The sequence below is a fragment of the Peromyscus maniculatus genome, chromosome 14 (genome assembly GCF_049852395.1).
Source record: "Peromyscus maniculatus bairdii isolate BWxNUB_F1_BW_parent chromosome 14, HU_Pman_BW_mat_3.1, whole genome shotgun sequence".
NCBI lineage: Eukaryota > Metazoa > Chordata > Mammalia > Rodentia > Cricetidae > Peromyscus > Peromyscus maniculatus.
The window spans coordinates 73,275,043-73,419,221 of record NC_134865.1 but is presented as its reverse complement, the minus strand read 5'-3'; the positions used below and the strand labels follow the sequence as shown (position 1 = coordinate 73,419,221).

At 40.4% G+C, this 144,179-nt stretch overlaps 4 protein-coding genes and 1 non-coding gene across 25 annotated transcripts in view; 3 read left to right on the top strand and 2 right to left on the bottom strand.

Moving 5' to 3' along the window:
- Cpsf2 (cleavage and polyadenylation specific factor 2) overlaps positions 1-9,998 on the bottom strand; it is a 33,870-nt gene extending 23,872 nt beyond the window's left edge. For 2 of the 5 annotated variants that reach the window (XM_006990885.4, XM_006990886.4), the window contains exon 1: positions 6,197-6,361. The gene's annotated coding sequence lies outside the window, so the exon portion shown is untranslated. Of the gene's footprint in view, positions 1-6,196; positions 6,362-6,437; positions 6,574-6,913; positions 7,054-9,756 lie in introns of those variants that run through there. The other 3 variants (XM_076551282.1, XM_042261071.2, XM_076551283.1) reach the window with 3 other exon arrangements.
- On the top strand, positions 6,507-14,105 carry Ndufb1 (NADH:ubiquinone oxidoreductase subunit B1; the record flags this gene model as incomplete). The annotated part of the gene is made up of 3 exons (XM_006990882.4): positions 6,507-6,672; positions 12,256-12,394; positions 13,998-14,105. Coding segments are annotated over 3 exons (342 nt in total), but the record flags the coding sequence as incomplete, so codon positions are not given.
- A 4,306-nt stretch (positions 14,106-18,411) lies between these two features.
- Atxn3 (ataxin 3) lies at positions 18,412-54,958 on the top strand. 11 transcript variants are annotated; one of them, XR_006063577.2, is made up of 12 exons: positions 18,412-18,522; positions 27,784-27,948; positions 28,175-28,219; positions 30,471-30,556; positions 30,930-30,996; positions 34,019-34,106; positions 37,896-38,028; positions 40,969-41,135; positions 42,327-42,423; positions 43,543-43,596; positions 48,856-48,953; positions 54,849-54,958. XR_006063577.2 is itself a non-coding variant. In XM_016009158.3 (11 exons), the coding sequence occupies exons 1-11, from the start codon at positions 18,499-18,501 to the stop codon at positions 54,941-54,943; spliced, it is 1,065 nt and encodes a 354-aa protein (XP_015864644.1). In that variant the 5' UTR covers positions 18,412-18,498; the 3' UTR covers positions 54,944-54,958. The 11 variants fall into 11 exon arrangements, 6 of the variants coding, with proteins under 6 accessions (XP_015864644.1, XP_006990946.1, XP_006990945.1 ...); XR_443087.4 differs by having other exon boundaries at positions 54,846-54,958; XR_013044467.1 differs by lacking the exon at positions 43,543-43,596 and having other exon boundaries at positions 42,327-42,435.
- Positions 54,959-61,443: 6,485 nt separating this feature from the next.
- LOC121822564 (U6 spliceosomal RNA) lies at positions 61,444-61,545 on the bottom strand. The gene has a single exon (XR_006063750.1). It is a non-coding gene; the product is annotated as a U6 spliceosomal RNA (small nuclear RNA).
- Positions 61,546-63,568: 2,023 nt separating this feature from the next.
- Positions 63,569-143,240, top strand: Trip11 (thyroid hormone receptor interactor 11). Of its 7 annotated transcripts, none has more exons than XM_016009148.3 (21): positions 63,569-64,047; positions 70,702-70,763; positions 76,030-76,140; positions 77,294-77,572; positions 81,462-81,521; positions 83,370-83,535; positions 84,197-84,559; positions 87,368-87,408; positions 88,091-88,177; positions 90,952-91,164; positions 92,245-95,274; positions 99,984-100,073; positions 101,129-101,322; positions 105,408-105,571; positions 107,684-107,787; positions 119,308-119,407; positions 132,364-132,445; positions 133,385-133,499; positions 134,078-134,194; positions 134,308-134,452; positions 139,536-143,240. In XM_016009148.3, exons 1-21 carry the CDS (start codon positions 63,909-63,911, stop codon positions 139,754-139,756), a joined length of 5,883 nt encoding a protein of 1,960 aa, XP_015864634.1. In that variant the 5' UTR covers positions 63,569-63,908; the 3' UTR covers positions 139,757-143,240. The 7 variants fall into 7 exon arrangements, with proteins under 7 accessions (XP_015864634.1, XP_006990943.1, XP_015864635.1 ...); XM_006990881.4 differs by having other exon boundaries at positions 99,933-100,073; XM_016009149.3 differs by having other exon boundaries at positions 63,575-64,047; positions 84,197-84,421; positions 99,933-100,073.
- The last annotated feature ends 939 nt before the right edge of the window (positions 143,241-144,179 follow it).

Below are 144,179 nucleotides of genomic sequence, written 5' to 3'. Positions count from 1 at the left end.
AGAGTCTGATTAAAATCTAACATGTTAAATCCATTCCATCCCAGGCACATATAAAAGTATAACCTTGTTTACAGGGTCCTTCAGAGGCTCCCCAGGGCGTGCCTGTGAATAGGCACTTTGGAACTTTGGAATCACTGATCCAGATTTCAAATCAACTCCTACATGATTCAGGGCAAGTTAATTACCTTTCCTTACCTAGGGACTCCAGTCCATAAAACATTAATATTAATATACAAATACAAAGGGTGGAGGATTCCAAATATTTTCCTCTATATAAGAGGTCTTAAATATAGGGACTCTCTTGAGAATCTGATTAAAAACCATGGCTCCTCTGTAGCAGGAATCTTAAAAGGTCTTATTAATAAAAACAAACCCGGAGCCAGGTATTGGGGTGAATGCTGAAAGATCAGAGAGACAGAACAGGCCACAGCTAACCTTACCTCGACAACTTCTCAGCTGATCCTGTTTCCTCAAACTAGAAGCCTCTGAGTCCTCATCCAGAATGAATCTCAACTGAACTGCTGCTAAAAGCCTAAAAGCTTAACCAGCTCTAGTTCCTGGTCCTCAGGCCTTATATACCTTTCTGCTTCCTGCCATCACTCCTTGGGATTAAAGGCATGAGTCACCATACCTGGCTGTTTCCAGTGTGGCTTTGAACTCAGAGATCCAGACGGATCTCTGCCTCTGGAATGCTAGGATTAAAGGTGTGTGTGCCATCATTTTCTGGCCTCTATGTCTATCTAGTGGCTGTTCTGTCCTCTGACCCCAGATAAGTTTATTAGGATGCACAATATATTGGGGGACACAATATTGCCACACTCCTTTCTCCCACAATCCTCAACACACCCACACGGGAAATGTATATACTCATAGAAACTCACATACTTTTCAGGAAGCTTAATGTTAACAACACTTGTGCTACATTGTAAGCAACAGAAAAACATCTTAATGTTTGTAATTAATTCTAACAGTATCATAATGTTCCCAATTCCCAAAACAAAACCTGACACAAAGTAGGCACTCAACATAAATCCAATGCAATGGATATGGGGATATCTACTACACATTTTCCAAAAAGATTAATATGAATACTCTTTTGTAGTAAATTTGTAGGACAAAGTTTTTGGTAAAAGTCAGTGAGATGGCTCAGCAGGTAATGTAGGAGTCTACATTTAAACCGTTCCAATTCCCTTTTGCTTATTTATTTAATTTTTTTATTTTATTTTGGTTTTTCAAGACAGGGTTTCTCTGTGTAGCTTTGTGTCTTTCCTGGAACTCATTCTGTAGCCCACACTGGCCTGGAACTCCCAGAGATCAGCCTGCCTCTGCTTCTTGAGTGCTGGGACTAAAAGTGTGTGCCACTACCGCCTGGCCTCCCTTTTATTTATTTTCTTTTTGAGACAAGATCTCATGTAATGTAGATGGCCTCTCTATGCAGCAAAAGATGACTTTAAACTCCTTATCCTCCTGCCTCCCCTTCCTAAATACTGGGATCATAGGCCTGGGTAATCACACCTTACTAGACTTGAGCCATTTGATAACATTAATTGGCAGAAGCACATAGTAGCTGTTCTAGTAAGTTAAAATCTGAAATACACTGATTTACTGTATTCCTATTTGAGGTATGAGAAATAAACACATGCATTTTCTATTATTTTTGTTTGTCTGTTTTTAAGATATGGTATTATGTAGCCCTGGCTGTCCTGGAACTCACAATGTAGACCAGGCTGGCCTTGAACTCACAGAGCTCTACCTCTCTCTGCCTCCAGATTAAAGGATTATTAAACACTATGCCCGGCTTAATTTTCTACTCTATAAAAATGTTTATCCCAGCACTCGGGAGGCAGAGCCAGGTGGATCTCTGTGAGTTCGAGGCCAGCCTGGGCTACCAAGCGAGTTCTAGGAAAGGCGCAAAGCTACACAGAGAAACCCTGTCTCGAAAAAAAACCAAAACACCAAAAAAAAAAAAAAAAAATGTTTATAAATACAATTTTGAAGAGAATCCTGGCAATATTTCCTCCAAAACTTCTATTTGGGGGGAGGGCAGTGCTTGAACTCAAACTTGGGGTCCCATGCATGTTAAGCAAGTGCTCTATCTAGCATTGAGCTGAATACCCAACTCTTTAAATCTACTTCAGCTCTCAGTGTTACTTAATTATGAACTCAAAATACAAAGTGCTTGCAGGTATAACTGAATGAATTCCCATTAAAACTTTTACAGAAAGACCCATACTCAACAGATGGAAAATATCATGTAGGTCCTTATGGTAAATATGTATTCTTATCAGACATTCATTACTTACTGATAACTCAGCCGAAGATATGATAAAATACACATTCAGAAGAGTTCTTCATAAATCTTAAAAAAAAAAGTCTTGTGGATGTAATGTAATTTGCTTCTGTTTATAATTATGGTGTTTTAATTTCTACATCTTTCCCTAAGATCATGAGCAGAAGTAGCACATGCTTTTGTTTGTCTGGTTTTGTTGTTTCGAGACAGGTTTCTCTGTGTAGTTTTGGTGCCTTTCCTGGATCTCCCTCTGTAGACCATACTGGCCTTGAACTCACAGAGATGTGCCTGGCTCTGCCTCCCAAGTGCTGTGACTAAAGGCGTGCGCCACAGCCCTCAGGCCCAACCATTTTCAAGATAGCTGGCCAAACTGTTTGTCTGTTTTTTAAGACAAGTTCTTCCTATGAAGCCAGGTTGGTCTGGAACTGAAAAGCCCAAATGGCTTTGGTTCTTTCTCCCCTGACCTCAGCCTTTAAAATGCTAGGATTCTAGGAATGTACAATCATGCCTCGCCCTATATATTCTATTTTAAAAAAGAAAAATTGGGGCTGGAGAAACGACTCGGCAGTTAAAGGCACTTGCTGTTCTTATAGAGGACCTGGGTTCTGTTTCTAGTACCCACACAGTGATTCATAATGATCCATAACTCCAGTTCTAGGGGACCCAAAGCCCTAAACTCAACAAGGCATCAGACATATATATATGTTGCACATACATTCATACATACATATATACAGGCAAAACACTCATACACATAAAATAAAATATCTAAAAAAGAAACAATTGTAAGATGTTAATTTACTAAAGGGATAAAACAATCATGAGCCAAACTGGTTATAACCTGCTTACATATACAGTTTAGAAAATGAATTTTAAAAATTCTCAATTGCTTCTGTTATTAAAAGAACTAAGATTACTTATTAAAGATTTATTAGGTCAGGGCAGAAAGAGAAAAGACGTTCAAAAGATTGGAATAACATCAGTTAAGACACAAAACACAAAGCTAGAGGATCAGTGAAGAACTCAGCCTGCCATGCTGACACAGAAAGACAGACAGACTGACCTAATGCGCAGGAAAGGCCCAGCTGAAGGGGCCTGGATACCCTGGATCTAGTTCTACAGGCAATAAAGAAGCATTTAAAATTTCATTAACAAGCCGGGTGGTGGTGGTGGCGCATGCCTTGAATCCCAGCACTCGGGAGGCAGAGCCAGTCGGATCTCTGTGAGTTCAGGGCCAGCCGGGACAACTACACAGAGAAACCCTGTCTCGAACCCCCACTCCCCCAAAAAGAAACTTCATTAACAGGAAGACGGCATGATACAGGCAACTCTGTACTGAAGGAAAGCAGGTGATGTGCATGACTGAACACTAACAGAACAGACACACAAAAGATGTTTAATTAGACTCCAAATACTTCTCTCCACTTCACTGAGTTTAGTCTTTTCGTCCTGACTGTATTTTATAATTCTTTGTCAGTTCATTGGTTTTTAGCTAAGTAGCCAAGGCTGAAGGTCTTCCCTTTATTTCTCTGGGAAATATCAATTTGTACCCTATCAATTTTGGGTTGTTTCTCCCTCAGAACACCTTGACACACACCATCCCTCTTCTGTTCTACTGTCAACACCTGAACGTCTGGCCTCATTACCTTACCTTCCGGTTTCTCCATTTCTTCCCCTGCGGCTCTCCCTCCCTTCATCTCAATGGAAACACCACTGCCAGGTTAATCTAAAACATCCCTACACACATTACCCTTTGCTCAAAAGCCTTTGAAGGCAGGGCTGGCAAGACAGCTCAGGGGTTAACTTGAACCTGCGTTCAATCCCTCGTATCCACATGGCGGAAGCAGAGTAACTACTCCAACAAGCTGCCTCTGACCTTCATCTGTGCACTGTGGTACATGCATGCACCACACATAAAGTTTAAAATTAACAAACAAACAAAAACCAAAACCCTTAAAAATGTCTGATTGCCTGAGGGGAAAAAATAAAAAAAAATAACTTAAGAGTGTTATTACTTGCAGGTGGGGTGAGGAGTCACAGGAAGCTGCCTGGACATCAGTTTACTCTTCTCTCGGGGTCTGGATCAAATTTTGCCCCCTTAGTCTTCTCTCGTCATTAGTCTAGACTAACAGAACTCATAGCCACAGATGTAATCTAAGATTGTTCACAGCCACATTTAAAAGTAAAAGGAGGTAAAGCCTGATGTTTTATATTTAACAGTCACCATTTCAACACGTGATCATTTAACGAGTCTGTTTACATTGTTTTTGTACTGTCTTCAAATTCCAGTACATCTTTGACCCACCTCATCTCAAGTGCTCAATATTGCATGTGGCTAGTGGCGACTGTAATAGCAGAGGTCTAGACTCCCAAATCAATGCTTTAGGCTGCGAAACATTGTGGTTTTGCCACTGCTAAAGAGCAGAGCTGGCACCATCCTGTCTTTATGTATCTGTCTCAGACTGGATTGCAATGGTGTCACCCATTACGAGGCCTCCAGACTAAAAGCGAGCCACCCCTTACCAGCAAATTAATACTCACTAGTTGAATGCATTTACTTCATTCTCTTGGTCTTTCTTCTCCTGCCTTGATGGAGGTACTTATTGCCTTACCCAAATGACTGCAATTTCATCTAGTTTTCTTGCCTCAAGTTGGTCTTCCATACCCTTACCACGCCCACTCCCTACAAGAATGCACTGGCTTCCTGCTAACTATTGAATACCATCCAAACTGGAAATCAAGACCACTCCCAAGCTCTTCACAAGCCCCAATTTGCACCTTCAGTCTTTTGTTTTTGTTTTCAAATCTCCCTTAACAATGCCCAACCTTCTCAAGTTTTTAATCCCTGTTCTGCATGCAGGAGTGACCTTGTTTTCCCAGGTCTAGCAAATTCCTTCTGATCCAGCTCAGGTGCAGCCTTTTCATTGTCCCCAGGTAACGTTGGTTGCTTGATTACTTAGCACAAAGGAGGCACAAAGAATATTTGCTGAACAGATACGGAGTGTCTAAAAGTGATCGTCTTTACATCACCCAAACCAAGCATAGGGCTCACAGCAAAATAAATGCAGGCTGAAAGCAGTGAAATTCCTTCAGGGTAGTGATTGTGACTGTCTCTGCTTCATCCCGAATATATACTTGCTTTCTCAAGAATGATCGTGCATGGTTGAGGACAACCAATGAGAAGTATGCAAAAGTCTAAGAATAAAGATGGGTCTGGACTAGTCCTGGGGCTTAGAGAGTGGGAGAAGCCTCCCCTCAGTCGTTCAGGTAAAGAAGGGCTTTGAAACAGGCAAGGGAGTTGGAACGTTTAAAGGTCAGAGGGCAGGCAGATAGTGGCTTAAGTTCTCCCGGTCACAGAGGGTCAGACCACTGGGGTTAGAGGTGGCTTGACCTCTGGTTTCCTGAAAAGTATGTAAACAAGGAAAGTAAGAATGAGGTCTCGGGAACCGCAATGACTGTGGAAGCACTGAGAGCGACAATTCTAACAAGGCGGGGCATAAACATCTCCAGGGTCTTTGAAGTTAAGGAGCCAAGAGGGCACCTGGCCTCGTGGTCTCTGAACCCAAGATGGGCAGGGAAGGCTTGGGGGTACCGCGGCACCACGGAAAGGGGTCCAGGCTGGACTCGGATTAACTCTTAGCTCCAACAGGTTGAAAGGTCAAAGGAAATATACAGGAGGGAGGGAAGGAGCAAAGGAGAACCGTAGGAGCGCCACAAACACCCGGAGGTTTCGACCCGTGGAGAAGTCACTTCCCTTTCCCCTTGCGGAACGCTTATTCCAGGAACCACGGAGACGGTCGCAAGCGAAACCGCGGGAGCGCGTCAGGGCGACACCGGGGCCGAGGAGGGAACCCCGGGAGGGCCTCCTCCCAGACCCGAAGGCTGCTTTCTTTTTCCCGTCCTCACCTGCCTGGTCAGGCTCCCCCAGCACCGTCCACGGCCCTTCCCAACCCCCAGTAAAACCCAGGTTCGAGAGCGAGCGGGGCAGGCGCGCGCTCAGCGGCGGAGAGCGGCCGGCAGGAGCTCCGGTGTGGCGGCCGCCATCTTGGGCCTGAGGCGAGCCGCTGAGGCGGGGACGACCCGGGCGACACCATCTGTGGGGGTGGCGGGGGACCGGGTTGGGGAAGACGACAGCGCAGAAGCTCACCGATCTTGTTAAGCTTGGATCCAGGTTTTATGCAGAACCTCTCCTGACTATGGGAAGCTTAAAAATTAAAGGAGTCAACGAGAGATTACCAAGAGAGCGAGGCGTTGCTTTGACGTCGCCACCCCTCTCCTCAGGGTGGCGCGGAGAGTGGCAGCTCCTGAGGTCACAGCTTCCGCCAGTGGCCTAGCTCCCTACCGCTGCCCTTGGTCGTGCTGTGCTTGTCACCGGGCTGCAGGTGGGTTTGGGGACCCGGGCGCCCCCCGTCGAGATGGTGCAGGCGGGAGGGTGCTGGGGAAGGCAGGGTCGCCCTCGGGGACCATTCCGGGCTGCCCGCTCCACACCTTTTACCAAGGGTGCTCTGATGCTGGCTTAACCAGAGCGTGGCTCCGATCCAGAAGCCCCCGCACATTCGCCCAGACCCAGACATCTGCCTCCTCGCCCAACTTCACTCTCCTAAATAGGAAGCATGCACTTACCCATTGGCCTTTTAAAAACATGACTTTATGCCTGGTTTCCAGCTTGTGCATGTCACGATCTCAAGGGTCCCATTGCCCTACGCATTCAGTTCTGTTTTCCATGGCTTAGGCGACACTTTGTGAGTGGTACTTATAAAGTCCTGTGGGATCCAGTTAGATACAAGGTTTATCTCTTTAAATGTCTACATGTTTCTAAAGTGAATCCAGAGCGGACTCACTAAAATAACACGCCAGTTTGTTTTCTTCTTGGAAGGGGAAAGAAAATTGTGTTAGAGAAAAATATTAGAAAAAAATTGTGAGTTTTGTTGTTGTTTTTAAAAAACAAAAAACAAAAGTTGGTTATGGTAGTGCATGCCTTTAATCCCAGTGCCCGGAGGCAGAGGCAGGTGTATCCCTGTGAGTTTGAGACTAGATTGGTGTACAGAGTTCTGGGTTACACAGTGAGACTCTGCAAAGAAAAAAAAAAGTTATTTAAGTGTTTACCTCTGTACATAACGTGGAGACAGTAGAACACAAGAGCTTAAGCCATGCCACGATAAAGATTGCCTGGGTATTATGCTAATCCCGATTCTTCACTCTATAACTTAAAGCAAGTTACTTTACCATGACTGAACTTGGATTTCTTCATCTAGAAAAAAAAAATGCTCACTGCATTGAGACATGGTTACTTAACAAACCTACAGTGCTAGAGAGGACTGTATGACTTAGTGATTATGCTGAGGCACCTCTTAAAAGTGGCCCACATCTGTAATTCCAGCTACTTATGAGGATGAGGCAGGGGGATAGCAAGTTTGAAGCCAGCCTAGCAACACAATAATTGTTTAAAAAAAAAAAAAAAGATTCAGCTCCTTAGAAGCTTGACAAAAAAATTGGATCACTTTCATTTTTCAGAGCTGAGGACTGAACCCAGGGCCTTGTGCTTGCTAGGCAAGCGCTCTACCACTGAGCTAAATCCCCAACCCCTGGATCACTTTCATATTAAGAGATACATGACCAAGGCAGTGTGTGCAGCTCTGTATTAGAGCATGTGCTTTACAGAGCCAATGCAACTCTTAGCATCCTCCCTTCCTCCCCCGTCCCTCCATGTGAGTCCTTACTGCTCTAAATGAAACCCAGTCCTTTTTTCCTTTAAGAAACACTATGGTTCCCACACCATAATCCCAGAACTCAGGAGGCAGAGGCAGGTGGATCTCTGTGAGTTCAAGGCTAGCCTGGTCTACAGTGTGAGTTCTAGGACAGCTAGAGCTACAAAGTGAAACCCTGTCTAAAAAAACAAAACAATCCAAAAAAAAAAAAAAAAAAAACATCAACAACAAAAGAGAAATGCTATAGTTGCTCCAAATTCTGAAATAACAAAATTATTTTATGGGCCCTCATACAAAGAGACACCCCTGGGGCTAGAGAGATGGCTCAGTGCTTGCTGCTTTCCCAGAGGGCCTGAGTTTGGTTCCTTAGAACCCGTGTTGGGTGGCTCACAACTCCAGCTCCAAAGGGCTCTGATGCCTCTTGCCTTCTCAGGCACCTGTACTCATGTGCACAGGCACACACACACACATACATACACACACACACACTTAAAAAATAAATCTGAAGAGGTAAAAGGAGACTATTAATATGTATAGTGCCTCATATGCACCAGCCAGGAATATATTCTTTAAAGCAGTTCATTGGCCCTGCCTCTTGCTAACATTCTTAGCTCATCCAAAACCTAGACTTACCTCAGTGAAGCTTGTCCAGTCCTCACCACCTTTGCCTATACTAGATGGAGCTCTGTGGATTTGGGCCCGTGGCCGAGATCCTCACTCTATGTCTCCTCTTACCCATTTTATGGAAAATCGTTCTGACTAACAGATGTCCGTCTCTGCCCTCCCTGTTCATCTACTTGCAGGAAAATATCCATGGTGCAGATGTTCACTGCACTGCTCCCAAGCCCATTGAATATATAGTGTGCCACTGTAATATGAGACACCTTTCTAGGACTGAGGCTTGTCGTTATCTCCTATGGATATTCCTTCATGATGACTGAATCCTACCATGGAATCTATAAAGAATCCTTTTCTTAGTACCATTGTCATTATGTCTGGAGTCTATAAGAACCCATATGTGGCAAAAGCCCCATGGGCCTACTTCATCTCTTCTAAATAGAGCCAGACTAAACCTATTTCTTAGAATGCCAGTAGTAATGGCTTGTAGCCTACAGGTAGCTGAGCTTAGTTTAAACTGTTCTGAGCTGGAAATCAGCAAGTACTCGTTAATACCAAATGATATCTAACAGCTGTGGAAATGATGAGGCTAATGCCTCTTTTTTTTTTTTAACATTTATTTGTGTGTGCGCATGCAGGTGTGTGTGTGTGTGTGTGTGTGTGTGTGTGTGTGTGTGTATACCTTCATGCCACAGCATACATGTTGGTGCAGAGGTTAGAGGACAACTTTCAATTGATGGTTCTCTCCTATCATGTGGGTCCCAGGAATCAAATTTAGGTCCTTAGACCTGAGGGCCAGTGCCTTTACCTGCTGAGCATGTTTCTGGCCCTTCAGTTTGCAATAAGAACAGGAAGTGTAGGTGACCACTGAGTTTGTGGAACTTGAACAGAGGCTCATGAACACAGACATTGTCTAGTATTTTGTAGTTGAGTGCTTTGAAAGTAAGTTCATATTATTATCAAGGGTCTTTATCATCTCCAGTCTTGACTCGCTCAAGTTTACAAAAGCAGGTAAACAGTTCACTTGGTGAGCCCTTGGTTAGCATTTCAAGAGCTACTTTAAATAAAAGTGATACTACTTAACAAAGGCTAAGAGAACCACTGTCTTCTAGGAAATAAAGTAAGATTGGCTTTACTTACATTTGTATCTTCAAGAAGCATTTGTATCCAGATCAGTGGGTGAGTTGTTCATAGTCTGTAAGAGCCCATTTGTGGCAGGAGCCCCATAGTCCTAACTCATCTCTTTTCTTGTCAATGGAGCCAGGCCAGTAGTAATGGCTCTATTCTAGTCTCATCCTGGAGATGAGGCCAAAGATTCCCTAGTTTAAAAAAGACTCCCCAGGTGGTTCTGATGTGTGGTTAAGGTTGAGAATTCCAGCTGTAGCTAGGCAACTACAACATAAACTAACAAATGGACAAGTTGTAGGTAAACTGGAATTTGCTATAAGGAACATGGCATATTCTGAACTATATAGTAACTGCAACTTTTAACTTCAATCTGACGTAGAATTGTGTTCGCATACAGACTCATAGAGGAGGTGAAGCAGGAATGGACTCTACATAAGCCGAGCACAGGCTGTGCTAAGCACTTCTGGCCGTAACGCATTCCTTCTCCCAGGGTTGGCACGTCCTCTCGGCCACTCACGTGCAGTATCATTCGCATGTGGGTGTGTTATTGTCTCAGCTGTGTACAAATCTTAACATAAAATTGGCAATTCAGTGGCGTTTTTATTGAATTCAGCACACATTTGCTATTTTTTTACTTGATTCCCAGTTCTGTTTTTCTTTATCTGCCCTTTGGAAAATGTTAAAAGCTAAAAAGCACTTAGATAACTAGGCATATCAACTCAGGGAGAGAAAATGGGCTATGACACAGGAGGCATTGTTTGGAGCGGACCTGAATTTGAACAGCAGCTTGCAATCATTAGCTACTTGAGTTAAGCTGTTGGGTTTTTAGTGTATTTTACTTTTTGCGTGTTTTGTCTGCATGTACGTGTGTACAACATGTTTGAGCCTTGTGTCCATGGAAGTGAGAAGAGGTCACCGGATTCCCTGGAACTGGAGTTATGGATGGTTGTGAGCTTGAACTTGTGTACTGGGAACAGAATCTTCATCCTCTGCAAGAACAAGTCCCTTAATCACTGAGCCATCTCTCCAACCCTGAGTTAAGCTGTTTTCATACCATATAAAATGAGGATAAGAGTTACTCCACATTCTACACAGACATATGATAGCCTAGGCTCTAGTATCATTTAATAGGCACCATTCTATAAAATTCTTTATCTTTTATAGTCATTTAATTTTCTGATACTGTGACATTATGTTCTTTGCAATTTTTTTTTATCCTTCAAAAAATAGTTTTCAATAAATTTATCTTTACTCAAAAATTCTAGCCGGGTGGTAGTGGCAAACACCTTTAATTCTAGCACTTGGAGGCAGAGGCAGGTGAATCTCTGTGAGTTGTAGGCCAGCCTGGGCTACAGAGAGTTCCAAGACAGCCAGTGTTACACAGAGAAACCCTGTCTTGAAAAACCACACACACACACACACACACACACACACACACACACACACACACACACGTCAACCCAGTAAAATAATATTGAGTTTGCATCTGTGTCGTGAGAGCACCCACCAATATTTTACGTGTGTGGAAGTTGAGAAGCAACACAGAGAGTGCAAATATTCACTTTGCAGGTAAAATTTTCTAAGTTCTCCACTTCTTTGCTCTACAGCATATCAAATCACCGATGAAATGAAAAATAAGATTTCATAAATAGTGTGATACAGTATAATTTTTTAAAAAGCTTTGTTTTATTATGTAGTGTTCTGCCTGTATGTATGCCTGCACGCCAGAAGAGGGTGCCAGATCTTATTACAGATGGTTGTGAGCCACCATTCTAGATGGTTGCTGGGAATTGAACTCAGGACCTCTGGAAGAGCAGCCAGTTCTTTTAACTGCTGAGCCATCTCTCCAGCCCCACAGTATAATTTTTATTACATTTATTTGTGTGTGTGTGCATGCATGCATACATGGAGGTCAGAGTATAACCTGTGGAATGGTTCTCTCCCTCAACCATGTATGTGGGTTCGGGGATCAGTAAGTGCCCTCACCCGGTGAACCATTACACTGACCCAAATACAGTGAATCTTATATCAACCATTGCTGTCTAGTTTAGGTTTTAATTGCATTCTGATGCCAAGAAAACCTAAAGAGGCTTATTATGCTTTAATCTGTCATGTCCACAGCTATCTTCTCATTTCAGATAAAGATTTAGAAGATAATTTGTTTTAAGCCAGGTGTGGTAGCTTATACTTGTAGTCACAGCACTAGGAAGGCAGAGTCAGGAACATCTGTGGCAGGCTCAAGGTCAGTCTAGTCTACACAGTGGGCTCCAGAACATAAATGTAGCAAGGTTGAGCCTGTCTCAAGAAAATCTCCAAAGCACAGGGTACTTCTTAAAACACTAGTTGTGCATATTAATGGAATTCCCATTCATACAGCATGCATTGATTATATCCATCCTTCCACCCTCATCCCCTTCCTACAGTGTATTGTTCCCAGCCCCTAGTAACCCCTTTCCTCCAACATTTCAAAGGCAGATGTATTTTAATTTTATTTTCCCCCCTCTGTTTTAGCAATCACGATGCTTCAGCTTATACGTGACTACTGGGTCCATATATTGGTTCCCATGGGATTTGTCTTTGGATGCTATCTAGACAAGAGGAATGATGAAAAGCTAACTGCCTTCCGGAATAAGAGTATGCTATTTCAAAGGTTAGTTCACGCAGCTCTGGTGCATTTGGGCTCTTTTCCAAAGATAAAGATGTGGTTTCTTTTCTACTCTGATGATTAACAGACAAATGATGGATAGATACTTCAGGCTTGTTATTTAATCATTGGATGAAATTGTATGATTATCTCTGGAATGTAAATCTTTAGTTCATGATCTAGCCCTTTCAGATCTTTGAAATTTCCTGTTTTTCTTGTATTAATTTTTTTCATAGTGACTTTTTAAAAAATTATTTTTATTTATGTGTCACATTTTGTGTGTGGGTACTCTTTGAGGCCAGAGGAGGGCATCAGGTTCCCTGGAGCTGGAGCCTCCCAGTGTGGAGATCCTATGTGAGAACAATAAGCACTCAGAACCACTGAGCCATTTTCCAGTGCCCTCATTATGCAGCTATTTGTGCTTTTCGTCCCCTTCACTGGTTCCCTTCCTCTCCCAAATGGACTCCCTTCTATTTTCATGCCACATCTATTTAAATCTAGATTTTGCATGATGGGAGAAATGCAGTATTTTGTCTTTTCTAATTTTCATGACCTTTTATTGTTGCCCTTTCCCTTGAGGCCTCCCCTCATAGTTCCCCCTTCTGCAAAGTTAGAATTTTTAAAAGTGTATTTGAGGTGGCGCACGCCTTTAATCCCAGCACTCGGGAGGCAGAGCCAGGTGGATCTCTGTGAGTTCGAGGCCAGCCTGGGCTACCAAGTGAGTTCCAGGAAAGGCGCAAAGCTACGCAGAGAAACCCTGTCTCGAAAAACCAAAAAAAAAAAAAAAAAAAAAAAAAAAAAGTGTATTTGAGTGTAGAAACAAAAGTGAAGCCAGCTGCCCCAAACCTATCATATATGCTTTCATATGTGTTACTGTATATGTCTTAAGCCATGATATAGCTGAAATAAATGGTAATGCTGTGGCATCACTGCTTGAGAGCTTAACATACGGTGACTGAGTGGTGACACCCAGCAGTTGCCAGGGTCTGTGGCACACCTAACAAGACCAGATAGTGTAGCTATCTGCCAGTGGCTATCGCGTTCTGGATTGGAAGCTCAAGGGATAAAGAGACTAGTAGCATCCCGTGCAGGTGTGGTTCACAAGTCTGGTATTTCAAGAAAGACAAAATGAGCTGCAAAGAATCTAGAAGCCATTAAGTGCACTCAAAGGAACAGAGCTGTCATGTAAATAAAGAGATTACTGTTCTTTGAGCTGGGAAAGAGACAGTAAAAGTTTATGAGAGAATTGAAGGAATGTTTAGATTAATCTAATGTAAAACTTCAATAAGTCAGTTTGATAGAATGTAAACAAATATAAACTTCTGGCCCTCTCAAAAAAAATTTACATGGGGGCTGGAGATATGGCTCAGTGGTTAAAAGCATTTGCTGCTCTTAAAGAGGACCCAGGTTTGGTTCCTGGCACCCACATGGTGGCTCACAACTGCCTAATTCCAGTTCCAGGGGACCCACGGCCTTCTCCTGGCATGCTAGGACACCTGTGCACACATGGTCATGTATATACTCTAAGGCACACACATACACATAAAATTTTAATATTTTTCTGTAAGTTGATTTACTGTTTTTCCTTTCCTTATTTCTATTCACACAGGGAACTGAGGCCCAATGAAGAAGTTACTTGGAAGTAAAGCCTGTGGCTAAATCACAGAATGTTCACATTTTAAAAGTTATTGGAGAAATAAAAACATTTATTAATTAATTGGAAGGATTTAAAATGTGATTCTTTCTTTACTTTTTATTGAGGTAATCAACTATGTCCTTTGTATTTTATTGAAGTATCTATGGTGATATTTTATTTGTACTGAAATGTGATTTTATTCGTATATTAATAAATAAAGTTGACTGGGGGTCAGAGTTAATAGCAAGCCATAGCAGAAGTCTGGCAGTGGTAGCACACACCCTTAATCCTGATCACATGACAGGCAGATCTTTGTATGTTCAAGGATACAGCCAGCATGGAGACACATGCCTTTAATCTTAATACCAACCATAGAAGACCTGGTGGTCTGTATAGATGGGCAGTGACGAGGAGGTCATGTAGTTGGGTTTACAACCAATGAGAAGGCAGAACAAAAAGTCAATAAAAAGGACAAACACACAGGAAGTAGCTCTTGCGGAGAGGTAGGACAGCAGCGGCAGTGAAGGGTAAGGTTTTTAGTCTCAGCTCTTAGCCATTCCTCTGACCTCTTGGCTTTTAACTCTGTATTTGGCTCCATGTTTCTTATTTAACAAGATGGTTACATCTACAAATATCTTTCAAGTATCAGGCACAGATAACTTAAAAAATGACTGTTGAGGCCAGGTGGGGTAGTGAAGTCTGTAATCTTAACACTGAGGAGGCAGAAGCAGAAAGATTGCTGTAAATGCCACATCAGCTTGATTTACATAGTAGACTCTAGATCAGCCAAGGAGATATCTATCTATCTCTCTCTCTCTCTCTCTCAAGACCATGTCTCAAAAACAACTACAATTGACACGCTGTTGTATACATAGGTATCTCATTTATTAGCATTTCATTTTTATTTCTCTCTTTGGATTACAGGTCTAAGTCATAACTACCATTTTTTCCCCTCATATTTTTCAAATGTATGCTATGGTTTCAGAGTGTCCCCCAGGAGTTGGTATGTTCAAGTTTAATCTCCACTGTGAAGTATTAAAAGAATAGAAACGTCTTCGAATCCTGTGTATAGAAGTAGGATTCTGAGAAGTGATTGGACTAGACTGTGCATCAGGATATTGCAGCTATAATTGAATGTCTGGTGGCTTTGTAAGAGCTGTATCACTTGCCATGTGATACCTTATACCAACTCAGGACTGGCAACAAGAAGGCCAACATTGGATATGGCCCTTGACCTTGTAATTTCAGAATCCTGAGCAAAAACCAACCTCTTTATTAAAGTTGTCTGGCCTCGAACACCTTGTTACAGAAAATGCTTCCAAAGATCTCTAAAGGATGATGCTAGGGTTTTTTGTTTTTTTTTTTTTAAATTACACTCATGAGATTAATCACATTTGTGGTATTCATAGATTATATTCGCAGTATTCATTCAATTATATATATATATATATAGATGTATAAAGTATATCTACATATATATAATTATTTTTTTTTAAATTTAAATGTCGAATGTCATTTCTTGAAGGGGGTAGGAGGTCTTAAATACAGGCTTACAGCACAATGGGAGGACCCTGGAGGGCAGAAGTTCGATACTGATTTTTTACAGTCTTGCATCTAAGCTGTTAACACCCATTATTTAGGATACACAGACAAGGAACTTCCCTTAAGCATTCAGGAGGGTGGAACCTGGCAGGGAATTAGCGTTGGGAGGATATCAAGGTCAAGGTCCACAAGCATGGTAACAGTTACCCAAAACAGGGGCCAGGGCATTGCAGGTCCCCCTTTTATTAAAAAATGAGCTTCTGACTTGGGTTGCGTGGGACGTCAGCAGGTCACCTTATCCATCATGGAGACGCCTGCCCAGGCCACACAGGTGCTCTGTCTTAGGTTGGTGAGTGCCCCCCAGGCATTACCCATCTCTGAATACTCATTATCATACTGGCTCAATCGTGTGTGAGCTGCAGTTAATTGCTGCCAAAGATCTCAAAGTGGCACTGGGCAATCTGTGTGTTCGATACAGAAAAGACCAACAGAGGTCCTATGTCACCCATAGTCAGTAGGCTAAAGGCAACTGAGCCATTCCCTTCCTTAACAAGCCATACTGTACATTGGAGTCCTTGTAAGATAGTATCCCCAAAGCAACTGGAACTTGAGTTTATAATGCCCCTCTGTAAGATGGAATGTGTTCCCTGTCCTTGGAATATTCTCTTTCTTCACTAGCTTCCTTGCAAGATGGAATATTTCTCCCCCCTTAGAATATAGTATCCTGCACCGTAAAGAGCTTCCCTCCAATATGGACAGCTTTATCTGTTTTATCTCAAGAGGAAATTGCACACAGAATGTTCAACAAGTAATATGGCACTTCCCTTGAGCTGGTCTTCACTGGTAGTCTCCATTTCCTCACCTCTCACTTCCCTGCTTTTCTTGAACTTGTACTTACAAAGATGATCTTAACAGAAACAAAACTAAGCAGTCTCGTGTAAATATTCACGCCCCTGAACTTCTTGGCAGCATCTAACACTGACTGCTCCTTGAAGCATTCTCTCCTGGACCTTCCATTTCATTATTTGTACTCTTCTTGCCTCCTGTTCTCTACCTTCAGGACTTAGCTCTAGATCCTTTTTTCAATCTCTTCCTTTGCTCTACGATGAGACAGGGCTTCTTTGTGTAGCCTGGCTGTTCTGGAACTTGCTTTGTAGACCAGGCTGGCTTCAAGCTCAATGTAGATCCACCTGCCTCTGCCTCCTGAGTGCTGGGACTAAAGGCATGAGCCACCATGCCCCACTAGTTACCAGTGTTTTAAATTTTTTTCTTACATACTTATACTTTATGTGTATGCATGTTTGCCTGCATGTGTGTATATGCCACACAGTGCATCCCTGGTGCCTAAAAAGCAATGGATCCCTTGGATCTGAAGTTACCAACTGTTGTGAGCCTCCAGGTGCATGCTGAGAATCAAACCCAGGTGCTCTACAAGAGAAACAAGTGCCCTTAACCATGGAGCCACCTCTCCAGCCCTTTTAAATAGAACCAACCCCACCCCACAGCTCAAACCAGCTTCTGTAAACTCCAGGCCTGATGACTACTACTCAAGAAAAGCACCTGTATGCTGCGCAGACACTTAAATTCATTATTCCCCAAATTAAACCTTTGTCCTTTCTTCCCAAGACCTTGCTCGTTCTGCATAGTGTTTCTGATAGGAGTATTACTCCTACTGTAGGCGGTACCTACAGTGGAAATCCAGAAGTCTTAACAACACCTCCCTTCCCCACTAGATTCTTCTGAGTCTATTTCCTAAAGGTTCTAAATGGTCTCTCTCCATCCCTCAAATTACTACCAGAGTCATGACCACCATCATCTCTTCATTTCTCCCCAAATGCCTTCAAGTATCCTGTTCCCCAGTGGTCCTTTAAAGTGCTAATTTGACCCTATATCTCTAGTTTTAAAAATCTTTAACTGCTTGTCGCCTCTTTTTTTTGGAGGGGGGGGGCAGGGTCACCCTATGTAACCTGGGCTATAGGCTGGCATATCCCAGCTATCCTCCAACTCAGTATACTCTTTCCTTTACCTTCAGGTGCAAGGATGCTAAGAATGAACCTTCATACTGAGTTTCCTTGCTGACTTTAAGGAACCTAAAATGGTTTCACAGTGCAAGATCTGCGCCCATCCTACGCTTAATCTTCATCAGCATCCTCCCCCCCCCCCCGCGCTGTCCCCGACGCCGTTGCCAGCGCGCGCGTGCCTCCAAACATTTTGTTGGACTTTTCACTTCCCCACCGAAGCTTCCTCCTTCAGAGCTAGATAGAGCACTTACCCCGTGACCTGACTGATTCATTCCAACAGGCAGAACTACCCTGGTCACTGTACTGTCCCTAATTTCTTCGTGCCTCCATTTCCTCATTTGTATAATATTACAACAGACACACACATCAGAAGATGCCGTACTAAACTGCACTTAGAAATGGGCTCTAAGTCAGCCCTAACTAAATATTAGCTATAGTCTTTTTCACACAAGTACTAGGTGTGTGAAGAGAATACCTTTTCTTGAAAGAGGTTTTCAGTGGGAGAGGAGGTATTAGTTACATGCAGTTAAGAAGAAAGTACCAAAGAAGATGGAAAAGAAAAAAAAAAAAAAAGACAGAAAACCTGGCCGCGAGGATCCTCGTCTAGAACCCTAGAATCACAAGATTGTCTAGCAAAGCGCGGAGGGAGGAGAAGCTCCTCCGCACGGCAGGTGGCGCCGCAGTACCGCGCACGCCGGGGGAGAACAGGCGCCCGGAGGACCCACCGCCCAGGTCACGTGCCCCGCGCTCCCTGGCGCCGCGCGCCGCGTGACGTGCGCCCGCCGTAGTGATTGGTTGGCGGGAGGCACGTGGGCAGAGCGGGGCGGGCCGGGGTGGAGGGGTGGGGCCGGGGGCGGAGCTGCTGGAGGGGGCTGCTCCGCGCCGGGGCCGTTGGCTCCAGACAAATAAACATGGAGTCCATCTTCCACGAGAAAGTGAGTGTGGGCGTTCGGTGGGGAGCCGACCGGGGCTCGTCGGCGGGCGTGGGGGAGCAGAGGCGTCGCCTCAGGGACTCAGGGCGGGGCCCGATCTCCCCCATCCCGACCTGGCTGGGTGAGGGGCGCTTCCTGCCTCCTCCCGGTGTCTCGGCTCAGGGAGCCTCCTTCATGCGCTCCCGGCGTCCTCGCCAAAAAGGACCGGGCGGATAACCAGGGCTCATCGGGCACTTCGGGGGCTTCACCTGGGGCGTTAGCGCGGGCGTTCGTTTTCACTTGCCACGCCTTTTTCGGGTTTCTTCTGTCTCCTCTCCTAGGGTCTAGTCTAGCGAGTCGCCCTCTCCACACCTGGTGGACCCTTGCCAACTCCACCCATGCCCTCTGACCTATCCTCTGGCAGAATCAACTTTCTCTTCAACTCAGTTCTATCATGGAATGGCCCATGCATTTAGATCTTGATGATCTGTCCCACGTCCTTCTGCAGATGTTACCGTGGCTCTCCCATTGAAGGGCCTGGCACTTAGGAAGTAAAGTAGGAAACCCCGGAGTCCCTAAGGGAAGTCGTCATAAGAGTTTTTATTACGGGATGTTTGGGTTTGGTTTGCTAGCCGGTCTTTCCGCACTAGGAGACCAGCTTTGTTTTTAGGTATTATGGAATAGATTAGAATCTTTCTGCTGTGTGATCCAGCTAGTCTCTTCCTCACCCTAAATCCTAAATGACTACGCTTAAAAATATTGTTGTGACATCTTGAGAAACTGGTCTTTGCTCGCATATAATTATTAAGTCATTTGGGTGTTCCTCAGACAACTTTGGCATACGATACGATGTTTCATAATCGTTTTAGGTTTGGAGAGGATTGCTAGTTGGGGCTATTGTTTAGTAGGAGCAAAGGGTCTTTGTTTTGTTCAGTACTTGTAAATGAGCATTTATTCAAGGCATTTAAAGTTCATGCACCACAGAGGAAAAACAAAAGTGATGTAAATCCAAGAAATTGTTAAATGAAGTGCTCTTGAGAAGACATTTCTGAGTCTTGGAACTGGAACGAGTTAGTCTGTGACAAGATCTCTTGTAGCCCAAGCTTGCTGCTGACTCCCCATCCTCCCCATCCTCTTGTCTGCCTCCTGAGAGGTGGGATTACAGCCATGTGCCATGACTCCTAACACCCCCCCCCATACATTTGTAGTTAATTTTCCAAAGGCTTTGACATAGAACCCATTTGAAATGTGGTAGACTTTAAACACTATATACACCGCTTCATGAGACTCCTACCATGCAGTCTTTTAAAAAACATTTTATTACTGTCGTGTGTATGATGCATGTGTGTGCCTGTGTGGAGGTCAGGACAACTAACTTTACAAAGTCGATTCTCTCCTTCCAACTTTGTGTGAGTTCCAGGGGTCTAACTCGGGCTTATGGCAAACCCCTTTACACACTGAGTCATTTCTAGGGCACTTAATACATTAAAAAAATTTTTTTATGTGGGTGTTTTGCCTTTGTGTGTTTCTATGCACTGTGTGTTCTTGGTACCCACTGAAGGCAGACGATCCCCCGGACCTGGAGTTACAGAGGGTTGTGAGCAGCCACGTGGGTTTTAGGAATTGTACCTGGGTCCTCTGGAAGATCAGCCAGTGCTCGTAACTGTTGAGCCATTTCTCCAGCCCCCACAATCTTTACAATATTGATTGATCCTCATTTGAGCAGATTTCAGTGAAGGTAACTACTGAACCATTATATCCAAAGTGCTAGCCTAACACAAACTTACTCAGGCTGGGGAGATGCCTCAGCTGGTAAAGCGCTTGCTGTGTAAGCATGAAAACCTGAGTTCAGATCCCAGCACCATGTAAAGCCAGACAGGGCAGTGTGTGTCTGTATCCTCAGTACCTGAGGATCTTCGTGCATACATGTACACAGGAACACATACACAAACATGCACATGTACACACACGTATACACACATAAACCTTGCTTATCAAGACGTCACTCAGTTATCAGCATGTTTATACAGTTAACAAATAGTTGAGTAGTACATTTACTCTGTGTGTGTGTGTTTGTGTGTACATTCGAACAAATGGGTGGGGGTGCACATGTGTGTGTATGCATATAGAGTCAGGAGGACCACCTTGATGGTGTTCCTCACTGGGTTGGAACTTGCCAAAGTGGCTAGCCCCAGGTATCTGCCCATTTCCACTTCCCCAGCACTGCAGTTACAAATGGGTACCACCATGCTTGGCTTTTTAAATGAGGGTTCTGGGCCTTGTAACACATGAGGCATCTCACCTGTCCTGAAGAGTACTTTGCTTTTATCATCAACTTAAATATCATAGCAAATGAACATTTATTAAAGTCATAGTATATTCCAATACACCTGTAACTATAGGTTATTAATCATATAAGAGGCCATTTGGGGAATATTTGAGCATAAATGCTATTTTCCAGATAATTCTTTTCCCTTCCATACTTGACTTTAATCAGAGAATGATCTAGAGAAGACTTCAACTACTTCTCTAGGAATTAATTTTACACTTGCCCCTTTGAGTATTTATTATTAAGTTGGAATATAAAAACAGTTGTCAGCCAGGCATGGTCATGGTACAGGCCTTTAATCCTAGCACTTGGGAGATAGAAGCAGGCAGATCTCTGTGAGTTCAAGGCTAGCCAGTTTACATAGTGAGTTCCAGGACAGTCAGGGCTAGCTAGCTAGGTAAAGAGATCCTGTCTCAAAAACAAAAAATAAATAAATAAAAGCCGTTGTCCATTGGTAGATCTCCAGTTGGAGATACTGTGTGAATGAATGGAGTTAAGCACATGGTATGTGCCTCTATCTCAGCTGTTTATTATGCTGAGACTAGAATTACCAGAAATCCGGGCATATATGGGTGGGAGTGAGAGTTCCTTGAATATCTAAAACGGTGATTCCCAACCTGTGGATTGCAACCCTTTGGGGGTCCAATGATGCTTTCATAGGGGTCACCTAAGACCATCTGTATATCAGATATTAACATTATGATTCATAACAGTAGCAAATTACAATTATGAAGTAGTGAGATTGTGTGGTTGGGGGAGGAAATGTATTAAGGGCGTGCACCATTAGGAAGGTTGATAACCACTGCTTTAAAAATATGTGGTTCTATTTATTTAAAGGATACAACTCTTCTGTGATTTTTTTTTTTTTTTTTTTTTTTTTTTTAAAGACAGGGTTCCACTGTTGTAGCCCTGGCTGGCCTGGAACTTGCTTTGTAGACCAGGCTGGCCTTGAACTCACAAAGACCTGGCTGCCTCTCCCTCTCAAGTATTGGGATTCAAGTCACACACCACTATGCCTAGCCTCTACATATTTTAAGCCTTTTCAGGCCATATATCTGTCACAAAGTCTCATTTATGTTCCTCATATATTCCTCAGACTCTCTGAATTTTTTTGTGTGTAAAATATAGTTTTTAGCTATCGAGGAAGATTGAACTTGGGCCCATGAGCTATAGAGTTTACCATCTCCTAACTTTAATAGTAAATTGCCAATACCAGCTGCTTTCTTGGATGTGATGTTTTGTTGTTGCTCTTATTCTGGTGCCTCTGTCACTGGCTACGTTTGGTGCGGTCTGTACCTGCACTTCCAGTGTAATGTGAACTGGGAGTGCAAAGCACAAAAAGATGGAACAGAGGCTGAGCATTGACCTTGTCACATCCACCATGCCCTTTTGTGATTGCCGGCTCTTAGTGACATTCAGGATATGTGGGGTTTAGGGAAAGCCTAATTCCAAATATTCGATTTGAGGAGATGGTAACAGCACAGAGCCTCTGCCTAGGTGTGAACTCCAGCTCTGCCGCTTGCTGCTTGTAGGATTTCTGGAGTTATTACCTCTGTGGTTTTCTTTTTTTTTTTTTGCCTCTGTAGTTAATGACAAATTAGCTGCCTCAAAGTCATGCATGCTAAGAAGCTGTCCAGAAGTCAGTGTTGCAGAAACTGCTGCAGTACTAAGGTCTTGTGTTTGATGAACCCCATACTAAATAAGGGGCAGAAGAGATCTGGGGGTGTAGTTCAGTGGTGGAGTACTTACTTAATATGGACAAGGGACCAATCTCCAGCATAAAAGAAAAAAGAAGGACGAGGAAAACACTAAGCAGTAAAGAGGTGGTGACAGTAGGCATTGTGGCTGTGATTTGAGCTCTAAGTCACACAGTCCTTACCTACCCAGGGAGACCAGTCCACTATTGGTCCATTTTTGAGCGCACCATTAGGGTTGTATCTCTTTTCTACTATAGTTAATATTGTCACTGGGGTTTTACCTAGTTTCAGGTTGGACCCCAAAACCCAGGGTGTGTGTGTGTGTGTGTGTGTGTGTGTGTGTGTGTGTGAGAGAGAGAGAGAGAGAGAGAGAGAGACTTGGTTGCAGTTCCCTTTTTTGATTTTATATACTATCTTGGTAGAAGTGGAAGTGTAGTGTGTTTATCTTCTGGGTCCAACACACTAAAATATGGACTCCAAATCTTAGAATTTTAGTAGCAAAGTGAGTTTCTCTTCTACTTGGGTGAAATACTTAAAGGTATTTTATTACATTGTATGTATTGTGGTGCTCCATGCATGCCACTCTACATGTGGAGGTCAGAAGGCAATTTGGTGGGAGTTGATCCTCTCCTCCCACTGTGTGGGTCTTCATGATAACAGCAAGCAAACATTACCTCTTGAGCCATCTTGCCAGCTCCCCACCTGAGTAAAACTCCGATTAGAAAGAGGAAACAGGCTAACTTGGGCAATGGCAATAAGACAGAAAAATGCATGATCAGAGATAGATAAATAACTTTTTTGGTTCATGTAGAATTTGATCAGTGTGTGTCAATGAGATTTTTAAATTGAGTTGAACAATTTGTTTTTTTTTCCTTCCATTAATTATATTAGAACTATAGAGCATATTTCTAGTAGCAGTACCATTTTACTTGTCAAGGTTTGATTTTAAGTGCTTATTTTTTTCATAATAAAAAGCTAGTTTTTTAGGGACTGGGAATGTAGCTCAGGCCTGAGTTTAATCTATCCCCATTACCACATAAACTGGGCATAATGAGACACAAACTTTTGTTTTTTAAGAATTCATTATTTTTATTTTGTGTGTATGAGTGCCTACATGGATCAAAGTGTACCATGTGCAGACAGTGACTGAGGAGACCAGAGGGCATCAGATTCCTTAGGACTGGAATTACAGCTGGCTGTGAGTTCCCCTGTAGATTCTAGGAACCAAACCCAAATCCATTTCTCCAGCCTCCAAAACCCCAATCTTTAATAGCAAGAATTTTTTTTTATCAAAATTTCGGGTGTCACTATTTCTATATATTAAATATGGTGACCAGGGGCTAGATAACTCAGTGATTACGAGCACAGGCTGCTTCAGATGACCTAGGCTTCCCAGCACCCATATGATGATGACTTAGCCCTCTGCAACTCTGGTCTCAGAAGATCCAACCCCTTTTTCTGGCCTCTCTGAATACCAGGCATGTACATGGTGCAGACATACATGGCAGACAAAACACCTATACACATAAAAATAAAAATATCTTTAAAAAATATGGTGACCGTAGTTTAAGAACCCCACACTGAAGCATATTGCCTAGCAATAGGACTGAAAATTGCATCACAGCTGCTTTCCCAAATGGAGTGTCTGGTTGCCATGTTAGATATTTCTTGATTTCTTTTCTTTCCTTTTTGAGATGAGGTCTCACTATGTAGGTGACAGGCCAGGAACTCAGAGAGATATGCCTATCTCTGCCTCCTGAGTGCTGGGATTAAAGTTGTGCACCACCACCGCCTGGCCTTGTCTGAATGTTTTAAATTAAGTATGCCATACATAACACATAAGTCAAGGAAGCACATGTGGAAGCTGCCCTTAGATGAAGTCACAGACTATTTCCCTACACCCACTAAGTCCCCTCAATCCTCTCCTCCAGGAACTAGCCCTTCCAGTACTTACTTCTGCCAGGAAATGCTACCATCATAGATGAAGAGATTAAGAGATTAATTCTGCCTATTTGTAAGCTCTTTCAATTTTTTAATTTATTATCATGTGTTTCTGCATGGTATGTTGTATGAATAGACACACATACCTCTGTGTAGAGAGATCAGTGGAATGTTCTCTTCCACTTTTAAGTCTGTTCTATGGTTGGAACTCAGGACATTAGGCTCCTCTCACTTGCCCCACCCTGTACTTTTGCTGTCTTTCTCTGTTTGGTGGTGGTATTGGGGAATTAACTCAGGGCCTTACACATACTAGCTACACCCTTAGCTCTGATGTCTACTCTTTTGAGTGTTGTGTGCTTTTTATTTTTTAAAAGTATTTGAGAGATTCATCCATATTGTTGCAGTTAACTTGAATTTAATTTACTTTTACTCTTATACACTGTTCTTTTGTAAATACAGTTCTGTGGTCTAAACTGTCTTTGAATGCTTTCCAGTTTGGAGGCCTACAAGCAGTGCTTTGGTGACACATTTGCAGTGTGTGTGTGTGTAACCACAGAGCACACAGAGCACACAGTTCTGTGGTAGAGGTGAAGGTTGTTGCACAGTGGTTTCACTAAGCTATACTTGCTCCTGTAACGACTGTTGTCTGCCATTCTAAACCTCTCTGTTGTAATAGCTGTCCTGGAGACTGGATAGTAGTAACACATTGTGAATTTTTCTTTTATAAAAATAATTTTTTTTTTAGCTAGGTAGTGGTGGTGCACTGTAACCAGAGGAGTTCCTCTGTCTTGCCCCATCCTGCAGCCGTTTCCAAATAAACTCTCAGAGGCTTATATTAATTATAAATGTTTGGCCAATGGTTCAGGCTTATTACTAGTTAGCTCTTACATTTAAACTAACCCATATTTCTTATCTATGCTTTGCCACATAGTTTGTGGCTTGTTACCTCATTTTCTATAGTCTTGCTTCCTCAGCAACTGGCTGGCATCTGCTGACTCCGCCTTTCCTCTTCCCAGAATTCTGGCTCTCATGCTCAATCTCTTCCTCCCCAGCCCTCAGCCAATTAGCTTTATTATAACAATGAGCATAATCCACATCAGTGCACATCTTTGATCTTAGCACTTGGAGTCAGAGGCAAACATTTCTTCTTCTTCTTCTTCTTCTTCTTCTTCTTCTTCTTCTTCTTCTTCTTCTTCTTCTCCTCCTCCTCCTCCTCCTCCTCCTCCTCCTCCTCCTCCTCCTCCTCCTCCTCCTCCTCCTTCTCCTCCTCCTTCTTCTTTTTTTTCTCAAGACAGGGTTTCTCCATGTAGTTTTGGTACCTGTCCTGGATCTTGCTCTGTAGACAAGGCTGGCCTCAAACTCATAGAGATCCGCCTGGCTCTACCTCCCGAGTGCTGGGGTTAAAGGTGTGTGCCACCACTGCCTAGCTGCAAACAGATTTCTATGAGTTTGAGGCCAACCTGGTTTATATAGTGAGTTCCAGGCCAGCCAAGGCTAGATCACAAAGTGAGATCTTGTCTCAGAAACAACAAAAACATCTTTAGAGCCTGAAAAGATAGATTAGCAAGTAAAGGCACTTAACTGCCAAGCCTTATAGCCTGAGTTTGATCCTTGGGACCCACATTGTGAAAGGAGACATTTGAATCCTGCAAGTTGTCTTCTGCATCTCCTCCAGCCAATCAGTCAATCAATAAGTAAAATAATTTAAAAATAATTTTTTATTATTTGTGTGTATGTGGCATGCATGTGAGTGCTGGCGTGCACATGGCCATGTGTGTAGGTGGAGGTCAAGAGGGCGAGTACTTGGGAGTCATTCTCTCCTTCTACAGTAGTATCTGGGGATTGACAGCAGGCACCTTTACCTGCTGAGCCACCTCCTGCCCTGTGTTGTGGTTTTGATATACATTTCCCTGGTGATTGATGAAGTTGAGATCTTTTTGTATGTTTTTAGCCCCTTGACTATCTTGTGAAATGCTTGCATTTCCACTAGGATATAGGGTGAACATCTGTACGGCTCTGCTTCATAGTAGGCAGTATTCAGTGGAAGTTGCTCCTAGCAGTAGATGAGCAGTAGAAGGAAAATGAGGCAGAGACAAAGAATTCTGTTACCATGTGACGGAATACTTAACTCTACCTCCAGGTCAGCTTGGACAACTTTTCTTAGCAGACTATGAACATCAGCTTGCTCTAGCTCTGTGTCAGACTCAAGCTGTCTGAACTCTGCTTTCTTATTCCATAGCAGACATGTATACTGTATCTACTTCAACAATTACATTTTGTTTCTATAACATTGATTCATCAGGGGGAAATGCATCTTGGAAGGTGCTCTTTGGAGTCATCATCTGCCATGTAACATAGCTCAGACCAGGAGCCATGATGCCTGGCAGGTTGAGTTCAGCAGGCCTTATTGGCCCCTTAGTGAGTCAGAGTTAACAGAGGAAGTTTTCTCCCATCTGCCCTTGCCCCCAAGAAAGGCAGATTTTGGGTCTGTGTCCACCGGACTCATCCACTCCCAAGTGCCCCTTCTTTACCTATAGCTTAGGGAAGCAGCACTCTTAGGACCAGGAGAGTGACAAGAAGACCGGTAGGTGCCGGGCAGGCTGGATTTGGAGTTCAGGTTGGGTGCCAGCTGTATAGGAAAGCCAGCTAACCAGGCTCGTGGGATGTTGTACCCACCTCCACGAGAGGATGCTAAGGACCCCTTGGGGAGCTGTGCTTGACTGCAGTGCCTCTTGCTAACTTGTCCACTCACGGATGTGGACTGCGGTCAGCTTGGGACAGTTCTCCTTTCTACATACCACATGGAATGAGTCTGCAAAGTTGGCCGATGGAAGCCTCAGCTCTAGAGCTGGGTCTTATTTAGCCTGAGACAGAATTGTTCTCACTTACACCAGGTCTGGAGTTTGAAAGGACAGGCTTTTAATGTTAAATACTGACTAACTTGTTAGAAGAATGAATGTTCTAGGGGATAACATTCCCTTTTTGCAGTAGTAATTTGCCATGAAATCTCCAAAGATGAATTCTTGTAGGTACTGAAAAATTCACAAGGCTAACTTTTTATAGGGTGATTTTTAGGCTTCTGTGAGATTGGTAGTTGAAGTTGTACTGTAAATCATTCTTTATTGTTGTTCCTATGGTGAAACAGCTGTAAAATAAATGTGGACAAATGAAAATGCATATGCCTGTAAAATCAGGTTTGCCTAAGGGTTATACATTTGTTTTGAATGTGTTAAAAAGTTAGTAATTACATTTTTTAGAAGATACTGTACAGATCCACTTAGTAAATCACATTTAAATTTATTCTTTTGGAAACACTAGCAAGAAGGCTCACTTTGTGCTCAGCATTGCCTGAATAATCTATTGCAAGGGGAGTATTTTAGCCCTGTGGAGTTATCCTCGATTGCACACCAGCTGGATGAAGAAGAAAGGATGAGGATGGCAGAAGGAGGCGTTACCAGTGAGGACTATCGCACATTTTTACAGGTACTGACTTCAGTCTAGCAAAGCCCGGGCTATTTTTAAAGTGCGGGTGCTCTTTAAAGGAGGATGAGCCATTCTCCCCATAGGAGCCTGACTTGTTAATTATAGCTCTGTTCTTCACTTGGTAAATGGGACTGTGCCGCGGGTTCTTGTCAATGTGCACACTAATGACAGTCTTAATCCTTTTCCCATCTCTCTCTGCCCACAACTGCCCATGAAAATTGAACAGCAGCCTTCTGGAAATATGGACGACAGCGGCTTTTTCTCCATTCAAGTAAGTAGTCTGGAGTGTGTGCGAAGTGCTGCCTCATTTTAGTGCTGTGGTGCTTATTCTAAGTTTGTGGTTGATGTGGCACAGCATGGCACAGCCTGGCACAGCTTTTTATGTAACGATGGAGCCTTCAGTAGTTCCCTCAGTGAACTATGTCTACAGAAGACTGCGCTCCAGAGTGCTACACATAAGAGAGATGAACTTTAGGACTGTAAACTTTAGAACAGGGCTTTGGTCGCTCGCTTGCTTGGGACAGGCAGGGTCTCCCTATATAGTCCTGGCTGGTCTGGACTTATGTACATCTTCCCATCTGTGTCTCCAGACTGGAATTATAGGTGTGTGCTACCATGCTTAGTTTAGAACAGGGCCTTTAAAAATTACTTTCTGAAAGAGATTGCTTCATTTGCATGTAGATGCTAATAGCTTTAATTCTAATAAATTACAGTGCTTCAAATTTATTGTCTCTGGTACATCTGAGAATTGCAATGGCTTGCAGCCTTCAATTTGAGTCATCCTACAGGATTGGGTTCCTGTGGTACTTCTCTGGCTTCTGATCTGTGTGGTAATTGTAGCCCTTTTGGAGGGTGGGATTGGGATTGGCTCCAAGGCCTCACGGATGCTCAGACTCTACCACGGAGTCAAGTCCCATTAGGCTCCATTTTAATTCTGTGGTGGTTTATTCTTTATGGTGCTGGGGGTGATATTTAAGGTCTTGTCTCGTAGTGAACAAATATTCTGCCCTAGAGAAAACCTCCAGCCCTGTGGTTATTTTTGTGTGTTTGTTTATGTTGCTTCTATAGACAGGTTGTTGCTTTGTAGCCTAGCCTGGTCTTGAACTTCCCAAAGTCCTGCTTTGGCCTCCCAGGTGCTGGGACTACAATTGGGGGCCACCATGCCTAACTTAATTCATGTATTTGTGGGGTTCTTTTCTCTGTGGACACATTCTAACAATGTGAGAGTTGTCCAAGTTCTTTCAGAATCTCTTGAGAGATCTCTTTCTGCAGGTGTTTTTCTTTATAAATTCCTTCTGCTCCAGCCTCGAGTCCCCCTTTTCTAGCACTTCCCCCCAGTGCTTCACTGTGACATTATGAGGACCACTGGCCCTGAGCTGGGAGCCGAGGTCAGAGGTGGCACAGCCCCGCCCTCTCCTGTGTGTGGGCACTTGTGTTTGCTCTGTTACTATGCAGTGTGCTTGTTTCTTTGTTGTCCACCTGGGAGGACAGGTAGAATGTTTTCTCAGTTTGCAATAATCAGGTTTGACTTTTTGTTCATGACTGCAGAAGTCTAAAGTATATCAAACCTTTTTACAGATATACTTTTATTTTAAAAATTATTTGTATATGTCTATATCTGTGTGTGGGTATGTGCACATGAGTGCTTCTGTCTGCAGAGGCCAGAAGAGGGCATTGGAGTCCTGGAGCTGAAATTACAGGTGCCTGTGAGCCCTCTGACATGGGTGCTGGGAACTGAACTTTGGTCCTATAAGAGGAGTATGCACCATTGACCACTTAGTCATCTCTCCAGCCCCCAAACCTTGCTTTCAATCCCTAGGGAGAACTTACTTTATATTGTATGCCTTTGGTTGCTACCATTGCAAGTGAGTATATGTAGTAGACTAGTTTTACAGTCAGTGTGTGTAGTGGATTGGTTTTACAGTGAGTGCGTTTAGTTTTACAGTGAGTGGTGACTAGTTTTACGGTGAGTGTATGTAGTGGACTAGTTTTACAAACAGTACACACAGATGGAATGTGCTTCTGGATTCTTGAGACAGTTTTATCTATGAATTGTGTGATTTTCTGACATTTCTCCGAAACCTAGTATGGAAAGCACTCTTTTAAAATGGATTTGTGGGGGCTGTAGAGATGGCTTCACATTTAAGAATGCTTAATGGTATTTCAGAGGACCAGTTCAGTTCCCAGCACCCACATTAGGCTGCTTACAACTACCTGTAACTCCAGTATACAGGGACCTGATACTGTCCTCTGGCCTCCACAGGCACTTGTACTATGGTCTCTACTCAATCAGACACACTAATACACTTAAATAAAAGTAGTAAAAAATAAATCTTTAAAAAATAATAATGAAATTAAATTCACATGTATATATTATTTATGGATTTAGTGGGGTATCATGGGGATATACTTTTTAAAAACAATATCCTCAAAGTTTATATATGGAGTACAGTTGCTTACACAATGTAGCTGTGCTACTTGAAGGTTTAGCTCATGAAAAGTTGCTGTTTTTCTTTTGACAGGTTATAAGCAATGCCTTGAAAGTTTGGGGTTTAGAACTAATCCTATTCAACAGTCCAGAGTACCAGAGGCTCAGAATTGATCCTATGTAAGATTTTTTTCCTACATTTCTTTATTTAAACTTGATTTTTAAAGCTGTAGTTTCTGAATGAGGATAAATTCATCATGAATGTTTTTGCATTGATACTGCATTTGATGCCCTTGGACTTCACTATGTCACTGTGTCACATTTTTGGTACCCCCGAGTTCAGTGGCGGCACTGACCTGAGGCGTGGAGGCTGTGGGGCACAACATTACTAAGCTCCTATGGAAAATGCATAGAGTTACGCAATTTTCATTTTTTAAAATCAGTAACACTTAAGTGTAACTATATCGTAACTGATAGAAATTTTATAGTACTTGCTAGTATATATCATAATATCCCACTTAACAGTATTAACAGTATGTTTTATCTTTTCTAGAAATGAAAGATCCTTTATATGCAATTATAAAGAACATTGGTTTACAGTTAGAAAATTAGGAAAACAGGTAATATTTCTTCTCCTTTCTTGTCCTTTTATCACACTATATACTCCATTTAAAAATAAAATGCAAACAACTGGTGTCTTTAGAATGAAGCCCAGGATCCCATGCACTCTACCTGAGCCTGGACTCAATTCAGCAGATAAAAATTGGCTATCTTAAGAGAAGATAATCAGTTTCTTTTCAGATTTTTAAAATAAAAACCATACAAGTTATATCATAATAAAATTTCTATATTTAAAACAATGCATATGTGGTTACTATTAAGTATGTTTTTGTGTGACGATTTGTGTTTAGTACAATACTGTAACAAAGTCTGGAATGTCAGGAATAAGCAAAACATTTAGCAGTTGGCATTGGTCAGACAGGGTTATTCAGGCAATTCCATTGTTCTGTAGTACATACATCTGCATAAAATCACCATTGCCCATGCTTTTGAAAGAAGCAGTTTTGTAAAGGTCTTCTTATTAGAATGTTAAACTTGGATAAGGTTATTAAAAACAAGCTCAGACAGTCAAAGGGAATAAACTGTTAATACACAAGCAGCGTGGATGAATCTCAGCAAAGAGTAGGAGGCACAGTGACAGAAAGTAGGCTGACCAGTGCTAGGTCAGTGGGAAGAAGAGAGGGAACACGAGAGAAAGGCCAGAGGGGACAAGAGATTGGACTCTGAATGTGTTCAGTGTCCTGGTCATGTTGATAGTTTAATAAATATTTTTTAAATGACTAATTGTAAAAAAAAAAAAAAAAAAAAAAAAAAAAAAAAAAAAAAAAAGACAGGTTCTAATAGATGTATGTGCAGTTTATCCAAGTAGAGTGATCCATACCTGTGACTCAACACTTAGGAGACTGACCTAGGAAGACCTTGAGGCCAGCCTGGACGACATAAATCCTCAAAAGAGACAGGAGAGGGACAGCAGTTTATTTCATGTTAGTTATGCCTCAATAAAGCTGTTTTTTTGTTTTTAAATAAAAGGCAAAAATGCTAAGTGTGAGCCGGGCGTTGGTGGTGCACGCCTTTAATCCCAGCACTCGGGAGGCAGAGCCAGGCGGATCTCTGAGTTCGAGGCCAGCCTGGGCTACCAAGTGAGCTCCAGGAAAGGTGCAAAGCTACACAGAGAAACCCTGTCTCAAAAACCAAAAAAAAAAAAAAAAAAAATGCTAAGTGTGGTGGTGCACACCTTTACTCCCAGCAGAGACAAGGAGATCTCTGAGTTTTAGGCCAGCCAAAGCTACATAGTGAGACCCTGTCTTAAATCCAAGAATAAAGGGCTGGAGAGATGGTTCAGCAGAGCACTGACTCCTCTTCCAAGGACCTGGGTTCAATTCCCAGCACCCACATGGCAGTTCACAACTGTCTGTAACTCCAAGATCTGACACCCTCACACAGACAAATGCAGGCAAAACACCAGTGCACATAAAATAAAAATAAATAAAATTTAAAAATCCAAGAATAAATAAATTACCTTAAATGCAAAAAGAAAAGAAACAATACATTGAACCTGGAGATAGGGCTCAGTGGGTATGACCTTACTGCTCTTGCAGAGGATCTGGGTTTGGTTCCTAGCACCCACATGGTGCCTCACAATGGACTGTAACTCCAGGATCATAGAAGCCAATGCCCCTCCTTCCTTCTGTGGGCACCAAGCACACACATGGTGTGCATACATACATACACATAAAATTAAGTATTTAAAAGAAAAGGACACTCTATGTGCGTGTGTGTATTATGTATGTGTGTATATATTTATTTATTAAGTAAACCGTACTGTTAGCTTTTAACTGGGTCATCTGGAAGCAATCTTCAGTGATTGCTGAGTGCTGTAGATCATTGGCAGGACATGTGCTTAAAATGAGCACAGGGTCCTAGGTTCAATCTTCTTCAAAAACTAAGGAAAAAGCAGTATTTATGCTCTGTGAGGTCGTGAAGAGCAGGTAAGGAGATGTGTATAGTAGCCCAGAGATGAATTGGGACAGGAATCACCTCTATCAAGAGCTAGGTCAATTTCATTTGACTTCTCTGCCCTCCTCCCTCCCAGCCGTTGAGGGTTTATTTAGAAAATTTGGACCTGGTGTTGTTTTTCTGAATAAAGCAACCCTGGATTTTTAAGGCCTAGAAATTTAAAACTCATAAGCAATTTTGTAGTGATTTGTAGGAAAACATTGTTTTGAGCTTTTTACATTTTGAGATCCTTTTTGGATTTTTTACATTTTGGACTATTTTATCTTTGACATTTACAGAAGATGGCTAGTATTGGTATATTGGTCCTTGGTTCTCATTTATGTTCTTAAGAACAGATTTTTAGCTGGGTGTGATGGCATACACCTGTAATTCCAGTACTCAGGAGGCAGAGGCTTGGTGGATCTGTGAGTTCAAGACTAGCCTCTGGTCTCTGTGTAAAGAAAGAAATGATTGGAAGAAGTACTCTGGCTTGTATGAAAATCCAGGAAGAGTCGTTGGTTTTGCATGGAATTGAGCATGACTTTGGAACCTTTTTGTATTTTTCTGTTTAAGTAAGGGTACCTCTGCGGTTATGACTTAATGCTGTTAATCAGATGCAGTAGTAGCTTAGAGGTCTTGTTAAAGGGTGGTTATAAATCTCTTCCCAGAATATCTATGTTTTAAAAATCGGAGTCTTTTGACCAAATGAAAAAGTGTGTAGCTATCATTTTTTCCTATGCTAGTATGACATGGGTAGGTGTGTTGACTGATACTTTGAAACCATGTAGTTATAGCTGTCAATAAGGGCATTTTAAGGTACTATCAGCTTCTGTCCTTTTAGAAGGAGTTCAAGTTTATGCCTTAATTTGTTGTTTAAAAAATTGTTTTTGAAAAGGCATTTAATAGTGGCAGGTGTACAGCATTTTTTTCTAATCACAGTATTCAGTACTTCAGAAAATCTTAGTTTGATATATTTGTTATTTAGACCATCTTACTAAATTTTGGCCTGTTATATGTTTAACATGAGAAATTATTTTTGCATATAATGTTCATTAACTTCGATATTGGTATCTTTTTTTTTTCTAGTGGTTTAACTTGAATTCTCTGCTGACGGGTCCAGAATTAATATCAGATACATACCTCGCACTATTCTTGGCTCAATTACAGCAAGAAGGTAAATAAATACCAAAAATTTTATTTTTGAAAGTAGCTTAAAGAAAAACTGAGTCATTATTTGTGTGTATACTAGTATATGATCTCTGGCAGTGGCAGTGAATTACCCTTACAGTATAGGTGTTCAATTCGGGGCTGTGGTTTGGGTGACATAGTTCCATGTGGGTGCTCCCTACATTAGGACCTCCCCTCAGCCAGGGCCTCCTTTGCATCCCTTATTAAGTGATACCTTTTCCCTTCTGTATTCTGTCTATCACAGGGCTGACAGGAGGTACATGCTCCTACCATTCCTGCTGACTTATTTTCAGCCACTGTTCTTTCTATGGGCTCCATGCCTGTGAATTACCTGCCTCTGGATTAACCACGCCCTACCTGTACTCATCTGTAAGCCACCTCCTTTTTTACTGGAGACTTTAGATGACTGGTTATCTATCTCTCTTCCATAAATTTTTAGTCATTTCTACACCAGTAACCATGTCTCTTTCAAAGATTATTTTCTTCACTACTGTCTTGACATTATCAATAACAACTACCTTTAATTCTCAGTCGTAAGCATGGTGTTTTTTGACCATCACCTTCTACCTCTATGAATGCCTTCTCCTTGGCCATTCTGACCAGGCTTTCAAGTTGTCAGGAGACTCAAGAACTCCTCTTATACTCTGCAGTTTTTACTTTGATTATTTTACTTTTTAAAGATTTTTAAAATTTTAAGTGGAAAGGTGTTTTGCCTGCATGTTTCTGTGTGCACTACATGCATGCAGTGCTCAAAGAGGCCAGAAGAGAGGTATTGGGAATCCTGTTGTTATGAGCCACCATGTGGTTGCTGGGAATTGAACTCAGGACCTCTGGAAGAGTTTAAGAACAGCCAATGTTCTTAAACTCTGAGCCATCTCTCCAGCCCCCCATTATTCTTAAATAACAAGAATCTTAACCGCAATTAAACCAAATCTTGGCCCCAGACATTCCTGTATCACAGCACCAAACATGGCTTAAAAATTACATAAAATATGTTGGTTAGTTTTTCTAATTTGTCATTTGCCCTCACAGATTTCAAATGTTTCTTTGGTGGTTATTTCACAGCTTAGCTCTTCCTTCCTTACAGCTTGGTATGCCTTATGCCTTGCTCTCTTGTATTCTTCTGAGAACATAGGCATCTCTTCCTGATAGCAAAGCTGTCACCTTGCTTCTGTGTTTTCTTGTATTTTGAGCCCTACATCTAAGGCCATCCCTCCATGTATGCAGTATCCCTGTTCTTCCCACCTAGTCAACATTCGATTTTGGCCTTCTGCTCTCCTGGGTTGAACATTCCTCCCACTACCTAAGTGTCTGTCCTTGGGTAAAAAGCTCTTGGCTTTTTATGAAATGAAGAGCTTCTCTTAACTATGAAACTATGGCTGCTTGCCCATTTATAATTTTCTCATTAGAATTATTTCTGGTGCACTGTCTCCTGTTGAACTCATTCCAGTTGTGTTGTCATAAACCAGGGCCTCTCTAAAAGTCTCTCTTCTCGCTATCACTGGTGAATCCTGCCTTTTCACCAGGATTCAATTCCTGGGCCTCCTTTATTTGAGGAGGCAGTTGATTATACCATGTCTAAACAGAATACAACAAATTTCGTGTGTGTGTGTGTGTGTGTGTGTGTGTGTGTGTGTGTGTAATATAAAAGGAAAGGAAATGATTTCTTGATCTCCCTGTACCTCTACTTCATGGCCTATTTCTTTCTTTCTTTTTTTTTTAAAGATTTATTTATTTATTATGTATACAGTGTTCTGCATGCATGTGTCCTTGCAGGCCAGAAGAGGGCACCAGATCTCATTATGGGTGGTTGTGAGCCACCATGTGGTTGCTGGGAATTGAACTCAGGACCTCCGGAAGAGCAGTCAGTGCTCTTAACCACTGAGCCATCTCTCCAGCCCCGGCCTATTTCTTTATACCTTGCCTAGTTTTTGTTCACTCTACTATTTTTTCTGTTAAATCTTTAAAAATGATTTTTTTTTAAACAAAAACATACATAATGACATTGTAACCTTACTTAAAAATGTTGTGCTTTGTGGTGATGGGGATCGAAAACCCCATGGCTGTGTGCATGTGAGGTAGAACTCTACTCTGACCCATATCCCCAGCTGGCTAACCACAGTGCTTTCATGACATCAGATACCCAGTGCTTAAGTCTCTCTTACCTCTCAACCCTGACTAGTTCTTTCACATTTCTCTCTGAGTTGAATGAAATCAGGTTCAATAATTGTATTTGGTTATTTTTTTTCCCTAAATCTACTTAGAAGTTTCCTCATCTCTGTTTTTTCCTTTAATTTATTTACTAACGTTGTTGCAGGGGAAGAGAATGGATCTTTTGCCTGTTTCCTACATCTTGGTTTTTTTTCTTGTTGTGAATATTTTCCTCTGACCCCTGGCTGTTCTAGTGACTAGAACTGAGTTGTAGGTACCTAACTAGGTTCGAGCTGATTTGGGGATGATGTGGCATTTGATGTCTGCTTGTCCTTTGTCATCTCAGCCTCTGTTAACCAACAGTGCTTAGGTCCCTTATGTCCTTAAAGATTACACAGTGGTATTACATGTCGGCATCTGCCTGTCTCACTCGCCGTTTCTTTCAGGCTCATACCCTTTCCCGTCTCTAACTGCTAGAGTCACCCAGATTCCAGGTTGTTTTAATCACAGTACGATCTGTACACTCATGATTCCCAGACTTTTATCTTTAGCGTAGACATTCCTTCTGAACACCGGTCCTGGTGCTGGCATCTTCATTTAGCAGTCCAGGAAGATTTCAAATCAAACATTCACAGAAGACTGTTTGGAAAATCATTTTGTATTTTATGTGTACAAGTGTTTTCTTTATATGTATATCTGTGCACCACGTGTGTGACTGGTGCCCCATGGAGGCCAGAAGAGGGCATCAGATCCTCTGGAACTGGAGTTAGAGATGGCTGTGAGCTGCCATGCACGTGCTCTTCCTCACTGAACATCTCCTCCTCTACCTGCCTGCCCGCTCCACCCCTTCTCTACCTGCCTGCCCGCTCCACCCCTGTAGATGTAACCAACAGTCTTATTAAATAAGAAACACAGAACCAATGTAAAAGAGAAAGCCGAGAGGTCAGAGCTCAGAGCTAAAATCTCATCCTTCCTCCTGCGGTGGTCCTAGCTCTCCGAAAGAGACCTACTTCCTGTGTGTATGTCTTTTCATAGTCTTTTTGTTCTGCCTTCTCATTGGTTGTCACTGTCTGTATGTACAGCCCTCTAAGTCTTAAAGCCATATGTCTCCAATGCTGGCTGTATCCCTGAACACACAGAGATCTATGGGATTAAAGGCGTGTGCCACTCCCGCCACGCTCTGTCTATGGCTCTAATAGCTCTGACCCCCGGGCAACTTTATTTATTAACATACAATTAAAATCACATTTCAGTACAATCAGAATACCACCACGCACCCCTCCTCTACCTGCCTGCCTGCTCCACCCCTTCTGTACCTGCCTGCCCTCTCCCTTCAGTGAGTAGTCGTGTGGTCAGGCACTACCTTTCTAGGGCCCATGTAGACAGGACTGCTTTTGTTTCTTGTAGTCACTGAGTCTACCTGATGAGAACAGTGAGGCTCGATTCTGTGGGGTTTGTCAGAGACTACCCTCCTGATCCAAGTGAGAGTTATCGCATAAGTCAGGTCTTTCTGAATTGCACCTCATGTGTTTCCAGCTGTACTGTTACCTTTCTGTCAGCTATCGTTTCAAGTTAAGTCTGAACCTCCTACTAGTTGTTTTAGTTTGTTTTTGCTTCTTTTTAGGTTATTCTATATTTGTTGTTAAGGGTGATCTGCCAGACTGCGAAGCTGACCAGCTTTTGCAGATGATCAAGGTCCAGCAGATGCATCGACCAAAACTTATTGGAGAAGAATTGGCACAGCTCAAAGAACAGAGGTAAACATTTAGTGTGACTATGGAGTACATGATATATCATGCCCTTAGAATGAAGTTTTCATGCCACATGTGTGTTGGTGCTTACCAGGGCCGGTATTGGGGGTTGGATCCTATGGAGCTAGAGTTACAGGTGATTGTGAGCTGCAGGATGTGGGGGTGCTGGGAACTGAACTTGGCCCTTTGGAGAGCAGGAAGTAATACTAACCACTGAACCATCTCTCCAGACACTGCTTATATTTTAATGTGTAATCATTTACCACCAATGATTTTTTTTTAATCTTATTTTTATTTTGTGTATTTGTTTTTGTGGTGCTATGAATCAACCTCTTGTTCATACTAGGCAAATATTCTATTCAGTTATGCCCAATCCCCTATTTTTGTTTCATGTATTTTTTAAAATTTTTGACCATTTTTTTAATTATATGGAAATACTTTGATGGGGGACAGGGAATTCAAGACTTTGATGTGTTTATGTAATTTTATTTTAAGTATTATTTACTTGACAATTTTGTTCATGTATATAATTATTTTTATTATGTTCATTCTTCATTATCCTGTCTTAACCCCTTTCTGTTCCCTCTGAATCCCTTTATCTTTCCAACAGGTTCACTTCCTGTTTTATTCTGTTGTTTCTTTTTTTAATCACTGAGTTTAATTAGAATTGCTTGCATGGACACCCTACCCGTGGCTGTACCACTGAAGAAAAATTACCCACCTCCCTTAGCAGCGAAAACTGCCAAGTAGCTTTTCAGCTAGGGATGGGGACCTTATGAGTGCTCCCCTATCCACTCAGGAATGGTGATCGCCTGATCTTGTGCAGGTCTGTGCTGGTAACTATAGTGAGTTCACAAGCATAGCAGCCATGTCTTGGTCAGAAGATGGCATTTCGCAGCATCCCTCCCTAATCTCCTGCTCGTACATTCTTTCCGCCCCCTCTCATCAAGTTCCTTGAGGGTTGATATAGGCATCCCATTCAAGTCTGAGCACCTAATGGTCACCTATTCTCAAGCACTTTGAATGGTTCTGAGTCTTTGCATTAGCTGCTATCCACTGCCCGCCCTGCACAAAGCAGTTTTTCTGACCGAGCACAAATCTATAGGTCTAAATGTATTTAGAAGGGAGTTTGACATGTCTATTTAGTAAAACAGTAGTAGTTGTGTTCCCCACCTAGGGCCCATGACCTACTCAGCCCTAAGACCTATGGGCTTTTGACAGGTTTATGGTACCAGGCATGAATTGCTTTCTGTGGAGTGGCTCTCAAATCCTATCAAAAAAATGGTTGGGCCAGGTATGGTGGCACATACCTTTAATATTCAGGAGGCAGAAGCAAGTGGAGTTCTCTGAGATTGAGGCCAGTCAGGTCTATATATTGAGTTTTAGGACAGCTAGAGCTACATAGTGAGACCTTGTCTCCGGGGGGCGGGGCGGGGTAAGAAAAGAAAAAGTGGTTGGTTGCCCTCCATAATAGTCATGTCACCATTTCTGGCATGATAATATTATAGCGTAGCATTTACAGGGTCTGGTTAAGACTATTAATGGTTTTTCTTTTCTAGCAGCCTACATAGCACCTATACCAGCCTATGAAAGCTGGTCAGTGAAGTGGAAGCTTCCAGCTCAGTTCTTGCTTGATTTCTCTGTTATGTAACCGAAGTGTGTGGTGTCTCCACCAATTAGCTCTCCTAGTTATTTAGTTCTGGTGGGCAACCAAAAACTGGCTGCAAAAAAGAAGCTTTCCTGAGAGTAGCATTCGTCTACAGGTCTAAATGTGTTTAGGAGGCAGTTTGACATGCCTACATGTTGTTGGTGGAGCCTCTGTATTTATTGTTTTTTGAAATAAGATCTCTCCAGGCGGTGGTGGCGCATGCCTTTAATCCCAGCATTCGGGAGGCAGAGGCAGGCGAATCTCTGTGAGTTTGAGACCATTCTGGTCTATAAAGCAAGTTCCAGGACAGCCAAGGCTGTTACACAGAGAAATCCTGTCTTGAATTCCCCCCAAAAAATTGATAAATAAATAAATAAATAAATAAATAAATAAATAAATAAATAAATAAAAGATCTTAAGTAGCTCGGGCTGGCTAGCATTATAAATGTGTGTGCCACCATGCTCTTTTATTCATGATGCAGGAAAATGAACCCAGGGGTTTGTGTATGCTAGACAATTATTCTACCTACTGTGCTACATATCTAGGATATACCTCCCCCATCCCAAACTGAGCTGCTATATTATTATTATTATTATTATTATTATTATTATTATTATTATTAGTGTTTGTGTTCAGATCCTGAGTTTCATGAACAACATCCTAGTCATCCTTGTCCCCCCCATCCCGTCCTATCCCATCCCTCCCACCCCACCCCTCCCCACTGCACCCCACTCCATCCCTCATCCCCCACTTCTGATGACAGCTCTCATTAAGTTGCCCAGTTGTTAACTCTGACATCCTTCTGTCTTTGCCTCCCAAGTAGCTGTTACTCAACAGGCATATGCCACAGTGCCCAGCAAGACTGTGTTTTAGTGAAGTTTATGGAATGAGCCACTTCGAATTACTCAAATATCTTCCTTTAGATTCAGTTGTTCTGTTATTAGACCTTGTCTTCTAGAGTGTTGTTTTTTGATCCCAAATCTTTAGTTTGTAAGTGCCTTTATGTTTTATCTGAAGTAGAAGACCAACGGAGTGGAGAGATGGTTCAGTGGTTAAGAGCAACAGCTCCTTTTCCAGAGGATCTAGGTTTGATTCTCAGCACCTTTCTGGTAGCTCACAACTTTCTATGACTCCAGTCTCAGGGAATCTAACACCCTCTTCTGGCTTGCTCAGGCACTACACACACATTGTACAAAACATACATACAAACAAAATCTCCATACACATAAAAATTTTTTTAATGAAAAATAAAATCAGAGGCCAGGCTGTAATTTTTATGAATGCATTTGTTGTTTAGTGTTCTCAAAGCAGATCTGGAACGAGTCCTAGAGGCGGCCGACGGGTCGGGAATGTTGGATGAAGATGAGGATGATTTACAGAGGGCTCTAGCGATAAGTCGTCAGGAAGTTGATATAGAGGATGAAGAAGCTGATCTCCGAAGGGCCATTCAGCTTAGTATGCAAGGTATGAACATTTTGGTGTGTACTTTAGTCATTTTTGGAGAACTGGTTCACGTTATCCTCAGCTTTTCTGAAAATTTTGTGCTTTTGGAAGTTCTTTGATAGTTACTGCAAAAGCAATAGCTCTAGAATTTCAGTATTTTTTTTAGATTTCCCTGATCTTGAATCAGTTTTATAACCTGTATTATACTAGGACTATATTTATTGTGTTTAATACAGTTATAATTTTACTTCTGGTTATGTTACTTGATTACAATACTGAATTAATACAAACAGCTAATTGAATTAGTCTTCTAGTGGCTAGATGACCCTTACCCAAGCTAGCCGTTTTAACAATTGCATGCCAGTGGACACGCTGCACTTCCTGACTGTACAACTTAATAAAACTTAAGCCCTCTTCTGCGGGCTACACCTTTTTCATTGATGTAAGTCAATCAGTGGAGGAGAGTGACGATAAACCCCCTTGGGAATGTAGGCAGAAAAAAGTGTTGAGATACTCAAAGCAGTTTGCTGAAAGCATGAAGTACTTTATTTTTGTGATTTTCTTTTAATCTAATTTATATGAAGCTGCTTCTACTTTTAATGAGATTGCTCATCATCTGAATTCTTTAAATGTCTTATTGAGTTGAGGACCCTTTAACATAGCCATTCCTGGTATCCTAGACTTCTCACCTCCAGGCCCTGCCTCTGCATACTCCATGTAGTGTGAAGTCCCATGTTTTATTAGCAGGGGCCTGGCTGGATTATTACAGTAATGCACAGAAAACCATCTTACCACTGTCACGATTAATATGGGATCTGTGTTTAGTACAATTACTGGTGAGAACTTAGGTTTCTAAGTTGTTGAGAACAGAGTGAGGTCATGTCATGGTTGTCATCATGGATTTCTTTGAGGAATGTCATGCCTTTGAAGGTGTAAATGCAGTTTGGGGAAGTTAAAGAGTATGCAAGTGTGGTCTTGAAGACTTCTCATACCGGGTGAGCTGTGGACTTGTATTCTCATATCGGCATCACAGATGGCATCAGCCTCAGTCGCAGTAACACCTTAGATTTTCCCTGAGACTTCCATAGCCTTCTTACATTTACAGAGCAGTAGTGGAATGTTCTTGAGAAGAAAACTTTCTAGAAGCTTGCTCCAGGAAGAACAAACATACTGCTGCTTGAACAGGTATATAAAATGATTGGCTTTTTTTAGGTAGTTCCAGAAGTATGTCTCAAGATAGTCCGCAGACACCACATACCAATCTTACTTCAGAAGAGCTGCGGAAGAGGAGAGAAGCCTACTTTGAAAAGTAAAGTAGTTGGTACAGATTAAAGTTACATATTTAATACTTGGTTATTTTGTCTGGTTGTAAATTACTGCTTACTGCCTGAACCTATGAACATACAGAAATCTATATATTTTAAGTTTTTACAGCAAATAACGTGTGAAATACTTAACAGTTTTAGAGAAAAACCTTTACCCGATCTTGAATAAATTGACATGGAGTAGAATAAAGGAAACCTTGTGGAATTTTGCTTATCAGAAGGAAACTGGACTTAGGACAGGAAGAACTAACTGCCTATGGATCCATTGGCCCTGCTAACCCTGCCATCAGTTAACCGGGAGAAGAGCATTTGAGGAAGGTGGGCAGGGCGTATTCCCAAGTACAAGCCGTATGTGCTCTGTAGTCCTGCTGTGTCACTTTAGGAGGCCCGTCCGTCAGCATCGGGTATAGAAACCAGAAGTCTGAACCACATGCTCCCAACCCTGTATGTTGTACTCAGTTTATAAGTACTTAAGACATAGTTACACTTTTATAGTGTCTTCCTTTCTAGTAATTGCCATTCACAAGTGTTCTTTTATTTCTATCTTTGATTTTTTTGGACAGGGCTTTGTCATGTGGTCTGGTGGCCTTAAACTCCTGGCAGTCTTCCTGCCTCAGCTTCCCTTGTCCTAGGATTACAGATATATGTCATCATATCCAGCTTTTTATTATTATTATTATTATTATTATTATTATTATTATTATTATTTTTAAACCAAACTCCACCTTAAAAGTGACCGGTAATATGATCAATAATTATGATCAATAATAGATAATTGGACCCTCTGATCTCAGGTCAGAAAGAGATGGACTGTACAGTTACATAACAGGTCTCATCAATCAGTGATGCATTTATTTTCACATTTCAAAATCTCTGAACATCTGGAATGCAATTCAGCGGGGAGTGCTCATCCAGCATGTGTGAGGAGGCTAGGGCTTCAACCCCAGCACAACAGCAGCAGCCACACATCAGCACCTCTGAACCCAAGCAGCCTCGTCTAGAGTCGTAGTTGGCAGATTAGTGGTATAAAGTTTAGACCATTTTTGCATCTGCTGGTATTGTGAAGATAATGTTTATCTTTTTCTGTTTTCTGTTTTTTTAAGTCACAACTCAGAAGTATATGAAGGAAAGTTCTGATCAGCTGACATCCTCTTAATGTGAGATATTTCTAGTCTTTATTCAGTGACTGATTAATAGATTTAGTTATATTTACATTTTAAAATAGTGCTTACTAGTACTTTTCATGCCCTTTTGAATTTTAAAATTAACTTTTTAAATTATGATAAGCCTTAGATTTGTGCATAACACACCCATATTTATTACTCACATTTAATAAATACCAGCACATGACCCAGGTTTTTATGCCCCTGACTCCCATTTCTTTCCATTCTTCCACAGGCGTGGGCTTGTAATAAGTCACAGTCGTCATGTCATTACTATTTTAGTATGTGCCTACAGAATATTGGGAGGTGTGTGTTGTGTTCTGTAGGGTTGTTCAGGTTTTGTTTCTGTGTTGTTTTCTGATCAGTCTCCCTTCCTGCCTGGCCTGGTCCTAAGCCCCCCCTCACTCTTGAGTGGTGGATTGACGGGGTGCACACCATACCTGGCTTGTCTGCTTTTCTTTTTTATTTTTCCCTAATAAGTGCTGTTGTCACAAAATAATAATGATAGTCAACAACTTTATATAAATATCTAGTTCTAAAAATAACTCAAAAGCTACATAAGTAGGCATAATTAGTAGTCTGGAAATTTAAGAGTTTTTTTAAAAGTATGTTCCCACTCTCTTCCTTCAAGAAGTGATGTTAGTGACTGCATACATTCATATACATACTCTTTTTCTCTGTCATATATATTCGCTCTTTCTGTGTGTATGTGAGAGAGTATGTGTGTATGTGTGTATACATGAGAGAGAGTGTGTGTGCGTGAGACTGTGAATGTGTGTATATGTGTGTGTGCATGAGTATGTGTGAGAGAGTGAGTTGAGTGTGTGTAGGAGAGAGAGTGTGTGTGTGTGTGTGTGTGTGTGTGTGTGTGTGAGAGAGAGAGAGAGAGAGAGAGAGAGAGAGAGAGAGAGAGAGAGGAGAGAGAGAGACTACAATATGTATGGCACACAGGTCACTTGGCAGGAGTTGGTACCTCGTCCTGTGAATTGACTCAGGTCGTCAGGCTTAGCAGCAAGAGTCTTTACTTGCTGAGCATTGTCACCAACCCCTTCTTTTATTTAGACATTTTGTTAACTCTTTTGAAATAAAAATTTGAAACTTCCAGTAGGTTTGAACTTTTAGTAATAGTAAAGATAATTTAGTAACATCCCGTGATAAAGATTAAGCTATAATGATCACAACTTAAAAACCATAACTAGTGCTTTAGAGATGACAGAGATTTTGTCTAACCTTGCACCCTTTTAAAAAGCAGTTTGGGTATGAGCATGCCTCTTTTCTAGTGGTTGATTGTGCATTGAAGATTGTCTTTTATCCTGAGGACTTAAAGACAGCTAGGGAATATTCTACTTTGTCACAAATAGCTGAGATGAATTAAGGGTTAACTTGGTGGTGTTTATTTTTAACACTGACTAGCATTTGAAAGTGCTAGTTTACTACAAGGTTAAGAACAGGGTGCCAAAGGGCTGAGGATAAAAGTGCACGCTGCACTTGCCTTTTACTCAAATCACTGATTGCTTTGCTGGAATAGTCCCCTCTCTCTCCAGATTCTGTCTTTGGGATCTTGGCTGTAAGATTGTCTGACTTCCTTCTTTCCCTCTCCACACTGGCCTGGTGCTAACTTGTTAGTCACAATTCATCCCTTGTCTTCCTCCATTGAGTGTTAGAAGCCTCATACTTAATGTAGATATCAAATAAAACACATTGTAGGATTTCTTTTCTTGTGTAAAAAATAGTACTAAAAATTAGCCTATTATAAATTCATAGTTTATGAGCAAGGGTCGCTAAGTAATATCTCCTTAACATGACATTTTTTTTTAGCAGTGATCTGTAAATCTGTTTATCAGTCACAAAACCCAAGCCAGAGTCCACACCAGCACTGTTAACACCTGCTGTTGGAAGTATAGAATTAAATGATGAGTCTTAAGACTATTTGTCAGCTGTCACATGTTCCACAGATATTTGTTAGCATGATTAATGTCTTCTCCAAGTATAGCTTTGAATGCTGTATTCTGCCTGTTATAAGAAACAGTGTTTCTCAGCAGGATGGATACAAATGTCCATAGCCAAGGAGTGTTGTGATGCTTTGCTTGCCTAATACTCATGTCGTCACTTAATGGCTTGGCTTAGTTTATTACACAGTTCAGTTTAAGAAATAGGAACAGGTAAGGGTGTTTAAACAAAACACCAATTAATGGTGTAATTAGAGGCTTATAATATTAGGGAAGTTCTGAGCCAGGCTTCTGAAGTATACAGCAGTTTGTGAGAAGGGCTGCGACCACTCCTGATTAGGATGATGGGTATCAGACACTCTTGCAGAGGACCAAGGTTCAGGTCTCAGAACCCCCACATTGCTCACGTCTGAGCTTCAGAGGACTCTACACTCTGTTCTGTTCTCACTCTGAGGGTTCTCACCTATACAATTATATAATCTAAAACATTTGTGTATCATATATAAATATATTAAATTAGGAAAAACATTTCCTTCAATTTTATTTTATATGTATAGGTATTTTACCTGCATGTATATATGTGTACCACATGCATGCAGTGCCTGAGGAGGCCAGAAGAGAGTATTAGGTCCTGTGGGGCTGGGGCTGAGGTTGCAGGTGGTTGTGAGCTGCCATGTAGGTGCTGGGAATTGAACCCAGGTTGTCTGAAGAGTAACCAGTGCCCTCGACTGCTAAACCATCTCTCCAGCCCCTAACAAAGAATTCTTTTGTTTTTGTTTTTCTTGAGTCAGGTTTTCTCTGTATAGCCCTGGATGTCCTGGAACTCACTATGTAGACTAGGCTAGCCCCAAACTCACAGAGATCAACCTCTCTCTGCCTTTAGAGTGCTGGAATTAAAGGCAAACATCACCACACATAACTCCCTAACTAAATCTTAAAACAAACAGACATACAAAAAAAAAAAAAAAACCCAAAAAAACAAAAAACAAAACCAAAAAAACAAATATAGATGGATCCTGGAATTGGGAAGCCATATCATAGTTGTCAAGACTTTCTGGTCCCACTGAAACAGCCCTGAGGTAGGATTCAGAACTGAACCTCCTTGACTTTGCTTGTCAGGAAAATAGCTGTGCCTCCTTGACTCATTTCTGCCCTTTGTAGCTCATGTGAGTACTTAACTCTGCAAGCAGAAACCAGGTTCTAGCTCTGCAGCCTCTGTAGGACTGAAGACATGGTGGGAAGGTGCTGAGGAACCTGTTCCACAGCAGCATCTTAGTGCTTCACAGTGCTTGTTTCAAGGTTGGCAGCGAACTTTCTTCTCATTTTGCATAATTGAAAGTTATAATAACCAGATGAATATGTACAATAATTGGCAGTTAAATGAAAAATTAGAAGTAGATTAAAGGTTATCCCTCTATCAGACATAGATACCTAAGTGGAGGAAGAAGGGGGCATCCAGGAGCCTCCATGATATGCCAGGATCCCCAGAGCTCAGGCTGTTCTCCAGACTGCCATGTATGAAGGCACAGAACCCCAGAAGGCCAACAAGGAGAAGATGGAGTTCCTACTATCTCAGTTGTTTTGTTCCTCACATTTAAAACTCAAAACTGAGAAGGACAAGCTGCGTGTGGTGTTGCACGGTACATATGGGAAGTGGAGGCCAGCAGATCTAGAATTCAAGGTCATCCTAGGCTAGCAACCTGATTAGCGGCCCTTTTTTCAAAATTGAGGGGAATGCTGGAAAAAAAATGTGCTGTTTATAACTGAATTCTGGTCCTTTTAAAATCATGCACAACTTTTTAATCTATGACTTCTTAATCTCAGTCACTTATAGATGCTTTCTGTATATGTTTATTACTTAAAAGTGGAACTAGTGTACAGAGCTCCTTATAGTTCCAAGAACCCTTTACTCAGATTGTTGCCCTACCAAAAGCATCTGGGAGTAACTTATGTTCTTTCTCATTGTAGCTTTTCATTGTAGTATTTCAGCTTCCATTTTCTAAATACAAGAATATACTCCTGCATGTTTTGTTTTCTTTTTGAGATAGGGATTGATATGTTACCCAGGCTGGCATTGAATTCCTGGGCTTGGAATTCAATAGTACAGGCCACCACAGCCAGCTTCACGACTTGTTTGAGAGAGTGTCTTATTCAGTGTCCTGTTGCTGTGAAGCAACACCATGACCACAGCAACTCTTAAAAAAGAAAGCATTTAATTGGGCTTGCTTACAGCTCCAGAGCTCAGTCTATTATCATCATGGCAGGAAGCATGGCGGCATGCAGGCAGACATGATGCTGGAGAAGTAGCTGAGAGTTCTACATCCGAATCCACAGGCAGGAAGTGAGAGGCTGGCCTGGCATAGGCATTTGAAACCTCAGAGCCCACCTCCCAGTAGCACACTTTCTTCAGTAAGGCTACACCTATATAAGCCTATGGGGGGCCATTCATATTCAAACCACCACATTTCACTCCCTGGCTCTCATAGACTTGTAATTGTGTCATAATGCATAAGTCTTTCAGTCTTAGGACTGCTCAAAAAGTGTCTTCTGAGATTCATGTAGTCTCTTAACTGTAACCCCTTGTAAAATCAAAATCAAAATGCAGAGCACATACTTCCAGCACAGTGGCACTGTTGTTGCCATACAGTGGTTTCCGTTTCTTTAATTTGTCAAGTGTGTGATGAAGTTGCTTTGTGACTGACATAGTCTCAGGTACTGGGGACACAGGAGCAGCGTAAGGTTTGTGCTCTAGTTAGCCTACAGACCAGACAGAAGCATCACGGTGGCAGTATGTATGTGCTGGGAACTGAAGTGAAATAGTGGGAAGGGCAGGTGGCTGCTTGAAGTGGGATGGTCAGGAGAGTCTCCGGGGAGTCAAGGGGTCTCCAGGGAGAAGCTTACTAAATTCAGACGTGACTGACTGACTAGAGGAGCCAGCCAAGGAAGAGCACATTAAATTGAGATGGTTCATCTTAGCAAAGGTGTTTTTCAGTGGCTCCTAATAATATCAAAGATGCATAAACAACATTAATTTGCATATGAATAACTACTTGTGAACCTTATAAAGGAAATGAAAATGCCTACTTCCTGTCTGATAACTCAAATATGTAAATTTTTTTTTAGAATAAAAAATTTGACACTTTTATACTTGAAATTGTCAAACTAATTCTCACCTTCTGGGGTGTTCAGGCCAGTGACCACTTTGATTTATTGAACAGCTTATTTCCTACCTGAATAGGTATTCTCATGGAATATTTATTTCTTAGGTGTTGTTTTAACATATATTCACTTTTGAATCTTTCAGGCAACAGCAGCAGCAGCAGGAGGTAGACCGACCTAGACAGCTTTCATACCCTTGTGAAAGACCGACCACAAGTTCAGGAGGACGTGGGAACAACCAAGGTATGGCTCTCTGGCCATTCACCAGGACTGTTACTCAAATGCTTTACTTGACACCCAGGGTCCATGTCATTTTTACTTTATATTTTCTTCCTTTTTTGTTGTATTAAAACTCCTAAATGGATTTGTGATCAACTAAGCTCCTCTGAAGTAAGAAGCAAACAGACTAGAACACTTGGTGAATACTTAGGTTTTATTTATTTAGTTTTTTCTTGGGCCTTTTTATAGGCATGTACCACCATGCCCTGGTAGGTTTTAAAATCACACACAGAGTACTTGAACTTCACAGTTAGCACATTCTTCAAAAATCCTCTAGAGATGGTCCAGAGGTAATGAATATTAGTAATAATAGAATAATATTAAGTGGAAAATAAGTACCTTTCACCACCTAATAAAGGAAAACATACTTTAGCATAATTGAGATAATAGCTGGAAGTCCAGGTTACTCACCAGGCCTTGATTTAATAGGTCTTAAACTTGAGCCAAGTATTGGTAGAAGTTGAGTGGAAAAGAAACCCTGTCGATCAGAGGAGAATCTGTGCAGAACTCTCAGAATTGTACAGTAAGAAAATAGTCAATAAACTGATGAAGGATTGTTGACATGAGATGGGACTTGCACTAGAGAGCACATTATAAAGAACCCTCTGACTCCAGCTGCAGGTGGATTTGACACCTCTGGCCGTCTTGGGCACCTACAGTGGGTGTACACACAGACACCTCTGTCAGAGGAGGCTCACAAAACAAAACTTGAGTAGATTTGCAGTTTGACAATACCTAAGTACCCAGAGTTCAGTTGAAAACCGCTATCATGTGAAGAAACATGAAAGAAGAAGCCACATGGACAATTTTAGTGATTGTTTTTGTTTTTTTCTTTTTCTTTTCTTTTCTTCTTTCTTTTCTTCTTTTTTTTTGAGGCAGAGTCTCACTGTCTAGCCCAGACTAGCCTCAATTTCACCGTTGTTCTACTTCTGACTCCTGAGTGCTGAGATTATAGTTATGCTCTGCCACACCTTGATTCCACATACAAATTCGAGAGCAGAAAATAACTGAAGTGTAAAAACTCAGTGAATGGTCTCAGTACAGGAAAGTCAGTAAACTTGATGACAGGCTTGTAGAAATCACATCATTCTCATCAACACAGATAACTGACCATAAATGATGAGCAAAGGTTGGAGGCCTGTGACATTGTAACAAAAACCTCTTACCTCATAGGAGTCCCCAAAAGAGATGGGGAAAAGGGAGGGACTGAAAAAGTTTGTAATGACATAATGGCTTTCAGTCTGACAGAAACTAGAAATCTACAAACTGAAGAAACTGAATGAATTTTAAATGAGTATAAAGCCAAAGAAATACACACCAAGACTCATAGACGTCTGAAAACTGAAGACACTATCCCAAATCAGCAAGAAATAACCTTTCCAACAATTTGAAATGAGAGCTTTCTTATGAGTGAAGGAGGGGATAATGTATTTTAAAGTGCTGGAAGAAAATTTGAAACCCAGGATCACATGCAGTAATTAACATACTCTTTAGAACTGAGAAAAAATTGTCTCCAGCAGTCCTGTCCTTAAAAGCTAAAGAAAGGGAGCCAGACATGGTAGCACATAGGAGGCAGAGGCAAACAGATGTCTGAGTTCGAGGCCAGCCTAGTCTACAAAGTGAGTTCCAGGAAAGCCAGGGCTACAGAGAGACCCTGTCTTGAAAAACCAAACAAAAAGCTAAAGAACGTGGCAGGCTGCACAGGCCTGGGAAGATGAGCCATCATCAGAGTCAGGACTAGCCATCACTTCCAGAGACCCACAACTGGACCATGTGCAGAGAGTGAGAGACTTTGGAATACCCAGTGCTGAATGGGATGTTTCCTTCAAACTGCCCCTTAGGGCTCAGGGAACTTTGAGGAGGGGTGGCAGAAAGATGGTAAGAGCCAGTGGGGCTGGAAGATACCAGGAAAACAATGCCTTCCAGATACAGCATCACTGACACACAAACAAACTCAGAGATGGTGGCAGAATGCACAGGGTCCTGCACGAGTCCAAGATAGGGTCTCAGCACTGAGATGGGAGGTAGATAGGATCTATCCCTACCTCAGAAGCCGTCTCCAATTGACAACCACTTGCAGAAGAAAAATTAGTTTTCTCCATTGGAGTCTCATTGGATATACAAATCATATTCAAGGGCAGGCCCCATGTCCAGGAGATGACCGACTCAAAACAAACTCAGTGTTCTTTTTAAAGAATTTTTGTCTCTTGGCCGGGCGTTGGTGGCGCACGCCTTTAATCCCAGCACTCGGGAGGCAGAGCCAGGCGGATCTCTGTGAGTTCGAGGCCAGCCTGGGCTACCAAGTGAGCTCCAGGAAAGGTGCAAAGCTACACAGAGAAACCCTGTCTCGAAAAACCAAAAAAAAAAAAAAAAAAAAAAAAAAAAAAGAATTTTTGTCTCTTAATACTTGCTTTTTAAAAAAAAAAAAAAAAAAAAATTCATTCATTACTGGTCTTTTGCTTATCTATTATGGTTTCTGATTTTGTGTTTTTATGGATTTTCTGTGTGCATGTGTCTCTCTGCATGTGTATGTATGTCGAGTGTGCTTTTTCTTTTTCTTTTTTTTCTGTTTCCTTTGTTCTGTGGATTTTGTTTGTTTATTTGTTTTAAACTTTACTGTTTCTTTTCTAAAGAGAGAGAGAAAGAAAGCATGAAGTTGGATGGGTGGGAAGGTGGGGAGGATCTCTGAGGAGGTGAGGGAGGGGAAACCATGATAAGAATATATTATATGAAAAAAATCTATTTTCAATTTTAAAAAAAAGGAAGTTCTTGAAACAGAAATGAGATGATGTTGAGGCAAGCACAGGAAGAGTAAAAGATGTAAAATACAGTTCTGTCTTTTTGAATTTTCTGATTATATTTGATGGTTGAAACAGAAATTGTTCCACTGTTCTTGTTTTGATTGTATGTCTGGCAGTTATGAACGAGGGACCTAAAGAGCAGAAACTGAGGTGTTCTATGTGTTGCATTTTAACTGGTAATAGTGACTTCCTAAAGTAATTCAGTTATTTCTTAAAAACCTGAATATACACCAGGACACCTTTAATCTTGACACTTCAGAGTCAGAAGCAGATGGATTTCTATGAGTACAAGGCCAGCCTAGTCTACATAGCGAGTTCCAGGCAAGCCAGGATTACATAGTGAGACTCTGTCTCAAGAAAACGAACAAGCTGAATACATACTGACCATATGACCCAACAGTTATATTCATGGGTGTTTATGCCATAGATGTAAAAATGTATGTCCACACAAAAGTATCTATACAAATGTTCAAAGCTATTTTATTGGTCTTAATCAAAATTTGGAGACAAGAAGTATGCCATATATTAGGCAAATAAATGGTTAAGCAAACTGTAGTACTTCATGTCATAGAGTACCATCAGGATTAAAAAGCCAGCTGTTGATGCATGCAGCGTTTGGGCTGGACCTCAGGGCCGTAATGTCAGGTTCAAGATGGTGGAAAGTTGGGCATGGAGAGAAAGCAGTACAGGAGGGAGGGCTTTGTGGTGCTGTAATGGTTTTATGGGGTTTGTTTTTGTAGTACCTAGGATCAGACTTGGGGCCTGGTGCATGCTAGGCAAGAATTATACCACTGAGTCCAACTTACACAGGATGGTGGGGAATGAAGAAATAACAGGCACAGAGAAAAGCTGGGGTTGGGTAAGCCACGTGCTCTGATGGAGATGCACCAGCAGCAGCCTGGAAACTCAGTGCATTTATTAAATATAGCACAAAAGAGGAGGAGGCATCTGCACACATGTCAGGGTGGGTGTGGGTGCTGTAGTTAGCTGATGTTGATAGGCAGTCTCTGTAGGGGAGCAGTCTCAGGTCACAGTCATCCAAAAGGAAGCTGCATTGATAGTTTCTGCTCAGATACTGGTCTTAGCTAATGATCAACCATTCATTAATACCTCTACTTGGACCGGAGGAACATTTCTCTGAGCCTGACTCATGTCTAAAGCATTAGGGTCTTGACATGGTTGTGTTCATATCAGTAATACACATTGACATAGGACCTCATCCATTCCCCACAACTTAGTCATGCCCCTGGCCCTCTAGTCTTGGTAGTGGTGGTGATAGTGATGGGAGCTTAAATGTGTGATAAAACATCATATTAGGCATTTTTTTTTTTTTTTTTTAAGATTTATTTATTATGTATACAATGTTCTTCCTGCATGTGTGCCTGCATGCCAGAAGAGGGCACCAGATCTCATTATAGATGGTTGTGAGCCACAATGTGGTTGCTGGGAATTGAACTCAGAACCTTTAGAAGAGTAGCCAGTGCTCTTAACCTCTGAGCCATCTCTCCAGCTCCCCATATTAGGCATTTTATCTTTAACAAAACAACAACAACAAAAAACAACCAAAAAAATGAAAAAGATACTTTAAAGCCATGTAGAACCACCAACACTGTGCTATGTAGAGTCCAAGTTTCAGTTTGAGCTTTCGTTATAGATGTAATTGTTGGGTGAAATTGAGCTGACAGGTCCACAGGGCCTCTGTCTTTGTAACTTCCTGTGAATTTAATTGTTTACAAATAAAAATGTTTTCTAAAAAGTCTGATTTGTTAATAAACATAATAAATGTCAAATGCATTACGATAAATGAAAATAGCTACATTCATAAGGCTACATACACCATATGAGACCATGACTTGCCCGACGGGCAGAACTATAAACAGACATCTGGCTGGGCTTTGCGTTGGCCACAAAGGAACTGGCCAAGGAGGAACAATAGGTATATGTCTTGTATGATATTTTGTTCTCTATCCACTTGTGGGTTTTAAAGTGTCTCACAAATAGCACGTGAACTACAAAGTCAACAAAAAGGAAAGGAGGGCCAGGAAGGTGGCTCAGCAGGGAAAGGTGCTTGCTGCCACTCCTGACAGCCTGGTCCAATCATCAAACCCACCTGATGGAAGGAGGGCTGTAGATGAATTTCTAAATGGTCTTATTAAATAAAAAACACAGAGCCAGATGTAGGGGTGAAAGTCCGAGAGAGATCAGAGGAATAGGAACAGCCACATGCTAACCTTACCTCACCTTACACCTCAGTTTCCAAAAGTGAGATATGTCTACCCACGCCTATATGCCTTGCTGTTCTGCCATCTGATTTGCTCTTTCTGTCTAGCTACATCACTTTCTTTTCCTGCCCAGCTCTGTCACTTTCTGTCTGTACAGACCTCCAGACCTTCATGGTTAACTAGTGTTAGAATCTAAGGCATGTACCACCACGCCTGGCTGTTTCCAGTGTGGCCTTGAATTCACATAGATCTAGACAGATCCCTACCTCCCAAGTGATAGGATTAGAGGCATGTGCTAACATTGCATGACTTTTGTGTTTACTTATAATAGCTTGGGTTTTCTCTGATCTCCAGGCAAGCTTTATTTAGTAAAGCACAAATAAAATATCACCACAGAGGGCTCTGGCTCCATCTGTCCTCTGACCTCTACATATAGCATGGTACATAGTACCTGCAGATTTACATAGTTAATTAAGTCTTAAAAAAAAAAAGAAAGAAATCAGTATTCAAGTAGAAATGTATTTCCTAACAGTTTGCACTTTTTTTCTCTTCATTTTGGACAGATTTCATGTAGCTTGGGCTAGCTTCAAATGTTATAAGTCAAGGACAACCTTAACTTCTGATTTGCCTGCCTTTATCTCTTGAGTACTAAGATTACAGGAATCTCCATGCCTGATTTTATGCCATGCTAGGGGTTGAACCCAGGGTCTCATGCATGCTAGGCAAAGCACTCTACCAACTTAGCTGCACCTCTAGTTCAGATATTTGCATTTTGATGATTGAGAATTTTCCAGAAATGTTTCTGATAACTCTGTTGTTTTTTTTTTTCCCAGCAGGTGATGGTGTGAGTGAAGAAGACATACTCCGGGCAGCTGTAACCATGTCTTTAGAAACTGCTAAAGATAATTTGAAAGCAGAAAGGAAAAAATAATACCTTTCAAAATCATTTTGCTCCTCATCCTTTCTAACATTGTGTGAATACAGTATAAGGTCCACTTTGGCAGTGTGTTCACTGGAAGAGATAAGACACTTTAGTGGTTTATAAGCAAAGGATAAGAAAGCCAGAAACATGTCATAGGACTAAGTAATGATCCGGATGCTAGCCAAAGAGGCAGTCAGCAACTAAAGAAACTTAAGATAGTTTTCTAAATGTCCCTTTTTGTTTTTCAAGTGTGCAATATCTAACTGAAATTAGGGAGTTTTCTTGGCTCTTTGTGGACCAACTAACTAGCTCTTGCCATTGAACTTGATTTTGTATTGTTTTCATTTTCTCTCTTCATTGGAGGTGGCTTGGCTCACTTGAGCTTCTGTTTCATGTAATCTCTGGTTGTGGTTATTCTCCCACAACTCTAACATGGTAATCTGTTCTGAGGTTTGACTTTTTAAGCCCTCTCTAGTGGGATCATTGTTTGTTAACTTTGGTGCATTCCTATACTCTGAAGTCAGAGCTCTGCTCGAGTATTTGACTCTAAATGAGCTGGACATCTATAATCCTTCCTGCACCCTATTTCCTTTCTTTTCCAGTTGAGAAAGGGAGAAGCAAACACATTCCCCTCTTACTTAACATGCGGCCACCATGAATGTACTGCAGGAGAAACTTGGCCTTCAGTGTTGGTGTCGGATTTGTTTTAGTTTTTTTCTATTGTGACAGGAGCTTTATGTTCTAGTTACGATAAGTCCTGGAATATAGATGCCTGCTTCTTCTTCTTCTTCTTCTTCTTTTTTTTTTTTTTTTTTTTTTTTTTAAGTGGAATATAGCCTGCTGGGATGGTGGTCTAGAATGTGAAAGTAATTTACTAATGAAAATATATAAATATACTGTGGGTTGACCCTTGCAATCATGTTTAAATTGTTTAAGAATTACAGAAGTCAGAGTGGCTCTGTCTGTAAATAAGAAAGCCCTTAGTTTTGATAAACATTGTTTAATTGGGATGCACAGTCTTTCTGGGTCAATACTTTGGTATGATTTGGGTGAAAATTCACTGTGTCTCATGGGTGTCATAGATCCTGATATCTGCTCTCCCTCCCTCCCTCTCTATCCCCTTTTGAATGTTGACTTGTACATAGGTAAAATCCAAGAAGAAATTTTAGCCAACAGTTTAGGAAGGTGAAGAATGGTATATCGCTCTATTGGTGTGTGTTCTGCACACGTTTTATCAGGGAAAGTTTTTGATGTAGGATTTATTGCTGTTGAACTGCAAAAAATACAAATATTTTTATTTATGATTATGAAGTAGTTTTTTCTTGGATAGGGCAGATTGTTTTGTTTTGTTTTGTTTTGCTAGAGATTGGACCCAGGGCCTCATGTGTGCTAGGCAGGTACTCTACCTCTGAGCTATATTCCCAGTTCCAAAACAGGTGAATTTTTTTCTTAATCATTTTGTGCCAATTAAAGTGGGGTTTTTTTTGAAGTTTGCTTTATGAAAAATTAGTCAGTCTTATTTTAAAATCTATGAAGTTTTCTTTAGTCATTGCAAAGGTTCAGAAGAATTGTGCAACTTTAGGGTGTTGGAGTTAGGACCTTTCTTACTATTCACAGATAAGTGTTAGAATGAAGTATGTAATACCCCAGTGTGCCAGTCACATTGTCTGGACATTGGCCCTTTCCTTTTCTCTTTGAAAAATCACATTAAACTTTCCATACAGTTTGATTGATGAGGTATCTGATAGAAAAATGAGAAAGCCAATATGCATTTCAATTTTAACTTTAGAGTTTATAAAACATTCATGTAACACACCCTAGTTAAATCACTTATGAAATACAGCATGTTGATCCTTTATTAGAGACATTTTGAAGAGAAACTGAGCATACACTGAATATCTGAGTGTATTTTTTTTTTTTTTTAGTTTGTTATGAATTGTTATATTTGGCAAGGCAAATCCAGACTCACTATTAACTGCCATCTCTTTCGGATTGACCTAGGCTTACCTGAACATTTAAATTTCATTATTAATGAGTAGCCAGTATGAAAAGATGCCAATGCTTATAACCACAGTATACAAAAGTGCAAAAGTTTTATGAATCTCTAGTTCATACACCAGGAGCTGCCTGTATATGTACAGCACTGCATGACAGTCAGGGGAAAGGAAATCCACGGTCACAGTTGTGCTGTGGACTTGACTGACATTTCCATTCTGTTTTTACCAATTGGGAGCACCTTAATGTTTAATATTTAAACTACTGGTATCTTTTTTTTCTAATGTGTAACTTACACACCAGATAAAATATGTACAGTTGTGATGCTAGTGTCATAAGCAAGTGTAAGAACACTTTGGAAGGCCAGGCATAGTGCTGCATGCCTTTAATCCCAGTTCTCAGGAGGCAGAGGCCAGCAGATCTCTTTGAGTTCAAGGCCAGCCTGGTCTATATAGTGAGTTCCAAACCTGCTAGAGCTGCACAGTGAGACCTTGTGTTTAAAAAAAAAGAAAAGAAAAAGAAAAAGAAAAAAAGAAACTTTGGAAAGACCACTTTCTTATTTTGGGATGTCATGAATATATTCATATTTTAAAAATCCAGAGTAGCTGCCGTCTGGCCCAAACCATAAATCAACAAAAACAAAAAAACAAGACAGCGATATGCAGACATTTCACTGATATAAATTGTTTGATACAGTAGTGCAGGTAAATTCTACACTTAACTTTTAAGACCTTGGCCAAATCATTTACAATTCACAGGCGTTATTTAAGGTGGTGCTTTATTTTCCCCTGCAAACTTGATTTTTCTTTATGAAGCCAAAGTTAATGAGGAAGAATGCTCAAATTGAGTAGCCTGAATTGTTTTATTTAATATCAAGTGGATTAAAGTAAGTTTTATTCATGTCAGAGTCTAAACCACACATTTTGAATACTTGCGTGTTTGGTACTATTTTTAAATCATGCCAGTGCCAGGAATTACTAAATTCTTAAAACTGTTCCCTGTGACCTGCACAAATCCAAATTGGGTAGTGCAGAACCAGACTTCTATCTGAAGGTCTTAAGCTGGGAAATCCTGATGTTTTAAATTAGTAAGAGGATTCAGATTCAGACCTTTGATTCCAGCTTTAAGTTCAGCAGCAAGGATGTGCTCAGTGGTAGAGCAGTTACCTAGTGACCCCAGTCTTGAGTTCAGTCCTTACCACTGCAAAGGAACAAAAGTTCAAAATGCAGTCTACATTTAGAGAGGCCTTAAGGGAATACTTTCAAAGTGAAGTGTCTGCTGTATTTTAGCTCTATGAAGTGCTAAATACATGTTACCTTAATTAAGAAAAAGCAGATTAGATTAATCAGTAGTGTGGATAATTTCTGTTTTTCATATTTAAAACAAAAACTCTCCCCTCATTCCTAATTTGTCATTAATAAGGTAAAGAAACAAACTTGTTTTGTATTTTTTCAAAGTGTTATACATAGTAAAAAGTTTTGTTTAGTCTTTCATGAATGAAAAGGATATTGACTTTTTTTTAATTTGAGGATTTTTTTTATTTCTATAATGGTCTGTCATTTTAAGAATTAGCACAAAATAATATACTCCCTAAATTTATGGAGGTTTAATAGTGCCAGCACACTTTTAAAACTGCAGTCATAGATAAGGTATTAGTGGAAAGTATGTGGGAAATGCAGTTATTTAGGGAATACTCACTTGTCTCTTGCATAGTTTAAAGGTGGTATGTTTCCTGGAATTTTTTTAATGATTTTTTTTTTTAAGAGGACAGCAGACATTTGAAATGTGATTATCTAATTTCTACAACACTGGACTAAATAGGAATAACTTTTTTTTTTTTAAATGACTGTTCTGTATAAATAAAATATTTGAAACTTAAGTGCAAAAGCCGTGAAATCAAAAGGCATTGTCTTCTGGCCAATACGATGCACTGTGGCAGTGCTGTTCGCTCAGGACCCACCTCTGCAGCCCTTCCTCGTGTGCCCGGTCTCCTAGAGTTACGGGCTGCCACTCCACAGGTCTTCCGTCTGTCTACGCCTTCGAAAGCTGGGCTTCCAAAGCACTGTTGAACACCGAGGGTTCTGTTGGTATGGATGTTAATGAGCTGTATTTTAAATATCAGAGATTATTAAATAAAGAGAATGATTGCTTTTCTATTAACCTTTCTGTGTTTATTGTTAGTTTTGTAGCCTTGCTATTCAATCTGTTGGGAGGCACAGCTGCATCTCCGTCCTGTGGGAGCTTTTCCTAAATGCAGTTTCAGGCCACTGTCAGGCCCACTATACCAGGACCTTGTAGCTGGAACGTGGAGAAGCTGTCTGTGGAGCTGCGTATTTTTATACAGCTGCAGTGATGCATGAAGCAGACCAGGGGAGCCCTCCCAGATTCCTGTCACAGAATACATTACCACCTGATCCCAGATACACAAGCCTTCCACAGTTTTCATTGTTTGAGACTGAAGCCAATGGCCTTTATACCTGTACCTCTCCTCAGATCTTTTCCAAGAACAGAATGCCACATTTTCCCTTGAAATCTGGTTTTAAATATTTGTTCAATTGTTCCTAACCTTGAGGGACAAAGCACATTAATAACTCATTTTTGTTAATTTGAGACATTTTCTATATAGCCTAAATGACTTGAAACATTTGGGATCTCCTACTTTGGGATCTGCTTTAGACTCCTGAGTGCTGCGTTTGCAGGTATGTGCTACTATGCCTGGCTAGCATTGTTTTCTCTTGAACATTCTCTACCCTGTGCCAGGGACCTGTGCCACCCTTTGTCTCTTGGGTCACCACAGAGAAAATCCACTCATGTAGCATTCAGTGAACAGTTTGTGTGCTTACTATTGAGCATGCATTGTTCTAGGTTCTTAGAAACAACCATGAGTAATACTACTCATTCAGAATATGAATGTTCTCAAGGCCTGTGAGAGAACTGTTTACTACACTACATGGCTCAGCAGCAATGAACAAAGTTGTATATAATCTGTTAGTTGCCTTTCTTGCCACTGTGACAAAATGCTCAACAAAAGACAACATAGGAATGACCAGTTTGGGCTCACAGTTTCTCAGGGGACAGGCCATCATGGCAGCTATCACATCTCCCATCTTGGCAGATCAAGAAACAAGACTAGACAGGTATTGAGGCTGGGCTGTAATCTTCCAAGTCCTGCCTCTAGTGCTGCAGCTAGGCCTCACCTCTTAAAGAGTTCCATAACCTCCGTAAACAGTACCACCATCTAGGGACAAAGTAGTCAAACAATACCCCAGAGGACATCTCACTCAAACCACACCATGTAAACATTGATGACTTCTCAGTAATTATGGTAACACTATTTAGAGTCCAGAAGGAAAGGGAATAGGGACATAAGAAATACAGAAACATCACATCTATTTTTCACAAAGGAAATGGGTAGTAAATAGTATTAATGAGAAAATGCTGGGAGTGGTGGCTCATGTCTTTAATCTTAGTCCTTGGGAGGCAGAGGCAGGTGCATCTTTATTATAGAGTTTGAGGCCAGCCTGGGCTAGGTAGCAAGTTCCAGGCAACCAGGCTACATAGTGAGATAGGGGTGGGGATGGCACAGCTAATAGTATTTTTCTGACTTAAGACTTACTGCTTGGAACCACTAAGGCATGGGGCTTCTCTCTGATGTGATGTGTTTAATTGTGCTGTGTTGGTCTGGCAACTTCCTGAATGATGATCAGGAACACTCAGGCTAACTATGGGGGTGTTTGGCAGGAAAGGGAAGAGTCATCTGTGATGATTAATCGTGGATGTCAGCTTGACTGCCTGGGAAGAGGGAACTTCAACTAAAGAATTGCCTCCATCAGAGTGGCTTGTGGCCATGTCTATGGGGTGTTTTTTTGTTTTTTGCTTTAATTGATACAGGAAGATCAGCCATTGTGGGTGGTACCATCCCTAGGCAGGTGGGCTTGTACTATAGAGGAAAGAGCTGGTCATGGGCCTGGGAGTAGCTGGTGAGCAGCCCTCCTCCATGATGTCTGCTCCAGTTCTTGCCTTCAGATTCCTGCCTCGAGTTCCTGCCCTGACTTTCCTCAGTGACAGATTGTAACCTGGGAGTTGTAAGATGAAATAAACCCTTTCCTCCGACTTGCTTTTGGCCATGGTGTTTTTTCACAGCAACAGAAAACCAAACTACAACAGCATTTTAAAGTCAAATGTTATCAAATGTTTCTTTTAAGCTTACTACAATAAAATTCAGATTATATATATAATTATATATATATATATATTTGTGTGTGTGTAAAAGCAAGATTAGTACAATGAACAGCTGTGTACTCAACCCAATTTCAATAATGACTGATGTCTGACAATATTTTATCATTTTGCTTTTTGAGACAGGGTCTCACCATCTTACTCTGGCTGGCTTTGAGCTTGCTATGTAGACCAGGCTGGCCTGGGGCTCATAGATCCACTTGCCTCCTGAATGCTGGTATTAAAGGCATAAACCACCATGCCTTGCCTCTGACAATTCTTTTTTTTTTTTTTTTTTTTTTTTGGAAAGCTTCACAAATTTGTGTGTTATCCTTTCACATGGGGCCATGCTCTCTGTATCATCCTAATTTTAGTATATGTGCTGCTGATGTAAACACTTTTTTTTGGTTTTGGTTTTTCAGGACAGGCTTTCTCTGTGTAGCCCTGGCTGTACTGGAATTCACTCTTTAGACCAGACTGGCCTCAAAATCACAAAGATCTGCCTGTCTCTGCCTTCTAAGTGCTAAGGTGTGTGCCACCACCACGTGGCTCTGACAATCTTTTTTAATGTATGTGTGTGCATGTTTGTGTGTGTGTGTGTGTGTGTGTGTGTGTGTGTGTGTGTGTAAGCCAGAAGACAACTTTGTCACCCTCAGAGAAGCCATACATTTCTTTGAGACCATGTCTCACTGACATAGAACTCACCAGTTAGGCTAGCCTGGCTGGCCAATAAGCCCCAGGGGTCTTCCTGTCTCTGCCCAGCATTGTGGCACACATATGTGCTACCATGCCTTATATTTTTTTATGTGGGGTCTGGTGATCAAACTCGGGTCCTCATGTCTGTGAAATAAGCACTTGCTTAACTGAGCCATTTCCAACCTGGTTTTTGACAATTCTTGTCTCATGTTCTCTCTGTCTCTTTGAAGCACATCCAAGATAGCATATCATGCTACTTATCAGGGTAATACGTTAGATCAGGGCACTCCTGTCTAAAGGACTTTGTATTCAGTTTTATCTTCCTGCCTGGTCTATTTTCCCCCATTTATCTGTGTCTCTAACTTACTTCAAGTCTCTATTCAAAATTACCTTATCGAGGCCTTAACCATTCTCTGTATTACCAGTGCTCCACTTACCATGTCATGCCCATATTGTCCTTACCCGTATTACTGTTGTTGTCCCTAATGGCAGTCATTACCACCTGTCTAACACTACATTTTGTCTAGGTGTGCCTTCCCATTGGGACACAATCTTTATAAGCTCACAGACCATTTATCTTCTCTTACACCCCTAGTGCCCAGAATAACAGCAGACACGCTAATCACTCGAGGACTGTGTATGCTACATTTAAAAGACGCACATGATGTAATTACATACTTGTAATTCCAGTACTCAGGAGGTAGAAGCAGAAGGTCATCAGTTCCAAGCCAACCTGGGTTACAGGAGCTCCTGTCTCAAAGGTTGAGGGTATAGCTAAGTCTATATGCATGGTGTGCTCAAGTCTCTGACTTTAATCCTCAGCACCAGAAATTCTCCATCAAATCAAGGTGAATGTGTAGCTCATCAACGCCACCACTACAATGTTCTGGTCTGTTTATTTTCTTGGTTTTGTGTTTTTTTTTTTTTTTTCTCTCGATGCATTTTCTCTCCTTCCTTGCTACTACTATCATCATGTTTCTGTCCAATTCCTTGCTCTGGGACACAGAAGCTGAAAATCCCCTGAAGGCGCCCCTAAACCCAAATAGATATCCGGTAAGATTATTCAGATTCCAGGAAGAGATAATTCAGTATAGGGGTCATCAGATTCTACAAACTGGGTATATTCCCAATGTTCCTTTAACTACAGGGTAACTGGTTAAAAAAAAAAAAAAAAAAAAAAAAAAAAAAAAAAAAAAAAAAGCCCGACAGTGGTGGCACACGCTTTTAATCCCAGCACTCGGGTGGTAGAGGCAGGTGGATCTAAGAGTTCCAGGACGGGCAATGCTACTCAGAGAAACCCTGTCAAGAAAAACCCAAAACAAACCAAAACCAAAAACGTGCTTCTGCTTGGACTCTTGAATTGCAGCCCGGTTTTGCAGCTTTGTAGCCTCGTTTCCAAGGCTCTGGCACGGAGCAGCCTCGCAGAGGCTGTTAAACAGAGTAATGTGGGTGTGTTGAGGTCGCTCTCCAGTGTGGTGGGTGGACCCTGTCGAATTGTTTCGCTGCAATGCAATAGCTCCTGTGGATAGAGTTAAGGAGACATCCCCCAAAGGTTGCCTCCGCCTATAAACAAATGCAGCTGCGCAGATGGCAAGCACCCGGCTGCTGCTTGCCTCTTAGGTCTACACCTCCACAAGCTTACCCGTCCAGCCGCCCACACGCAGTCCTCCTCAATCCCACAGTCCTTCGCGCCTAGGACGCATCTGTCAGCGGCCCTTCTACGCCATCGCGGAGCAGCTCTATGGTCGCTGCCGCTTTCCCGGCGGTGTCATGGCGGCCGGCGTTGAGTTGGCAGGACTGGCCCAGGAAACTGAGGAAAGTCACTAAAGCTGAGAAAGAAGTGTTCCAGTCGTACGGCGGGAAGTCGTGGGAGTGAGCAGAGGCCTCGTGGGGCCCACGGAGTCCACAGCGGCGAACCCTTGGTGAAGGGCCAGGCCGGGCCTCGGCTTTCTGACGCGGCTGTCGGTGGGAGTGCCGCGTCCTGCGAGTCCTCGGCGTCTGGATCGGCACCAGCCCCGGCGTTCAGGGACATTTGGAGCGGACGTTGTTCTCATCACCCGCAGCGATGTCGTCCTGGCTCGGGGGCCTCGGCTCCGGCTTGGGCCAGTCTCTGGGTCAAGTAGGGGGCAGCCTGGCTTCCCTCACTGGGCAGATTTCAAACTTCACGAAGGATATGTTGATGGAAGGCACGGAGGATGTGCCAGGTAACAGCTGGAGCGAGGCGGGAGGGCTCAGCTGGGACCCTGAGAAGTCCGCTTGGTTCCGGGCCGGTTGCCTATCCATAGGCAGGTGCGGACGGCGAAGGAGTCATTCCACACTTTTCCTTTGCCTCCGCAGTCGCTTTTCCAGCCTGCAGGACCACTGGCGGAGAGTTCTGGTTCTCGCCCTCCCCTTCCTCCCCCCATGAATACCCTGGGTAGCTCAGTGAAGGGGATCTGCTACTTTTACGCCGAATAGGATCTTAATTGGGCGGTTCATCCTATTTCTTACTTTGTCTTAGTTTGGGGGGCGGATCTGATTTTGATCCTGTTCCCTTATGACAGCTAAAATAATATGGTAATTATTTTTTTTCTTAAATACTCATAATTAAACATTTGGTGACCCTTGTCCTGTCTTTAGCACGTTGTTAGGGGAATAGGGCTGTTTATCTCTTCAACTGTTTTCTAATTTTGCTCATCATGAAGACACATTGAAGCTAAAAATATATTTTTGTGTACGATTGCACATTTCTCTCATATTTTGACAGGACCAATGAAATACTTTATCTTTTGAGTATTCTTATCTACTTCACTCACTTAAAATTTTTTTAGAAATTATTATTATTATTGGTGTGTGTGTGTGTGTGTGTGTGTGTGTGTGTGTGTGTGTGTGAGTTTGTGTATGGGCTTCTGTGACATAGCGCCCACGTGTGGAGAGGTCAGAAGACAACTTTGTGGAGTTGTTCTCTTCCCCACTTAGTTTGGGCATGTAACTCAGTTTATTAGGCTTATATGACAAGTGCCTTTATTGACTGATTCATCTAGCCAGCCTCCTTCAGCCATTTTTAAAGTCTTGCTGTCCTAATGAATAGTGACTTAAAATTGTTATCAGTGATTAGGTTAATTACTATTACTATTCTTGCCGTTTCTTTGAGTAGATGGTTTTTTTTTTTTTTTTTAAAGTTTGAATCAAGGGAGTGGTCAAATAATCCAGTGATTAAGAGTGCTGTCTGCTCTCTCTCAGAGGATGCAGGTTTGATTCTCAGCATCCAGTAGCAGCTCACAACTCTCTCTAACTTCATTCAGTTCCAGGGGATCCGATGTCCTCTTTGAGTCTTACCAGGCTCTGCGTGCACAAATGACCCACAGGCATATGTGCAGAGAAAACACCTGTACTCGTAATAATAAGACAATTTTAAAGTTCTAATCAAGGCTTGCTGTGCAGCTCAGGCTGACCTGGAGCTGAGAGTCTTCCTGCCTCTGCCTTTCAGTGCTGGCATTACAGGTGTGTACCACCACACTACAACAGTTTTATTTCTTTATAAATGAACAACTTACTGTTGTAGTTTACACTATGGGAAGGAATTACTAGAGATTGAACCCAGGGCCTCATGCATGGTAAGCACACTCTATTGAATTATACTCTGAACTCCCCAGTTTTTTCATCATGGTTTAAAGCCATGTGTAGTTGCTAGAAATAGAGTAAAATGGTTTGATAGAAAAAGTCCTTATATTTAGAAGGAAAACTGGGTTGCTGCCCAAACCCATGTTACTGCTTGGGCTTCCCTTGAGTGGAAGGTTCATGACCTGGGACAGTTAGAATGTAGTACAGATAGGGAATAACAGTATTTCTTTGACTTTAAACTGGAAAATAGGCACCCCAACCTGATGTAGAGTTTATTGTGTTTTTCTCACCAGAGAGCTTCTTGTAGTCTCAAAACCACAAACAAAACCCTACTTTTTGCTTGTTTGTTTGTTTTTGTTTTTCTCCTTTTGGAGACAAGGTCTTATTCTGTAGCCCACACTGTCATGGCACTTGTAGTATAGCCCAAGGCTGACCTCAGATAGCATTTCACCTGCCTCACCTTCATATAGTCTCAATTTTAGGTTTGTTTGATTTGTTTTTCTGAACCCTGTAGCCCTGGCAGGCCCAGAACTCACAGATCTGCCAGCAGGGCACTAGGATTACAGGTGTGCACCACCAAGCCTGATTTATAGTCTCAATTTTAGTGATTTGGCTAGCTGCTAATCTTCCTGACCTAGAAATCTTTATCATCTTTGTTTTGTGTCTTTTTTGTTCATCTACTTCAAATTGGCCACCAAATCTTGTTCATCCTGTGTCATAGTTTTCCTTTTTCTTTAAAACTGCTGCGCTAGCTCAGATTCTGCTTCTCCCAGGTTGACTCTCTTCAGGTCTGGTTCTTAATTCATTTTCTCTTGTACTGCCAGTGAGGAAGCTGTGGCTTGTTCTGCTTCTCTGATCTTCCAGCATTCACCCCAATAACTGGCACTGGGTTTGTTTATTGATAAGACTTTTTAAGATTCATGCTACATGCCAGTCTAAAAATAAATTTGCTTAAAAGTTTCTTGACTTACAGAAAAAAAAAAAAAAACCTTTTATTTTGGGGAGGTCAAAGACCTGTTCTCTCTGGATTCAAACTGTCTTTTCTAGTTGCCGTACCAGTTTCCGTACCTACTGTTGTATATAAACACGTGCAGTCTGCCACACAGAACTGTGGCAGGTTTACCTACCATCGCAGGACTCTGAATGGAAAGTCTTCTCTACTTCCTCCTTTACCCTCCTTGGTCTGGAAAACAGTTTTTCTATACATACAGCCCTGCTGATATATCAGGGACTTTGTGAAAGTCTGAGTTGGTTGGTGTTCTGTATTCTAACAGAGCTTTGTGTATTACTGTCTGATAGCACTAATGATACTGAGTGATAGTTTGTCTTTTTCCTTGATGTATAAGAAGGGGTGTGTTAGTTATTTTCATATTGCTGTGACAAAACACCATGACCAAGGCAACTTATAAAAGAAAGCACTTAATTTGGAGACTGAAGATTCCAGATGGGTAGAGTCTATGGCCGTCATGGCAGGGAGCATGGCAGCAGGCAAGCAGGCATGGTGCTGGAGCAGTAGCTGAGAGCATACATCTGATCCACAAGCACTCGGCAGAAAGAGGGAGAGCTAACTGGGAATGGCACGGGATTTTGAAACCTCCAAGCCTGCCTGGAATGACACACCTCCTCCAGCAAGGCCACACCTCCTAACCCTTCCCAGATAGTTCTACCACCTGGGAACCAAACATTCAAATATATGAACCTTTGGGGGCCATTCTCATTAAAATCACCACAAGGGGATTTTTTCCCCTCCTTCCTATATATATTAACCAGCATAGGACATCGTCTTTTGTATGCTGTTGTCGATGTTCAATAAAAAATTTCCCTTCGTATTATGTAAGACTTGATTAATACCTGTTTTGTTGTTGAAACTTTAAAAAAATTAGTTTGGAGTAGAGTTTATTAAGACATTCAGATATTTAGTGTCAACTCTATGTCAGCAGTGAACAAAAAAATAACCCCCAAATAGCACTTGAAATATATTTTGAAAACCATCCATATTTACAATATTAGAAGGCTGCTTTTCTGCCACTTTATTGTAGCCAAGGTTAAGAACTTGGGCTTTTAGATGTGTTTGGGGTTTTATTTATTAATTTTTTTCCCTCAGGGCTACTGGGAATTGGAATCTAGGGTCTTGTTCGTGATAAGCACAGAGAACTTGGGCTTTTAAATTAGATTGACAGATTCAGGTTTTTATTATTATTTTTTTTTAATACACTACAAGTTGTGGGATCTTTGACAAATTATTAAATACTTATCTCTAATACAGTTTCTGGGCTGGAGAGATGGCTCAATGATTAAGATTACTTACTGCTCTTGACCCAGGCTTGATTGATTACCAGTACTCACATGTCTGCTTACAACTACTTTTAACTCCAGTTCCAGGGAATCTCAACCCCCTTAGGATCTCCAAGGGCTCCTGCATGTGTGCAGTATACATGCATACACTCAGGCATACATTCATACATTTACAAAAGGGAATTTCCTTATCTGTTCAAAAGGAATAAGCACATCATTTGTAAGTGAGAGAATTAAACGAGATCCTGAATGTATGTTATCTAGGATTGTGCCCAGCAAATAGCAAGCACTGAACACACAGGCAGGTGTCAGGTTTTCCCTCACTGAGAAGGCCAAGAGGTTGCTGCTGTTGTTTATTTTCCTGTCGTAAGACTTGTTAAAGGCAGGATTGGAGCAGGGAACCTAGCACACAGGCCCTGGGTTGGATCCCCAGCATTAGAAAGAGAAATGGTGGGGAGTTGTATAAAGCTGGTTGAGAGGGTGGGTTGCATGGATAGCCAAGGTGGTTTGCATAAACTTTTCAAGTCCCTCTTTGATACAGTTGCTACTTTTAGCAATTACTCTCCTAAACAAATTAGATCTTACTTCATTCTCTTGAGGATAACATTAGGCATTCCTTTTGAACTGAGTTTCAAGCAAGATGTCCAACACCTGTCAAATCAATCTTGCCTTATGGTTTTCACAAGAGTGTCACTGTAATTTATAAGCATGCCGTGTGTGTGTGTGTGTGTGTGTGTGTGTGTGTGTGTGTGTGTGTGTGTGTGTGTATGTGTGTGTTTTAATAAATGGTAGTTCTGGGAAGTTATGTTTATAATGTTTATTATTATTACTATTATTATTTTTAGTTTTTCAAGACAGAGTTTTTCTGTGTAGCCCTGGCTGTCCTGGAACTCACTCTGTAGACCAGGCTGGCCTTGAACTCACAGAGATCCGCCTGCCTCTGCCTTCCAAGTGCTGGGATTAAAGGCAAGCACCAGACCTTATTTTTTTTTAAAGTGTTATTAACACTCTTCTAAATAAAAATATTGTTTATTTATTTATTGTGTATGTATGTGTATACCACATGTATGTGTGGTATCGTTTGAGGCCAGAAGATGGTATTAGACTCCCGGATTTGGAGTTATAGGTGGTTGTGAGTTGCCTGATCAGGATAATGGCAACAGAACTTGGGTCCTCTGGAAGAGGAGCTGGTGGTCTTAATTTCTGAGCCATCTCTCTAGCCTGGGCCTTTTGTTTACTTTTTATTGTGGGGTCAAGCCCAGGACCTTGACTAAGCAAGCAGCTCTACTTCAAAGCTCTATCTTCTGCCCTGTCCTTATAATGTTTAGATGTATAATGTTTAGTAGTGGGAAAACTGTAGTACCCACTGTATAGAGTACAGTTTCCAGCAGGATTAGTGGTGCCATTTGGCATTGTTGGACCCTGACTATGTTAACTAATTTATTTATTTTTAATTTTTATTCATTTATTTGTTTGAAACAGGGTTTTGTTCTATAGTGCAGGCTGGCCTCCATCTCAGGTCCTTATACTATAGTCTCTTAAAGTTTTGGAATTGTACTTCCCCTGCACCCCAGATTCATTTATTCTTTGGTACTGGGTATTGAGTCAGCACTTTGAATGTGCTCAGTAGTACCATCTGAGCTATAGCTCTCAGTCCTTTGACTACCCTTAAGTGAAAACAAGTCAGAATGATTTCATCCTTGTTTTTTTTTTAAAGATTTATTGTGTATGTGTGCATGAGAATAAGTGAGACACACACACACACAGAGGGAGGGCAGAAGCGGGGGGGAGAGAGAGGAGAAGAGAGCACATATGCGCATGTGCATGCCCTGGTGTGTATAGAGGTCAGAGGACAACTTTTTAGGAGTAATTCTCTCCATCCACCAGGTTTTTGAATCAAGGTCTCTTGTTTCTGCCATTGCACTGTATAAATGAGCTATTAATCCTCTTCTCTTCTCTTCTCTTCTCTTCTCTTCTCTTCTCTTCTCTTCTCTTCTCTTCTCTTCTCTTCTCTTCTCTTCTCTTCTCTTTCTCTCTCTCTCTCATCTTGACACAGGAATGTTGGATTATGGGCTTTAGGTACCTCATCTGGCTTTTCATGTAGATTTTAGGGATTGACTCAAGGGGTTAGGACTTTTACTCATTGAGATATCTTTCTGGCCCCTCATCCCTATTTTTAATGAATTATGTTTGTGTTACTCTTAAGTATTATCAGAATATTTTTATGTTTTAATTATAGGTCATTAATTATTTTATAGTCTTGGGACTAGAAGGTAAAAGTAAACTGTAAGCTCCAGTTGAGTACGTTTTATGCTTATTTATTTATTTGGTTTTTCCAGACAGGGTTTCTCTGTATACAGCCCTGGCTGTCATGGAACTCGCTTTGTAGACCAGGGTGGCCTTAACCTCACATAGATCTGCCTGCCTCTGCCTCCTGAGAACTGGGGCTAAAGGCGTGTGCAACCACCGCACTGCAAAAAGAGAGTTTTATTAAAAACTTCAAATTTCAACTGGGCAGTGGTGGCACACCTCTTTAATCCCAGCACTTGGGAGACCGAGGCAGGCAGATCTCTGAGTTTGAAGCCAGCCTGATCTCCAGTACAGCCAGGGCTGTTACACAGAAGAAAATAAAACTTCAGATCTCATACAACAAAAATTTAAAGAATGTTTCCAAGGGGTAAAGCCATACCTCTTAAGGTGTAGGAGGGAGGAAGAAAGGGTAGCCTGTATGCTAGTGAAGAACATCAGTAGGGAAGTCCTAGTAAAGATGGAATGGTTCTTCTGACTAAGCTTTCCAGAGGCCTCTTCAGGGTGGAGATACAGCTCAGTGGTGGAGCACTTGACTGATGTGGATTAGGCTCAGGATTCAGTCCCTTAACACCAGTCCACCCTACAAAACAACTGTTTATTACTCCATATGATGTTAATCAAATATTCAGTATATACTGTTTGTTTTGTAGCAGATTTTCTCAATTCTGGGAGAGAGGAAAATGAAGCTACTCATTCAGTCTTAAGATCAGAGGTAAGGACAATTAAAGACAGTTGTCAAACTTCAGGTTTTCTCTTTTGAAGCTGTGAAAGTTACTGAAACTTTTAGAATTTTTAAATGTACCATCTCACCTTTCAGCTTTTTCTGTTCTCAGGGTTTTGTTTTGTCTTGTCTTGTCTGTTACGAATCTCCCCTAAGTAAAGAATGTCTATGTTTGCCATGGTTGGTTCTTTAATAGTCTCATTTCTACTTCTGTTTATTGAAAGTAGGAAAACTGCTAAATGTAGAAATAGTTGTGGTAAAAGTTTATCATTGACATTATCCAGCAGTGTGCCACATTGTAATGGTACATTTGTTTGTTTTTTGTTTTTGTTTTTGTTCGAGACAAGGTTTCTCTGTGTAGTTTTGGTGCCTGTCCTGGATCTCACTCTGTAGACCAGGCTGGCCTCTAACTCACAGAGATCTGCCTGGCTCTGTCTCCCGAGTGCTGGGATTAAAGGCATGTGCCATCACTGCCTGGCACATTTCTTTGTTTTTGCTTATTATCTGTTATTTTCTTTTACTTTGCTTTTTGAGCTAAGGTTTCTTATGTGGCCCAAGCTGTCCTTGAACAGGAGGTCTCTAGGTCTTCCCTCAGCCTCCTGAATGTTGGGCTAAAAGGCCTGTCATAGTCAATGTTCTATTGCTATGAAGAGACACCATGGCCAAAGTAAGTCTTATAAAAGAAAGCATTTAATTGAGGGCTGGCTTCCAGTTTCAGAGGTTTAGTCCATTATCATCATGGTGGTAAGCATGACAGCAGGCATGGCCTGCATGGTGCTGGAGAAGTAGTTGAGAGCTACATCCTGATTCACAGGCAGAGAGGAAGACACCACCTAATGTGGGTTTTTGAAACCTCAGATCCCACCTCCAATGACACACTTCCTCCAACAAGGCCACACCTCCTAATCCTTTTCAGATAGTGCTGCACCCTGATGACTAAGCATTCAAATATGAGCCTGTGGGAATAATAAGATAACTTTACTGTTTTGTTTCTTCTGAGTCAATGTGTAGTTGTGACTAATTCTGGATATTATATTATACTTAATAGGAATGAGAAAAGCTTGGAAAAGTTCAGAGGAAAGCCCTAAAGAAATGAAAAGGATTTCAGAGTGGGAGCTATTGTAAAGGACTATCAGAGCTCAACAATTTAGCCTTGGGATAAGAACAGCAAAAGAACACTTAGTGTTGTAGCGAGAGATGTTCTTAGAGGACTGTGGTAAGCATGATTCCCTCAATCCTAAGCCTATAAAAAGAGAACACTGAATCTAGATGCTAAGACAGTATTTCCTAACAAGTCTTGTTGAACTCTGGTCTAGGATATCAAGGTGAGATTGTGGAATTTGAAAGTAGAGGAGGAACTTGTGAGAGAGGGACATTAGCACTGAGCCTCTAGAAGATAGCATTGTGGTGGCACTTTGAGACCTTAGCACAGTCACTTGATAAGGAGCACAAGTGTGGCAGTGGCACATGAGTTCTTAGTAAGACCGAGCTAGAAAATCCTTGAGGAGGCCCTCATTGGTACAGACCCACCCAGGAAAGTTAGCAGCAGAGTGTGCATGCTGCTGTAACTTAAGGGAATTTGCCAGTGTGTATTTTGGGGGAAAGTGAGAAAGATGAACCTACTTGAATAATGTCTGCTTTGTACTGAGTCTAAGAAAGGAAATAGAAGTCTTCTGTCCTTCTGTAGATCTCAGTCCCTTTAATGCTTTTTATGGCCATATCATCTATGGCAAGTATGGTTCTAGAGTTTAGAAATATTTATTTGGGGAGACACATCCACCCCCTGTAAACCACTTCCTCATTTGATGTACTCAAATACCAGAGGGAGACAAGGGCTCTATTGTGGTGGTGCTGTAAATGAGAGTGGTTCTTGTTGCGTCTGCATAAGGATGTGCCTACGTAGGCCTATGTCCTGCTCTTGTTCTAGCCTTGCTCCAGCACCTACGTCACCTTGTGATCTGTTGTTGTTCAAGACTCACTGATGTCCGAAAATAAGGTGATGGGAGCAAGTTTTAGTCTAGAAGGGAAGCAATGTGTTTCCAGGGGAGATTAGATTTGCCTGTGAATGGTTGACCGAATTCCTTAGGGCTCTTTTTATTTTTTACCTTTGGTGTTTTGTGTGTGCGAGTCACATGTGTATGCCACAGCACGTGGAGGTTGGAGGACAACCTCAGTTGTTGGTCCTTACCGTCCACCTGAGACAGGGTCTCTTGTGGTTTGCTGTTTCATATGCCAGGCTACCTGGGCCGCAGGCGTTCTGGATTCTCCTGAATCCACCTCACGTCTAAAAGTAGGAATAGTGGGATTATAGACGAGTCTGTGTGTTCTGGTGTTCTGAGCTCTGGCCCTCAACTCGTACAGCAAGCATTGTACCCACTGATCCACCTCCCTAGCTCTGTTTTTTGTTGTTGTTTTTGTTTTTATTTTTTAGAGACAAGGTCTTGCTATGTCACTGGCTAGCCTATTCTACATCCTAGTTAGGAGTCTATAATTGCAAACCATATGAATTCACTTAAGCTGCCTTTTCCTCTTTTTGCCAAGGAAATAGTTATTACATTTATTATTTATGTCTAGTAGACTCTTTTAGTCTTTCTTATATTTTTTTATATAATGTAAATCATTTTTCAGAAGTGTGAATAAAATGATAATGAAGAACTTTCTTTTTTTGTTTTTTAGACAGGGTCTCTCTTTGTAGAGACCTGACTGTTTTCAGACTGGCTGTAGACTAGGCTGCCTTGAACTCACAGAGATAGGCCTGCCTATGCCTTCCAGTGTTGGAATTAAAGGTGTGCACCTCCACTCCTGACTTTACTAGAAGTTTTAATAGTTTATAAATATTGCAAACCCCAATTTTTAGTGTGTGTATGAGTATTTTGCTTACAAATGTCTGTGTACCACATGGGTACAGTGCCTGTGAAGAGCAGAAAGTGGCATCACATCCCCTGGACTGGAGTTATAGATGGCTCTGAGCCACCATGTCGGTGCTGGAAATCAAACCTGGGTCGTCTGGAAGGAAGAACAACCAGTGATCTTAACTGCTGGGTCACTTCCAGCCTCCTATTTCATAGCTTTGAAAGCATGGAGAGTTGGGTATGATTTGTGTTACATGCCTGCAATCCCAACTATACTCACAACATTAAAGCATAAGAGAAGATCACTTGGACTGGGATTCAGGCCAGTCAGGATGAAATAGTAAAACCCTGTCTCAAAACAAACACAAAATAGGCAATGTTCTTTAGATTCATCTGGCCACTTACTAACTCATGCATAAACAGAAACATAATTATCTTGTAACTATTGATCAGAGATTTCAGCTGCCTCCTATGTCGACTTTTGGTTGTTTTTTCTTCCTTCTTTTCTTTTGTGCATATTTACGAACATGTGGAGGCCAACAGTCAACTTTGGTTGTCATTTTTCAGGAGCCATTCACCTTGTATTTTGTTTGTTTATTTGCTTTATTTATGGGTGTTTAATATGCATGTATGTCTGAGTACCATATGCATACAGTATCCATGAAGGCCAGAAGAAGATCCCCTGGAATTAGTGTTACAGACAGTTGTAAGCCATCACGTGGTTGTTGAAAATTGAACCCAGATCCTCTGGAAGAACAGTGCTTTTAACTGCCATCTCTCTAACTCCAGGTTTCTTATCATTGAGACAGTATCTCTCACTGGGACCTGAGGCTTACAGATTAGTTTAGGCTGTCTGGACAGCAAGCTTACCTGTTTTTGCCTTCTCCATGCTGGGATTACAACATGTATCACCATAGTCACCACCATGCCATGACAAGGACTTTTGTTTTGTTTGAGATAGTGTTTTATTGAGCCCTGGCTAGCAAGGGACTGTCTATGTAGATCAGGCTGGTCTCCAACTCAGAGAGATCTGGCTCTCACTGCTCTTGAGTGCTGGGATTAAAGACATGCATTATACCCAGTCATGTAATATTATTATAATTATTATTGTTTATTTTATGTGTATGTGTGTTTTGTCTGCATATGTCTGTGCATCACATGTGTACAGTGCCCTTGGAGGTCAGAAGAGTGCCTCATATCTCCCCTGAGACTGTAGTTACAAATAGTTGTGAATATCTATATGGATGCTGGGCATAGAACCTGGATCCTCTGGAAGAGCCCTCTCTCCAGCCCCAACTTATTTTAAGAAACATTTATTATTTTTAATTTATGCATGTATGTGCATGTTCATGCCAGTCCCTGAGGAAGTCAGTACTCTTAGCCTCTCCTTGAACTGAGGTTACAGGTGGTTGTGAGCTTCCTGATGTGTGTGCTGGTGTTAGACTTGAGGGAAAGAGACCACTCTGATTATAGTGCCTTTTTTTCCTTTTCTTTTCTTTCTTTCTTTTTTTTTTGTTCTTCTTTGTTTCTTGAGATAGTGTCTCTCTATGTAGTCCTTACTGTCCTGGAACTCACTATGTAGACCAGACTGGTTCCAAACTTGCCGAGATCCACCTGCCTTTAGCTCACAAGTGCTGGCTTTAAAGGCCTGCACCACCAAGACTGGCCTCAATTGAAGTGACTTGACAGGCAAAACTTTGGTCTTTTTCAAGAGGATGTGCTCAGGAGTGTGAGCACATCTGGATAGGAAGTGAACTTGGTTTTTATTCTAACTATGTGGTGACTGGGTCTCTTCTCCATGGCTGGGGTGTGACCTCACAGTCTTTCAAGATTGGGCTCAAAGGAAATGAAAGAAAGCCACTTAATTTCCAGTAGGCCCTTTGTGTAAACCAAGGTTTTACTGGGTATGTAGGGGGATTAAAACATCTGTATAAAAGTCTTTGAATTCCTTGTCATAAACATAAATTTTACAATGTTTGATAGAAAGAGAGAGAGAGAGAGAAAAAAAAAACCCTAATGTTTACTGTTCTTTATACTGGGAACCAAATTTGGGTACCGTACCAAATTTGCTCCAGGACTAAATGATGCTGAGGTTGGCATAGCAATCAACTGTCTTTACCAACTGAGGCATCTACCTAGCTTTACCTCAGCTTTTCCCTGTTTCTTTAAAACTGATAAATATTTTGGGAACTTTGCCAGCTTCTGAGTTTGTTGAAGAGAAAATGAAGCTAGCATTAGGATTTTAATTTAAAGGTGTATATTAAAAGCTAGAATTCAGTCCAAGACCTTTGATATTTTACAACATTTTTTGTGTAATTTTTTTTTTATGATGTGTGCATGTAATGATTGCTAACATGCTTGACTTAAAATCTTTTTGTTGAAAGTCCTTTTCTCTTTGCTTCTAGAATGAAAGACTTAAAAAGCTTTACACTGACCTAGAGGAAAAGCATGAGGCCTCAGAACTGCAAATCAAGCAGCAGTCCTCCAGTTACCGCAGCCAGCTGCAGCAGAAAGAGGCAAGAGCTGACCCTCATTACTTCATCCTTCCTTCATGGCTATTTTTATATTCATGAAAGCATTAAAAATATTGGAGTTCATAAAATTGGGGAAGCGTCCCTGTTAAGTTTATTTTAGAAGCTAATCTTCAGGAAGAATAAATTCTAGCTTCTAAATGAAAAGTCTTTTATAACATATTTTAATGATCTGTTGCTTACAATTTCTGATATTTATGAAATATAATTTAATGTATGTTCTTAGGTTTTAAAAACATTTATTTAGTTTAAATTGTTTGCAGTGCTTAGAATTGATGCTAGATACTTTTCTAAAGTTGGTTTTAAGTTAGTGTGATCATTGCTAATGCTATTTTCCTTTGTAAGAATACATTTTGACTGCATATGTTAATACTTTTTGTGTTGGCATGTACTTGAGTTTTCCACATAGAAGTATATTAAATGTTTCACAATTCAGTTTTTTTTTTTTTTTTTTTTTTTTTTTTTTTTTTTTTTGCTAATGTTTCTATTTTCAGAATTTTTATACTATTCTCTCTCTAAATAGGGTCAGGTTGTCATGGGCTCCTCTTGGCTAGTTTTAAAGCCTGGGCCTCTTTTAATGCATATTTCTTTCTAAGACTCATGGGCTAATAACCATAGGCTGACTGTTATCTTATCTAGAAAGATTGGATTAATAAATCAAAGCATTCTTTCAGTCATGTTGTACAGACTGTACAGAGTTATTACTGATTCATGGACCTCTTGGTCCTACCTAAATCTAGCCATGGTCTGATTTACCTAAGTTACCTAAGACTTCACTAGCAGGAGAGTCCCGAGAAAACATTTGAATGTATAAATTACACATGTCTGAGAAATTTCTCATGTCTGAGAAATTACCTATATTTTGGTAATAGCAAACTCACATTCCTCTTAGAAATTCAGTGCGTTAGTTGACATGTGAGTAAAATTCTAATCTTCATACCATTTCCAACGTTATCTGAACTTTATGGGAATTATGTTTGTCTTTCAACTAACAGTCTTGTGGTTAGGGTATGGTGGAAGATCTGGATTCACTTAATTGTGCTATTGTTGGTTCATCATGCCTTTCAACATTTGAATCTATAAGGCCAGTAGCATTTTTAAATATATGTTCTCTAAAACATGGATTATAAATACATAGGAAGAAATCAACCACCTTAAAGCAAGACAGACTGCACTCCAGGATGAACTGCTCAGACTTCAGTCAACTGCCCAGTCTGTACATCCAGGATCTGGCAGGGTACCAGCAGCCACTTCATCACCTTCATTGAGTTATGGTATCAGTCATCATGTGTCAGCTTTCCATGAAGATGACATGGACTTTGGTGATGTGATTTCATCACAACAAGAAATAAACAGATTATCAAATGAAGTTTCAAGACTCAAATCTGAACTTGGACACTGGAGACATATTGCTGAGGTTTGTAAAAAAAAAATTGGATGAATTTGTGAAAACTATGAGTTAGTAAAAATGCTGCTATTATTTAGGCAGAGCATTTGGTACTGGAAATAATTCTTGACTAGAAAAATAGAAAAGATATATTTGTTTTCTAATGCAGCATCCAGCTTTCTTTTTCAGCCTCAGTCTTCTTTTCTGTGTGATATGTAGAATTTTTTTTAAATTAAAGTAATAAATTCACTTTTAAAAAATCAAGATATAAACCCAGACTCAAAAGATAAAAATTAAATTGAGCTAGTACCCCTGAAGTCTTTGGTGATAGAAATACAGAGCTTTAAGACATTGTTTTTGAAACTGTGTTAGGATTTTGTCTGAGGTCTTAGAAACTCTAATAACATGGAAAATGAACTTTTGATCATTAGTATTAAAAATACATTGTTATACTGGGACTGAAGAGATGGCTTTCCATTAAGAGCACTGCCTGCTCTTCCAGAGGACCCAGGTTTGATTCCTGGCACTCACATGGCAGTTTACAACTGTAACTCTAATTCCAGGGGGCTCTGATGCCCTCTTATGACCTCTGTGGACCCTGCATGCACAGTTCAGACACAACAACTACACATACAATAATCTTTAAAAATATTTGTTAAGCTGGGCATTGGTGATGCAGTCCTTTAATCCCAGCACTCGGGAGGCAGAGGCAGGCAGATCTCTGTGAGTTGGAGGCCAGCCTGGGCTACAGAGTGAGTTCCAGGAAGGGCGCAAAGCTACACAAAGAAACCGTGTCTCCAAAACGCAAAAAAAAAAAAAAAAAAAAAAAAAAAAGAAAGAAAGAAAGAAAGAAAAAAAAGAGTGTTATATCTAATGCACTAGAAATTAAGTGCTGATATTTTATGCTGTAAACTTTCTTCCAAGGAACTTGTGTCTGTATACCAAGGGTTCTTTGTTGTTGTTATTGTTTTCCCCTTCCTTATGAGACGAGGCTCTCATTGTGTATCCTTGACTGGTCTGGAATTGACTTTGTAAACCAGGCTAGTCTTGAACTCATAGAGATCCCCTTGCCTCTGCCTCCCTAAGGCTAGGAATAAAGGTGTTCACTGTCACACCCAGCTATACCAAGATTATATGTATTATGGAGGTTGTCAGTAGACAGTAGACATTTGGATTTAACTTCATCAGTATAGGGGGATATAGCATATAAGTATACTTCATTATATTAAAAAACCAAAGTATGTAGGTGTAATCAGGTTATAAAAAAGAAAAATCATCTCAATTAAAATTTTGCTTACTGTGTGCAGTACTCAAAACCTTAGCTGGGACTGTCTGCTTGTCCATCTTACCTCCTCGAAGCCAAGTTTTAAACTTTATAGGCAAAGAATAATCTGGAGCCTTGAAAATGGCCTGGATTTCCTTTGTGTTTGGAGGCTTTGGTTTAGTGTCTGTTTTAGGGTCTTAGGAGCTTCAAAGAAGTGCCAGGCAATTGTGATAATCTGGGAATCACAATTAGTTGTTTTTTTTTTTTTTTAAATCCTATTTATTTATGTGTGGGGTGAAGAGGAGTTTTACACACACACACACACACACACACACACACACACACACACACACACACACGCACACACACGCATGTTAAGGTCGGAGGACAGCTCGTGAGAGTCAGTCCTCTCCTTCCTCGGTGTGAGTGAGTCCTGAGGATTGAGTTTAGGTCAGCTGTCTTGGCGGCGAGTGCTTTACCTGTTGAACCATCTTGACAGCATGGTACACACCTGTATTTCCAGCATTTGGGAGCTGAAGCAGGAAAATTTGGAGTTTTAAGACCACCTTACATAGCAAGATCTTATCTAAACAACAAAACAAAACAGTCAAGTAAGCAAATAAAAGAAACATGGTTAGGTTAAGGTTTAATAGGGAAGAGATGGCTCTTTTTTTTTTTTTTAAATGTATTTGACATATCTTGAATGCTTAGTATATGGAAGATAAAAACTGGACTATAAAGGTAGAAAAGGCATAACTGGAACCTTTCAGCAAGGCTATTTTCTAGTTAAGACAAAAAATATTGTTTGTATTATACTTTATAAAATATTTTCATGTATTACCCCAATATATATTATTATCCTTAACATGTGGGGGCATTTTGTTTTATAGATAAGGAGTCTAAGTTATTACTATAAACAATATTCCTATTGTCAGAGTGATTAATTCACACACACACAAACACATTTTGAGTATTGAAATGATGGCTACTGAATGCTAGGCAAATACTCTGACACTAAGCCACATCTTGAGCCTCTCCCACTTCCTGTGCCTCCTGGACCTCTTCTGTTGCCCAAGCTGCTGTGACCCTGTCATCTTCCTTTCTTAGCTGCTCTGTCTAGCTGGAGTTGTTGATGTGTACCATCACACTTGCTCAGATAGACGTCTTTGGCTGGAGCTTTGGAGTCTTACCATTATATGTTCTTTCAATCTTAGAGCAGCTTTGGTTCAGTAACATGTCATATAATAAATGTTAATGAAGATAAATGAGTGGATACTAGAGGTTTGGTTGGGTAGTGGAAAGGTGGATAGATGTTGATCAAATACAAAATTACCTATGCATGAGAGAAATGAGTTCTGGTGTTCTTTGTATATTAAGGTGGCTATGGATAAAAGTAATAATATATATTTCAAAATAGGTAGAAAGAATAGAGGATTTTGGATACTGTCACCACAATAAACATTTGAGATGATTCTAGCCACCCTGCTTTGAACATTGCATACATAGTATGTACATGAATTGAAACATCACAGTATACCTCATAACTATGCAGAATTACTAGATATCAATTAAAAAATTTAAAGATTATGAACAATATATAAAATTTAAAAGTTTAATTGTGTGTGTCGGGGGTGGGGGAGATAGGTAAGTAGTTAGGGAGTTTGTGCACGCACATAGATATGTACATGTGAGTGCAGATACCTATGAAGACCAGAGGCTTCAGATCCCTTGGAGCTTGAGTTTACAGGCAGTTCTGGGCTGCCTGACACAGATGCTGGGAATTGGATACATGTTCTGAAGAATTAAGCCATCTCTCAAGCCCAGTCAGTATAAAACATTGAAAGGAATCTGAAAGTTTTTTGGTTAAACAAAGATTATTCTGTATTAAGTAAAATATGACCTTATGAGTAAAATCATTTTATTTCTAGTTTGTTTGAGACAGGATCTCATGTCACCCAGGCTGGTCTCAAACATCTGTGTAGTCAAGGATGATCTTGAACTTCTGATCCTCTTGGCCCCAAGTGCTGGCATTACAGGTTTTGTGTATTGTGGGGACTCCTAAATGCTAGACAATCACTCTACTAACAGAACTACATCCTCAGTCCTGTATTAAATCATATTTATTTATTTATTGTTTTTGTTTTGTTTTGTTTTGAAGCACTATGTAGCTCTCACTGTTCTGAAACTCACTATGTAGATCAGACTGGCCTCAAACTCATAAAAATCCACCTGCCTCTGCCTCCCATGTTCTGGGATTAAAGGCGTGCACTACTACACCAGGCTTCAAATCTTTTTAAAAAGACCTTGACTGGCATTGGTATTGGGTAACTTTATCATTTTAGAAAGCTATTCAGTTATCCTCATATTCATATTTTGGTTAGCTAGTAAAACATTTTTTTTTTCCATATAAACTTTATTTTGTAAAACTGTTATCTCCTCAATTAGTTAAAAAGTTCTTGACTGTGGTGTCTTTTATTTATTATGTACTAATAGACTGAAGACTTGGAAAAGTGTATGGTATTCTTAATCAGAATATGTCTGGGAAATGCTCTTGTTTTACAAAATAATAAACTTTTAATAAAGTTAGTTTGTGACTTTTTGTTTTACAGAAAATATCAGTGTGATTTTTTAAAAATTCTTTCTTTCTAAACTAAGGTGCAGGGAACACAAAGCTCTGATCAAACCGAAATCTGCAAGCTGCAAAATATTATTAAGGTAAATCAAACTGTTGATTGCCAATATCTTCTATGCATCTATTATCTGTATATTATAGATATAAGCCAAATTGGTAGGACTCTTAGTTATAAATTGATTACATAGATGATGATACTCAAGAATTTTGTTCTTTTTCAACTGTTTTATTCTTTTTTCTTTTTCTTTTTCTTTCTTTTTTTTTTTGTTTTTTTTTTTTTGAGACAGGGTTTCTTTGTGTAGCTTTGGTTCCTTTCCTGGAACTCACTCTGTAGCCTAGCAGGCTTGCCTTGAACTCACAGAGATCCACCTGCCTCTGCCTCCTCAGTGCTGGGATTAAAGGTGTATGCTACCAATGCCCGGCTGTTTTATTCTTTACAGTAAAGTTTATCCAAGAACATTTGGTTTTAAATGTTTTCTCAATAATCCTAGATCTGTGTGTTTTTCTCTTTCTCCTATTGCCAAGTTGATGATATTTTAAGGTTTGAGCTTAAAGAATATTGGCTAAAATGCTAACATTCACTGTAAATAACTATTTTACATTAGTAATAGAATTTTTCTGGGTTTTGTCAGTTCTTTCTTTTATGAAAAAAGTCTTGGTTACATATATTCATTATGGCAGTGAATTGGTTTTAATTATAGTCAGGTACAGAAATTTTAGTTTTGGCTTAATGTTACATTCCAAGTGTAGGTAGATCCCAGAGTCAGATGTGTGTGAATTTTGGCTGCACCCATTATCAGCTGTGCTGTTATGTAGCCTTTCCCAGAGTCTGTATTTTCATCAGTCAGAACACCGTCTTACAGGGTTGTTCAGAGGTGTCAGTGTAAAGATCAGTGTTGGTACATAGGTTCGTAGGATTCCAGGATTATTTTTTTCTTAGGAAGTGGCAGCTACTTATTATTAGGATCCTTGGTGATATACAAGAACCTTTTCTGGCTCGGTAAAGTAAAAGATTTACTGGATGGTCCCAAAGTTGTCTGTGTTGGGAGAGATGGCAATGGGAACGGCTCTGTGACCCTCTGAGAACACACTAGGCAGACTTGAAGATGCAGCTCGGTGCTCTTTCAGGTCAGGACCTGGAGAAATTTTATTAGCTTGGGTGGAGGCACTGCTCTTGGCAGTTTTGGAGTTCAAGACTGACAAAAGGATGATTGTTCAAGAGAATAGCAGCAGAAGGAAAACCTGTATGGATTGAAGAACTCGAATCTGTTAGAGCAAGGTTGTTAGTCTTTCAGATTAGATGATGTAACTAAGTGAAATATCCAGCACTCTAAAACTAGGCTATGCTGAAAGTGTAGACTGCATTCTGCAGAACGAGACTGTGACTAGCTGTGTTCATCGTCAGAGTTTTGCAGTGACCTCCAAGATTAGCCAGAGAGCTGGATGTGGCTCTATGCACCTGTAATCCCAGCACTAGGGAGGCTGTGACAGGAGGAGTGTCACAAGCCAAGGTCAAGCCTGAGCTCTATATTGAGTTCCTGGCCAAGCAGGGCTACATAACAAAGACCTGACTCAACAGCAACAACAAAACAAAGCCAGGTTGTTGACTCTAGTATTGAGGGAATATGCCATTAGGAAAAGAAGGTGTTCTTGGCCACGGGTATAAGGGAAAAGATAGTTTGTGTATCTTTTGTTTCATTGTGTTCTTGATGTTTCCCTATTAAAAATAAGACAGCTCTTTAAAATCCTAAGAAGGCATGGATCTGTCAGAATTGTCCTAATTTGGAGACTGTGGTTGAATGCTTTTCAGCTTTAATATGTTTAGATAATTTTAATAATACAAACTTCTAGACAACAGTGAGATGAATCACTTTTTACTGGATTATTTATTAATCATACATGTAGTTAAATTTGTTCTTGTTTTTTTTAAGGAGCTTAAACAGAATCGAAGTCAGGAAATTGATGACCATCAGCATGAAATGTCAGTATTGCAGAATGCGCATCAACAGAAACTGACAGAGATAAGTCGTCGGCATCGAGAAGAGCTAAGTGACTACGAAGAACGAATTGAAGAACTGGAAAATCTGTTACAGCAAGGTTTGAGTTTACTAACTCACAGACTAGATGACATTGTTAAATAACAAGCCTTAGACAATTCGTAGATCAGAATATTAGACTACTGTCATAAACTTAGACCAAGTATTCCAAGCTCCATGGAATAAGAAGTGGCTCATTCTGGCCGGGTGGCAGTGGCACACGCCTTTAATCCCAGCACTCGGGAGGCAGAGCCAGGCAGATCTCTGTGAGTTTGAGGCCAGCCTGGTCTACAGAGTGAGATCCAGGACAGGCACCAAAACTACATAGAGAAACTCAGTCTCGAAAAACTGAAAAAAAAAAAAGTGGCTCATTCTGCTCATTGCTAAGTTTGCGGTGATGGCTGTAGACATGGAAAGATCTTCTGTACCTATGGAATGGATTGCTTTGCATTGTTTGCTGATGATGCTACAGCAAAAAAAAAAAAAAAGGAGTATCTTCACTTTGTTTTAGACTCAGATATATAGACTTTTTAGTAGTTGATTCAAATGAAATATTTGACTTTTTATTTATTTAAAATTATAAGATAGTAATTTGACTTTTTAAGTTGTCCGAGTTCTAAATCTCTTAAGTCTCTGTATTGTACATAGTAAGCAATTTACTTTTTGGAACTTGTCATTTGATTCCTCTTGTTTTTTTTTGTTGTTGTTGTTTTATGTTTTAGGTGGCTCAGGAGTTACAGTAACTGATCACTCTAAAATGTATGATATGCAAAACACTATTCAGATTCTACAGACGGAGAAAGTAGAATCTACCAAAAAAATTGAAGAACTTGAGGATAAAATAAAAGAGATATATAAAAGATTGTCTTCTGCAGAACATGATCGAGAAGTGTGGAAGAGGGAACAGGAGCAGCTGGAAGTGGAAAAGCGACAGCTGACTGAGCAGTGTGAGCGCTTGAAGCTGGAATGCAGTACATCACAGCCTCTTGCTCGGGGCCAGAGGGACGTTGTGACAGAGGAGGAGAGGACTCTGCCACAGAGTTCCTCAGCTGCAGAGGTCTTGAGATTACAGCAAGCTTTGACTGGTATAAAATGTTTGGAACTTACATTGGTGTTTCTTGGCACTTATAACTGTATATTCTATGGAAATGGAGTGTTTATGGAAATGACTTTGTCATTTGAGTAGATTGTGGGGTGTGGTCAGCACCAAATAGGAATTGTCTATAATAAGGGTTAAGGATTAGCAGGTTGTCTCTCAACCTCCCTTCCTTATTCTTTTAGGTGTTTACATGGAAGTCAGTGATGTAGGAAGCCAGATAGATTTCTGAGAAATGTGTATGGATATAGGAATTGTTGTTCATAGGTATTGGTCTGTTCCTTTAATGTAGACAGAACTCAACATTGCCTGTAACTAATCAGAGTCCAGTCTCTCCAGTTAAGGAATGTAGCATTCCATCAGCAAAAATCCATTGTTATCCTTTGAAGTGTTCTATATGGAAGCAAAGGCTTGAGTGACAGGAACCATAGATAAATAGACTATTATTTTCCATATTCCAACTGATGCTTAGAATTTTAAATACTAGAACAAAAAAGTTAGTATTAAAGAAAATAGGCAAAGCACCAGTATTCATACATAGCAGGAAAATAGTGGGAGGAAACTCTTTAGCTGAAAATATGCATCTTATTTTTCATTTTGTCCTCTTTTAGTATAAACTCTGTATGAACTCATTCATCCCTGCTCTGAAAATTTCCAGCTCTTGGGTGCTAGTGAACACCCATGTCTCTATCCTCAAATGCCACTCTATCATGAGCTCCTGACCTGATTGGCCAAATCTATATATAACATGGATTTTCAACCTAAAATTAAATTCAAAGTAAGATCATCTTCTCCTTCCCCTTTCTCATATTCCTTCTCCAGTCTTTGGGAAGCAGAATTCTAGAAGTCAACCTTGACCGAGTCTTGTGGTTTTTATTTCCTTGGTTTTTAATTTTTGTGTGTGTGTGTGAGTGATATTTCAGGATTGCATCCCCACAACCAGGGTTTCTTGGATGCATCAGCACTGGGAGCTGCCACTTAGGCAAAGGGAAGGCAGTTCAGGGGGATCTGGACCCCCAAATAGCTCTCCTCATTTATAAAATAAGTGTGTTAGAGTGAGTGAGCCACCTAAGTTTGTCTAACAATAGAGCCACTATCCTAGTCCTTCCCTCTTTTCCCGTTTCTGTAACCGTGGGCTTACATCAATCAGTCATAAATGCTTATTGTCCAAGTTAACTGTTACAGATCTCTTAATGGAGTAAGTAGAAAAATGGTTAAGAACAAGAGGGTTGGGGCCTGGAGGAGGGCTCAGTTGCTAAGAGTGCTTACTGCACAATCATGAGGACCAGCCTTTGATCACACCATCCAGAAGTCAAACTGAGAGCTTCTTTGTGTACCTGAACAGGAGGATTGCTGTACCAGCATGGCCTAGAAAACATGAGTTTCAGGTGTAGGAAGAGACCCTGCTTCAAAGGACTACTAAATAGATGGAGAGTCACAGAGGAGGAAACACAACACCCTCTTTTGGCCTGTGAACAAGCACACAGATGCACTCACACATGCAAATCAAGCTTTAAAAAAAACAAGAGGGTTGGGCAATACTATTATCTTCCTTGTAGGACTGGAGTAGTCTGTGGGCTACGTGAGTTGCTATTTGCAGGCTTTCCTTTTGAACAGCATCTAGTCCAAAGTGAGTGTTAGAAAGTGTTGGCTTTTTATTCTCTGCATTCCATTGTTCTTCAATCCATCTTTTTTTCCTTCTACTCTGAAGTGAGAATACATTTTTAGAAATGCAAAGCCAGTTAAGCCCCTACTTTCTAGTACTTTCTGACTCTCTGGGAACTTGTGATGAAATTGGAACTTTGTTAGGTGGACATGGCTGTTCATCTGGTCCCTTATCTGCTTCCTCAGTTTATTCTCATTGCCCAGCTTGGTAAACTTCAGCCATCATGAATTCTGTGGTTCCTTCAGCTGGCTGTAGTAGTCTCTAGTTCCCTCTTGATGGTATTTGCTGCATTGTCTGGCCAGGGTGTTCCTAGTTTTCCTTGGCCACCTGATAGTCCACTGACTCAGTGAGGTCTTAACTGCCACCAAGGAGGGGAACTGCACTGCTCCTTCCTGAGCCCCTCTGTTACCACCTGATTTGGACTAGATGTTGGCTGTTTTGCCCTCCTATTGCTGGTGTTCGATGTATCACACCAGATTGTAATCATTGTTTACTTGCTTCTGTCCCAATTCTGTTCTGAATTGTAAGCTCATCAAGAGCAAGAACTGAACTTTTCTGTCTTTTTGTCTAACGCTGGCTTTGTCATAAATGCTCAGTTGTCCTGGAATGAGCGTTAAATGAATTGCTTCTGCTGATCTCATGCTATTCTGTCTCTGGGTTCTTTTTCAGAACCTTTTTTCTTTATGGATCTAAATGTAGTACATTCATTTCTAAGTCACTTCAGATGTTTGAGAGATAATTATACTGTTACAGTGTAAATTTTTATTTATTGCTTTTCAAGTTTTTCTTTTTAATAATAATCTTAGACCTGATACTGTTTCTGACTATTCAAACTAATGGATTATATTTTAAAACACACTGTTACTATTTTTTATCAGAACCATAACTTACAGTGATAATTCTTACACTCTTCCAAAGCATTGGACTTTAACATGGTTTTAAGCTTGTAGCTTACTTTTTATAGTCATAATAGAAATGGAAAATGGCAGGAATGTTTTTTATTTCAAACTGTCAACCTGCTTGCTAGTTATAAACATACTTTGTTTTAATGGGCTGCACCTCTGAGTTTAATGTGAGAGGTAATTATTAAAATATTTTAAGTAATGTCAGGTTCATTTATTGTTTTTACAGATGCTGAAAATGAAATAATGAGACTAAGTAGTTTAAACCAGGTAACTTCTTGTTATGGGAGAAAGTTTTGGGCATTATTTTACTATCATTGTTTTTGCTTATCTTTTGTTTTCTCACAAATTCATGTAAATTTACCCTAGGAACTTTCAGTAATCTGTGCTTAATGATCAATAACAAAGTTTTTGCATAAAAATTGATATGTTTGGTGTGTAATGGGTAAAGGTATATTATTTCAGAGTAACTTGACAGTATAGACAAGAACCTGATCCTATATCAAAGTAATGGATGCATTTTAATTTCCTTAAAAAATTCAGTTTTTTTTAAATGGGTGTGTATGTGTGTGTGTGTGTACATGTGTACATGTATGTAGGGAGTTCACAGGATAATTTTGTGGAGTCCGTTCTTTCCTTCCAACTTTACATGGGTTCCTGATATCAAACTAAGATTCCCAGATTTGCACAGCAAGCGCCTGTACTTGCGGAGCCATTTCGCCGGCCCATGTGTATTAATTAGAAGTTTCTTTGTAAATATACTTTTATATTTTTAAATATAATAAATAAGAATGTCGAAAATGAGCGACTGATTCTAAACTGTACAACATTGATTCTTTATCTGTTACTAAAAAATATTCTGAGTATAATTGTACAAATATATAACTAGACTGCTTTCTTGTAAACTAGAAATTCTGTATTATCTGAAAATACTACTTTAACATTTTTATAGGATAACAGTCTTGCTGAAGACAATCAGAAACTTCAAATGTGTGTCCAAATTTTAGAAAAAGAGAAGTCATTATTGAGTCAAGAAAAGGTAGGTGCTGTTAAAATGGGGTAGAATTAAAATGGTGTGTGTCATAGGTCACGGCTAAGGATCAGTTCATATCAGTGGAATGCTTAAGTGCTAGAGTCCTCAGAATAAGTCTGAGCTCATTGAGATGCTTGCCAAGCCAGGTTGGAGTAGCTGGGCAAGGTTCAGAGTGTGAGAGGCTGGCCAGAGTGTTTGTGCAAACATAAGCCAGGAGGCATACAGATCTGGGCAGAAGAGATGTAATTTCTGATGGGGCCCTGACAGCAGCACCTACAGGCAGGGGAGATGTCTGGCTGATGTGGCCCAGGATGTCCATTGTGGTCGGTAGGACTTTCTCACTGGTGAACAGTGAATAGGGATAGTTTTATTATTAGAGGTGGAATCTTTTTTTTTAATGTGCTAGTAGCAAAGATGGAATAGAGTGCTATGATATACTGTTTGATATAGGGAGGAGCATTATGTTTGTGTCTCTGCGAATTAATTAAAAAAACCCTTTTTTCCTTTTTTTAAAAATGTATTTACTTTTATTTATGTGCATTGGTATTTTGCCTCTCGGTAAGTCTGTGTGAGAATGTCAGATCTTGGAGTTACAAACAGTTGGTAGCTGCCATGTTGGTGCTGGGATTTGAACCCAGGTCCTTTGGGAAAGCAGTCAGTGCCTTTCACCACTGAACCATCTTTCCAGCCCCAAGAATTAATTTTTTATCAAGGACAGATACTTCACTAGAGGCAGCTAAGAATTAGGTTAAAGTTAAAGGCCAGCACTTGAACTCAGTTTCAGTTGTGAATTCTTTAAAGTACTGTGCGTTTATGGATGAAATTATTCAGTAATACATTCTGGAAAACTTCATGCCTTTGTTACTTGGCCTCTTGCCCAAATACAGTCTGTGTTACAAATTCCTAGAATACTACTTTTTCTGGTATATCAGAACATGTCTGGTTCTGCATATATCCTTAAGAAACACCAGAGTCAACATACTATATATGCTGTTCTTATGTCCCCTAACATTTTAGTTTCAGCTTCTTTCTGCATCAGTATATAGGCAGTGTTCTCAGAGAGGCATGATGGGTTTTCAGTTGTAAGTTGTTTGTGTACAGCCCTGGACATTGAGATCTGCTGCCATCTTTCCCAGAGTGCTGGCAGTGAGTCACCATCACTGTTTGTCGCTGTGTGTGTGCTGCTCTGGTTCTGCTCCCACTGGGCCCTCTTCTTTACCTAACTGGTCTAACTCCACTTTGCAGGTGGAGGCCTCTCCACAGTCCTGTAGGGCGGCCTCCCAGCTTTTCTTATAGTTTCCATTTTCTGGTAACTGTTTCTCCTTGTTTCTGATGGTTAGTATTCACTGTAACTCTTCACTGAATTCTGTTTGTTTCCCACTTAACCAGATGTGCTTTTCAGATCAGCCTGAAAAAACTTATGTGCTGTTCTCCTAAATGGACAGATAACTTTAGAAAGATTTAAGGAAATATCATTTTCTTTCTGTCCTTCCTTTTTATAATTTTACTTATTTTTACTTTATGTGTACGAGTATTTTGGCTTCATGAAGTGTATGGATCACATGCATGCTTGGTGTGTGTGGAGGCCAAAAGAGATGATCAGATTCCTTGAAACTGCAGGTACAGGCTGTTGTGAGCCGCATGTGGGTGTTGGGAACCAAACAGGAGTTCTCTGTAAGAGCAAGGGCTCTTAACTGCTGAGCCGTCTGTCCAGCACTTCACCCTCCTTTTCTCGTTGTTTGAGATAGGGTCTCACTGTATCCTACACTGGCCTGTCCTGTTGTTCACTATATAGCCTCGGGCTGGCCTCAAATTTATAGCAGCTGTCCTGCTTCAGCTCCACAAGTGCTGGGGTGACAGGCGTGAACCCCAACACCTGCCTCCATCTTTCAAGGACAATTCAAAATAACTGTTTGGATTGGAAGGAAATGTGAAAGAGAGATGGTGGAGATACTCTCATACAGTTTTATAGGATGCTTTTATATGGGACTATTAGGTTCTCTAAAGAAAATTGAGATATGTATTTCAAAGTAGATCCCTTAGAAATTCAGTTTTAAAAAAGCACTGGGGGAAGAAGGCTTTATATAACTTATAATAGACATAACATGAGAAAATGATGTTGAATCATAGAAAACTGTCTAACTTGTTAGTTTTTCAAGAAAATGTTATTCCATAATTGACATGTGTAGGTCTGTGTTTAGTAATGTTGGGTTTGTGAGAGGGGAGCCTGGTCTATTTGTTCAGAAGGTAAAGGAAACAGATAGGTTCATTCTTTAGTTAAGAGAAGGTTTTGTATTCCAATAGAATCAAATAATAGGTCCCTTTAATGAGAAAATTGCCCCCTTCTTTTCTAATTAGAACTAATAGTCTGAATGGGTACTTTTTTTTTTTTTCAATTTTATTTAATCTGGCTGAGTGTTAGGGAGTGGAAGTGAAGAGAACTGGGAGGTTGGGGGCTTTTCTTAAGAGTATGTTTGGTGGGTATAAGGATAAGGGTGGTAGCCATGGGAATAGAATAGAAAAGGCTCTGCCCTGGGAATGGTCCTCTGCAAAGAAAGTAGGGCTAGAAAGTGAATGCAGAGTTGTAGAAATGTTCCACTTGGAGCTGTAAGTAAAACTGTACATGACTGAAGGCTGTGGTTTGTTCAGTAACGTTTCCAATACAAAGGATTTAAGATAGATCCCCCAGTTATGTTTATTTATGTCTGTATGCCTAATCTTTTGATGTCTCTTCTTGAATGATGGCATGTGCTGCTTTCCCTCTCCCCTTGTCATTTAAGGAAGAACTTCAGATGTCACTTTCCAAACTGAGCAATGAATATGAAGTCATTAAAAGTACAGCTACAAGGGACATAGATTTGTTTTCTCAAGTACGTGACTTGAAACTTAATTTGGAGGTGAAGGAACAAGAACTGAATCAGAGTATTCATGAGAATGAAGTACTCACAGCTGAGTTAGAAGAACTGGACAGGCAGAACCAAGAGGCTACTAAGGTAACCCTGCATTAAATGTGATGAGGCAGGAGGCACATGCTCACTCCAGCCAGTTGAACTAACCTAGACAGGGATATAATTTTGTGGTTTAATATTTCAGTTTGCTTATGATCTAATCAAATTTAAATTTGCAGAACATATCTAAGTTGCAGCTATTCAACTCGCTGATATGTAAACAAGCAAGCATGGCTTTGCTTTGGTAAACTGTATACAGAGACAGGTAGCAGCTTATGGGCTACCATTTGTTGAAGCCTGCTGTGGTGTTTAAAGGTTAGAAACAACATATGTGATTAGCCTTTTTGATTTTAGATTCTTATTCCTAAAATGATAAACTTTTTGTAAATTATTTTGTGAGACATAGTGGGATAGAAAGGTTTTTTTGTTTTGTTTTGTTTGTTTTGGGTTTTCAAGACAGGGTTTCTCTGTGTAGCTTTATGCCTTTCCTGGATCTCTCTCTGTAGACCAGGCTGGCCTCGAACTCACCAAGATCTGCCTGCCTCTACCTCCCAAGTGCTGGGATTAAAGGTGTGTGCCACCACCACCCAGCCTAGAAAGTTATTTTTTAAGAAGGATTAGAAATATTCAGGAGCCGGGCGTGGTGGCGCACGCCTTTAATCCCAGCACTTGGGAGGCAGAGGCAGGCGGATCTCTGTGAGTTCGAGGCCAGCCTGGGCTACCAAGTGAGCTCCAGGAAAGGCGCAAAGCTACACAGAGAAACCCTGTCTCGAAAAAAAACCAAAAAAAAAAAAAACTAAAAAAAATAAAAAAAATAAATTATCTCACCGGGCGGTGGTGGCGCACGCCTTTAATCCCAGCACTGGGGAGGCAGAGCCAGGCGGATCTCCGTGAGTTCGAGGCCAGCCTGGGCTACCAAGTGAGCTCCAGGAAAGGCGCAAAGCTACGCAGAGAAACCCTGTCTCGAAAAACCAAAAAAAAAAAAAAAAAAAAAAAAAAAAAAAAAAAAAAAAAAGAAATATTCAGATTATTATTATATGATATATGAAATTTTATAAAATTTTCTTTAGATATTAACATGAGAAAATGTCACAAAGTTACTGTGCAAATTAATTTTTCTTTCAGCATGTGATTTTAATAAAAGATCAGCTATCAAAACAACAGAGTGAAGGAGATAATGTCATCAAGAAACTAAAAGAAGATCTAGATGATGGAAAACAGAGAATCCATCAACTGGAGGATGATAAAATGAACATTATCAAAGAGTTAGACATGCAGAAAGAAAAGCTAACTCACAGTGAACGGGCCCTAAGTGATTTACAGTTAGCCAAGCAGAAGCTTGAAGATAAAGTAGAAGACTTAGTAGATCAGCTAAGTAAATCAGAGAAAAATAATTTCAACATTCAGAAGGAGAACTGTGAACTGAGGGAACACATCAGACAAAATGAGGAGGAGCTGTCCACAGTCAGGAGTGAGCTGACTCGGTCCCAAAGCCAGGACTCTAATAGTGATTTGAAGGATGACTTCCTTAAAGAAAGGGAGACTGAAGTTAGAACCTTAAAGCAGAATCTTACAGAAGTAGAACAGCTCAACGAACATTTAAAGCAAGTCGCTTTTGATCTCAGGACAGAAAATGAAAAGTTGGTTGTAGCATGTGAGGATGTAAGAAATCAGTTGGAAGAATCTATTGCTGGTAACAACCAGGATTCTCTGGAAAGAACTGCCATGCTGGAAACTCTGAAATGTGAGAAGGCACAGCTAGAAGCAGAACTGTGTGGAGCCGAAAAGAGGCTGTTGGAAGAAGCAAAGAAATACAAGCAAACCATTGAGGAACTGTCGAGCGCACGCAGCCTGACGACCTCTGCCTTGCAGCTGGAACACGAACGCTTAGTTCAGCTCAGTCAGGAAAAAGACTCTGAGATAGCAGAGCTCAAAAAGAGTATTGAGCAGATGGATACTGATCATCAACAGACGAAGCAATCTTTGTTGTCTAGTTTAGAAGAGCAGAAACAATTGACACAACTTATAAATGAAAAGGAAATTTGTATTGTGAAACTTAAAGAAAAAAGTTCAGAACTGCAGGGGGAATTGGACAAATGTGCTCAGACCTTAAGAAAAAATGAGACTCTAAGGCAGACCATAGAGGAAAAGGATAGGAGTCTTGGAGCCATGAAAGAAGAGAACAATCACTTGCAAGAAGAGCTGGAGCGGATCAGGGAGCAGCAGAGTCGGGCTGTGCCCATGCCTGAGCCTAGAGCCCTTGACAGCACCACAGAGTTAGAAGCTGAGCTGTCTAGGCTGCACATAATCAAGGATCATCTGGAAGAAGAAATTAAACATCACCAGAAGATGATTGAAGATCAAAACCAGAATAAGTTGCAACTACTCCAGTCTCTACAGGAGCAAAAGAAAGAAATGGATGAGTTTAGAGACCAGCACGAACAAATGAATATCACACACACCCGGCTCTTTTTAGAAAAAGATGAGGAAATTAAGAACTTGCAAAAAACAATTGAACAAATAAAAGCCCAGTTGCATGAAGAAAGACAGGACATTCCAACAGAGAATTCTGATATTTTTCAAGAAACAAAAGTTCAGAGCCTTACTATAGAAAATGAAAGTGAAAAGCATGATTTATCCAAAGCTGAAACAGAAAGGTTAGTGAAGGGGCTAAAAGAACGGGAGCTGGAGATTAAGCTTCTGAATGAAAAGAATATCTCTTTAACTAAACAGATTGACCAGCTGTCCAAAGATGAGGTCGGCAAGCTCACTCAGATTATCCAGCAGAAAGACTTGGAGATACAAGCTCTTCACGCCAGGATTTCCTCGGCTTCCTGTTCTCAGGATGTTGTTTACCTTCAGCAGCAGCTACATGCCTATGCTATGGAAAGAGAGAAAGTAATGGTTGTCTTAAATGAGAAGACGAGGGAAAATAGCCAGCTAAAAACAGAATATCACAAGATGATAGATATTATTAGTGCCAAAGAAGCAGCCCTTATTAAGTTGCAAGATGAGAATAAAAAAATGTCCACTAGATTTGAAAGTAGTGGACAAGATATGTTTAAAGAAACTATTCAGAATTTATCACGGATCATTCGAGAAAAAGACATTGAAATAGATGCACTGAGTCAGAAGTGCCAGACTCTCCTGACAGTTTTGCAGACTTCTGGCACGGGTAGCGAGGTTGGAGGAGTTAATAGTAATCAGTTTGAGGAGCTCTTACAGGAACGTGATAAGCTAAAACAGCAGGTGAAGAAAATGGAGGAGTGGAAACAGCAGGTGATGACCACCGTCCAAAACATGCAGCACGAGTCAGCCCAGCTTCAGGAAGAACTTCATCAGCTTCAGGCACAAGTTTTGGTCGACAGTGATAACAATTCTAAACTACAAGTGGACTACACTGGCCTGATCCAAAGTTATGAGCGGAATGAAACCAAACTTAAGAATTTTGGGCAGGAATTGGCACAAGTTCAGCATAGCATAGGACAGCTTTGTAATACCAAGGACCTTCTTTTAGGAAAACTTGATATTATGTCACCCCAGCTCTCTCCTGGCTCATCGCTTACTGCTCAGTCAGCAGAGCCTCTTAAGGCAGGCCAGTCTGCTGGGCCACATGGGTCTTCTCAGCTGCTTCAACAAGAAGTGGATGATCTGAGACGGTCACTGCAGGAAAAAGATGCCACAATTAGAACGCTTCAGGAAAACAACCACAGACTGTCCGAGTCCATGGCTGCTTCCTCAGAGGTGGGAAGAAGAGAACATGAACAAACGGATTCAGAAATCAAGCAGCTGAAGGAGAAACAAGAGGTTTTACAAAACTTACTTAAGGAAAAAGACCTCTTAATCAAAGCCAAAAGTGACCAATTACATTCTTCAAATGAAAATTTCACTAACAAAGTGAATGAAAATGAGCTTTTGAGGCAGGCAGTGACAAACTTGAAGGAGAGAATATTGATTTTAGAAATGGACATTTCTAAATTAAAAGGGGAAAATGAAAAAATAGTAGAAACTTCCAGGGGGAAGGAAACAGAATACCAGGCGTTACAAGAGACCAACATGAAGTTTTCCATGATGTTACGAGAAAAAGAGTTTGAATGCCATTCGATGAGAGAGAAGGCGCTTGCTTTTGAACAGCTGTTGAAAGAAAAAGAACAGGTATGTTCTTGGCGGGGTATGCAGGAAAACATTGAGGGCAGAGGAGCCCTTTTAATGTGTTCATTACTTTATGGATGGTGTTTCCGAGGAAGATGAAACTTGCTCACGTAGGAATATTTATTTGGTGTTTTGGTTCGTGTACAGTTTCTTCACCCCCAAATTACTGGATATTTTAAATATTTTTAGTAGTAGATTAATTCTTCATAACCTCCTAAGTAAAAAACCAAGATTCAGTAGCAAGTACCATTTTCCTTTGTAGTAGAAGTGAGTCATAGAGCAGTACTTAAGGGATGATAGAGAGCAAACCCAGGACCTCTGCTATAGGGGCATTCTACTTTTTTTGCTGTCCTTGAACTCACAGAGATCCACCTGCCTCTACCTGCTGAGTGCCGGGGTTAAAGATGTGTGCCACCACCACCTGGCCTGGCAAGCATTCTACTTAGAAGCTATTTCCTCAGCTGATCAGAGGGAAGTTTTGAAGTCACTTTAATGACATTTTAGGCATATTTCAGTGGCTTCTAGAAATGGCCAACATTTTAGAAATTTCTGGATGAAAGGGAAGCATTAAGAGATGTATTTGACCGTGAGCTGCAGTAAGGGTACTTCTAGTATGTATATATTTGTGTATGTATGAGTGTATGAGAGGAACTGAAAAGTTTCAGAAACCCCAAATTATCCATGTAACATGTGATAAACTATTAGAAAAAAAAATATGCTGAATGAGCCATTCAATTGACTTTATATACTATTTATTTATTTGTTGCGTGTGTTGTGTGTGTGTGCTCCCGGCACAGTGGATGTGTGAAAGTCAGAGAATATCTTTAGAGGGTTGCTTCTTTTCTCCACTCTCGGATCAAATTCAAGTCATTAGGCTTAGCCACCTTTCCCTACTGAGCCATCTTGCTGGCCCTGAATTGGCTTTGATGGATCAATCCACAGTTTGAAACACGTTTGGAGTAGTTCCTTAGACAGAATGGGCTCTGCCAATACCCTAGTCCCGGCTCTGTCACTTCTAGAACCTGGGGTATGTTTTGATCAGACTGGTTTGTTTATTCACTCTTAAAATGGAGGGCCATAGCAGTTCAGTGTAAAGTGCCAGTAGCTTTTGATGTGTGCAGTGGCATACATGCTCACTCTAAGCTCCTTTAGTGAACTTGTTTTATGGCTATTTTATATGTTGGGTGTGGCAAGAACTAATGAAGATAGTCTGAAGTACTGTACTGTGTCTTTGGCATTACTGTTTTAGTATGAATTCTTCACTTTGGTAGTAGAAATTCGGAAAGGGCATGATAGACAGAACAATACAATATTCAACAACAGTTTATTTTTTTCTTCTTTTGGCAGTGCTGGGGATTGAACCTAGGGCCTCATGCTTACTAGGGAGGCACTGTGCCACTGAGTTATATCCCCAGTCCAGTATCTGTTTGAACATGTATCTGCTGCTAGACACAGGATTAAAAATGTTAAGTTCTCCAGTAAGAGTCCTGGATTATCTGATTTAAAAGGTATACTGTTTGGCCAGGCATGGCAGTCCATGTAATCCTAGCACTTGAGAGATGGAGGCAGGAGGATCAGGAGTCAGCCTTGACTACTTTATGAAGCTAGCCTAGGTCTTTCAGAGATCTCAGCTTGAATGGTATTGGCCTGTACCAGTCTAATTGGTTTAAAAGATCTTGGAGCATGGACCTTCCCACTGTTCTCGGACTGACAATGGGTATAGTATTTTATGGTTCTAAGAGCATAACTGGGAGGTGGACAGTGAAATATCTTGTTACACTGAATGTGCCTTTTTATGCAGTTTTGGCATTGGTGCCATTTTCTTCTATTATATTGACATCTATGGATCTAAATTATGCAGATTTTATTGAAGATCTACCTTGTCTGAGTGAGAGTTTCTATTGTTGTGAAGAGACACCACGACCATGGTGACTCTTCTAAAGGAAAACATGTGAGGTGGTGGCTTACAGTTTCAGTTACAGTTTAGTCCATTATCATCATGGCAGGGACCATGGCAGCTGGGAGTATGGTGGTGTGCAGGCAGACATGGTGCTGGACAATTCTACATCTTGATCCAAAGGCAACAAGAAGTGAACCTGACATACTGGACATGGCTTGAGCATATATGAGACCTCAAGGCCTGCCTCCACAGTGACATACTTCTTCCAACAAGACCACGCCTACTCCAGCAAGGCCATGCCTCCTAATAGTTCCACTCCCTTTGGGGGCCATTTTCTTTCAAACCACCACATACCTTAAGTATTCTATTATTTGAATGTATTTAGTATAATCTAAATATTTTTCTAATGATTTTCCTTATGTAATTTAAGGATACCTTTGTTTAACCTATACAGGTTGAGCAGCTATAATATAGAATCAGAAATGGTCCAAAATCCAAGACTTTTTGATTACCAACCTGATGGTGTGCCATCTCACAGAGCTTATATGCCCCCCTCTTCCGAGTTGTTCCCTGAACCTTAGGTGTGGAGGCTCTGTTGTAGATTTGACCAGTTGTAAATTTATGTAACTGTCTCTGTCCATTGCAAAAATAAGCTTCTTTGTGGGGTGAAATTGACAAATATCTGTGGGTCTAAGCATCCGTTTTTAGAATGGAGTTAGAAATTGCACTGGTTTAGTAAGTGGGAGTAGTAGGTCCTCCTCTAGGGTCACAGGGAGTTGGCTAGCTTTACACTACTGGGAGTGAATCCCACCTTGCATAGCAGGCCGTAAGTCCTGTCAGACAGCACCATTGGTGATAGCTTAGCAGGCTGGTCCCTGTTGTCCATAGGCTTTGCAGATGGCTAGGAATATTAGTTGCTTTAAACCTTAAGCTTCTTGCATTCACCTTAGGATATTTTGAGAGCCTGGTGCTCAAGGAAGAGGCTTCTAGGTCAGTTCCAGTTCAGTTCCTCCAAGTCCTGTGTCCAAAGTGTGTAGTATCTTCAGCAATAGGGTTTACCTTCAAGTTCTGGGAGGTAACCAAGGGCAGTGTCAGTATTGTTTGGGGGGTTTCCTGGACCCTCTTGACCAACAATTCAAAGGGAGCTGTCTAATGCCTAGCTCTGGGATTTTTTGTAGGGTAGGTGTGGCTCTTGCAGAGGACATTGTCATTCCAAGTGGTATGACTTCATATAAACTATATGTATGTATATACAAATACATTCATATATGCATTTTTAAAGTAAAGATGAAACAATATTTTCCTATGGCTTTTTCAAATGCATTTAGTATTACTTATCCTTCCTTCTTCTCTCCTCCTCTGTTATCCTGCCAAGTTAAGTCTCCCCTGAATTTTTCCATTTTCTCCTTCATATCACCTGTGTCCTACTATCTTAAAATGTTTCTTTCATTTTTCTGTATTTTGTTTTTTAAGTACTAGTGATTGAACCTGTGGCCTCCTCACATATGCAGGGCAAGTGTTCAACTACTAAACTAGATTCCCAGACCCCTTGAAAACGTGTGTGTGTGTGTGTGTGGGGGGGTTCTTGAGATAAGAGTCTTGTTATGTAATTCTGAACTTACTATGTAGTTCAGGATGGCTTTGAACTCAGAGATACACTGGCTTCTGATGGAATTAAAGGCATGTACCGCCATGCTGGCTCCCTTAAAGATATTTCCTTTTTTTCTTTTTGGTTTTTTTTTTTTCGAGACAAGGTTTCTCTGTGTAGTTTTGGTGCTTGTTCTAGCTCTCGCTCTGTAGACCAAGCTGGCCTTGAACTCACAGAGATCCGCCTGGCTCTGCCTCCCGAGTGCTGGGACTCCCGAGTGCTGGGACTCCCGAGTGCTGGGATTAAAGGTGTGCACCCAGCTTCCTTTAAGACATTTCTTTCTTTCTTTTTTTTTTTTTTTAAAGATTTATTTATTTATTTATTTATTTATTTATTTATTTATTTATTTATTTATTTATTTATTTATTTATTTATTTATTTATTATCTATACAGAAGAGGGTGCCAGATCTCATTACAGATGGTTGTGAGCCACCATGGGGTGCTGGGAATTGAACTCAGGACCTCTGGAAGAGCAGTCGGTGCTCTTAACCTCTGAGCCATCTCTCCAGCCCCCTTTAAGACATTTCTAATGAATATTTCCTTTAGCACAGCTTTGGGTTTATAGACAAGTTGTAGAGATTGTGAAGAGAATTTTCATCTACCTTGCATGCACTTTCTCTTACTGTTACTATCTTGCATATTTCAGTGGTTGTTACAGCTAAAGAACTAGCATTGCAGCAGTGCAGGTCCATGCTTACTGGAATCCTTCCGTCTCACCACATGTCCTGCTGTTGTTGCAGGGGCTATGTAGGACACCACATTATACTTAGATGTCACAGCCTTATTTATATATTATGTATACAGTGTTCTGCCTGCATGTCTACCTGTAGGCCAGAAGAGGGCACCAGATCTCATTATGGATGGTTGTGAACCACCATGTGGTTGCTGGGAAATGAACTCAGGACCTCTGGAAGAGCAGCCAGTGCCCTAAACTGCTGAGCTATCCTAGATGTCACATCTTAAGCTCCTTCAGATTGTTTCTTTTTTGGATTTTGAATGTTGTTGGATTTTGTTGACGTTGTTATTGACTGTATTTTAAAAATATTTAATGAAGAAAATGTCATTTTGAAAATATATTATTCTTTAAAGCTAAAGTTATTTCTTTCCAAAAGGGCAAGGCTGGGGAGTTAAATCAACTTTTAAATGCAGTTAAATCAATGCAGGAGAAGACAGTTACATTTCAACAGGAGAGAGACCAAGTTATGCTGGCCCTGAAACAGAAGCAAATGGAAAACACTGCACTTCAGAATGAGGTATACATTTATTGTAATGGACCGTGATGCAGGCTGTAGGTTTTTTTAACCATTAACTAAGGCAAATAAAATTATCTTGTGGTTTTTCTCTTCCTTTTATGTGCTGTGGTAGGGCATATTATTTGATTTTTTGAAATGTTAACTGTGATATGTACCTTATGTATAAGAAAATTGCCAGGCAGTGGTGACACTTGCCTTTAATCCCAGCACTAGGGAGACAGAGGCAGGCAGATTTCAGTGAGTAAAAGGCTAGCCTGGTATACAAAGTGAGTTCCAGGACAGCCAGGACTATTGCACAGAGAAACCCTGTCTCTAAAAACAAACAAACAAACAAACAAAAACCAAAAAAAAAAAAAGAAAAGAAAAGTGAAGAAAATTACCTCATAAAATGTGAAAAAACATGACATTTACTAAAAAGGTACTCTGCCAAAAGACCAGTACTTCTGTATGATTCCATTTCTGTTATAACCATGCAAATGAGACCTTGCAAATGTTAAGCTTCCATTTGAATCTTTTTTTTTTTTTTTTTTTGGTTTTTCGAGACAGGGTTTCTCTGTATAGCTTTGCGCCTTTCCTGGAACTCACTTGGTAGCCCAGGCTGGCCTCGAACTCACAGAGATCCGCCTGCCTCTGCCTCCCGAGTGCTGGGATTAAAGGCGTGCGCCACCACTGCCCGGCCCATTTGAATCTTTTTTAACATAATTTGGGGAGAAGTTTTCCTGCTATAAACACACTTTACAGTGTGAGGCATTAGTATATTAATATATTGTTATATATAATACATAATTAATTTACTTGTTATAACTAAGTAAAACATGTTATGTTTATGTTATTTCTTTAGATGTCACAGCCTTATTTATGTATAATTAAAAAATAAATAAAAATAATTATTTAAAATAAATGCTATAATTAACAATTATAACAACATTGGTAGTTATGTATAATTTATATTAACATATTAGTACATTTCCATGATATGGAATAATTTCATTACATAAGTTTTCTGTAGGAATGAGCATTGCATAAAGGAAAAGTAAAGAAGGTCCTCTCCCTAGGTTCAGCACTTACGTGACAAAGAGTCGCGGTTAAACCAGGAGCTACAGAGACTGCGCGACCACCTCTTAGAGTCAGAAGATTCTCACACCCGGGAAGCTTTGGCTGCAGAAGATAGAGAGGCCAAACTGAGGAAGAAAGTCACAGTGTTGGAAGAAAAGCTAGTTTCATCCTCTAATGCCATGGAAAATGCAAGGTAATTTTTTCTTTTTTCTTTTTGCATGAACTTTAACTGGTCACTTGTTGAGCATCATGCTCAGTAAACGTTTCGCTTATATTCAAGTTCATTAAGTCATTGTCTCCATTTTTACAGTTGAAATATCTTAGGGTAAAGTGGTGTAAAACCTTGATCAAGACAGGCACATGGTGTGGGTCTCATGATGATTTAGCACTCAGACTTTCTGCTATTCAGTCCCCCCTGCCCCCCCACACTTAATGTCACTTGTCGTTTTAGGGGACTAGTCTTGAGAATCTGGCAGGTTGTATTGGCTCTGTCTAGTTCCCGAAGAGCTAATTTAATTCATGTGGTATGACTTTTCAGCAGATAATTGAAGGTTGACAGCAGGTGGATGTTAGAAATGAAAAGTATACAGGAAGGGGCACGCTGGAGAATGGATCAGCTTGAGGAACCAACCCGTGGCTTTTTAAAAGTTTTCAGTGACTAGGTTCCTTCTTAAATATTTCAAATTTTCATTCTCAGTAGAAAGATTTTATTCTTAGTACTTGGTTTTGTTTTTGAGACAGAGTCTCACTAACTCACACTGACCTCAATTTTGAAATCCTGCTGCCTCTGTTTCCCAAGTGCTAGGATTACTGGTGTACATAAATGCACCCTATAAGAATATTACATTTTAGAAAAATCATACAAGCTAAAAAGACATAAAGTGAAGCTCTATTCACCCAAAATCATCCTTTGCACCATTTTATGCCTTTATATTTGTACATATATATTCTGTCTTTTAAGAGCAAAAATGACATCATATTATTGCTACTGTTTATGACCTTTTTTTAGCACTCGGTAATATGTCATTATATAGTAAGCTATATATTTCTACAGCAACATTTTATGACTACGTAGTACACCAGTAATATATTTACTGGACACTTGGAGGTTTGGGGTTTTTGGTTTTTTTTTTTAATTTATGTGTCCCATGTGCACATAATGTGCACATAACTGTAAGTACCTGCAGAAGCCCCAAGAGGGCATTGTTTCCCACTGGAATTTGAGTTAATTTGAGCTATCTGATAGGGCTGCTAGGAATCAAACTTGGGTCTTCTGGGAGAGCTGGAAACCTTTTCTCTAGCTCTAGAGTGTTTTAACTTTTAAGTATAACTAAGAATATTGCCATGAAAACTGAAAATGTACTTCTGTATTGATGTCAGAATATTTCCTAAGTGTATATATTGAGAAATGGAACTTCTAGGTCAAAGGGGCATTTTAAAACTTTTGCAATTGTACTGTTAATGAACTTTTAGGAAAATTATGTCTATTTATATTTCTAAATGCTATATTACATTTTTCCCTCTTTACTGTGTATGGTGCTGGGGGGTGATATGAGGAGACAGTAGATAGTTCTGTCTTCAAAGAGGTTATAAATAGAGACAGCACTGAAAGTGAGTCCTTTCCCTACGTACATGACATGTTATTGTGCTTTCTGGTTTAGATGGAAAAACTTGTTTCATGTGGAAATTAAAATGATGAGTGGTCATTTGCACATGTGTGTTATTACATTGGCAGAAATGCCCAAACACCCTCAGGCTGTAACAGTACATGCCAAAACCCTTCTTTAGAGGCCCTCATTTTCTCTAACACTTTCAGTCTCCATCCATTTTATTTACCCTTTCCTGTAACTTCCGAGCTAAGCATCCTCAAAGTAGAACTCTGGCCTTATCTGAGCAATCTGTATCACTCAGCTCACCAGTACTGTTTTCCTATTTCTTTCCCCCCCTACTTTTTCTTTTCATGTTCACTAATGGATGGACCTAACTCTGTCAAGAGTTTTTCTGTGACTCTCATATATTTTTCAAATTCTGTTTTCTTCACAAAGGGTTATTATCTAGTACCCCATCCCTCATTTCTAAACCCAAACCCTGAGGTAATGTCTTTTTCTGAACCAGTATGGAGCTTTGAATCTTTGATGGCTCTTATGTTTACATTTAGTATATAGCTAATTGTTGCACGTCTTTACCTCTCTCTATCAAAGAAAGTGTGAGTTCCCCTGTGGCTAAAAATGATGCTGTTCATCTGTCTTCCCACAACATATATTAAACGTAGACTAATAGACAGTAAATATTTGTCATGTGAGTAAATCCAATCTGTAGGCCACATTGTGGTATTTTGATCCTTACCAAAGTAACACCTGTTGTCTGTTAGCTTTCTGAGTAATTGAAAAGCTCATTTGTCCTTACAATCATCCTTTGATTTATTTGCTAACCAGTCAAGTTCAATGAATAAAAGCCCGGGACATTTGGGGACAGTTTAGATCTTAGTTTACGTATGTTTCCACAAGAGGGTGCTGTTGGGTAGAATGTCTTCCAAGTGAGTTGCTTTTAATTGGCTTTTAGTTAATCTTAAGTAAGGGTTTAACTGAATATGAAATACTAATGAAAACATTGTGGTATTCTAAAAATAATCATCATTCATCAAAGATACGCTCTAGAGATAATATATAAGCCAGACCAAGTGTGGTAATGCATGCCTTTAGTCCCTTTAATGCCTTTAAGCACTTTGGAGGCAGGTGGATCTTTAAGAGTTTGAGGCCAGCCTGGTCTACTTAGTGAGTTACAGACTAGCCAAGGGATACATGGTGAGACCATGTCTCAAAAAATACATATATTCATAAACAAATAAATAAGTAAATAAATAAAAGATTCAGTCAGGATAGGTGCTATGATGTTAGTATTGCCATTGTGGCAGGATCTATAATCTAGCAGACAAGCCCCTGGCCATGCCTGTGGATTGTGATCCAGAGAGGCTGATTGAGCTGGGAAGACCCATCTCAGCTGTGGACAGCATCTTCCTATGATCCAAGGGCCTGGATGGGATAGAAAGGAGAAAGCAAGCTAAACACAATCATGCCTTGCTGTCTGCTTATTGACTGTGGATACAGTATGATCAGCAGCTTATACAAACTTGCCACTGTGACTTCTCTGCTGTGATGGACTGTACCTGCCCACAGACTGAGCCAATAAGTTCTCTTAAATTGCTTCTTGTCATGTACTTGGTCACAGTAATGGGAAAAGCAACAAACACAGTTGCTGTATAAGTCTCTTAGGGATCTCTGGGTTCATAGTTGGAGAAATGATAGGGCTTCTGTATGTGTTTGTAACATAGACAGAAAGTTAATAGAAGAAGATAAGCAATCAGAACACCTTGTCAGAGGGATGGCCATTGGAAAGTTATGAGTTCACCATGATTCCATGTGTGAGATGCAGAAAGGTGTCATCAGAGTCCATTCCTTATTAGAGCTAAAGCTGACAAAATGACCTTGAAGATTTGAATTTATGATACATTATGCTATGGAATTTAAGTATGAAAACTTGAAAGTTGCATGCTACTTGTAAACCTTTTTTGAGGGGTGGGCATAGTTTCTTATTTAGCCTAATTTTTTTTTTTAAGATTTATTTATTATGCTTACAGTGTCTGCTTGCATGTATCCCTGCAGGCTGGAAGAGGGCATCAGATATCATTATAGACGGTTGTGAACCACCATGTTGTTGCTGGGAATTGAACTCAGGACCTCTGGAAGAACAGTCAGTGCTCTTAACCTCTGAGCCAGTTCTCTAGCCCCTTAGCCTAATCTTAATTCTTAATCTTTAAAAGGGCCATCATTTGTTGAGAGTCACTTTCACAGGATGAAACAGATAACAGAAACAGATCAAAGAACTCTTGAGTGCTTTTTGTTTGTTTGTGGCTTAACTAGAATTTAATACTCTACATGTAGGGAAAGTCAAATCAGAGAAGTATGGAATCTTAGTTTGTAAAACTAGACAGAGCTCTGGAGATGGATGGATTGACAGATGATGGGTGGTGGATGGTGACAGTGCTTATTCAGCAATGTGAATGGACTTAATGACTCCACACTGTGCACTTGATAGTGAATACTCGGTGAATGGTTTTACCAGTAAAAAATGCAGAGAAGCTTTTTGTGTGTCTTGCTACATACTCACTAAATACCTTGCAATATAACCGGAATTTAATATATTAAAATGTAGGGAAAGCATTTTTTGTTAAATTACTTAAGTAGATGAAGCAATTTGCCTTTATTCTTTTATTTGAAGTCATCAAGCCAGTGTGCAAGTAGAATCTTTGCAAGAACAATTGAATGTGATCTCCAAGCAGAGGGATGAGACTGCCCTGCAACTTTCTGTCTCTCAGGAACAAGTAAAGCAGTATGCTCTGTCACTATCCAACCTGCAGATGGTTCTCGAACATTTCCAACAAGGTGCGTTATTTACCTGGCTGATGTCTTAGTGAAGAAAAATTGTAGTTATGGTAATTTTGCCTTATTTGAATATGAAGGTAGGTATAGGAAATCCCTAAATGGTTACTGACTTGTTAAGAGAAAGGTAAGTCTCCACCAACAAGTAAATTCACACTCCTTTTATGATTAAAATTATTGTGATTTTTTTTAAAGTTTTAGTATATAACTAATTAAGATGAATGTGGAGTATAACTCTTTTGTGGTTTTTTTATTTATTTATTTATTTTTGCTTTTGGTTTTTGGTTTTTTGAGACAGTGTTTCTCTGTGTAGCTCTGGCTGTCCTGGAACTCACTCAGTAGACCAGGCTGGCCTCTAACTCAGAGAGATCTGCCTGCCTCTACCTCCTGAATGCTAGGATTAAATGCATGCACCACCGCCATCTGGCTTTTTTTTTTTTTAAACTATTTTATTTATTTATTTTATGTGTGTTGGTATTTTGCCTGGACATTTGTCTGTGTGAGGGTATTGGAGTTACAGACAGTTGTGAGCTATTATGTGGGTGCTGGGAATTGAACCTGTGTCCTCTGGGAAAGCAAACAGTGCACTTAACTGCTGAGCCAGAAGTTGAGTTAGAAAGATAAAGAAAATGAAGAAGGAGAATCAAGTGATAAAGGAGGGCTTCTCACATCGTTGGTGAGAAGACTCGGTGACTAGGTGCTTGCTGCTAAGCATGATGACCAGAGTTTGATTCTCCAGGACCCACATGCTGGAAGGAGAGAACTCATTCTTGCAAATTCTCCTCTGACATGCACACTATGGCCTGAGTACACTCAGACATACACACAAAGTAAATAAATAAATATTTATTAAGGGACTGGGCATGGTGGCACACACCTTTAATACTGAACTAGGGTGACAAAGGCAGGCAGGTCTCTTTGAGTTTGAGATAAGCCTGATCTATGTAATGAGTTCCAGGACAGCCAGAACTACATAGAGAAGACCTTGTCTTAAAAATCTCACAAACTTTAAAAAAAGAGAAGAGAGAGAGAAAATGTAAAAGAAGCTCATACAAGAGGAGAATGACACACAGTTAGAATGATTAGGTTTGAGATTCTAGAGTTTGAAGCCCCTTTTAAGTGTTAATCATTGTAGTTGCTGATCTTTGAAATATTAGCTTGTTCTTAGCTGTTCATTTGTGCTTTGAGATGCCTACATTTCTACTCTAAGTGGAATACATTTTAGAGACACATTAAGAGAGACCAGAACATTTTATTTATGCTAAGAACAATTTTTTTGTTTGTTGGTTTTTCAAGACAGGGTTTCTTGGTGCCTGTCCTGGATCTCGCTCTGTAGACCAGGCTGGCCTTGAACTCCCAGAGATCTGCCTGGCTCTGCCTCCTGAGTGCTGGGAATAAAGGAGTGCACCACCACTGCCTGGCAACTAAGAACAAAGTTTGCTTTTTCACGTTTGCCCTACTTTGATTAGGTTTACCCACTTTAGATCACTGACCTATCAAAAAATTTGTTGACTCAGTACATATAATTATTAATTGGGTTAACCACTAGTTTATTGGGGGGGTTAGAGGATATCTTGGTGCCTAAGAAAATCTTTAAATTTGTACTCACCCGGTTCGGATACGGACAAGATTGACCGATTATCAATCCTGTCCGTGTCCGGGCCGGGTGAGGTTTCCCGTGTGACCCTTTAGGGCTGTGCTTTAGTTGAGGTCTTTACTATACGATTCCCAGGTGTGGTGGTTCACACCTTCAATCCTAGCACTGAGGAGGCAAAGGCAGGCTGATCTCTGTGTTACATATCAGCTGGGACTACAGAGTGGGACCAAAAAGTAAAGTTTTTAATGTAATTGCTAGACTGACTCTGAGAATGAAGGAGTGTGGTAAGGAGGCTGTAGAGTGTTGCTCAAGAGGGAACAGAGTGGGCTTATTGCACAGACAAGAAGAGCCTGCAAGGCACACGGGCCCCTGGTGTTGGTGTACTTGATATGTTCTCTGCAACATTTGTACTTCCCTTTGAGGTGTTTAAATGTTTTGTTTTTAATTATTAAAAGTCCAAGTGATGCCAAATTCCAGCTTTGTTGCAAAATATTACTATAACTTTCCTTTGTCCTTAGAGGAAAAAGCTATGTATTCTGCTGAATTAGAAAAGCAAAACCAGCTCTTAGCTGAATGGAAGAAAAAAGCAGAGACTCTGGAAGGAAAAGTGTTATCGCTGCAGGTAGGCAAAATGCTTTCTTTTCAGATCTGTGTCTTGGAAATAGTCTCAGAAACCATTCATCTACTGTTTACTGTTTGAGTGATAGTTTCCAGCCTCCTACTGGGTATAGCAATGAATGGTCAGGTTCAGAATCTCCCAGGTGACAAAATTGAGAGCAGTCACAGTGAATGTGATAAAGGAACTTGAAATGCTTTAGCACACCTCAGTATCTTAGGGACTATGGAAAATGAAAACAAATTCATCTGCAGGATTCAGTTGAATTTTTCTCTTTTAAACAAAATGTTTTGTATGTTGTATTTGATATGTATTAAAATTACATATTATCTTTTTTAATCTTTTAGAACTGGAAGGGTCCCTTCTCTTCTTACTGTTTTAGTAATCTGAGGGAGTTTGCTTTGTTTTGTTTTTGTTTTTTGAGTCAGGGTCTCACTTTGAGGCCCAGGCTGCACTTGAGCTCTCAGCCTTCCAGATGCCGGATTGCAGGTGTGAGTCGCCATGCTCAGTCTTTTCTTTTAAAGCCTCTTGCAAATTTTCCATTTTATATATAAAAGTCATGGAAGGTATGGGTGAAGTCAACCGCGCTGCAGAGATATGACACCAAAGTGACTTGCTTTGAGTTTTAGAGACAATTTCCTCAGTCATAGGTTGATTCTGACAATAGTTGCTGAAACTAATCAAATCCCCTTACTTGGAGGAGTTAATGACAGTGTTTATTTAGGACTGTTGATATTCTAAGAAAATTTTAAATTTTATATTAAATACTAAGTGGCTGTAAAATGTTTAATGTGTATAATATTATATATAAAATATGTACACAATAGAAGGATAGCAATTTAGCAAATGCCCACATTCTCTTACCCACCACAATTGGAATGCTGCCTTTACAGTTCTCCCACAATCCTCCTTCCACTTGTTTCCTATGGAAACTAATGTTCACCTTGTTTTCCCGTTTACTGGGAAGGACCTTTTTTTTTTTTTTTTTTTTTAAGAATTTTTTTATTCATTTTACACACCAACCACAGATCCCCCTCTCATCCCTCCTCCTGCTCTTCCCCAGCCTTCCCCCTCCCTTCATCCCCTCCACCCCCTCCTCCAAAAGGGTAAGGGCTCCCATGGGGAGTCAGCAGAGCCTGGTACATTCAGCTGAGGCAGGACCAAGCCCCTCCCCCCTGCATCAAGGCTGAGCAAGGTGTCCAATCATAGGTAATGGGCTCCAGAAAGCCAACTCATGCACTGGGGATGTGTCCTGATCCCACTGCCAGGGACCCCTCAAACAGACCAAGTTACACAATTGTCTCAGAGAGCCTAGTCCAGTCCCATGCAGGTTCCATGGCAATTGGTCTAAAGTTTGTGAGTTCTTATGAGCTTGGTTCAGTTGTCTCTGTAGATTTCCCCATCATGATCCCCCCTCCCCCAATATAATCCCTCTTCAATCCCTCTTCCCTCTCTTTGATTGGACTTCTGGAGCTCAGCCTGGTACTTGGCTATGTATCTCTCCGTCTCTTTCATCAGTTACTGGATAAAGGCTCTATGATGACAGTTAGGGTGTTCACCAATCTGATTACCAGGGTAGGCCAGTTCAGGCACCCTCTCCACTATTGTTAGTAATTTAAGCTGGGGTTGTCCTTGTGGATTCCTGGGAATTTCCCAAACACCAGGTTTCTCCCTAACCCCATAATGTCTCCCTCTTTCAAGATATCTCTTTCATTGTTCTCCTTCTCTGTCTTTCCCCCAGCACGGCCATCCTGTTCCTTCATGTTCTCATCCCCCATCCCCTACCCTCTGTTGTCCCCCTTCATCCCCAGTTTACTCATGGAGAGCTCACCTGTTTCCCCCTTCCCAAGGTGATCCATGTCCCTCTTAGGGTCTTCCTTGTTTCCTAGCTTCTTTGGAGCTGTGGGTTGCAGTCTAGTTATCCTTAACTTTACATCTGGTATCCATTTATGAGTGAATACATATCATGTTTGTCCTTCTGAGTCTGGGTTACCTCATTCAGGATGATATTTTTTTAGTTCCATCCATTTGCCTGCAAATTTCTTGATGTCTTTTTTTTTTTTTTTTTTTTTACTGCTGAGTAGTGCTCCATTGTGTATATGTACTACATTTTCTTTATCCATTCTTTGGTTGAGGGGCATCTAGGTTGTTTCCAGGTTCTGGCTATTATGAATAATGCTGCTATGAACATAGTTGAGCAAGTGTCTTTGTGGTATGATTGAGTATGCCTTGGGTATATGCCCAAGAGTGGTATCATTGGGTCTTGAGGTAGATTGATTCCCAATTTTCTGAGAAGTTGCCATACTGATTTCCAAAGTGGCTGTACAAGTTTGCACTCCCACCAACAGTGCAAGGGTGTTCCCTTTGCTCCACATCCTCTCCACCATAAGCTGTCATCCGTGTTTTTGATCTTAGCCATCTGACAGGTGTAAGATAATATCTCAGAGTCATTTTGATTTGCATTTCCCTGATGGCTAAGGATGTTGAGCAATTCTTTAAATATCTTTCGGCCATTTGAGATTCTTCTGTTGAGAATTCTCTCTTTAGCTATGTAGCCCATTTTTTAATTGAATTGTTTGGCATTTTGATGTCTAGTTTCTTGAGTTCTTTATAGATTTGGGAGATTCTCCCTCTGTCAGCTGAGGGGTTGATGAAGATCTTTTCCAATTCTGTAGGCTGTCGTTTTGTCTTTCTTACCCTGTTCTTTGCCTTACAGAAGCTTCTGAGTTTCAGGTGGTCCCATTTATTAATTGTTGCTCTCAGTGTCTGTGCGACTGGTGTTTTATTTAGGAAGTGGTTTCCTGTGCCAATGCATTCTAGGGTGCTTCCTACTTTCTCTTCTGTCAGGTTCAGTGTGGTTGAATTTATGTTGAGGTCTTTGATCCACTTGAACTTGAGTTTGTGCATGGCGATAGATAGGGATCTCTTTGCAGTCTTCTACATGCCCCCAACCAGTTATGCCACCACCATTGTTGAAGATGCTTTCTTTTTACCATTGTATAATTTTGGCTTCTTTGTCAAAAATCAGGTGTTTGTAGGTGTGTGGATTAATGTGAGAGTCTTGGATTTGATTCCATTAATCAACGTGTCTGTTTTTATGCCAATACCAAGCTGTTTTTATTTATTTTTTTTTTTTTAAAGATTTATTTATTTATTATGTATACAGTAAGCCTGCGGGCCAGAAGAGGGCACCAGGTCTCATTATTGATGGTTGTGAGCCACCATGTGGTTGCTGGGAATTGAACTCAGGAACCCTGGAAGAGCATCAGTCAGTGCTCTTAACCTCTGAGCCATCTCTCCAGCCCCATCAAGCTGTTTTTATTATTATAGCTCTATAGTAGAGCTTGAAGTCAGGGATGGTGATACCTCCAGAAGTTCCTTTATTGTAAAGGATTGCTTTGGCTATCCTGGGTTTTTTGTTTTTCCATACAAAGTTGAGTATTGTTCTTTCGAGGTCTGTGAAGAATTGTGTTGAGATTTCGATGGGGATTGAGTTGAATCTGTAGATTGCTTTTGGTAAGATTGCCATTTTTATTATGTTGGTTCTACCTATAGAGAGCATGGGGGATTTTTTCCATTTTCTGATATCTTCTTCAATTTCTTTCTTCAAGGACTTAAAGTTCTTGTCATACAGGTCTTTCACTTACTTAGTTAGAGTTACCCCAAGGTATTTCATATTATTTGTGGCTATTATGAAGGGTAATGTTTCTCTGGTTTCTTTTTCGGCCAGTTTATCTTTTGTATATAGGAGGGCTACTGATTTTTTTTTAGTTAAGCTTGTATCCCACCACATTACTGAAGGTGTTTATCAATTGTAGGAGTTCCCTGGTAGAATTTTCGGGGTTACATATGTATACTATCATATCATCTGCTAGTAGTGAAATTTTTACTTTTTCCTTTCCAATTTGTATCCCCTTGATCTCCTTTTGTTGTCTTATTACTCTAGCTAGGACTTTGAGTACTATATTGAATAGATATGGGGAGAGTGGACAGCCTTGTCTTGTTCCTGATTTTAGTGGAATCATTTTGAGTTTCTCTCCATTTAATTTGATGTTGGCTGTGGGCTTGCTGTAAATTGCCTTTATTATGTTTAGGCATGTTCCTTGTATTCCTGATCTCTCCAAGATCTTTATCATGAAAGGGTGTTGGATTTTGTCAAGGGCTTTTTTGGCATTTAATGAGAAGATCATGTGGTTTTTTTTCTTTCAGTTTGTTTATATGATGGATTACATTGACAGATTTTTTCATATGTTGTACCATACCTGCATCTCTGGGATGAAGCCTATTTGATCATAGTGGTTGATTTTTATATTTATTTTTATTTTTTTGATGTGTTCTTTGATTCGGTTTGCTAGTATTTTATTGAGTGTTTTTGCATCAGTGTTCATGAGGAAGATTGGTCTATAGTTTTCTTTCTTTGCTGCATCTTTGTGTGGTTTGGGTATCAGGGTAACTGTAGCCTCATAAAACGAGTTTGGCAATGTTCCTTCTGTTTCTGTTGTGTGGAACAATTTGAAGAGTATTGGTATCTTCTTTGAAATTCTGTGCTGAAACCATCTGGCCCTGGGCTTTTTTTTTTGATTGAGAGACTTTTAATGACTGCTTCTGTTTCCATAGGGGTTATAGGTCTATTTAGATTTTATCTGGTCTTGACTTAATTTGAGTATGTGGTACCTATCTAGAAACTTGTCCATTTCTTTTAGATTTTCCAATTTTGTGGAGTATAGGTGTTTGAAGTATGACCTGATGATTCTCTGGATTTCTTCATTGTCTGTTGTTATGTCTTCCTTTTCATTTCTGATTTTTTTTTAATATGAATATTCTCTCTCTGCCTTTTGGTTAGTTTGGATAAAGGTTTGTCTATCTTGTTGATTTTCTCAAAGAACCAACTCTTTGTTTCATTGATTCTTTGTATTGTTCTCTTTGTTTCTACTTTATTAATTTCAGCACTCAATTTGATTATTTCCTGGCATCTACTACCCTTGGGTAAGTTTGATTTTTTTTTTTTATTGTTGTTGTTCTAGAGCTTTCAGGTATGCTGTTTAGTTGCTAGTGTGAGATTTTTCCAACTTCTTTATGTAGCTATTTAGAACTATGAACTTTCCTCTTAGTATTGCTTTCATAGTGTCCCATAAGTTTGGGTATGTAGTACATTCATTTTCATTGAATTCTAGGAAGTCTTTAATTTCTTTCTTTATTTCTTCCTTGGCCCAGTGGTGATTCAGTTGAGTGTTATTCAGTTTCCATGAGTTTGTAGACTTTCTGTAATTTGTGTTTTTGTTGAATTCTAACTTTAAACCATGGTGGTCTGATAGAATACAGGAGGTTATTCCATTTTTTTTTTTTATCTGTTGAGATTTGGTTTGTGATCAAGTATGTGTTCAATTTTAGAGAAGATTCATTCCATGGGGTGCTGAGAAGAAGGTATATTCTTTTGTGTTTGGGAAGACTGTTCTGTAGATGTCTATTAAGTCCATTTGAGTCATAACATCTGTTAGTTCTCTATTTCTCTGTTAAGTTTCTGTCTGGCAGACCTATCCGTTGGTGAATGTAGGGTGTTGAAATCTCCCACTGTTAGTGTATGGGGTTTTATGTGTCATTTAAGCTTTAGTAATGTCTTTTTTTACATATGTATTTGCCCTTGTATTTGGGGCATAAATGTTCAGAAGTGAGACTTCATCTTGATGCATTTTTCCTGAGATGAATATATAATGTCCTTCTCAATCTCTTTTGATTAATTTTAGTTTGAAATCTAGTTTGTTAGGTATTAAGATAGCTACACCAGCTTCCTTAAGTCCATTTGATTGTAATGTCTTTTCCCAACCTTTTACTCTGAGGTAGTGTTTGTCTTTGAAGTTGAGATGTGTTTCTTGTATGTAGCAGAAGAATGGATCCTATTTTCTTATCCATTCTGTTAGCCCGTGTCTTTTATAGGTGAATTGAGCCCATTGACATTGAGGGATATTAATGACCAGTGATTGTTATTTTTTTGGTGGTAGTGTGTGTGTGTTTCCCTTCTTTGGGATTTGTTGGTGTGGGATTATCTATTGCCTGTATTTTCGTGTGTGTATCTGACTTCCTTAGTCAGATTGGATTTTTCTTGGTTGGATTTTTCTTCTAGTGCTTTCTTTAGGGCTGGATTTGTGGATAGGTATTGTTTAAATCTGGTTTTGTTGTGGAATATCTTGTTTACTCCATCTATAGTGATTGAGAGTTTTGCTAGGTATAATAGTCTGGACTGGCATCTGTTGTCTCTTAGTGTCTGCATAACATCTGTCTAGGACCTTCTGGCTTTCAGAGTCTCTGTTGAAAAGTTGGATGCTATTTGATGGGTCTGCCTTTATATGTAACTTGACCTTTTTCCTTTGCAGCTCTTAATGTTCTTTCTCTATTCTATATGTTTTGTGGTTTGATTATTATATGGTGAAGGGACTTATTTTGGGGGGGAATCCTATCTATTTGGTGTTCTATAAGCTTCTTGTATCTTTATGGGCGTTTCCTTCTGTAGGTTGGGAAAGTTTTCTTCTATGATTTTGTTGAATATATTTTCTGTGCCTTTGAGCTGATATTCTTCTCATTCTTCTAACCCTATTATGTTTAAGGTTGGTCTTTTCATGGTGTCTCAGATTTCCTGGACATTTTGTGTTATGACTTTGTTGGCTTTAATGTTTTCTTTGACTGACATCTATTTCTCTATCATATCTTTAACACCAGAGATTCTCTCTTCCATCTCTTGCATTCTGTTGGTTATGCTTGCATCTGTAGTTCCTGTTCGTTTACTCAGATTTTCCATTTCCAACATTCCCTCAGTGTGTCTTCTTTACTGCCTCTATTTCAATTTTTAAGTCTTAAACTGTTTTCTTCACCTGTTTGATTGCTTTTTCTTGGTTTTCTTGGCTTTCTTCAAGGGATTTATTAATTTCTTCCAATTTTTTCTTTGTCTTTTCCTTGATTTTTTAAGGGAATTTTTCATTTCCTCTTTAAAGGCCTCTATTATCTTCATAAAGTCATTTTTAAGGTCGTTTTCTTCTGCTTCTTCTATGCTTGGGTGTTCAGGTCTGGCTGTTTTAGAACTGCTAGGTTCTGGTGGTGCCGTATTGATCTTTATGTTGTTGAATGTATTCTTGCATTGGTGTCTACCCATCTCTTCCTCCAGTCAGTGCAAAGAGTGTCTGTGTCTCAGAGAGCTGCTGAGGTCTTGGAGGATTGGGTTTGTTTGGGGGATGGAGTGGCACTTGTAGATTTCAGGGTCCAGTGGTGGTGGAGGGAGGAGTCTTGCCTGCTGGTCTGCAACTGGGGCTGCAATGGGGGTGGGTGAGGGGGCATGGGTTGTGCCTTGGGGCCTAGGGCCTAGAGACTGGGCTGACAGGCTGGGAGAGTAGTCACTCACCTCTTGATCCTATTGGGGCTGGCGGAGTCTGTGTCTCAGGGAGCTGCTGAGGTCTTGGGGAATGGGTGGGTTTGGGGGATGAAGTGGGGCTTTTAGATTACAGGGTCTGATGTGGGGGGGTGGCAGGCAGGCCTGCAGATGTCTTGCCTGCTGACCTGCAACTGGGGTGTGAAGGACCCAGTTTTTTTATTTTATATTCGTCTGTACAAGAATGTGCTTATTATGTACTTCCTTGTTTACATCTCATGGTATACACACATACAGATTTCTATCAGGTATGCTTTGATTGGAATTACTAAATTATAGGCTATATATGACAACCTAGGCTTTATGGTTAGGAGAATAGTTTTCTAAACATGGTTATGTTAAGTTACTCTGACTCTTAATATATTCATGATTCTTGTTCTACATCCTTGTCACATGATACACTACCAGACTTTGAAGTTTTACCACACTGGGTGGGAAGATACATTATTTGTTTTGTGTTGTTTTGGCTACAGCCAGGGTAATTTATAGCGAAAATAATTTGTTAGCTAATGGTTCTAGGGGCCAGGAACTCAAATACTGAGGGAGTTGTACCTGAGAGGGGCCTTCTTGTTGCATCATCCCGTTGTAGGACTAGAGAGACATGGCAGGGAGGGGCCTGCACTCGTCCTTTCTATTACGGACCCCTCCTGCAGAAGTGGCATTCGTTCTTCCTGGAGGACAGTGCTCGTGTTCCAATAGGCCCTGCTTTCCAGTGTCCCATTTACTTTATTAAAGTTATTAATGGATCTAGAAAGATGTATTTTGTTTTGTGTTTTTGAGATGGGGTCTCTCTATGTAGTCCTGGATGTCCTGGAGCTTGCTCTGTAGACCAGGCTGGCTTCAAACTCACAGAGATCATCCTGCGTCTGCCTCCCGAGTGCTGGGATTAAAGGTGTGCACCATCACAACTGACTAAGAGATACATTTTTGTTCAACATTTTTAATTATGTCCAGTAGTATCAGATTATCTTGTCTATGAGACTCTTAAAGTGTAAGTCCAGATCTTTTTCTACAAAACTAGTTTTCTTCTTAATTTAAAATATAATTTATCAATTTTAAAAGAACAAAATAAGCCAGAAGAAATTAATAAAGATAAAAGATGAACAAGTGAAATAAAATCCAAACAAATGGCAAAATAAAATATAAATGCTAATGTGCAAAGAGGCTTGTTCTTCTTTATTCACTTTGTAAGAGGGCTGGAGTTGGGGCGCAGGGGTAGGAGTGCTTGTGTAGCACCTGTGACACCCTGGATTCCATTTCCAGCACAACAAAGCCACATAACCACAAACCCTACTTCATACACATAAACACTATCATGTTGTGTTTTAGTTTTTTTGTTTGTTTTAATGTTTAGATTTTTAAAAATTATTTAAATTTTCCTTATATCAAATTTAGATTTATAGATTTAGAATAATACATTTCTATTTAAATTTTTCACTTCAGACCCCCTGTCAGAGTTCAACTCCTACAAACTAGAATCCGTAAGGAGTGTGTGTGTCCCTATATTTATGTGTATAATATGTGAACACATATGTACTTGATTACAGGGAATTGCTACATGATTGTTGGAGCTGGCTAAGCAAGTTTGGAGTTTGGAGGGCTGGCAGTCAAGATGGGAAGACCACATCAAAGGCCTGGCTGGAACTCACAGGCACAGGACAGAGCTTTTGTCCTCAGGCAGTTAGGGCAGTCACAGCTGGAGGGAGTTCTGTGAGCACAGGAAGAAGCTGCTGTCCATCAAAGGGATTTGTCATTTTGGGGGAAGCCCAGTCTCTCTGCCTTTAAGTATTTCCGATTGGCCCAACCCGGGCATTCCAGGTTACTCTGGAGGATGAGCTTTCCTTAAGGGCTTGAAGCACGCTTGCAGAATGCCCCTCATAGTAACTGATGAATAACTAGGGACTGTAATCTATCCTAGTAACACACCAGACAAGACTCAGACCAAAATGTGGCCTGGAATTTACATGAGTAAATTCTTAAGGATAACCAAGAAAATTAGAACCAAGAAAAGCATCGAGGAAGGACTAAATCAAAATAGAGCCAATACAATATGGTCTAGATTAGCGGGACAAAAGAATAATCCAGGAGTGGAGCCCAGAATATATTTGAGAATTTAAAATGAAATGGATTTGAACGCTCTTTTTTTTTTTTTTTTTTTTTTTTTTGGTAGCAGTTGAAAAAGTCAGTGGACTCTTTATTGCTTCTGGGTTGTAGAGATCAGGAGCTCTTGGTAGTATGGGTTGGCTTCCTCTTCACCACCACAGGCTTTTGGCTTCAGAGGATGCCACTGGATCTGCGAATGGCCACCATGCCTACATCAGGGCAGTACTGTTCTTGCAGATCACATGACTGATGCAGCTGAGGCTATCCATGCATTCTTTTTTTTTTTTTTTTTTTCCGTTTTTCGAGACAGGGTTTCTCTGTGTAGCTTTGTGCCTTTCCTGGAACTCACTTGGTAGCCCAGGCTGGCCTCGAACTCACAGAGATCCACCTGGCTCTGCCTCCCGAGTGCTGGGATTAAAGGCGTGCGCCACCACTGTCCGGCGCATGCATTCTTAATGGTAGTCCTCACATAGAAAGTGGCTGGTTTTTCCTGACATGACTATACAACCCCTTTGTCTTGGGGTAAACCAGCCTGTTGTAGCAGAAAGAGTTGTAGGACTTGAGGTTACTGAACTTGGTGCTCTACATCTGCTTATTTCTCGTGGTCAGGAATCTGGAGCAGTTGTGCAGGACTACCCATTGCAGATGTGTGGACATGGCAGCAGCTGCTCTCTCTGTGGTGGCCAGACACAGAAAGAGCCCAATTTGAGTTATTTTTAATTTAGTGAGAAAGAAGATTTTCTAAAACTGATATTGGCTGGGCAGGGCTTTAATCGCAGCACTCAAAAGGCAGGTGCCAGTTCAAGGCCAGTTTGGGCTACATAGGGAGTTCCAGGTCAAGCAGGACTACATAGAAAGACCCTTTCTCAAAGTAAACACACACACACACACACTAAATAAAAAGTAAATAAATAAATAAGTAAGTAAGTAAGTAAATGCTACATAGAAAGACCCTTTCTCAAAGTAAACACACACATACACACACACACACACACACACACACACGATAAATAAATAAATAAATAAATGAATGAATAAATAAGTACGTAAGTAAGTAAGTAAGTAAATGCTATTGGCAAACTATCCATACAGAAAAAATTAAGTTGGGCTCCAAAATTAAGTTGGCAGAACCTTCCTGCCTCTAGAATGTAGGAAGTACAGGCCTCACTAGTAGTCAGGCCTATGCCACCACATCTGTATATGAGAATGCTTTTGGTGGTATAGTGACTGGGTGGCTCTTCTGACATTTAGTAGGCGAGGAATTGTCAAAAAAAAGTAGATTCAATGAGAAATGCTATATTAAAATTTAAATCAGGACTACAAACTATTTTACAATAAATTCTAAACTGTGTGTACAATCTAGAAGTAAAGAGGATCTTAATCCAGACTAAACTCAAAAAACTATAAGAGTAAAGAAGAACCTCTTTGTTATCCACTAAAAAGGGTTTAAAAAGCTATTAGTAGACCAATGAGTGACTTCATTTTCATTGCCCAGAGAACAAAGGGTTCCTATCTGCCGCCCAAGGTACTCACACAAACTGATGGCAAGACAATGAGGAGAAATACGTAAGCAGTGTACACAATGAGGTTTTCATATAAGAGCAGATCCAACTGTTGTATAAACAGAACAAAGATGTGCAATAATAGTTATAATGAAGCATCCCTATAGATATGTTAGCTTACAAAAATTGAAAAGAACAAAAACATTTATTGCTATATTTCTTGACTTTTTATATATTTTTTAATTTTTTATCTTGTTATTGTTACTTTAAAATGTTTTTGTTATGTTATCTTTTAGTAGCACCTATACTTGGTCTCTCTAAAAGGGCAGTGATGCATAGTGAAAGAATATGAGGTCAGTAGGTTGCACAGACTTGCCAGTGGTCACAGAGGTACAGCTTCACCACCAGCTGAGCTGTTGATTGATTCTCAAGTGTCGTCCAGCCCTGTAGTTTTGCATACTGCTTTTTAATAACCTCCTCTTCCTTCCTCCCCCTACCTCCCAGGAACGTTTGGATGAAGCAAATGCTGCATTGGATTCGGCCTCAAGACTTACAGAACAGTTGGATCTAAAAGAAGAACAAATTGAAGAACTTAAAAAGCAAAGTAGGTCTTTTGTCTTTGTTTTCTCTCTAACAGTGCTTATGTTGAATCAAGTGTAGTCTTTTGCCATACGTTGGCATAGCTGAGTAAGGCTGGTAGATGTGGCTTCCACTTCCCATTGCCATGTGCAATTTGTGTCTATCTGAGTCTGTATCTAATGAAACCAGAGTCACTAGGATAGCCATGGCTGTCCAGTTAGTTTTCCTGGTTGCCGAGCTGTGACTGCTTTTTAGTTGTTGCCCTGTTGATCAAGGAGACTGATTTGACTGATCCAATTTTTTATTTCTTTTTATTTTTGTCTTCTCCCTGATACACCTGAAGCCATCTGAGAGGGCATATGCTCAAATACTGGGTCACTTTTTGTGAAGTGAATGGCTAAGTATAACTCACTAGATTTTTATGCTTGTGGGTGGGCTTTACACCAGGCACTCAGAGTATTTGGGTTTGGTGCTTGTAAAGTATCTTGTGGTTGGCCAGTTCTCTAAAGCTGATCCCTTGTATTTAGGATTATCATTGAACTTCACATGATATGGTAGTTCACAGTGCTATGCTAAGCCTAACAGCCAACAGTGATAGCATATCATTAAATTTAATCTCTCGATTAGGGGTAGCCAGGGACTTGAAGTTCCTCTGGGGCTGTGTTTAATTAGTAATGATTTGAAGTGATTGGGGAGGTCATAATGGAACCTAGGAATGCATTGGCTGTAGATGTTTCTGTTCTCACAGCAGTTAAGAAATATATACCACGTGTCACAAGATAGAAGTCAGAAAACACAAACAGAAGTAGATGGAACAGCAGAGACGCTGTGTTCAGAAACGGTGACTTGAATATTTAGGAAATAAGCCCACAAGAACTACTGGCCCACAGATACAACCCCAATAACTTGAATCCCCCAGGAGACCCCAAGTAGATGCAGCAAAATAGTAATATGTGCAAGGGAGTTGACATCATTGGGATATCTTCACTCTGAGACTTTGTTCTGAGATTTTGTTTCATAAGAAATGATCAGCATAGGAGCTCTCAATCTCAGGTAGGCCTGGAAATAGGCAGCAAGGAAACAATACCTAGTGAGTATCTGTTATGGACAGTTGACCTAACTTAGACTGTAATGCTTAGTTTTTTCCTTACTCATTTGCCATTCATAAACAACTAAATGTATAGTATCAGTTCCCTTTTATAGATTATAGAAACTGAGCTTTCCTTGCACATCTCTTTATTTGTACCAAAGCTTTGATCTTTCCATGTTCTGTATTCCTGTCAGGGAAGTGGGTGTTTATAAAATGTCTAACTTGTCTTTTGTTCTGTGTGGCTCCCTTGGAGATACAGTGTTGTCCTATGTACTGACTCACTGTTGAAATGGCTTCTTTAATGAGAACTGTGTATTGGGAAAATAATCTAGTTAGATAGAAAGCTAGTGCAGCTACATTAGTTGGAAGACTTGGTGAACCATAATGAACACTGAGCACCCAAGAGTTAGCCACAGATGTCCTATCTTAGTGCTGAGCTAAATCAGTGGAGGGAAAGGTGAGTTTTGAACTACATCACTGGGTTGTGACAGCTTGATGCCGTGTGCCCTGATGTCTATGGCCACATCGCCATTTAGTCATTCACCGGAGTCATTCCAGTAGACCATGGTCAGATAACAGAGTCTGTAACTGAACTGTGGTATTTGGTATTTGCTCAGGCACCTATTTAAACTTCTAGGAGTAGAAGTTTTTCATTGTAGCTGGTAGGGCAGGTAGTCTGGGTTCCTATTTGTGTAAAACATAATTAATACTCACTATTACTAAGTAGGAACTTTGGGCTCATTCTAGGGAGTCAGTACTGGAGAGAAAGCTCTGCTTACTTCGGCTTATACAACTGCTATTTGAAAAGGCCAAGGGAGCTAGTATGGCACAGACAGGAAGGGAGAACACCAAGATGGTTGGTTGTTATGTCTTTAAATTATTCCTGCCTTTTATAGCTTCCCCTAATAGTGTTTTCTTACATTACCTAAGCGCTTAGTGCCATGTTTATATCTCTAAACACAAATGCGATTTTATTTTCTCAATGCTGTATTCATGATTTGATAATATAAATAAATTCTTGATTGGCTTACTTATTTCAAAAAGCATCCCTATATATTTTTATAAGTCATTAAGTACTTTACATGTTGATTGATGTTGTAATACTGTACTTTATTTTTAACACAAAAGTTGGCCAGACAGCAAAAGTTTTTTGCCAGGAGAAACAATTTTGAAAAAGACAGATTGGGTTTTTGTTGAAAGAAAATACACAGACTTGAATTGTAAAGGCAAAGTATTGTTTTATTTCTAAGCCTCTGTAGACTAATGATTAGTTCATCTGCTGTTTCAACATTTAGACAATATTAGGAAATTTACTTTAAGAAGTTGTATTTTATTCAGAATGGTTGATTGTATCATTACTACCAAGATATGATTCAGTCTGTTTAAACATAAGGAAAGAGTGGTTACATATGACCCTGGTATTAAAGCAGTACAGCATGGATGACATCAGTTCCTCTTAGAATATGTAATTGTTAATGTCAGCTACGTGCAACCGTGGTTATGAAACGGAGGCATTTATGGGCCCTGTATGAGAAACATAAAGACAGATGCCTGGGGCTTTACTAGTCAGTAAGCACCTAATAAAGACCAGCTGCTTGGCTTCACCATGGCTGCTGTATAGAACACTAGATAGGCCCCTTTTCAAGGAGCTGAAGAAACGGCACATGACGAACTTCATAAGCTGGTAATTTAAGACAGTTGTACACAGCAGTGGCCTTAAGTGGCATATTTAGTTCCTCTTGTTAAGGGACAGAGACTTGAAGAAAGTGTTAAGCCCCTAGTAGGATTTTACCTAACAAGTGTGAAAACTATTTAAACCATAAGAACTAGTTAACTAACTCATCCTCCCAACAAGAGAAACCCTAAGATCCTGCAGGTGCTGTATTTTACTAGGCAGTGTTGACTGGTAGAGGGGTTACTGCTGTCCTTCCTTTTGGAGATTGTTCTTTCAATATTTCATCCATAGTTCAAAACGACTCTTTTTGCACATGCCATCCTGGACTTTGTGTACAGTCAATTCACCAGTCTATGAGTTGAGTAGGATGTCGTTATTCTTAGTTCATCAGAGTTGAGAGTGTCTATGGACTTGTTATTGATGAGAAAATACATCTGTGTAAACCTAGTACAGCTGAGCCACTAAAGACACATACATTGTCATGTATGTAGGTGTGTGTTTTCCTTTCTCCATTTCCCTAATTGCTCTTAAGATAAATTTCTTTAAATGAAAATGATAAGTGGAAATGGAAAGTATAAGATAGTTTTTGATTTTGTAATTAATACTAAAAAGCACTGAGTTTTGTGGTATGCAAAGAAAAGTAAGTTTTCGTAAGTAATAGAAATTTAATTCTAGCACGAGGAACATCTTTTGCTCTACCGGCCAGTTTATGCCTATGTCTTTATGTGCTGGGAATGGAACCCACTGTCTTTTGCATGCTAGGAAAGTCAGCTGCATCCCAAGCTCTATACTTGTATCTTAAAAGCTTTTGTAACTAATTTTTTAAAATAGTGACTACTTTTTAAAATATCTTGTATGAATTGAAAATGGAAACTTTTCCTTAGAATATTTTTAAAAAGAAAGTCTAAAAGTATATATAAAACGAGTCCAGTAGATGGGTGATTGTGGCACATGCCTTTAATCCCAGCACTCGGGAGGCAGAACCAGGCGGATCTCTGAGTTCGAGGCCAGCCTAGTCTACAGAGCGAGATGCAGGACGGACACCCAAACTACACAGAGAAAGTCTGTCTCAAAAAAAAAAAAAAAACCAAAACAAAACAAAACAAAAAACAAAAACAAAAACAAAAAAAAAAGAGTCCAGTAAAAGGTACTGTAATATATGAAGCATGAAAACATGTTTTAAAGTCACAGAGACAGAGGGGCTTGAAATGTTTCACATGGAACTACATTTATGATGCTGAATGTGCCTGAGTTTTTATTTTAAATAAAGACATTCCATTTTCCAAGACATGATTTATACAAGAAAACATATAATGTCCTGTTGAACTTAAGCCAAATACATTCCCAGACGCTTTGTTACCCAAGTCTTTTGAGTGAGTTCTTTATAGATGTTTTTGGCAGAAGTGGCGGTTTTAGAGGAAACATGTAAGAAGTACCAGATGCAATTTTCTGAATTGCCATAAATGGTTAAAAGTCATTTGTAATGATATAAACATCTGGGTATGCTAGACAATGCCAACATTTAAATTAAGGGGGAAAGTGTATTAGGTAAATAAGCTATTTTGTACTTCTAGTTACATTTTAAACATGTTTGATATTTGATATTAATGTCTAAACGGAACAATGTTTTATAAGTTGCTATTGAAAACTAATTTCTATAAGCAGAAAGGGAAGAATGAATTATGTACTGATGAGAATATTTTATATACTTCATCTCCTTTTTTCAGTAAGGCTGAGTCACTCAGTATGTAATTTATTTTATTTGTCCTTCCCAGAGAACACCAGTCATTCATTCATTCATTTATTTATTCATTCATTCATTGTTATATCAAGTATCCATTGTTTATATGCTGAGTACCAAGCACTAAATAGGCCCTGGGATAAACAGGTGACAGAGGTCTTTTTCAGGAGGGTGGCAGGTAATCAGGTACATGCAAGGAATTGTTTTGAAAGAACCAGAAATGGTGGACAGCTATAAGGACAGAGCAGGGCAGCTGCACTTACGAACATACAGTTGTGACAGTGTGTACGAGAACTGTGCAAGCTCAAGTCAGACAAAAGCCCAGCAAATCCCAGCAGGGAGTGGGAGGAGCACGGAGTCCACCCCTGCCTGAGGAGCTATTGGCAACTGAGAGCCTCTGGGAGAAGAGTCAGTCATTTTTCTTTGAGAGTGCAGTCCCTTACCAGTGAGTAACCGAGCTCAAATGGAAGACACACATCCAAAAATATCTGGGCAGCACACATTGCACTTGATGGGTTATAAATAAAATAACACAGATATTGTACGAAAATTGTTTTCAATTAAAAAAGGGAAAAAAGACACAAAGTTGGGTGAGTAGAGAAGGGGAGTGGATCTGGGAGAATCTGGAGGAAGGGTAAATACCATCAAAGCACATTGTATGAAATTATCTAAGAACTAATAAAAAAAATTTTAAAAAGAAATTGTTTTGAAAGAGTTATCCATTCTACTTGGTAATAGTGGTATGGGAAGGTAAGAAAAATTAGTGACTTATCTTTTCTTAAATGATGGATACGTATATCCATCATTAAATAGATTGGTAGCTAGGAAAAAACATTCTAATTCTAGACAGAGGGAGGGATTCACATGAAATGAGGTGGCATACTCTGAAAATTGCTGAAAGAGCAGTGTGGTGGGGTGGGATAGGGTGGCTTGGTATGGAGGACTGGGAAGGTAGGAGTGAAAGTGATTTGCTGTATGGGAAAATGAAACTTAGTCATGAATCACAAGTAGATTATAAACTGTTAATACCAAAACAGCAAAGGAGATGGGCATAAGTAGGTCCAACCTGTTGACATTGTAATATGGCATTGTAATCACACTGGAGAACAATATGATTGGTTTACCTCCCCTCCACCCCACCCTCCACCCCCATAATCTCATCGTGTTTTAAGTAAGCTAACAGTTTTATGTCAGGCTGCATTCATAGATATTCCTGGCTGCAGCTCTGACAGGCCTGGTAAGAACTGGTAAGTTGAAGTGTTTCTTGTGTGGGTGGCGGAGTCTCAGCTCAACCCTATTATTTCTACACAGGCTTGTGAGCCCAGTGCTGCAGATCTTAGGTCTTGCAAGGGATGGTGAAATCTGGATTTTCATATGATAGGTCCTGGCTTTCTAGTGTGATGCTTATTTAGAGCTTTGTAAAAACCCTGTGTGGGCAGGACAGGTCTCTCCTTTGGGGACATCGTCCATTACAATTTGCAGCAGGAAATGAGGTGAGTTCAATCACCACACCCACGTAAAAGCTGGGCATGATTGCTCACCTGTAATCTCAGTGCTGGGGAGGCTTAGGCAGAAGGACCTCTGAGTCCTGATGGTCAGCCAGTACAGCTGAGTCAGTGAATTCAGGATTCAGTGGGAGACTGTCTGGAAAAAAATAAGATGTTAAGTAATTTGAAAAAAAAACCACACATATACAATATGCATACCCACATGTATACATAACTCTCACCTCCCATGCACACATGAACACATACATACATACATATACACAAAAATGTATAATTATATAAAATCTCTTGGTCTGATCTACTGGTAGAATACTTAACTCTGAGACTAGCTTTAATCCCCACTGTTGAAAAATCTCAGCCGGGCGGGCGGTGGTGGCACATGCCTTTAATCCCAGCACTCAGGAGGCAGAGCCAGGCGGATCTCTGTGAGTTTGAGGCCAGCCTGGTCTCCAAAGCGAGTTCCAGGAAAGGTGCAAAGCTACACAGAGAAACCCTGTCTCAAAAAAAAAACAAAAAAAAAACAAAAAAAGAAGAAGAAAAAAAGAAAAATCTCAGGCAGTTTCTCCCTCCCTTGCCTTCTCCTCCCATTGTCTCCTCTCTGCCTTCTCTCTTCCAAGAGTGCATTGTAATTCCAATTAGCTGTGTAAGTAATATAGTAAGTCTTTTATTTTCATCACAAATTATGGTGTAGTAGAACTCATATTACTGATATTGTACTACATTAATGAAGTGAATTTATTTCCAACAGGTAGAATTTTAAGAGTTACTTTGGGGGCTAGGGCTATCCCTCAGTTGGTAGAATACATGCCGAACACTCACAAGCCCTTGGGTTTAGTCCTCAGCACATGCCTGCCATCTTAGCACTTAGGAAGGATAGGCCAGAGGATTGGAATGTCAAAGTCATCTTTTTCTAAAGAAAGTTTAGTGTCAGCCTGGGATACGTGAAACCTTGTCGGGGGTGGGTGGGGAGGGGTAGTTAACTTTTTACTCTGCAGTTAATTATGATGGGACAAAAGAATCAAAGAAGCAAAACAAAACAACAAAAAACCACATTCACCATGTACACTCTAAACCTTAAAATTCTGCCCAATAGATTGAAAATACTGGAAAGACAAAGCAATTGCTAACTTCACATTACAAATATATGTGATACTCTTAAAAACATTTAGTGTTAAAAGTGATTTTGTGTGAATTGAAATTCTGTAATAAAAAGACTGTCTAGTGGAATTGGGGTGGCCCAAGCCCTTAATCCCAGCACTCAGGAGGCAGAGGAAGGTGGATCTCTTTGAGTTCCAGGCCAGCCTGATCTACAGAATTCCAGGACAGCCAGAGCTACACAGAGAAACCCTATCTTTAAAAAAACAAACAAAAACCAAAAACCAAAGCCAGTCTAGAGGTTTGGATAGATGGCTTAGCAGGGAAAGCACTTGCCATGCACCCACATGAGTGCTGAGAGGCAGTAATTCAGTGCTTAGGAGGTAGCCAAAGGATTCCCAGAGCCATCTGTAGAGTTTGAGTAGCTAAGTCAGTGAGTTCTTGGTTCAGAATGAGAGACCCTGACTCAAAGTACAAGATGGAGAGCAACCAAAGAAGAAACCTGATGTCAACCTCTGCCGCCCCCCCCCCATACCCGTGTACACACAAAGACCATCTAGTTTCTAGTTTTTGCTTTGGTTATAGTTACATGAAGAAGCCAAATCATATTAAATTTAATACTATGTCAAGTTTTAGTTTATTTTGGGTACTAGAGAGATGGCTCACTGGTTAAGAGCATGTACTGCTTTTGCCGAGGACCCAGGTTTGGTTCCCAGCACCTGTACTCACACAGCCACCCATAATTCTAGTTCCAGGGTACTGGGTATCCCCCTTCTGGCTTCCATGGGCACTTGTACTCATGTACACTGTGATGGCTAGTTTTATGTCAACTTGACACGAGCTAGAGTCATTTGGGAAAAGAGAACCTCAATTGAGAAAAATGCCCTGACCCAATTGGCCTGTGGGTGAGCCTGTAGAGCATTTTTCTTGATTGGTATAGAAGACCCCAGCTCACTGGGGGTGGTGCCTCCAGGGCTTGTGGTCCTGGATGCTATAAGAAAGCAGGCTGCATAAGCCATGAAGAACAAGACAGTAAGCAACATTTCTCTATGGCTTATGCTTCAGTTCCTGCCTCCAGGTTCTGCTCTGACTTTCCTCAGTGATGGACTGTGCTGTGAAACTGTATGCTGAAATAAATCCTTCCCCAAGGTGTTTTTGGTCATGATATTTTCTCACAGCTATAGAAACCCTAACTAAGACATACATTACCTACACACGGCCACATATTTAAAAATCAAGTAAAATGAAAAAATTATTGTCAAGTGATGTGGGATGTCCTTCTGTATGCTATGAATATGTGTTGCTCTTATTGGTTTATAAAAAGCAGACAGGCTGGTAGCTGGGCAGGAAGTTAAGCAGGAAAGCCAAACAGAATGCTGGGAAAAGGAAGGCAGAGTCAAGGAATCACCAGCCAGACACAGAAGAAGCAACATGAGAATGTCATTTTGAGAAAAGGTACCAAACCACATGGCTAAACATAGGTAAGAATTATGGGTTAATTTAAATGTAAGAGCTAGTTAGTAATAAGCCTGAGCTACCAGCTGAGCATTTATAAATAATATTAAGCCTCAGAGTTGATTATTTAAGAAGTAGCTGCTGGGTATTTGGGAACAGACAGGCTGGAGAGAAACTTCTGCCTACAGTTAAGGTTGCCAATGCAAAAAGTATCTCATACCTAATTTACTTACTGACATTTATACAGACAAGTGAAATTGTCTTTCAAACATTTTTCTCTTTCTCCTGTTTTCTCCTTTGCCTTGGCTCTTAAAAATGAGAAAAATGCAAAATAAGGGAAAAATTACAAAATATCAGTATCAACCAAAGTGATATATGTGATTGCTGTTGATTAGAGCAAAATTTAACAATGAATTTGTTATTTTAAGAAATCAGATGAAAGCTGGGTGTGGTGGTGCGTGCTTTTAATCCTAGCACCCAGGAGGCAGACAGGCACCCAGGAGGCAGAGGCTGGTGGATCTCTGTGAGTTTGAGACCAACCTGGTCTACAGAGAGAGTTCCAGTTTAGCCAGAGCTGTGTAGCAAGAAAGGAAGAAAGAAAAGAAATGAGATGAAAGAATTTTTCCATTTTATATAGCATTTTACTATTTAGAAAGTCAGCTTTTGGTCGTTTATTCCATTCTCTCAAAATCCTTTGCATGAAGCACAGTCATTTTAAAAGAGGCAAACCATGTCTGGCCCTGAGCATGGTTCATCTCTAGGGTTTCTTGGTTCTTATTCTGGTCTTCACAGTTATCTCATTCAGCTGACTGTTTAGTGAACCTGCTCACAGGCACTTAGTCATGCGATAACCAGAGGAATATAAGAAGTATGATACACTTTAAGATGTTCTCTGAAGATGATACACTGTCATCAATCACAAGTAAAATGTGAAGTTATGATGCACTCGCTCTTCCACATTCGATTTTGATTTTAAGACCGTGGCGTCATCTCTGGGAATTTCAGAGCTCTGCTGTGGAAGATTTACTGTGTCACACACTCAGAGTCATGCTTTCTCCAGACTAGACTCCATCTCAGCTGATTCATTGCTCAACTTGAAAATGCTTCCCAGCCCCAGCTTGCGTTTCTACAGAATTATTTGGGTGTGTGTGATTATTCACAGGACTATTGTATTTGGACTAGAACCCATTTCTGAATAATAATATTTTGCCTGCCCATATAAATATAGTTCTGATTTCAAATTGTGGTTTGAGTCCAGTGTTCGTAGAGAAATATTCAGAATTTCTGATGGGAGGAGAGCAAGTGTTGCTGGAGAAAAAGATGAGTCTTTAGGGACTTTGGATGGGTGTGTGACTTCCTTTTCTTCTAACCTCTCAAAATTAATACATTCCTTCCCGTGCTGTCCTTAAGTTCTGAGGTCCTTTCCTTTTCCTTTCTCTACTCAGCTGTCATGGTGCATTTAAGCGTGTGAGTTTGAGATAGCCTTGCTTGTGCGTCCCATATTGCATTAGGTCACGGACTAAAGTTTTAAGACAGTTGAATCTCGTCGCTTTGACCAAATGATGCTTTGGCTTTCTGACTTACTTTATTCAAGTAACTTTTTATTAGAATCTTTGCTTTATAAGTTTTACTCTGAAGATATTTATTCATCATGCAGGCCTTTTGTTTGCTTGGGATTCTTTGAGATAAGGTCTCACTATGTTGCCCAAGCTGGCTTCAAACTCCCAGGCTCAACTGATCCTCCTGCTTTGGCCTTCTTAGCATCTGGGACTAAGGTACATACCACAAAGCCCAGCTTATTAAAAGAAAAGCAATGTTTTATTTGTTGTTATTATGTGTACATATGATGTGTGCTGGGCATACACAGGCTTGCCATGGAGCATATGGAGATCTGAAGTCAGTTTTGTGGATTCGGTTCTCTCCTTCCACCTTTATGTGGATTCCAGAGATAAAACTCAGGCCGTGACTTACAGAGCAGCACTTTGACCTGCTGGCCACCTCCTGGCTCAGGGGCTCACCTGCTGTTCTTGTTTGTTTAGAGGGAGACAGTGTAATATAGCTTTAGATATGGTTTATGTGGTAAGAACATACTATCCAATACATGTAATACAGTGGACTCTGGGAAATAACCCAACTCCTCTGCAAAAACAGCAAGTGCTCTTAACTACTGAGCCCCATGAAACTAATTTTTATAATTTATTTTACATCACATGTCCCCAAATTATTATCATTGTGAAATGTAATCAGTACAAAATTAATAGTAATAGATACATTTTAGCAAGGGAAGGTAGCAGGGCTAGAGAGGTGGCTCACAGGTAAGAGGGCTTGCTGTACAAGCTTAAAGACCTGCGTTTGGATTCCAGAACCCATGTAACAAGGCCTTATGGTTGCACTTGTTCCCCTAAGCCCAGCACTGGGGGCTGCAGGTCACAAGGCCTCCTAGCTCATTGAGAGACCCTGTCTCGAGAGACAACAGGCAGAGAGTGACAGAGTGACACTTGCTGTCCTCAGCCTCTACGTGAATGCACAGCACATGTGCAGAGAGTGGGCAAGTGTGGGCTCTTCCTAGGCTGCCAGTCTAGTCCTGGAGGAGGGGCGGGCTGTACAGTGGCTCCCGCTTCAGCTTGTTGAGTTGATGTTTTTCCGGTGGCCAAGAGCTCTGCCACATCTAGAATGTAATGCTGGGGAAAGCAGCACATGCCCATAGTGTACAGTACTTAAAGAGTCAAAGAGAAAACGTCTTTTACTGAGTCAGATCTCAGTAATAGACCCCCTCCTCTGCCTTTTATATTCAGTTGAAATTACTTGCTGGAAAGATGGGAAAGGAAAAGTTTGTAGGAAATTTTCCAAACACAAACCTTGGCTTTTATAATATGGTTATGGCAACCATCTCTATTTTGGTAAAGTTAGTCTATTATGTGAATCGCATTTTGTAATTCAGAAATTTGCAACTTAGAGAAACACAAGCCATTGCAAACCTTTCACATGAATGCTTTATATTTGCATTCAGTACTAAGTCAGCATTCTAGTCATTGTACAGGACAGAATGGAGACAAAGGAGACCTAACGTCTTGGAGGAAAGTCATGAGAGGAAGTAAGTTAGGAACTTCAGGATGAAGAATGGTTATGAGTCAGTAGAGTAGGCAGTCCTGTCAATAAGAGCTCTTCATCGGGGGGTGGGGGTGGGGGTGGGGGGGGAAGCAGAATTCTGTGGGAAGCAAGAGAAGAAAAACACACCAGACGTTGATGGTCAGTTGACTTTTCAAAACGGTACCCAAAGAACAAGGTTTTACCATATAATGCTGGAGCAACTGCTTTCTCATGAACACCTGTCTCATACCACACATAAAAATGAACTTGATAAGGATCATGGCCCTAAATTTTACATTCAAAACCATTAAAACTCATAGAAGATGTAGGAGTAAATCTTCACAGTACTGGGCAAAAACAACAAAAAGAAATTTAAAACTATTGTTTCAAAAGGTAACGGGAAAGAGAAATGACACATAGAATGGGAAAAATAATTGCAAGGTCTGGTGCCTGGTAAGGGGACTCATCTAGCCATTCCCTGTCAGGGAAGGAGGAAGTGTGTGTCGTCCCTTATTGGACCTTCCATGCAGTCTCCTCTTGCTCTCTTCTGGGATGAAAACGTGTTTTTCCTTAAAGTCACTAAGCACCTCTCAGTTCTACTGCCTGCTTCTGAGTAAAAGGTGTAGACTGTTGGGCGGAGAGGTCTCTAGTCCAGAGCTCTTGAGCCTTTGGCATGATTAGCTTGTGCCTAGGACATCTGATTTAATTTTAAAGTTTGCCTTTAAAAATTGCCTGGATTCTAGCCATTTTACAGGTTTTGCTTATTTTTTTAAAGTACAAGTTTAGAAATAATCTAAACATCCTTTTAAGTCAACCAACAGCATTGTATCATGATTAGCATGTTAATACCCATGCTTTCACTGTCTTTGCCCTGTCAGTGTCCTAAGCCAGTGTTAGTTGGTTAGATACTCTTGGCTCACCAACACCGGAGCCCAGCCAGAAAAACAGAATGGGGAAAACCTCAGGTTGTCCTTTCCGTTTCCTCCCGTTAAGTGAGAGTTGCTCTGGAAATACATCCGTCCTGCAAGAAAGCACTGGAGACAGTTTGCTCTTTGCTTGTAAGTTTCTACGTGGATGGAAACCTGTTGTGATTATTACATTTCTGTTAAGGAGCTGACCATTTTACTTGGGGCAGACCATGTGGAATACTGCATCCCCTGTCTTCTAGGTAATTTCTGTCCAGGTTCCCAGAGCCATAGAAAAGATGACAGCAATCGGCCATTCTCCAGTAGAATAGGGCACGTATTCACATTTCTAAGTAGGTCTCGCTGCATGTTTATCCAGCCTGGTTGGCTAATGCTGTCTTTATCCACTTACTTTAAAACAGATGAGCTCCACCAAGAGATGCTGGATGATGCGCAGAAGAAGCTGATGAACTTAGTGAGCAGCACAGAAGGAAAAGTGGACAAGTGAGCTTTGCCTCTTGACTTCCTCCTGACTCATAGGAATTGCTTTCAGAGAACAGCGGAGCTACAGCAGATGTTTACACGTGACCACATTTCCAAGAAGCAGTTTGCTTTTCTGATATAGTGAGGTGTAGGTAGTTCTCATGGCAGTCAGTAAAGTGACTTACCTTCTTTTATTTTTAAAGTCTGTTTCTCCCAACTAATTGCTTTTGTTAAAACCATATGCAAGAGTTAAAAATCATTCCTGCAGGGTGGCGGCACACACCTTTAATCCCAGCAAGAGGCAGGTGTGAGTTCAAGGCCAGCCTGGTCTACAGATCGAAGTTCGAGGATAGCCAAGGCTACACAGATAGAGAAAAAAAAAAAATCACTCCTTTATGAAATACTTAGAAAATAAAAGGTTTATTTTTAATACTCCCCCCCCCCTTTGGTTTTTTGAGACAGGATTTCTCTGTGCAGCTCTGGCTGTCCTGGAACTCACCCTGTTCATATCTAGTATGTTTAAATGTATTAGGTCTGAAACCTAGTTATTCATGCAATAATACCTCACTTAATATATTAAAATCTAAGATATTATTTAAAATTTTAATAAATATGGTGGAGGGCATATAACATCTCCATTTTTATGTCTTTCTCAGATGAGAGTCACCTAGTTAGGTGTTGAAAATTACTTATGAGATACCTCCTCAGTTGGTTATGAGTCTACAAATTGCTTGGCTAATAAGTGATTTTTTAAAATAAGTATGCATTTTGGGTTGTCTGAAATATTCCTAATTAGACTTCTTTAAAAAGCCACTATTCAGTCTTTATAATTCAGCATCTCATTGTTTAAGTAAATGTTTATTTGTTTAAGTAAATGTTTATTTGTTTAGTGTTTGGGTATGCTTGTGTTAGGTTGGCCATGGTAGATCGACCTAAGCTGTTTGTGCCTTGATCTTCTAGAGTCCTCATGAGAAACCTCTTCATTGGTCATTTCCACACACCTAAAAATCAGCGTCACGAAGTGCTACGACTAATGGGGAGCATCCTGGGTGTTAAAAGGGAGGAAATGGAGCAGGTAACTAGACAGTCAAAGCACTCTAACCCCCCCCCCCCCCCCCACACACACACCTCTTATTTTGTAGTTCTCTTATTCTCTGGTATTCTCTCCCCCTTTCTCTCTCTCTCTCTGGAGATAGAACCTAGCATGTCTTTCACATGTTAGGTAAGCACTCCATCACTGAACTACATCCTGGTTCTCATACTAAATATGCTTGTAATTACATTTGTAATATAGGGGCATAGTAGAAAATAGTTTCTTTTTACTATATGTATAAAACAAGTTTAATACAGTTTTCTTAATCAAAGAGGTAGATTTGTTCAGTTTTTTGGTGTTAGTGTAAATATTTTACAACTTATAAACTAGTTCTTCATCAGATTGCTGAAATTTTTGAGATGTAACCACGCCCAGAACATTTATTTCAGATTGTGCTTAGATGGCATTTTATTTTCTCTGTAACCTCTGTCAGTAATAGGAAACATTTACTAGAATTTGAATTGCAAAGCATGACTTACTATTCCTTGAAGTCACATAAGAGAGGTTCTTATTTTTCTTGTCTTATATTGGTAATTTTCTGTTTTAAAATGTTCTTGCAGTTATTTGCTGAAGATCAAGGAGGTGTTACTCGGTGGATGTCTGGATGGCTTGGAGGAGGATCAAAAAGTGTGCCCAGTACACCACTGAGACCAAGTCAGCAGTCTGTGTTTAATAGTGTAAGACCCCAAATGATGAAATGGTTAAATGTCACGCTCATTTGTATAGGATCAGATTTCTTTTTACATTATCTAATACAACCCTAGTAATTTAACCAAATATTTTCTCCTAGTCTTTTTCAGAACTTTTTGTTAAATTTCTGGAAACAGAATCTCATCCATCTGTCCCACCCCCAAAACTGTCAGTTCATGATTTGAAACCTCTGGATTCTCCAGGAAGAAGGAAAGTTGACCCCAGCATACCCGGAAGCTCCAAAGGTAAAACTAAATACTTGATTTCTCTCAGTGGTAAAAAATAAAATGTTTAACTTATGATTTAGACTTATAGTGACATTAGGTTTTCAGCATTTTTGAAATATGTAATACTGCTTCCAAAATTCTAATTTCACTAAATTTGGGCCTTACATGTTGTAGTACCTTATTATTTATTTGCTTTAATTAATGTAAGTAGTATAAAATGTTTTCATTGAGAATTACTTTGTCTTCATGAGAAATATTTCATTCGTCACTTCCGCACCCACCTCCCCAAATCATATATATTGTAGTGTATTTATGGACATGGTAGGAACCTGTGGTTTTATACGCTTTAATTATCAGCATAAGCCACTTTGAATCACTCTCCTGGAAACGGTGGTGAACCAGTTCCACCTTTGCTTTGTCGCCTGCTACATGACTTCTCGGATAGTAGTCACTACTAATCCAAGTTAGGTGCATATGGTTGGAAATGATTTTCATCTTTGGACTTCTTGTATTCAATAACAAAACCTCTCACATAAATAATGTACATAGGTTGGTTTAGTTAACTGACCTAAACATCCAAGGATGTGGAAAGCACCCTATGTGAGTAAATGTCTGTGGAAGGAAATGGTTGGTGGGTGCATGTGTATATATTTTTGATCCCACTAATTTTGAGTTGTAAAGGTCTTGTTTGTTTCATATTGATGATATTGGCTTATAGTAAAATTTCTTGAGTTGAAATTGAATTATCTGCTAGACTATAGTCAATTCTCTTTTTTCCCCCTATAATTTACATATTTCAATTTAGACTCACATATTTTAGTAGAAACTTAAGGCATATATCATATGCTTCATAGTTTATTTCACACACCATAGTTAAAATTTGGATAAAATACTAAAGAAATTCTGTTTTCTAATTTTTATAACTTTCTTAGTTATTTAGACAGATATTTCTGTTTTTCTGAACTTTTATATGAAGGTGAAGTAATAAAGTTTATCACTAAGATAAAAGGTTTGGCTGCTAAATTCAGTAAAAGTTGTCACTCTAGGAAGTACAGACTATACAGAGAACATTTTTCTTTTTCATGTTGCACCAGGTCGTAGCTTCTTAAGAGAGATTCTCATATTCTTTATCGAAAGGTCTCCTCATTTCTCTGCCTTGCCCATCATTCTCTCTCCCTTTTGTAACCGGAAGCTTTTTTGTGTCCCGCCTGGCCCCACAGCAGCTTATAAAAGAATCACTCAGAGGCTTAATATTAATTACAGACTGTTTGGTTTATGGCTCAGGCTTATTGCTAGCTAGCTATCACATCTTCAATTAACCCACTTCTATTAATCCATGTATTGCCAGGTGTCTCGTGGCTTTACCTGTGTTCTATTGCATGCTGCGCCCCCCCTCCCCCAGCCTGCATTGTCTCCCCTGACTCTGCTTTCCTGCTCCCTGTACCTTTGCTTGGATTTTCCGCCTGACTATAATCTGTCTTGTCATAGGCCAAAGCAGCTTCTTTATTAAGCAATGGTAGGATTGGTAGGAACACATATTCACATACAGAAAGATCATCCCACCTGTCTATCCCCTTCCTTCCTTCCTTCCTTCCTTCCTTCCTTCCTTCCTTCCTTCCTTCCTGCCTTCCTGCCTTCCTGCCTTCCTGCCTTCCTGCCTTCCTGCCTTCCTGCCTTCCTGCCTGCCTGCCTGCCTTCCTTCCTTCCTTCCTTCCTTCCTTCCTTCCTTCCTTCCTTCCTTCCTTCCTTCCTTCCTTCCTTCCTTCCTTTCCCTCCCTCCCTCCCTCTCCCTCCCTTCCTTTCCCTCCCTCCCTCCCTCCCTCCCTCCCTCCCTCCCTCCCTTCCCTTCCCTTCCCTTCCCTTCCCTTCCCTTCCCTTCCCTTCCCTTCCCTTCCCTTCATCAGCTGAGCTCAGCTTGGTGTATGTACTAGTCAGAGGTGGACTGAGTTGTGGCAGGGTTTACGTGGAGGACACAAGCTTAGTACTCATACTGTGTTCACCAGTGTGTGGAGTTCAGTCTCCATGCTGTGTTCATCATTGTGTAGAGCTGTGTCTACACTGTGTTCACTAGTGTGTAGAGCTTAGTGTCCATCTGTGTTCACAGTATGTAGAGCTTAGTGTCCATCTGTGTTCGCAGTGTGTAGAGCTTAGTGTCCATCTGTGTTCACAGTGTGTAGAGCTTAGTGTCCATCTGTGTTCACTAGTGTGTAGAGCTTAGTGTCCATCTGTGTTCACAGTATGTAGAGCTTAGTGTCCATCTGTGTTTACAGTATGTAGAGCTTAGTGTCCTTCTGTGTTCGCAGTGTGTAGAGCTTAGTGTCCATCTGTGTTCACAGTGTGTAGAGCTTAGTGTCCATCTGTGTTCACAGTGTGTAGAGCTTAGTGTCCATCTGTGTTCACAGTGTGTAGGGCTTAGTGTCCATCTGTGTTCACAGTGTGTAGAGCTTAGTGTCCATCTGTGTTCACAGTGTGTAGAGCTTAGTGTCCATCTGTGTTTACAGTATGTAGAGCTTAGTGTCCATCTGTGTTCACAGTGTGTAGAGCTTAGTGTCCTTCTGTGTTCACAGTGTGTAGAGCTTAGTGTCCATCTGTGTTCACAGTGTGTAGAGCTTAGTAGGCAGCATAGGAGCTTTTCCAGTTTAGAAAGTTGTTGGTCACAGGAAGTCTGGCATGGGAATCCAGAAATGCTCCGTGACAGCTGCATATAATGAGTTTGTCTCTGTCTTTGTCTTAGGCACCCACTTTTTTAGTTTCCCATTACTTAAGGGACCTCCCAGGGTTCACTTAGCTCTCACCAATGAATTTATTAGTGTTCTTAAGTAATAAGGTAGAATTCTAGCCACTAAGACAGGTCATAACCAAATACCTATTCTAATGAAAATGAATTGTAACTGCTCAACCTGATAGAGAAATAATACCACTGAGAATGTTCTCCAGCCTTTAATGCCTAAAAAGATGACTGAGTCATGTATGTATATATTGTTTGCTCTTCTGGCAAATTAATTTTATTACTATTGCATCATTATAATAATAAGGTATGCTAGCATTTTTCATAGCCATCTTAATCACTGGGAAATCCTAAGTTCTGAGGTCCTTCATCTTTCAGGTAGATATGGAAAGTAACCCTGCAACATACACACCATTCATTATTTCAACACTATGACAGCAAGTTCAGCTCTCCGTTATATAGATAGTATTTGAGGATAAAATACTTTGATCAGAGCCGGGTGGTGGTGGCGCACGCCTTTAATCCCAGCACTCGGGAGGCAGAGCCAGGCGGATCTCTGTGAGTTCGAGGCCAGCCTGGGCTACCAAGTGAGCTCCAGGAAAGGCGCAAAGTTACGCAGAGAAACCCTGTCTCGAAAAACCAAAAAAAAAAAAAAAAAAAAATACTTTGATCAGTATTGTTGTGCATACAAACACTCTTTTGTCCCTTTATCTACCATTCCTTTTTCTTCTCTTTTATGCTGGAGTCTCTGAGACCACCATGACCTGTAGAGTAATGATCAGTGGGAGACAAGAAGACAGTTTGGTTCAACACAACTGAGTGTTGGTTCAAACTTGGGGAGTCTGAGTTTATTTTAGCCACATATAAGCAAAGCACAATTTAGTGAATTTTTTTCCCTGGTGATAAATGATTCACTCCCTGTGCACAATAAAGCTTAAGACATGACTACATCAAAGCTCTTTGTAAAGTTAAAGTACACATAACATCTTCCATACAGATGGGTTCTATGGATTGACTGTATGTGGTACCGCCTATGAAGATGGGTTCTATAGATTGATTATATGTGGTACCACTTATAAAGATGGGTTCTATAGATTGACTGTATGTGGTACCTCCTATAAAGATAGATGGTTCTATAATAGATTGACTGTATGTGGTACCTCCTATAAAGAGGGGTTCTGTAGATTGACTATATGTGGTGCCGCCTATAAAGATGGGTTCTATAGATTGACTGTATATGGTACCTCCTATAAAGATAGGTTCTGATTGAGAAGCACATTCTAAGGGTCTGGGGGAGGATCCATGTGGTCTTGGCCACACAGCACAAAGGTCACCAAGATCCACATCCATCTCTGGCCTTTGGGCAGAAACAGGTCATACATCCCCCCTCTTTGAAGGAATGACCGCATGTGTTTAGCATTCCTGGTTCCTCTCCTGCTTATCTGTGAGCATAAGGACCTCTGTACCTCCCCCACTTTTGCCCATCTTCTTTTCTTTTTTTTTTTTTAAAGATTTATTTATTTATTTATTATGTATACAGAAGAGGGTGCCAGATCTCATTACAGATGGTTGTGAGCCACCATGTGGGTGCTGGGAATTGAACTCAGGACCTCTGGAAGAGCAGTTGGTGCTGGTGCTCTTAACCTCTGAGCCATCTCTCCAGCCCACCCATCTTCTTTTCCTAGAGTCTGCTGTAGGAACAGTAAGCAGCGGCATATCAATTCATAGGTAGCCACATATGGAAGCCTAAAGCACATGTGGCATTGTTTTTTTAATGGAAAATGCTTTGAATGACTAGGAATGAATTTTCATGAGGTTTTCATAATATACATTGGTATTCTTAAAATGTTGTTTATTGCATGTATATGTGTTTATATGTGTGTACTCCATGCTTTTGGAAGTCAGAGCAACTTTTGAGAATTTGATTCCCTTTATCACGTGGGTTCTGGGGTTGAACTCAGGTCATCAGGGTTGGAGGCTTGGTGGCAGGTACTTTACCTGCTGAACCATCTTGCTGGCCCATAAATTTGCATTTTATGCTTAGAATTTGGAGGGGGGGGCTCTGTTGGTGTTCTTGTTTTGAATAAAGAATGGCCCAAAACTTGTGCTAAATAGTAGTGTTATGATCAGCAGCGTGGAATTTTAAAATTGATAGTAGTGATAAATTGATTACTACAGTGTAAAAACTGAGCATGGTAGCACAGTTCCAGCTCTCATGGCCAGCGTGAACGAGAGCCCCTGTCTCAACATGCTGATGAGTTTGATAAAAAAAATACTGGAACAGGTTTCTTTATATAATTGTGTGCAGAGGGTCATTTCATTTAACTTCTTTGTGAAGGATAGAAACCAAATCATCTATATCTTATCTTTTAGATGTAGCAGAACCCAGGGCAGGAAGAAGAACAGATCTGAGTCCATTCTTGGCTCCCCGCTCAGCGGCTGTGCCCCTTATTAACCCAGCTGGACATGGACCCGGTGGGCCCGGGCATCTTCTTTTGAAGCCCATCTCAGATGTTCTCCCCACGTTTACACCTTTGCCAGTGTCGCCCGACAACAGCGCTGGCGTCGTATTGAAAGATCTTCTAAAGCAATAGGAAGCTCTTGAGCCAGAGACTATAGCACTTTAAGGAAACTATGAACACTGTATGTGTGAACTTTACCACAAAGTGGCCTTCTGGAAAGAGTCATTATTTGTTTGTAGTTGTAATTTCTGTTAATAAAAATATTCTTAATGCTTTTAGAAATCGCAGGTGTCAGAAGAGTAAGTAACTGATACATAATCTGCTTTTTGTTCACTTTATGATTTTACCTCATTTAAAACTAGAAACATTTGGTTTACTTTTTTATTTACAAAACTCTAAAAAGGAGAGGCAAGAATAACTCTGTCTGCTTTTATTTCCTCGGATTTTCAGGCTCATTTAATATAGGGGCATGTGGTTCATCTTTATAAGATAACGAATTTATCCTCCCTACCCCCCACCCCCCAAAAAGGTGCCTAAGCAGTGAATGTTCTGCCGAGTCTGTCAGCCAGCTGTAGAGGACCTCGTGTAGGGAGAGGACAAGCTGTTCCTGGGAGGCTGGGGGTGTCCTGAGGCAAAGTGGGTATTGGTTCTATGCAATTTTATCATGTGTGTAGATTCATCTGGCCATCATAGTTAAGACCCAACTCTTCATCGAAGGGTCCCCTGAGCTGCCTTTTTGTAACCCTTGCTGCCCCCTTAGCCCCTGAAAACCACTAACTGTCACCCTCTATAATTTTGTTACTCTGTGAATGCTGTTTAAATGAAATCACTGTTGATGTAACCTCTTGAGATGGGTATTTTCACAAGCATAGCTCCCTTGAGGTCTAAGTTGTTTCATGGAGCGGTAGTTTGTTTCTTTTTATGGTGAAATCCACGATGTGAGTAACCAAATGGTATCATTTAGTTTCAAGAGCTGAACTGTCCTTTTTAAAGTATCATCTAAAACTACAGGTTTCCAGCAGGGCCTGGGGTGTAATGGTTAGTCTTAGCACTTGGGAGGCAGAAGCAGGCAGATTCTTAGGAGTTTGAGGCCAGCCTGGTCTACACAGTGAGTGTTAGGCTAGCCAGAGCAAAAACCATATTAAAACCGTGGCTCAACACACACACACACACACACACACACACACACACACACACACACACACCACAAAACCAAATGAAAAAACCTAAAGGTTTCCTTGCACAAATGCACAAAATCATGTAACTCTCATGTAAGTGTTACACTACACTGTACAGCTACATCCACATAGCCCTTAGACCACAGTTAGCAATATCTAGAGACCCATCACCTGCCTCTGGCTGAGCTTCTGCTGTTTAGGGTGTAGCTCCCCATGCAGTGCACCAGCACCAGGGGCTTGGAACTTAAAGCCAGTATTTCTGGATTTTTTTTTTTTTTTTTTTTTAACAAAGCCTAACATGAAAGAAAAAAAATCCTGACTCACAGCTTTTGTTGTCTCAGGATCTTCATATATGTATTAATTGTTGACGTTGTACATTTAAGTCATTTCTTGCATATTTTGTAAGTTCAGATAAGCCTTTAAAACAGAAAAGCCTGTATAGCAAGAAAGGGTGGAACCCAGACTGATCCAGAAATGTCAACAGTCCTGGCACCTGTTGGAGCCAAGCTGGGTTGTTTGTGAATTTACCTATGATAAGCTGTGTATTTCTAATGCCTTTGGAAAACTGGAGGTTTGGGTTTTAATGATGTGCTGATGGTTAAAATACCTTTTTCTGAAAAATTAAGTAACTGAGATAATGCTGCTTCCTGGTGTCACCTGTGTCCTTAACTAACTTATTTATAGTTGGTTCCCTTCTCTGCTACATGGTAGGAAAAGTCGCCATCAGAAAAATGTTAAGCTGCTCCCACCAGTTTTGCCAACGTTACAGATGCCCCTCAACTTACAGTGGGCCATAGCCCACCAACCCACTGTACTTAACATCTTGAATTAAGCCTTCATTTGCTGTACCCAGTTGTCAGCTGGCCTGGCTTAGCATGGCTGCTTCCTCTCAGGACCACGAGGCTAACCAGGCTCCTGCTGCAGCTAGCATTGAGAAAAGAGAAATTCTAAATCTGAAGCATGATTTCTGCTTAATGTGTATCATTTTGGTAAACCCCAAAATTGGAACAGTTAAGCCATTGTAAGTTGAGGTTCTGCTGGTATAGGGGGTTATATGTTCCTTAAAATGTCACCCTCACTAGTATGGGTCATTTACTATGTGCCAGGGAATTTTAAGTTCCACATGAAGCAGCCAAAAGACTAGTTTTTACACTAAGAAGAAAAGGGAAGATGTAAAATGTTTTCTTTTAAAGAGGAGGTGCATGGTGGATATTTAAACAATGTGTTTTATATTTGAAATATCTTTTATGACATTTGAAGTTCCTTGACTGAAACAACCTGCCCTCCCCACCCTTTTACTTAGCCTAAGTTTGAAAACTGTCATGGGGGACTCCACACCCAGGTCTCAAAGAACAAGGTATTACATGGCTGCTATTGAAGTGTATGACCTTGTCTGAAAGCTGCAGTACCTAATGTCTGTGTTGTATGCATGCTAAGTGTGCATTGATCTCAACCAGACATAACTCATAGCCTTTCTGAACTAAGTTGTGTCAGAGAGGAACCATCTGCTCAAGGAAACTTCTTAGCAGAGAGTGAGAAGCATGCACTTTGAATTACCCACGGGACACCGCTAGCAGTATGCTGACTGCAGTGTGGTAGTCAGTCAGTCTGCTCTTGATATCTTCCGGCACTCTGTAGAACATGCGGTTGAATTTTGCATCAGATGCCACAGGCTTATAGCACTATTGATATCTCTGTGCATTTTGTAGAATTCGTGGTTGAATTTTGCATTGGAAGCCACAGTTCTTCACAACATTCCTAATGGTTTTCAAGTACAGCGAAATAGACTATCAGGAATTCACCCTGGCGTTGGAGTTGATTGAATGCAATCACTAGCATGTACTTCTGTGAGTTTCCCTTCCTGACATTCTTGTTTGTTTGCTAAAGGGTGAGGTGGGGGGGGAACCAAAGCACAGAGGCAAAAAGAGATGGCATGTAGCTAGCCAGTTAAATATCAAATATCATCCAAGAAAAGCCCTTAGTTCTTTTAACCTTCCAAAGGACTCAAGAGCATTCAAGTGCTTACCCAGTCAGCTATAGAGTAAGCTTTACCCAGGCACAGGCAAAGAGATGAGAACCATAGAAAGTGCTGCATTTAAACTGGGTTTTTAAAAGAAATTTTCATATATCAAAGCATTTAAAGCATCTTCTAGGAACAAAAATTCATCTTCTGTAAATATTGGTTAAGTTAGGTAATATTTATTTTATATATTCCCATGGAAAAATAATGATCATTGTAATGTTGATATTTGTGATTATTTGTCGGTCTTTACATCTTAACTTATTGTGATTTAATCACTTAAAATTGATACATTGTCTTTTGATTTATAGGAAAATAACAAAGGTGTATCATAAGATTTGGTGTGTTTTCTACAGAGCTAAAGCCAGTGCACTCTTGAATTTCTCAAGAGCATTGCAAGGCAGAAAAAAAAAAACAACCCTCCAAATAAAAATGATTTAAGTTGGCTGTGTCTTCATCCACAATAAAAACACTTGGGAAACAGCTGCTGGCGTCTCTTTAGGAGGAGAAATTACTCCACGTACTGCCTCTGCTGACTGCTGACTCCGGATGTCTGCTGTTGGGATTCAGTTTGAGCCTTGGAGATGTCAAGTATGGACTACTTAAGACTCTTCAGGATTGTGTGTGAAAGGAGGGTCTGAGGGATTAACTGGATTTTTCCTCTCAGAGGATGTAGTGTGGATCACTGGTTGCTTAGTCTTTCTCCAAGGTGGTTAGTACATCTTCATTTTTTTTTTTTCTTTTTTCTTTAAGATTTATTTATTTATTATGTATACAGATGCCTACATGCCAGAAGAGGGCACCAGATCTCATTATGGATGGTTGTGAGCCACCATGTGGTTGCTGGGAATTGAACTCAGGACCTCTGGAAGAACAACCAGTGCTCTTAACCACTGAGCCATCTCTCCAGCCCCAGTACATCTTCATTTTATCTTAGATAAAAGATATAAAAAACTTACTTTTTAAATAATTTATTTAAATTTATTTTATGTGTATTGGTGTGAAGCTGTTGGATCCCCTGGAGCTGAAGTTACAGACAGTTGTGAGCTGCCATGTGGGTGCTGGGAATTGAACCCAGGTCTTCTGGAGGAGCAGCCAGTGCTCTTAACCACTGAGCCATCTCTCCAGCCCTGAAAGAACCCATTTTTAGCATTATTGGAAGAATTTTTTTTAATTTGACAGCTGAATTGGAGTTGTGACTTTCACCCTTCTGGGTGACCTTTAACAAAATTCCTTTGAGGGCCTCATGTTTCTCACATCTGAAATATACCTGCCTCGAGAGCCCTGTAAGTTATAAAGAACAGCTGACACATTTGTTCATATGTGTATTACAGGAGTAATCTTACTGTGGTTGGAT

Bases quoted from the DNA above. Each gene is read 5' to 3' on its own strand.
- Atxn3 (XM_006990883.4), top strand. From the start codon at position 18,499: ATGGAGTCCATCTTCCACGAGAAA. The intron at 38,029-40,968 runs GTAAACATTTAG...TTTGTTGTTTAG, and splicing joins GCACAGCTCAAAGAACAGAG to TGTTCTCAAAGCAGATCTGG. The intron at 41,136-42,326 runs GTATGAACATTT...GGCTTTTTTTAG, and splicing joins CATTCAGCTTAGTATGCAAG to GTAGTTCCAGAAGTATGTCT.
- Trip11 (XM_006990881.4), top strand. From the start codon at position 63,909: ATGTCGTCCTGGCTCGGGGGCCTCGGCTCCGGCTTGGGCCAGTCTCTG. The intron at 81,522-83,369 runs GTAAATCAAACT...GTTTTTTTTAAG, and splicing joins AGCTGCAAAATATTATTAAG to GAGCTTAAACAGAATCGAAG. The intron at 100,074-101,128 runs GTATACATTTAT...TCCTCTCCCTAG, and splicing joins ACACTGCACTTCAGAATGAG to GTTCAGCACTTACGTGACAA.